At 41.7% G+C, this 144,179-nt stretch overlaps 2 protein-coding genes and 1 long non-coding RNA gene across 6 annotated transcripts; 2 read left to right on the forward strand and 1 right to left on the reverse strand.

The window, feature by feature from the left end:
• The first annotated feature begins 326 nt into the window (after window positions 1-326).
• On the forward strand, window positions 327-54,528 carry FRMD7 (FERM domain containing 7). Of its 2 annotated transcripts, none has more exons than XM_040999949.1 (12): window positions 327-567; window positions 31,397-31,501; window positions 32,295-32,337; window positions 34,617-34,695; window positions 37,902-37,999; window positions 44,690-44,804; window positions 45,011-45,158; window positions 47,941-48,036; window positions 49,331-49,494; window positions 51,969-52,037; window positions 52,147-52,222; window positions 53,383-54,528. In XM_040999949.1, the coding sequence occupies exons 1-12, from the start codon at window positions 511-513 to the stop codon at window positions 54,463-54,465; spliced, it is 2,133 nt and encodes a 710-aa protein (XP_040855883.1). In that variant the 5' UTR covers window positions 327-510; the 3' UTR covers window positions 54,466-54,528. The 2 variants fall into 2 exon arrangements, with proteins under 2 accessions (XP_040855883.1, XP_040855884.1); XM_040999950.1 differs by having other exon boundaries at window positions 34,662-34,695.
• Window positions 54,529-56,376: 1,848 nt separating this feature from the next.
• On the reverse strand, window positions 56,377-111,874 carry STK26 (serine/threonine kinase 26). Of its 2 annotated transcripts, XM_040999952.1 has the most exons (13): window positions 111,763-111,874; window positions 111,508-111,661; window positions 79,569-79,799; window positions 70,385-70,441; window positions 64,803-64,911; window positions 64,546-64,703; window positions 63,519-63,704; window positions 61,156-61,304; window positions 60,081-60,174; window positions 59,703-59,720; window positions 59,597-59,659; window positions 59,379-59,515; window positions 56,377-58,143 (listed from the first exon to the last, which is right to left on the reverse strand). In XM_040999952.1, exons 2-13 carry the CDS (start codon window positions 111,547-111,549, stop codon window positions 58,119-58,121), a joined length of 1,269 nt encoding a protein of 422 aa, XP_040855886.1. In that variant the 5' UTR covers window positions 111,550-111,661; window positions 111,763-111,874; the 3' UTR covers window positions 56,377-58,118. The 2 variants fall into 2 exon arrangements, with proteins under 2 accessions (XP_040855886.1, XP_040855885.1); XM_040999951.1 differs by lacking the exon at window positions 59,703-59,720.
• Window positions 111,875-112,038: 164 nt separating this feature from the next.
• Window positions 112,039-114,732, forward strand: LOC121169264. Of its 2 annotated transcripts, none has more exons than XR_005885835.1 (3): window positions 112,039-112,443; window positions 113,818-113,923; window positions 114,694-114,732. It is a non-coding gene; the product is annotated as an uncharacterized LOC121169264 (long non-coding RNA). The 2 variants fall into 2 exon arrangements; XR_005885836.1 differs by having other exon boundaries at window positions 114,690-114,729.
• The last annotated feature ends 29,447 nt before the right edge of the window (window positions 114,733-144,179 follow it).

A 144,179-nucleotide genomic window follows, 5' to 3' on the forward strand; every position in this document is an offset into this window, starting at 1 on the left:
GAGACAGAGAGACACACAGATACAGACTCAAATCTTCTCAGATCAGCCACAAGATGTCTGGAAACCCGAAGCTAACTCTAATCTTTTCATTTTTGAGAATGGCAATTCTCGGTTAATCAAAGCTTCCTCTAGGATTGTGAAATTGTGCTCTTGTGAAATAAAGACGCTCCTCAAGACTGCAAATACTTCTTTTCTTCTCACTGTCTTTTGAAGAGAGCAATTGAGTTTAAGAGGAGTCGAGTAAGTCCAGTTGGATTTGACATTGACCAGAAAGAAGAGATTGCCCAGATGTTATTGACTGTCGGCTCAGAACAACACAAACACTGTTGGGTGTGCATTGCTTTAAGCAAACAGAAGCGGGCCCTGCTGAGTGCGGGGAGGTCTGGCTGGGGGTGGGGACCCCGAGTGCACCGCATCCAGCAGAGAGTGACATTCTTGGAGAAGGCCCCCTTGCTGTCACAGCACCCACAGCACTCTGATCCTGCTCGCAGCCCAACAGTCTCTCCGAGGATGCTCCACTTGAAAGTGCAGTTTTTGGATGATTCCCAGAAGATTTTTGTGGTTGATGTAAGTGGAAATCACATTGCTATTATTCTTTTATTATTTATTCTATAATGGTCATTTGTGAGACAGCCCATTAGTCAGCAATGTTATGTCTTCTTTAGGACTGAACGAAGGACGACTGTGGTTTTTAGCTTTTGAAAAGAAATCTGTATTTAATATCACAGTGCGGCTCATGTTTTCCCATTAATCTTTCTTCTGTACCAGGTTCTCTTTTCTCAAGAGAAGACAAAACAAACTTAAGAGATAATGCTAAATATTTGTGAAATAGCAAAGCAACAAGAAGTTCTCTTGCCCGACCAGATAGCATTGTGCTTGGAGACAATGCTGTGAGAGTCTTGCCTCATGAGCATTTGTGGGGAGAAAATCGTGGCTGTGAGAGAAAGAACAGGGGAAAGTGCTCTGGCTTTTTTTTTTTTTCTGCAGAAAACCTATGGGTTCTGAGCAGGCAGAATTAGGCGTTTGTAATGAGAACTTCAGGAAGTAATGACAAGCACGAAAGAAAAATAAGATAAAAGACAATTTAGTTTGATTTAGTACTTATAGTTCAAGGTTCTCAATATAATTCCTGGCTACAAGATGATTGCATACAATTATACCTCATCTCTTCAAGAAAGAACAAATGCATTAAGTACATCATTTGCTGTTCGTGTTCCAGCCTCTTAAGATATGTACATTTGGATGTCAGGATTTACATGTGCACATTTTGAAATGTTCTTCATTTTTCTTGGAACCCCTGAATGTTATTCGCTTGGATGTTTACATTAGTTACTACAAAGAACAAAGAGTTTGTTTTCTCAAAATTCATGCTAAATGTTGCTCGTTTTGATCAAAAAAAAAAAAAAAAAACCTGACAAGTTCTGTAGCCCAGCAGTGATCTTGCTTGGGTGTGTGGGTAGCCCAGTTTTCAAACAACTATTTCATTTTCTTTTGAATCATGTGCTTTGGGGTTATGACTTCATGGCTTCAGCTGCTGTTTTGCTGTCTATTCCTGTCATTTCTCTCTCTCTTTCTCTCTCTCTGTGTATATGTGCACGCAAAAGGCATTTCTAGGTCCACAGACCTGAATGATTTGTTTTTGCAGCAAATAGCTTCCATTAGAGGTATGAGGCATTTCCTATTCTTTCTTGGAACTATCTTTAAGGCATGGAAAATGTCTTTTGAGTAGTTTATCCATTTGCAAGCTGGCGGTGTACGCTCCTAATTCTCCACTACCTGAATTAGTGAGCTGGGTATTCAAAAGACACTGCTTTAGGCTAAATTTTTAATAGATATTTCAAGCATCTCAAAGAGAAGCCTTTGAACAGAAGTGACAGAAGAGTTTTCTGAATCTGCGGTTCCAATTCAGATCCAATTCAAATGGGGGAGGGGCGTGGGCAGGGAAGCACAGTACCGTAGCCTCGCAACATTCATCTTCTCAAGAGCCAGTTCTAGCACCTGGAAGCCAGCACACTTTGGCTTCCAGTCAGATTGTTTCTTTTCAGCTGCAACACATTGTGTTCCTAGGAAGGATAATGAGGGAGATTTGATACCCAGCAATTCGAGTGTCAAAGTGTCTGCTCTCTTTTGCTCGGTGGAAGGCTGCTCTGTAAGTACCAATCCTGCTGTTAGTGAGCATGCGGCAATAGCATTGGCTACAGCCCCTCAAAGGACAGCCAATGCTCCATGAGTCAGCATCCACTCATCCAATGGTATCTTCTTTCCCGAACAGTAGATGACTGATGATGGTGGTGGTGGCGATGGGTGTGATGACAATGATGCCAGTAGTGAGTTGCCCATGGATAGCATTACTTGAAAAAAAATATGTACAAATACAGTTCCACATCCATTGCTTCATTTGTTCCTCCATTCTGCCCGGTGAGTGAAGGCAGGGAAAACATCTTTTCTCACCTGTGAATTATGTAATATGGGGACAAGTGTTTGGCACAATGGTAACATGCCACTTAGGACACCTGCCTTCCATATCATGGAGTGTGTGGGTGTAAGTACTGACTTGGCTGCTGATTCCACTTTCCTGCTAATGTAAACCCTAGGAGGCAGCAGATCATGGGCTAAGTACTTGGATCTCTGCCAGTCACATGGGAGATCCAGATTGAATCCCAGGCTCCTGCCTTCAGCCTGGACCCATAAGCAGTGAACCAGCAGAGGGAAGTGTGCGCATGCTCTCGCTCTCTCTTTCTCAGGTGATTTAAAAATAATAATAATAATAATAATAATAATAAATGGAGGCTCAGGGAGCTTAAGTGATTTTCACAGAAGTACATAGCTTGCGAATGTAAAACTGGAACTTCTAATCCAGAATTCTCTCCAATTTTCCACATCTACTCGGATCTAAAAAGTTCATATGTCAGCAGCCTTCCATCACTGAAATATTGCTTATAATTTTTATTTTATGTTGTCCTCAGAGGGCGTTGATTTTAGAACACAGTGAACTTTTGACAACTGCTGTAAACTAGTTAGTGCAGCCTTCTTTTCCTTGCCCATTTATGAGGACCCACACAGCCAAGAGGTTTGTAAAGGTCTGGGAGATCATAGCATTAGCATTCCCACTGATTAAAAGCATGTCCTCTTATCCTAGTACCAACATCTTAGACAAGACGAAGAAATGTGCAGAACAATAATGAAGAAAACTCATTAGTCACTGAATGCTCCAGAGGCATGGGTCATCCCCCAGGGAGGGCTGGCCTTTTAGATGAAATTCAAGGGAACAATTGATTACATCATGAAAAAATTGCCGACTTTTGGGAATCAGTGCTGATTTTACAGAAAATGCAATGGTAGAAATATAAGATACCCAGAACCCTTATTCCACAGCCCTCCTCTCCACTGGAGCCATTGTCTGAGTGAATTAGCCAGAATCCAAGATTTAGCTCCACCCTACAGATTCAGAAGAGCTGAGTGTAAAGATGACACAATTCGATGCTACTGTCACCATTTATAGGGAGGCCAGAGACAAGGGCATCCTCTCACCACTTACATTGGAAGGCAAATGACACCAGAAGATTCCAAGAGACAGGAATTATACGGGTTAATCCCCATGTGTGACAGCTTGATGACACAGTTCCTTTCATCAATGCTGAGAACATTTGCTCATTCATTCACTTAGTTGCCAGTTATTTTTTATTATTGAAGACCCAGCATGTTTCAGACCCATTGCATGGCACAACAGGTAAGGCTCTTGAGCAAAATCATGCTTTGTTTTGAATAGTCTAGCTGAGTACTACCCACTTTGGCAGTGCTGATTCATTTTTTCTCGCTTTATATTTTCTGAGCCATCACTGGGATTGTCCTACTCTGTCCAACTTGTTAATATCTTTGAGTTAAATTGCTGGGAAGGGTCACTGACCTCAGGGCATCCTTTTTTTAAAGGTTTCTTCTTATTTGTGCTCTGGGGTCCTATGTATCGATTTTAACAGTGAATGCTCTAATGATATCTAATAATAATTACTGATTAATAGTAATAATTAATCAATCTTCTCTGTGAATTTTCTAGTGTATCTGGTGAGTATCAGATAGATATGGATTGCTGGAATATGCCTAATAAAGAATGATACAAGGAACAAAGTGAATTTGGCGAAAACATCATCTCGCTTTAAGCCCTCATATTTACTTCCTGAGACGAATCACCGTCAAACATCACCACCATTCTGAGTGCTGCTTTTATCAGGGGCAGCATGTCCTTACACAATCAAGAAGGGCACTCTGCAGTAGTGACGGGAGTGTGTGGGCAAAACAGAAGCAGCGTAAGGCAATGATCTGAAAATTAGTATCAGATTTTAGTGTAAATTTAGGTTTTGTCTCAGGAGATGAAACCAAAGCTTTGTGTAATAGGAAAAAAAAAAAGGAAAGATAAAGCCAAAACCAATATTTATTTCCTGAGATCTTAAAAAGAGACAAGCTCTCCTGCTCAGCTCTGGGTGCTTCCAGCGCACACGCACATCAGTAACAGCAATGTCACCGTCACTGGAAAAAGTGTCATTGGAAGGCAGTCATTTTTGAAGTCTGAGCTGTTTTCCGTTATAGCAGCTCCAGCACTGTCACTGACAAAGCTCTTTGTGGTATCCCCTCGCCTGGTGTGTTTCTGTCTTGAAAGCTGTTTCTGAATTTGCAAAATTACTTTTTACTGTGATGGCCTTTGGAGACAGAGTTAAAACAGGAGCTTAAAATATTTTTTACTCAACTGCTGTATGTATGATTGCACTGGCTTGTCCTAGCTAGGTAACAAGTACCAGTGAGAGAATATAGTGATGTAGTGCGTCAGCTCACCTGAATTCCATCATAAAGTACACAAGGCTTTATTCCTTAAAGAGTCAGATGGGAGGCAGGGCCAGGGCTGAATACTGTTCAAGCAAAATAGGGAATCAAAGAATTGTCAAGTGATTTTTTTTTTAACATTTACCCTTGGGATGGTTGTCCAGAAGTTAGGTTTTCAATTGAAAATGATGAGAGACCTTTCGCAGTTTGGTTAATAGTGAAATAGACGAACTTCTACTTCTCCCCATCCACTTTCATTAAAAAAAAAAAACCTCCAATGAGGCAGAATTTCTGTAACAAAAATGCCTCTGATTTGAGAGCTATAAAATCTGTACCGCTTTTACTGTGTAATCTTGGGCCAGTCACTTACTCTCTTAGCTCCCTGAGTTGTTATTAGGAGCAATATAAATGAGGTAATGTATATTTGGAGTCTAGTAAATTGGGATAAATTGACTTTGCCACTGTCACAGCTGTGAGGACTCAGGCAAATCACTCAGTTCTTTCAACTCCAATAATGCAGACTTGGGGTGTCAGGAACAACTTCCTAAAAAATAGTCCATTGAAGTTGTCCAGTAGGTGCTAAAAATTTGTCCAAACGTACTAGGAATTTGCATTATAGTGTGGGGGAAGTATAGTGATTTGTACAAACAGAAGAGTGAAGGCTGATGTACAAAAGAGAGTGTGTCCTTTCATGGAACCGTGAGAGAATCAATAGGGGTAAATAGTGCAATGTTAGAAAGAAAACAGGCAGTGGCTGGAAATCAAGGCTAAGAACCAGCAGCAGCTCAAGATTTCAGGCAACACACGAGGAATATTCAACAAGTGCATGGAAAACACATGTCATAAAAACCTATGCATGAACTGGAAAAAGTTTCACAGCAAAATGAACTTCAATGCTTAATTCCAGTTTCTGGCATGGTATTTTTAAGTACCCTGCCTATTCTACATATGAGAGAGTGTGCACTTTATCCTAAAAGTGTTGGTAACCCTGAAGAGTATTCAATAACTCAATGTAGTGACATTATACATTATTTACTTCTGGCATTCATTCACTCAACCAATATTTAGGGGAATATATGTCTTGAGTTGTTGAAGAATCCAGGTAGAATCTAGACTGTAAATGGCGAACTTCGGTGAGTTCTTTCATGGGCTTAGTACAAAAATAAGAAGCCAGGAAACAAGTTCAAGTGTAAAAGATTCTTTCTTTTTTGAGGTGTTTTCTTTTTTTTCCTGATGATGACCATAGGCAGGGGAGTGGGCTGATAAACAAGTGTCTTGAATGGGAGTATTGAAGTGACTATCTTGTCCTGTTCGGGGAGCGCAGCCTGTAACCTCCCACTCCCTAGGTCTGGGCAGAGAAGCAGAAGGGAAACTCTCGGGCCTTGGTTGTCTTGGCAACTCCAAGGTCTTGCTTTGCACAGCCAGCCTATCTAGCAGGTGCAGACAGTGAACTGTGTGATGGGGTTCAAGAATTGGGTACCCCTTCTCTCTTCCAAGGCTCTGGTCCTGATCTCATACACAATAGTATCAAATTTAGTGGCTCCAACAGTAAATGGACAAACTACATTATAAGACATACTAGCATACGTCAGGTTCATGAAAAGCAGAATTTAGATCAGTAATTTGGTGCAAGAAATGTTGAAATCTGCACTTGCTGGGCCTTTAATTAGGGATTATGATAATTCTGGGCATGGATTTCAACTTTTGTATACCAAAAAGAAATTTATTCTTCATTCCAGCTTCCCACAAGCCTCAGTATTCCAGCTGATAGAGCTTTGAGTTAAGCTAACGGTGGAGCCCATTTAGTTAATGGTGAACATAGGAGGTGCTAGAGAGGTGAAATTCCTAGATACATTGCGGCTCCCATTTGAACAAGAGACATGAATAAAAATGAAGTACATAACTTTCAAGTTTCTTACTTGAATGGTTCTGTTCGCTGAGATGTAAAACAAAAGCAGAGCAGCAAGTTGAGTGGGGAGGAAGGGGCAAGGATCAGTTTCATGTTGGCTTTGTGCATGGACTTAGAGAAAAGGAACGCATCTAGAGCTACACAGCCTGAATTCCACTCAGAGCTCCTACAGTTTTAAGGTATTCAGGTATGGGGCTTCAAGGGGGAAAGTTCATTTTTCCAGCCTGGTTCCTATCTCTAAAATGAGGCTAACCACTATTCTATGAAAAGTACAAAATTTAAAAAATTTTACAAGGATAATTGTATCACTTGCCTTGTGAAGTCTTTGGGAAGAGAAATGAGGGAGCAGCACAAGGTTGCAGCCTCAAGTCACATGGGTGAGTGTCAGCAGCCCTCTCTCATTCTCACAACCTCTTGTTTTCCTTTACCCTTCACACACCAACAAAGGACAGCCTTCTGTCAGTTTGGAGTTTCTTTTGCCAGAGCTTGATGCTGCAAACCACCTCTGGTCACCAGAGCTGGGTTCCCCCAGGGTCTGTTCTTTGGGAGAGGACTTTTAGAGTTGATTTACCCCCACTTTCTACCCTGGTTGACCTGTGCTTAGTCATCACCCCTAGGGGATTTGCTCTTTCCCCTGGAGTCATTAATCCTGGGAGGGCCCAGAACAACTGTCTAGAGTTACCTAAAATGACGTAGAGCTTCCTCGAAGGAAGCAGTTGGAAAGAGCCAAGCCCTTTTGTATTTGACTATATTCTAAATTACTCTCTGGTCAGTCAGTAGTATTAACAACATTGCTGGATAATTATCATTGATGCATTTCTTATCAGGCTAGGTTCCAGAAATCTTTTAGATGTATATTCTCATTCACACCAATCAAATGATTGTCACTGTGTAGGGTAGTTACATAACTTCTCTAGCTCCAGCTTTACCACCTGTAAAATGAGGGTAGCAGGAGATGCCCCGCATCTCTCTGGTGTTTTCTCATTTGTGAAACAGGAATATATAAGGCAACCTATTCCACAGTCATGATGAAGGTGAAGCGAATTCCCATATGTAAAACACACTGAGTGGTGGCAGTAAGTGCTACATGTTTGCTACCCTGACACCTCATGAAATTGGCTCAAATTCTAAATGATGAACAGACACCCTGATACTTAAATCGTATGTCTAAGCAGCAGCATTGCAAGATGGTGATGTCTGAAATATTTGTATCTCTGTATTTTAGAGTCATGGAAACTGGGACATAGAGAGGTTGACTTATCCAAGTTCATATTTCAGTTTAAGTTAGTGGATGGCTGAGATTCGATACCCATCCAGTAACGCCTCAAACTGCTTGGCTACTGATGCAGGTAACAGGATGCTTCTGTGCCACATCACAGAGCCTGGGTTCAGTCCTGGGTCACGCTCCTGACTTGAGCCTAGCTTGCTACTGATGCCCATCCTCGGAAGCAATGATGAAAGCTGAAGTCAATCAGCTCCGGCCGTCCACAGGGGAGGCCTAGACTGAGTTCCTGGCTCCTGACTTTGGCGAGACCCAGGTTTGGCTATTGTCAGCATTTGGGAAATGAACTAGAGGCTGGGAGTGCTCGCTTTCTCTGTTTCCATCATCCAATCAATCAACATTTGTTAAAAATCCTAGCTGGTTGTCGGTTAGGTGGTTTGGTTTTGGCTGGAGTGCAGTTGCTGTGATGTGCAGCAAAGATTTTTGGTTTTCCAGGACTTCGTGGTATGTTCTCTTGTCCTAGATAGCCTGCCTCACAGTCGGTGCTCAGTGCTTGCAGATATATTGACGACAGGCTGACCAGATCAGCTCACCCCTACCCCAGGTCAAACAGTTCATCCTCAAATCATGACCCAGCCTCCATCTAGCCAGCGTTGGCTGCCCACACCCCCACCCCACCCTACCCTCCCGTGGTTCCCCGGGAATGTCTTTATTTACACTGAGTTGGTTCTGTCCCTCATATGCCTAAGGCGTGTTGATTCTTTTCAAAAACTGAGCTGAAAAAGAAAGTCCTTGTGCTTTGCCTGGCCCCAGGCCAGGCTGAGTACTGGCCAAGTGTGGTTTGGGCAGCCTGGCCCACACCTCCAGGGCCCCACGTCTTTTGCTGTCACCTGGCTCTGCCAGGCAGCTTTACTGCTGGAACTCAGAGGGGAGGTCTGCTGGGCAGCCTTCCTACTCCCACTCCTGTCCCGGCCTGCTTTCTCTCCCCACCCCCACAGCTCAAAGGAGGAGGGAACAGGGAAGCCAAGAACACCATTAGGAGGTGCTGGGGGAGGGAGCTGGGGAACTGGCTTTGGAACTAGGTGGGTGCCTGGTGGGTGTTTGCTCAAGTCTGCACTTGTGGGAATCTCTGGGATGAGTTTCAGTTAGTTGGGACCTTGCCACCCCTTCACCTTACATCCTAGTGTTGCAAGGTTTGTTGAAGCTCCTTGCCCTGCAGTCAGAGCTCTGCTTCTCTCCCAGTGAAACTTGCAACAGGCAGGAATCATTCTGTAAGGCTTTCTCTATTTTTGAAAGGTCAGCTACACTGTATTTGCATTGCTTGATCTATAAAACGTGCGTGCGTGCATGCACACATACACACACACACACACACACACACACACACCGATGTGATTAGCCTTAATTTGTGTTTTGATTATCTGAAAGGCAGAATTACAGAGCAAGGCAGAAAGAGAGAGATCTTTCATCCACTGGTTCACTCCCCAAATGGACGCAACAACGAGGGACCTATCAGGCCTCTTCCGGGTCTCCTATATGGTTGCAGGGTCCCAAAGACTTGGCCTATCTTCTGTTGCTTTTTCCAGGTCAGGTAGTGGAGCAGTCAGATCTCAAACTGGCTCCAATACTGAATGTGGATGCGCTGGTGTCTAAGACAAGGAAATTGTCAATTTGCATCTAAAAGCCCAAAGTTTTCAAACTGACTGAACCCCAGGTCTTGGAGTCAGAAGCATATGGCCTGAGGAGCAGAGCTATCTGCAAGGTAGTTGGATTGGCTCAGCCATTTCCTCAAAGGGCTTGGAGGCTGCCAACTTGCAGCTGGCTTTTGTGAGAAAGCAGGTGCCACAAAGTTGCTTTGGGCCAGACTGTCAGAGTTGGAAACTCGTTGGGTGAGACCAATTCCACAGCTGCGTGCTCCACCCTTAAGAGGTCAGCTGCACAGGGTAGGTGGCGCACAATTGGCCAATAAGGGGCTGGTGGTGAAAGGCATCCCTGGGAAGATGTGCCTAGGGCTGCAGTGCTCGGGGAGAATGGAAGGTGACTGGAGCTCAACAGGAGGGGACTGCGCTTTGGAGGGGTGGCGGACTGTGGAATGTTCTGAGAGATCTCTTGTCTGGATCTAAACACAGCTGCTGTGCGAAAGCTACAATTATACCCCCACAGACTGACGTCAACTCCCCTTTCTTTATCCCCTTTGCTGCTCTTTTCCCATTTCCTCCTTCTCTTCTGAGTCCAAGGTGTGAGGCCAGAAAAAGCGGAGGTCTGTGTGGGCGAGCTGACCCCAGGCCCTGGAAACACTTAGGCACAGCGCCTCACTACTAATCATGGGGCTTAGCTCTCTTCCACAAGAAGTCCTTTGTCCTCTGAGATGCCTTATATGATGCTAAAGTTTATCTTTCCACAGACTTGAAGGTCCGGCAGGACTTCTTAACTCCGAATGTTTGAAGTGATTGCCGGGGCTCTGTTACAAAGTTACTATCAATTGCCCTGGGATCCAGGAAGTATAGTTCACTGCCCTAAGCAAGCTCGGGGAATTTGCACTTAGTATTACTTCATACCTGCCGTAATTAATAAGCTTGTGAAATAGGCGTGATTATCCTCCCCTCCGTCATCACTCATTTTGCAAGTTCACATGAGTCCCCTCACTGCTTCCATGTGCTGCATTAGCTATGCAGGATGCAGAGATAGTAGAAGCACGCAGCCCACCCTCCCGGAGCGCCTAAGGCTAGTGGAAGGGCAGGAAACGCAGACAGATGTGTGCACTACTGTAGCAGGATGTGCAAGGGCTCTTCTCAAAGTTCACTGAAATGCATATTATGACAAAACAGTGAAATTTCAACAGTCTTTCACACCACAAAACACCCCCTTTAAGTTGCATTTTCCATGAACTTTTTTCAAGTACCCCCAATATAAAAATGGCAGGGGCCCGAAACATGGCTATAAACGGTTTCTGTGTGTCATGCCAGCCTCCCATATGAGCACAGGTTCAAGTCCTGACTGCTCCCCTTCTGATCCAGCTCCCTGCTAGTGGGCTGGGAAAGCAGCAGAGGATGTCTCAAGTTCATGGGCTGCTGCATCCACGTGGGAGACTCAGAAGAAGATCCTGGCTTTGGATCAGTTCAGTTCCAGCTGTTGTGGCCACTTGGAGAGTGAAGGATCAGATGGAAGATCTTTTTCTCTCTGTCTCTTCTTCTCTGTAAAACTGCCATTCCAATAAAAATAAATACATCTTTTTTAAAAAGTTAGTTACTTGGTGCAGAATGACTTCAAAATCTAGGCATCTGGGCCCAGCATGGTAGCCTAGTGGCTAAAGCCCTCACCATGCATCCACTGGGATCCTATATGGTGATGGTTCGTGCCCCAGCTGCTCTACTTCCCATCCAGCTTGCTGCTTGTGGCCTGGGAAAGTAGTCAAGGACGGCCCAAAGCCTTGGGACCCTATAGCCATGTGGGAGACCCGGAAGAAGCTCCTGCATTCTGCCTTAGGACCAACCCAGATCTACCTATTGTGGCCGCTTGGGGACTGAACCAGCATATGGAAGATCTTTCTCTGTGTATCTCCTTCTCTGTAAATCTGACTTTCCAATAAAAATAAACCTTAAAAAATCCAGATATCAAAGAATTCTTCGAAAACGTTTATGGAAATGATATTGTGAAAAAATGCATGAACTTCATTTTTTTTATTTGCTCATTTTATGTATTTAAAGCAGCAGAGACAGAGAGGGATCGCTTGCTTTCTTATTCGTTCCCCAAATGCCTGAAACATTCAAGGACGGATGAGGCCAAAGCCAGTAGCCTAGAGCTCCATCCGGGTTCCCCATGTGGGTGGCAGGGACCCAACAATTGCAGTTCACCCCCTGTTGCCATCTGGGGTACACACTAGCAGGAAGCTGGCATCAGAACTGGGACTCAGATCCAGGACTTAGATATTCCATGAGGGCATTCAATGTGACATATCATTCACTGTGCCAAAAGCCCACACCTGGGCACCAATCACACCTTTACATTTTACTTTTTTTTTTTTTAAGAATGTTGCAAATACACTGAATCCAGAGTCCCAAATCTCCCTTGTAACCCATTCCTCCAGGATTCTGATCCTTAGGTTGGGTTCATAAAATCCTTTCATTGTTTTAACAACAAAAAGGCAAACCTTGAAGAAATGAAAATAAAAATAAAAATATGAAGACCCATGAGATGTAGCAAAAACAGTATTGAAAGGGATATTTATACCATTAGGTGTTCACAAAAAAATGGAAGTATCTCAAATAAATGATCTAACAATAGATCTCAGATGAATAGGAGGCAAGAAATAACATTCTTTTTCATTTCTTCAGCTATGCAATGGTCATTCAGTAGCATGTTACTTAACTTCATGTTATAAATTTTCTATTTTTCTTCCTGTTGTTGGTTTTGATTTATGGCTTTTCATTTAAGTGAATATATAGTAGCTGTGTAACAGAGACTATTCTATCTAGATGTGGGAATACAATGCAGTATGTATTTCTACTTCCAAATCAAAGATGGACTTCCAATGAAACTGTTACATAGATCTTGACAATAGGATGCTGGACTTTCTGCCATTGTCCATACCTACAGTGTCAGGATTCATTTAAATAGCAGAATATTGAACTTATGACTCTTGGTGAAGGACTATACTATTGTAATAATATAGGGGAAATCAGTGGAGAGGGGATTTTCAGCTGTGGAAATCCCAGGGTCTATGGAACTGTATCATAAAGTAATAAAATAAATAAAAAGAAACCAGTCACCCATAAAAAAAGAAAGAAAAAAGCAATTCTGGTTATGAATCCTTCTCATACTTTGTATTGACATTTTACGGCTTAATGAACACTTGATGCAAAACTTTCATCAAACATTTTCATATTTACTAAATGTCATAAGCCAAAATATGACAGCCAACAGTGTACTGGGAGTGAGCACAAGAACTTTGATTTCCAAAAAAACGCATTCTGAGGAAATGGTTAAAGTGTTGTGTAAAGATACAGGCATGCATTTTTTACTTACGATGTGTCTTTATCTTAGTGTCATTTGCAACAGCTGAAAAGAGAACGCTTGCATGTATAACAAGGTGGTTTCCTATATAGTAACGCTTAGCTTGACAGTATAATAGTATTTTCTTAAAAGGCAATCATCAAAAATACTGTTTTTAAAACACTGAGTTATTTGGAAGGCAAAGCTACAGAGGGAGAGGGAAAGAATGGGAGAGAGAGTGTGTGCATGTGTGAGAGAGACAGAAACACTTCCATCTACTGGTTTACTTTTCAAATGCTTGCAACAGCAAGATCTTGGACAAGCTGAAGGCAGGGGCCAGGAACTCCACCCTGGTTTCCCAAATAGGTGGAGAGGCCCAAATAATTCAGCCATCTTCTGCTGCTGTGTCAGGTGCATTAGCAGGGAGAGAAGGCAAAAGCAGAGTATTCAGAACTTGAACTGGTGCTCTCAGATGGCATGCCAATGATGCAAGCACTGCCTTAACCCATTGTGCTAGCATTAACCCACTATGCCACAGTGCTAGACCCTTGTCCTTCCGGATTTTGTGCTCTGGTGCCTCCTTTGCACCACCACTGTTTGCCTTTAGGTGATTATTCAGTCAAATAATGGTGACTTCAAGATCAGCACTAAGATAATACAACTGTCAGTCTGATTATTGAGATGGCCACAGTCATCACTAAAGGGAAGTTGGGGGCGGTGATGCACACAGCATGGATATGCTGGGCAAAAGGAGGGTTTAGATCTGGGTCATGATGAAGTGGGACGGAGCAAGATTTTATCACACTACTCAGAACAGCACACAGTACAGAATCCTTTATTTCTGCAAATTTTCTTCCATATTTTCAAACCCCGGTTGGTGGCAGGTAACTGAAACTGAAGAGAGTGAAATTGTAGATGAAGGAGGACTACTTCTTTGATATCCTCAGTAGAGTAGGAATTAACAATATTCCCATGTGATGGGTAAACTAGGAAGACAGGTGCAAGAACTTGCCCAAAGCCAAAAGCCAAGTGGGAGAGTCAGATTTTAATGGGGCAGTCTGCATTAAGAGCTTGTATGTGTGACCATTTTATCCACCCTCTGGCCAGGGCATATGTATCCAGACCCACCATGTTGGAGTTACCATTATATTTTCATTTTAAATAGCTTTTGAGGGCCAGGCGTGGTAATCCAGCAGCTGGAGTATTTGCCTTGTATGCACCAGGATCCCATATGGCCACAGGTTCTAATCCTGGTGATGCTGCTTCCCATCTAGCTCCCTGCTTGTGGCCTGGGAAAGCAATCAAGGACAGCCCAAAGCCTTGGGACCCTGCACTTGTGTGGGAGACCCAGAAGAAGCTCCTAGCTCCTGGCTTCAGACCAGCTCAGCTCCAGCTGTTGCGGTCACTTAGGGAGTGAACCAGCAGATGGAAGATCTTTGCCTCTGTCTCTCCTCCTCTCTGTAAATCCAATAAAAATAAAATAAATCATAAAAAATAGATTTTGAGTATTGGGAATAGTGGTATAGAATACAAGGTCAGAAGTTGGTTGGAAAACTGGCTTAGGAGAAGCAGGACGTGCAAGAGCTCTTAGGGAGCTTTCGTGGGACAAATGGACTAACTCAGAGAAATGGACAAAGCTAGACAGGTGGCCTCAAAATCATATGAAGTGAAAAACTAAGACCATTCTTGGAACTCACTGAGCGGCATTAAGAGTTCAAAATGGCTCTAAATTCTGTTAATTCTACAAAGGTGAGAAATTTGTTGAACAATCAGTGCTTAACATAAAACATAATTGATGCCCGATAAATATATGTTGAATCAGTGAAATGGTGAATTCTGTCAACAGCCAATCCCAGCTTCAATGAATCAGCTGATAAAGCATGAGCTGATAAAATAGTCTAGGGCATCAAATCTTAGGAGGGATGTGGCATGAACACTTCGTGTGTTTTAGTAACAAGTGTACCCTGAGTTAGCCATGCACATGTGTGAAACTGTGTCTTCATAGCAAGCCCTCACTGACTGTTGGAAATGGAGTTGCCGGAAATGAAAAATGTTCTGCCTCAGGTCCCACCAAGGGCAACAGAGGCGCGGTAATCTCTACTCCCAATAACTGACGGAACTCCTTGAACCTCCCTGTTGATGTTGTCATGAACACGTTCACCTGGACACATGAAGACTCAGGAGTGAATCAGCAAATGTGTTCATAACACCTCAGAGAACTTGAAAAACTTCATAGAAAATCAGAATTAGAAAAAAAAAACAAACAAACCTTGCGTTGGGGATGAACCTCCCAGCACTCTTGTTAGAATGCCCACGTTCTACACCATAGTGCTTGGTGGATACGTCGCTGCCTCTTGCTTCTGCCATGTGCCTTCCTGCTAACACAGATCTTGGGAGGCACTGGGAATAGCTCAAGTAAATGGGTTGCTGCGGCCCACATGGGAGACCAGCACTGGGGTCCTGGCTTCCAGCTTCAGCCCCAGCCCAGCCACAGTTGTTGTAGGCATTGAGAGAGTAAATGCGTAAACCAAATATGAAAGATATATTTATGTTGACACAATGTTTTGAAGTCCGTGTAGTCTTTTTCTTTTTTTTTTTTTCGCAATAGGTACTGCCCGTGAACATTTGAAGCACCCATGTGGATACAGATGTGTGTTCCTTGCAGCACAATACATTACTCATGATTTTTTTGGTGGCAATCAGTCAGGAAGAGAGCAGAGCTTACTGGAGTCTAGTGTGTAGCAAGGAGGAGGTGAAGGGACTAGAAAGAACCAGGAGAACAGACTAGAAGAACCAGGGTCTGAAGCCCAGGTGGGTGTCTGGGTAGGGAAGTGGGAGTCAGTCGAGAGGTCCTAAATGTGGCAAGCTAGGAGGTTGGCAAGAAGCCAACTTAAGAGAGTGGTGGGAGACCCCCCTCCCTGTGCCCCAGGGCAAGCCTGGTCACTTAGTACAGTGCGCAGGTGGTGACAGGCAGGCACACCTGGCTAGCATGAGGGTGCTGAGAGTGGGGGGTGAGACACTTCAGAGCTGGCTGACTCGCTGGAGTGATAGCTCGCATGGCCTCTCACGGTATTCATCAGCCAGGAGCCCTCGGCCATTGTTTTTTTTTTGCTCATATTGAAATGTTCATATTCACTTTTCAACAGACAATAGAAGCTCCGCTCATGATAAACAATTGTGACGGGGCTGCTGAAGTGAGATGCTCACAGCGGAAATATGATGAGGGCTATATGGGAGCTCTAAGTATTATCACTACCTCACAGTTTTCATTTGGTAAACTTAGGATGATTCTGAAACAAAATGTTAAACAAGAAACTTTTGAGGAGCCGATGCAGTGGCTTGACAGGGTAATCTTCTACCTGCAAGTACTGGCATCCCATATGGGCACCAATGCATGCCCCGGCTGCTTCACTTCCCATCCAGCTCCCTGATTACAGTCAGTAGAGGTTGAACCAATCCTAGGGACCCTGCACCCCTATGGTAGACCTAGAAAAAGCTCCTGGCTCCTGGTTTCGGATCGGCTCAGCTCTGGCCATTGCGGCCATTTGGGGAATGAACCAATGGATGAAAGCTCTTTATGTTTCTCCTTCTCTCTGTAAATATACCTCTCCAATAAAAATAAATAAATGATCAAAAAAGAAAACTTCTGAGAAGAAAAAGAAAATTCAATGAAAATATCAGTCCAACATTCAAAGTTTAATAGATAGATAGATATAGATACGGACTTGGAGGATCTGTTGCAAACTGTCTTTGAGATGGGAGGGAGAGAGAGAAACGCTCCCAGCCACTAGCTTACTTCCTCAATAAGCACAAAGACTGGAGTGCGCATGTGTTGAAACCAGGAGCCAGTACTCATGCAAGTCTCCCATGTCAGTGGTAAGAAGCCAATGACTTGAGCCATCAGCACTACATTACACAGTCTGCATTAGCAAGAAGCTGGAGACAGGAGCTAGAGCCAGGAATCAAATCCAGGCACTTGGACTCCATGAGTATCTTAACTACTAGGCCAAATGTCCATTTCTGTTATATACTTAAGACACTAAACTCTTACTTTCCTAAAAATTCCTAATCTCCAAGTGTATGTCCCCATTCCACTTAATTTGGAATAGTTTCCCAAATATGTGTTTTAAAAGATTTTCTAAATAGTCTATCTAGATTCTCTGCAGGAACCCACATATACTAGGCTTCATGTCCAAGCATTTTCAAAGGTGCCGTTCCTTAAGGGACTTCATTATGGAGTTTCTGTGATATTCACAGCCTGTCAGTGCAGAGTCACTTTCAACCTGCCTGCAGCCCCACTGGGCAAGAGAGTTGAGTATTTTTCCAAGTGAAGGGAAGCTGACCACAAGAAGGAAGAAACAGGAAGCAGGAAGACATGAGCCTTTAGAAGACCCAGGGTGCACTGGAGTAAGAAGCAGGGGGTGAGAGCATGGAGCGCACCCCAGTACAGCCCAAAGTTCAGAGAGATGACAAAGTCAGGGAAATGCAGAGTGAATTTGAAAAGAAACAGTAATCAAAAGAACAAGTTACAGGTGTTTATCTCTTTCTATTTTAAAAATCTATTATTTACCATAATACAATTTTGTAGTATAGGGGTCCTTCCCTGCTTTCTCCTCCTCCCTCCCTGTCCCCTCTTGCTATTATTCCCCAAATTATCTCAGTACTTTCTTATCCCTCACACACCTTAGATACTAGGTTTCCCTTTGCCTTTTTAAAGACAGCCTGGTGTGATTCAAAGGAACCACTATTGGAGGTAGGAAGACCCTGATTTCACTCCAAGGTCTGCTCTTCACCTGCTGAAAGACCCCAGGCAAGCTTCGTAACTGCTCTGGTCCTAAATTTCCCCACGGGAGAGGCTTGGAGTACATGATAATGTGCTCTCTGTTTTCCTTGGTGCCTCATATTGCTAGATATATGCAGAGTCAAGTTCAAACTCAAACGAAAATTCCAACTACCATTTAGAATCATGCATGATGCACAGGGCACAGATTTAGTGCTAAAGCATTACGCGGAACAAACAATTATAATTGTTTTAATTACCCAGGGTAGCTAGTAATTTCCACAAGACTTGAGAGCACTGTCTTGAGAATGCTGTTATTATGCTGTCACTTTGCAATAGTCCTTCTAATATAGGCATGTTAATTTCAGTGTCCCAGGAGTGGGGGTAAGATTGCTGTTAGGGTGGCTATATTGTGGGCATTTTCTTAGTGTTAAGGATGATTTTTAAGTTTTTATTTGTTATATCTGTTAGAGAGAGAGAGAGAGGGGAGAGAGATGAGAGATATTTCCTATCCCTCTCCAGATGTTTGCTAAAGCCAAGAAGGCAGGAATGGCGTAAGGCTGAAGCCTGAAATTTGGGAACTCAATCCAGGCTCTCATTGCGGGTGGCAGAAACCTAAGAACTTGAACAATACCTGCTGCTTGTGAGGGTCTGGATCAACAGGAGCTGGAATTAGGAGCAGCATCCTAACCAAAGCCCAGGTTTGGGAAGGAGAAATTGTGGGGTCTGGAGCAGCATCTTAACTGCTGTGCCAGACACCTGCCTATGGAGGCTGACTCTGTCCAGTTGAGAGAGTCATCTGCTCCAACCACCTGTCCCAGTTAAGAGTGTGAATCGGGCCTGCACGAGGCCTCAGGCAATGGCTCCTTATCATTTCCTGGAAGCTATGAAAAGGTGTCTGCCACCCATCTCAAACATAGCTCAGGTCCTGGACCAGCTGAATGATTTGTGAAGCCTCTTCTGCCACATCCCCATTAGTCGCCATAGGGGCACATGGAGTAGAGGAGTGATTTTTTTTTTTTTTTCAGCTTCTGTAAAGTGGCCTGGGTCAGAAATCTTTGTGAATAGTTACTCCCAAGCAACTTTCTTTTTTAAAAAAGATTTATTTTTATTACATTTTTATTGGAAAGGTGGATATACAGAGAGGAGAGACAGAGAGGAAGATCTTCGGGATAGAACCGGCGCCCATATGGGATCCCGGGGTGTGCAAGGCGAGGACCTTAACCACTTGCGCCACCGCGCTGGGCCCCCCAGGCAACTTTTAACCTTCTGGTTTTGACACTGCCTAGCAGTGCTTTGAACTGCTTTATGTTTTTTCAGAAATAAAATAAAAACCGGTTACAATCTGGGGTGAATTTCACATGTGCACAAGCAACATAAGGGTTATTCTTGCTCTACCCTCAGCAGGAACTCTAAAGTACACAGCAAAACTGTGCTTCCCTTCCGGCTTTATTGCTGAGTCCTGCGGGCTCTGGGGAAAGGGCCCCAGTCGACTTCCTACTTAGTCTGTGCTCTTTGACTGTGTCTAACTGCACCTTCCCCTCCACCAGCTGCTCTAAGCCCAGGATGCCTGTGGAGAGTGCTCCCTCTCAGAATGAATTGCTACTGCCTAGCAATTGGCCTCGCACAGCTCTCAGCGGTTCTCCTTTTTTGCCATGAGTTAAACCCCCAAAAAGCTTGGTCAATGATTTCTTCTGTCCTACCCTAAAAAGGCACATGCTTTCCTATTTTCCTGGAAACTTTATACCCACTGCAAACTTTCTAGAGTATATTCACTTTATTTCTTGCAAAACTGGTTTCCTCTGACTACACTGGTAAGTATGGAAGGTATGCATGCACTGTTTTTTTTTTTCTTTTGGATGATTTTTACATAGTTGCTTAGGGTGTGATGGGTCAAGGGCTAGAGGAAGGTGGGTGAGACCATTATTTCCACATTCTCTTTTTTTCCTTCCAGTACCTGGGGAAAGGAGGGAGATAAAGGGAACCTCCCAACAGACTCCATACCCTGGGATGGGGGACAGCTATCCAGTGCCATCCCAGGGTCCCCGATGTGGGACATGCTACAAGGGTCCTGCTCAAGAGTTTTCAATAGTTCAACAGTTCTGAATTGCTGCTGATCTTGTCACTCCAAGTACAATGAAATCTCTCCAGAATCTCCTAGCTGTCATAGTCCACCTTAGCGTCTCCATTTGCCCAAATACTCACTGCCAACACTTGGCTGGGGTAGTTGATCAGTTTGTTCTGTCCTCTGTCCTCTGTTACGGTACCAGGTGTCCTCTGAAGGCTCCAATGGACTGCCATATCCTCCATGTGCATCTGGATATGCTGTCCACTGCTCCATCTAGGCCACTGAGGAGGTCTAGCTCTGACATATGCACGCCATGATCAGACCATGGAACCTTTAATTCTCTCCATGACTGGAGTTTTCGGTCTAACACTTCAGTTGGTAGGGGGGATACCCAAAGCATCATCATCTGAGGAGATCCCAGACCTGATTCTTGTGTGTGCATGCCAATTCAGGGTCCAGCACAGTCCACTGAACAAATCAGGCTATGCGCATACTGGTGGTTGCAATTGTTGGGTCAGTTCTGTTTCCAGCCCTGATTTCTACACAAACCAATGGGTGTTGCAGCCCAGCCCAATCCTGCCCACCACATACTTGGCCCTCACTCAAACCAGTGGGAGCTGCAGCCTAGTCGAAGCAACTTGCATTAATCGCCACAAGGCCTGTCCCCTGCCCTAGTTCAGGTGCTTGCCAGTATGTACAGCAAACTGTTCCAGTCTGTCTCACATCCCATTTAGCCCTTGTACATGTCAATGGGCATTGAAGCCTAGTCCAATGCAACCAGTCTCACTATTCATTCCATGCTGGTGCTGGTGGGTGCCACTCTGTCTTAGCCATACCTGCCTCTAGTTTTCATACTTACCAGTGGGAATGGCAACCCAAGAGGGAGGTGCCCACTTTTCCTAATGGGCCCACTCCCACTGCTGGATCTTGCACTATCCAGGTGATTCTGCAGATCAGCTTGACAGAATTTACCCCCCAGGCAACATCTGCCAACTGACGCTGTGGCAAAGCCCAACTAACCCACACCCACTCTGGCTTATGCATGCACCAATAGGAACAGTAACCTAGCTTGGCTTTCCCCCAATTCAGCTCACATGGAGGGCAACAGGTGTTGTAGCCCTGTCCAGCCTGATCTGCTCCCAACCCAGCTCTCACGCTCACCAGTGGGAGTAGTGGTCCAGCAAGGGAGCCCCCCTGCAGTCCTCCTCCTGGGTTTGCCCCCTCCCCTCTGGGTCTCAAGTGTGCTGGTTGGACACTGTGGCCCAGTCCACGGCCTGCCTCACCTTAGCATTTGCCAGTGGCTGGACCAGGCTCACCCTCAATTCCAACTCACGCTGGTGAGGGCTACAGTCTAGCCCAGCCCAGCTGGCCCCCAGTCCCAATCCTAATGTGAACCGGCTGGCATTGCAGCCCAACTTGGCATGAGCCACATACCATTCTGGTTCTCAGATTTGCCAGCGGATGATGTGAACTGGCCTAGCTTAGCTCGCCTCCAACCTGAACCAAATGTATGCCGGTGGGTACCATTACCTCTCCTGGTCCAGGCCCCTCCTTACCATAGTTCTTGCACTCACTTGCAGGGACTATGTCCTGACAGAGGAGTTCCTCAAGCTCCTCCATCAGAACCTCTCCAAATACCAGATCTTGGTGGGTCCATGGGCCAGCCCAATTTAGTCTATCTCCTGTCCTAGCAGGAACCGTGGCCTTTCCTGACTAGCCCTCACACAATCCAGGTTCTTACTGTTGGGCGTTACAGCCCAGTCAGGCCTGTTGCACACCCAGACACAGTTCACACATGCACCTATATTTTATATAAAATCTTTATTTATTTAAAAGTAGTTACAGGGACTGTCACAATGGCTCAACTGGCTAATCCAACAGAGGGCTTCAATAACTGCATAGATTGATGAAGAATATTCCATGCTTCCTGATGTCTAGCTAGAGTGGCATAGGGAGAATTCAGTAAGAAAGCATGGATGGGGAGTAGGTGAGGGAAGCTGTCTGAGTCACCCCTTGTTGTGGACGCGGTTGGTGGACCACTTGGTAAAGAAACAAATGTTATTGATGTGGAAAATACTTCCTAAATGCTGCAACATATAGCCTGAGTTCAGACTTGGTGGATGCAAACTTTTACCATGGCAGAAGGCAAGAGGACAATAAGTCTGTAAGACCCACAAAGAAAATGCCAGAAATCCGTAGGATCCTCTCTCTCTCTCCCTCATATGCGAGTACAAGTCCAATTGCATTCTGATGGATACATGTCCCACATGTAAGGGCACTTCCAAAAGTTCAAACAAAAGTCTTTTTTGGTGCAAAAGTATCCTCTTGGAATTCATGCATAGGGTTTGCATAATTTGCATTTGCATGCACTTTCTTAAAAAGAATTATTTACTTTAAATAATAATAATGGGGGGGGGAAGAATAGAGCGAAGGGGGAGAGGGAGAGAGATCTTCCACCCATTGCTTCACTCCCTGAATAGCTGCAACAGCTGAGCTGAGCCAGACTGAAGCTAGGAGCCAGAAACCCCATTTGGCTCTTCCACGTGGGTGGCAGGGGCTCAAATATTTAGGCCATCTTCTGCTGCCTTTGCTGGGTACATTAGCAGGGACTGGATTGGAAGTGGAGCAGCAGGGGTTGGAACTAGCACTCCTCTGCAAAATGCAGGTGTTGAAATGGGTAGTTTCATCTGCTACACTTCAACCCCAGCTCATTCCATCAACTTTTTTTTAAGAAGATTTATTTATTTTCATTGGGAAATCAGCTTTGCAGCAAGAAGGAGAGACAAAAAGATCTTCCCAAATGGCTACAGTGGCTGGAGCTGAGCTGATCCAAAAATCATGAGCCAGGAGTTTCCTCCAGGTCTCCCATGCGGGTGGAGGGTCCTAAGGACTTGGGCCCTCCTCCACTGCTTTCCCAGGCAACAATCAGGATGCTGGATGAGAAGTGGAGCAGCTGGGACATGAATTGGTGCCCATATGGGATGCCAGCGCTTGGAGGTGGAGCATTAGCCAGTTGAGATATTTGCCCCAAACTTTCTGAAGTACTTCCATAGCAGCTTCTCTCACCTGAGCTCTGGCAACAACACGTGCTCCTCGGACTGTCATCAGTTTCACCTCCTTCTGCCTTCATCCCTTCTACTCTTATTCCTCAGGGTGGAATCCACAGAACAGCAACAACAGCAGTCTCAGCTAGCCTCTGGGTATGAATACAGATTCCCAGGCCCTGCCTTCACCTATGGCATTAGAATCCGCAATGCAACAAAGCCTCCAGATGATTAACATGTGTTTTACAGCTTGGGAATCTGTGCCCTAACTACTCCGAAAGCAGTATTCCTAGGACACCAGTCTAATGCTGTGGATTCACTGCTTGAAGTCCTTCAGCCACATGCTGCTCCCCCCTCCCCACCATGGCACATAGCTTCATGGGCTACAAAAGGCCTTCTTTGGTGTGTCCAATGTTCTAGCCACTGCATCTGACTTTTTCTCTTTTAGCAATACCAAAAATGCTTGCAGGCTTATTGCTCACACTCCATTTTGTAATTTCTTACACCTTACTTCTTTTTACCTAACTTCACTCCTTCCCTCATGCCTCCAATTAAGTACCCTCTCCATTAGGAATCATTTTTGCTACCCCCCTCCTTTTACCCATCTTCACGGACTAAGTGCCCTTTGGGTGTTATTCAATACTGACCCTTGTATACAGACCTCTGCAAAGACACTTTATCCAGACTACTGTGATGAACCACTGCTGTGCCTGCTTTGAGTGCCAACTTATGTGTCCCTGGGTGATAATGCCTACATCTTGTTTATGTCAGTACCGCCGCGGCCCAGGAAACTGTCTGCGACACAGTGGGTGCGCAGTAATGTGTGTGGATTCAGAGGGACTGCTGAAATGGTCACAAAGGGTAAAAGCATCTCTGAGGGGACTTCACAAGGTTCCTGGGGGAGGGCACTAATAGACACGTTTAGCTAGATGCCAAGAAAATGTTGAAAGCCATGCACAGTTTCTTTTTTTCCATAATACTTTTTGTACAAAAGGACAAAAAGACAAGTGTATCCTAATTAAGCCCACAGTTTGAATGGCTCAAAATTGCAAGGGGAGAACAAAGCACCCCCCCACCACCACCAAAAAGGAGATGGAAGAAATGAAATGACAAGCTAAAGGCAAGATGCTAGGGGAGCTTTTCAGGTGCTCATGAAGGAGAAAGTACAGACAGCAAAGTCAACTCTGCGCCCGTCTTGGGTGTGGATGTGATGGCTCAACTTGCCCCACAAAAAAGTGCAATGAGAGGGATAAACGAACGGAAAGGTAACTCATTTACTTGCCACTGCAGCAGTGGTCGCAGGCACTGGGTTCTATGAGACAAAACCAATAGTCATGTGTATGATGCTTGCTACTACTGATCTTGAATAGTCAGATACACAGTGGCCTTGTCAGAACATAGCCCTTAGATGGTCCAAATGCTTACAGCTAGGTAACTACAATCCAGAGACCGTTCATGGCAGCTCAAAGTTATTCATGTTGTGACAATATAGTTAGCACTTTGGTCCCTTGTCACCCTCAAAACTGTCCAAGTTTAGCCAATAAAATATATGGCCACTCTACCCACTTATACATACTGACTGGGCTTTCCTATGGCCCAGGAGCTGTGCAATGCACTTAATGTTATCATTAGTTGCATTCTATGGTTCTTTTAGGAATTGACATACAGTGAACACATCAGAGAAGTCATCCTTTTAAAGTGTATGACTAAGTGGTTTTTGGCTTATTCACTGTGTTGTGCAACCATCACAGATATCTAATTCCAGAATATTCTCATCGCCTCAAACAGAAATCTCTCATTAGCTCTCCATTCCAGCCCTCCTCACTCTGTAACAACCATGCATCTTCTTTGTACGCCTAAGGATTTGGCTATTCTGGACATTCCGTAGAAATGGAACTTTAATATATGGTCTTTTGTGTCTGGCTTCTGAAGATTCTTAGAAATGAGGAAACTGAGACTTTGAGAGATGGAGTGGTCTGCCCAAGATCACTTATCTCATGGGTAGAGGAGAGCTAAGGCCAAGTACATCTGGCTACAGAGCCTGCATTCCTGGTCACCCTGGTGTGCTGCCCCTCATATTTATTGCAGGTGCTCGGCACATTCTTGGCCTTCTGGAACTGAGTGCATTCTTTCCAAAATGCCTCACAAATTTGCATTATCTGGGAGTGGATTTAGCAGTTCAAAAGAACAACAAAAAGGGCATACATGTAAAAATGTAAAAAAAAAAAATATATGGTAAGTGATGTGAACTGTAAAGCTGGGTCCATGGTTTGAACTGTGGACTGGTTCACACTCTCCAAAAATCTAAACTGTGAAGCTCTAACCCCTCATGTGACTGAATCGGAGACAGGAAATCAAGGTGAAATGAGGTCATATGGCTGGGGTCCTTATTCAATAGGGTATCAAATAGGATTGATAGCCACATCCCCCTTCCTCCCTTCTCCCTCTCTTTCCGTTAAAGATGTATTTACATATTTGAAACGGAGAGAAAGAATTTGTCATTCCTTGGTTTACTCCTAGATAATCCCAACAGTCAGGGCTGGGCCCAGCTGAAGCCAGAAGCCAAGAGTTTCACCCAGGTCTCCCAAATAGGCACATGGTGCCCAAGCCCTTGGGCCATCCTCTGCTGCTTTCCCAGGCACATTAGCAGGGAACTGGGTCAGAAGTGGAAGAGCCAGGACTGAAAACAGACAACCCTAATCCCATCCCTCTGCTTTTCCCTCTCCCCTGTCTTCTTCCTCTCACTCCTTCTCTCTTCTGTCTCTGCTCTCTCCCGTCCCTCCCTTCCTCGCCTTCCCCCATTTGAGAGCATAGCAAGAAGATGGCTATATGCATTCGGAAAGAGCTGCCTTTACCAGAGCCCTACCAGAGCCATGCCACTACCCTCTTGGCTCTCTAGCCTTCAGGTTGTGTGGAAATTCGTTTATATTACTTGTGACCGCAGTCCGTGGTATTCTGTTACGGCAGCCCTAGCTGGATACGCTGCTTGTATTTTGGGCTAACAATTGAGGCACAAGCACAGAGTGTGAGTGACTAGCACATGTACGTTAAGAGCAATTTCCTGAAGGGAAGGTCGGAAATTTTGGAAAGCCAAAACTGGCATTTCAAGCAGAAGCAACTACAAGACAATTTGTGATTTTTAAGTGTTGTGATAGCTGTTGGATTCCTTTGAGGGACAATAAAAAGTATAAGGAAAAAGTAAAAATATCCTACTTGTCTTACTGTCCCCAATATGTTATTTGTTCCAGTCGATCCTTTTCTGAAACCTTAATTGTAATGTATGTGTTACATATACTATCAATATGTGGATATAATAAAATCTCGTTGTTCTAATGTCAAAGTTTATGCATCTCTTAAGTTTGCATATGACTTTTATAATTTATAAAACACTTACATATTAGCCAATTGTGATGTAAGGCCAGGTCCTTTTTCTGAATACGTGTTTCTGATTGTGTTCACCTTTGCCTTCCTTCTGTGAAACACCATGCTGAATTATCTATGATTTGCATTTATGACTCTGTTTGTAAAGACTTACTTGTTTGAAAGGTAGAGTGACACAGAGAGAGAGCACAAGAGCTAGTGAGAGATCTTCCATCCTCTGGTTCTCTCCCCGAATAGTTACAGTGACTGGGATTGGGTCAGACCAGAGCCAGAAGCCAGGAATGCCATTCTGATCTGACATGTGATTGGCAGAGGCCTAAGCAGTTCATTCTCTGGCACCTCCTCAGGAACATTAGTAGGTAGCTCAATTGCAAGTTGAGCAGCTGGGATTCATAAGAACGCTGCAGGTGGTGGCTCAATCTGCTGGGCCATGCCATCAGCCTCCAGCACTTATTTCTTAGTGTTAAACATGAATACATTAGTTGCTTACAAAGCCATTTGAGGACAGAATCCCTCTAAATTTTTGTTTTTCTTTCCCACCACTATCTTGTTGCCATCACATCCAAAACCAATTTGTCTCACATTTTGTGGATGGACCCACCTTACTCAAGAGTAAGGAGATCAACTTTAGTCTCATGGAAACAATTCTTGATTTTACCAGTCATGATACTTTTTGCCATACATATAATTTAATGAAAGCATGGAATTGGCATACCCAGTGAAACTGTTAAAAATAGCTTCAACAAAAATAATTATTTGTAAACACGGAATTCAACTGGAAGCTGTCAAAATGTACAATCAATTTAAGGTATCCTGCTAACCAGGAGCTTTCATCATTGATGTGGGCATCTGCCAATGTTTGCTTTTAATTTTTAAAATTTATTTTATTTACTTGAAAGGCTGACATACATACGTATACACACATACAGAGAGAGAGAGAGACATGGAGAGAGAGAGAAGAGTTCTTATATACTGATTTACTCTCCAAAGTCTTGCAACAGCTAGGTTTAAGTCAGGACAAAAAGCAAGAGCCAAGAACTCAATCTTTGCATCCCACATGTACAGCAGGGACCCAAAAACCTGCGTCATCATCTGCTGCCTCTTTGGGTATGCATTAGCAGGAAGCTGCCTCTGGGAGCAGAACTGGAACTCTACCACAGGCACTTTGATCTGGGTTGGGGGTATCTCAAGCTGTGTCTTAACCTTTATGCCACGTGTCCATTGCACCAGCGTTTTCATGAAGGAATGGAATGCATTGCCTGCTGATTGTTGGTTAAGAAGGTTTCTGCCGTCCTTGCTCATTAAAATAATAATAATAATCCAGACACATGCAGAGTAAAAAACTGAAGTCTTCCTCGTTGTGTGCATTCTCCAGGAATAATACTGCTAGCAGTTTGCTGTATATCCTTCCCTATTCGTTTCCATGCATTTGTCCACATGTGTACCTTGTGTAATTCGTATGATGTACCAGGCACTGCACTGAGACCCTGAGTTGAATGATCTTCCGTAATCCCCATAACCATCTTATGAGATTATAGCAGTCTTACTTCCATTTTATAGATGAGTAAATGGAGGGTCAGAAAACTTCGGTAATTTACCCAAAACTGTGTAGTGACTAATTTGTTTTACTCCTAAAGGGGACTCCCATGCTAATGAACATGAATTGAGTTAAATGTGTGGGTCTATTCTACTTTCTTTTTCAGTAAACACTTCCTGAATGTGGTTCTTTACCGGCCACTTGCTTAAGGCAAGGTATTCAGACACTGGGATACTTATCTTCAGATAAGGTTCATCAGTCTTTGAGCTAGATGATTTGCCCCAGTCCTCCACTTAAAGAGTATTGCAAGATTACCATCAGGTAATTTTAACAAATTGCTAACCACTCTGGGTGCAAAGAAACTTCAATAATTTGCTTGTTAGAGGTAACCACTTCAAATAGTATTGTTTTCTCAAGAAGATGCATTGGGAGCCCTAAATCTCAGTTTTGCAATGATTCTGACTCCATGAACTAGATTTATAAGTACTAGTTCTGCAAGGCCTATTTAAAATAATACGTATGAGATAGGAATCTAGCATAGCAGTTAAGACACACAACATAACAGTTGAGTCACACATGGCACTGGTGGGTGTGAAACCTGCTTCTAGCTCCTGACTTGAGGTTCCTGCTAGTGTAGACCCCAGAAGTCAGCAGTGATGGCTCAGGGGGTTGGTTTCCCACCAAGCCACAACCTGACCGGTACTGAATTTCCAGCTCCCAGCTTCAGGTTATTCCAGTTTCAGCCATTGGAGGTTTTTGAGTGGGGGAGTTGAGGAAGAATGGGAGCATGAAGTAGCAAGTGAGAGCTCTTTGTCTCTTTCTCGCTCTCTTTCTGTCAAATAGATTTAAACTGTAAGTGATTTTTGAAAAAGTACACCTATTATTAAAAGGTAGGCACTGCTGGACTGCAATCCAAGGGAGATGAGGACCAGATAGGATTCAGATTTGTAGTCTGAGTTTCTAGAGTGGGAGGACTGACTGATGGGAAAGAATTTAGATCCACTAAGCAGCTTGATTAGCATACTGAGAAGTGCCAGCTTCCACAAGAGCCAGTAACTGTTCAGCGACTTGGAAGGCCAGAGAAAAGAAAAGTTATACATAAGTAGATAATATGAGACAGAGAGGCGTAACATCGAAATGGAGGAATAGGATCGTAATGGTAAAAACAAAACAAAAATCAAGTGAAAGCTTGCACGTTGAGACAGACCCGAGACCTTACCTATTATGCAAGACATTCCACAGTGCTGGCCAATTCTGACAGAGCTATGGAGGACTGCAGGAAAGGGCCGCTCCTTGTAGACGAGGGTGGAAAGCCAGAGCCATGAGCCATATGAGCGCCCAATCTCCATAGGTGTAAATACCACTGGTTGGGGGAGCCAGTTGGCAACCTTTACAGGAGAGTGGCCAAATCAGGGGCTTATTCATATTGTACCAGCACTTGGTGTGGGATCTGATGGAGGGAAGCAAAGTGAAAGCCTTGGGTTGGAACGATGGGAGACTGCAGAAACATTTAAGCATATAGACACGTGGAATGTGGCTGTGTGGATAGGAAGGATTACGTGCCCCCGTGCAAAATAAGGACAGATGGTGAAGAGGAAAGAGGTAAAACTCGAGCTTCTCAAATTGCAAAGAAACTGGAGCCCAGGACAGCAATTTGGCCTTTGTGATTGAATTGAGTATTTACTGTTGGAAAAAGTATGGTTGTCATCCCTCTCTTTATAGAGATCCTCTTTTCTAAATGTTGTTGTTTCATAATAAAAACTCCTGTGGCAGCTCCTTGTCTGTAGGATGTCAAAAATAGGAATGATTTCATCTGCCTGGAATGGTCTGTGTCAGCACTCGCTCTAGGCAAGGTTGCCACATAGGCAAGAACTACCCCCCTTACCTGCTCCCTACCTCCAGCACCCCCTGCCCTTGGCATCACTCCTGCCCACTCGTAGGGCTGCTCCCCTTTCCCTGACTCGTAGTTTCAATAACATTGCCCACAGCACATGGAAGTCCCAATCTCTCCAAGGTGCTAGAGATGCCTTAGATTTCACCATTTTGTGGCCTATTTGTGTTGAGAAATAGAACCCTGGTTAACCCAAATGAATCTCGAGTTGTTGGAGCCCTGGGCAAGATAGCCAAGCACAGAGGCAGAGGGGTGTATTTTTGGTCAGTGGGAGTCGGCTGGCGTGGGTGGAGTGGGGTGGGGGTGGCTGCCGGGAGGAAGTTTTCCTGGAAGCTCTTAATGCCCAGCTGTAGGCTCTGTTACTGTGGTACTGCCTTGAGGCAGAAGCGGGGGTGGGTGCTGGATGGACTGCTGACCTCTCAAGGTTGCTGCTAATTCTGTGTGTCGGTGATTTCCAGCGACATTTCCCTGCACCCTGGCCTCCTTTGCAGCACTTCCTTCACCATGTGACTCTGCTTTAACGAGGGGTTTTCAGCAACGTGTCTTTGTGCCTATCAGCCAGGACCCAATTTTCCCATCAGCTTCCTTTCTGGAACTGCAACCCTCAAGTTCAAAAATGGTGATTGCTGAAGATCAGCCTCCACCATTACTCGGTGCAAAAAGAGATTTTCTGAGCGCTCTTCAAACATCTTTTTCTCAGAGAAGGATCTGGGCGCTCACGATGATGTGTGTGGACTTTATGGTTTAAAAAAAATAGTGGGTTTATGTGAACAGAGTGCTGGATGCAGATTCAATGAGCCCATCTCTAAAAAGTGAGAAAGAAGGAAAGGGGAGAGGAGAGGAGAGGGGAGGGGAGGGAAGGGGAGGGGAGGGGAGGGGAGGGGAGGAGAGGAGAGGAGAGGAGAGAACTCTACTTCAGGAGTGTATTTAATTACTTTAATCAGTTTCAAATTGGAGCAATAAATATTTAGGTGGTCCTACTGTGTGCCAGCTTCTGAGCCTCTTGAATGGTAGGGAGAATAAAGCCAGGTCTGTGCTGCTGGGGGAACAGGGAGAAATGCAATTTCAGTGGGAAAGTAAAAATCCAGTGTAACAAGTACCAGTTACGAGGTAAGCCCTATTATTTGGGAGCACCAGAGACTGTGCTCTTGCTTTAACCTACTGCAGACAGGGTGTGGGGACAGCTCTCCTGGGGAGGGCAATGGGTGGAGAAGCAATGACAGCAGCAAAGGCATGGGGGCAGGAAGCAACTTGCCATGCGCGGGGGACAAGGAGCAGGCTGCGATTTTTAAGAGAGGAATGCCGTGATAGAGGAGCAGGAGATGAGGCTGCAGGGGCAGGGCCTCCTGAGTCACGGAGATGTTATGTGGATGGAACCACTGCAGGCTTCTCTGCCAGGGAAAAGTGGGATCAGATTTACAGCTTCATTGAACTGACAATTTGGGCAAGATCATTCCAACTGTCTACGGGATTGATGAAAGAACTCCATCCAAAGAGTCAACTTGCAGATGGAGCCAAATCTAAACACGAGGCTCTCTTTGGCCAAAAGAGTTTGTCATCAGTCTGAGGTTGTTTGGGGGATATCCCTTAACACAACCTTCAGAGGCAGCTGTGAAGCTTGTCTTCATTTTGTAGAACCCAGTTGAAAGGAATCAGGGCTCCAACAAAGGCCTGTGGCTTCTCCCCCTCATCCCACCCAGAGTAGCTATAACAGATTAAGAACACACACTGTGCTCTGATGTCTTTGTTTCATTTAGCAAAAATCCTCTGGGAAGGCACTGTTTAACCTGAGTTGCAGCCATCTCAACCTTGCTGAGAAGGAGTATTTCGGATTGGAATTCTGCAGCCATTCTGGAAATAATGTAAGTCTGTTTTTTTTTTACAGGGGCCTCTGCATCTAGAATAGCTTTCAAATGCAGTTAATAGTGAAGTCATTGGGGCTCAAAGCTTTGATGAAATTATCTACATTCTTGCCAAGCACCTGAAAATGGTAGTTCTTTTTCCCTACTTCCTCCTCATTAGGGTAAAGGCCACCTTCTGTTTGCCAAGCATCTGTCCTTTCAGCCTTTCTCATGCTTGTCACTTTGTGATCAAGTTACCATGCTTTATCTATTTTGACCTCAGTCCCCGGAATCAGGAACCCTCCTTCACCACACACTATTCAGGGGCCTCTCCTTCCCGCTTAGGTTCTCCCATTCACCCCAATTCTTCCACTGTGTCCTGCCTTGGAAGTTTGTAACCTGGCACCTGCCCAGAAAGCCTCATTAAGTCTTTGAAGCTGGCCTTTAAGTTTAAGGAGCGCAAGAGCCAAACGTAAAGCCAAATGCCTTCTGTAGTCTTCGTAGCAACTAATGAGCCTTGTATGTGTCACCTCTCTTGTCCTTACATCGGCAGAGGTGCATGATTCAAATGTCAACAATGGAGTTCATAGATCAAAAATGTTCACTGTCCTTAGGGAGCTATGAGAGCCAGGCTGAATGTGGTAATGGTACGTCATCCTTCTGACACTGCTATCTGTTTCCAGCTATCTTTGGAAGTCAAAATAGTTCTGATATTTCTTTCTTTCATATTAACCTTTATCTGTTACCAAACAGGAAAAGAAAAGCTGCATTCAATCGCCATGTTCTACCAATATTTTCATTAATGTTATTCCAGGTTTGGTTGGAACTTCTGAAGCCCATAACAAAACAAGTAAAAAGTAAGTATGGAAAATCACTTAAGTAATAGAGTTCCCAGCTCAAAATTGAAAAAATATTTCGGCAACACCACCCAATTCCTCACTTTGCTAGAAGGGGAGCAAGAGACTTGGATGAGTGATTTAAATCCTACATATATCCAGAAAATGTAGCAATTTGGAGAACTGGTTAGTTCTGCCTGAGATGAAGGAAATCACACCCCTGGAGCTTTAACTAGATTTGAATAACCTGGATCATGACAGCAGTCAGTAAATGGGTTCTGAGAATCTCTGTCACACTCAGTCACTGCGAGTCCACAGCATCCTAGATGTCGATCTGTAATGCAGGCACCTGCTGCCGGAAGCTGTTCTCATTTTGTGTCATCACAAGCATTGCTCACTCATTTCAATTGGGATTTCAGCACCCAGGGTGTATGAAATGCTTCCCTCAGGATGGTTGTTTTCAGATTTCAGTGTGTATTGGGATCACCTGGGTTTCTTCAAAAACTCACATTCCAGAGCTTTGTTCCTGGGTTGGGGGTTAGCAACCTGCCTGTTTAACAAATTCCTCATATGTTTCTGAGGTGAGTAAATTTCCTTTTCTTCTTGTTGTTGTTGTTTATAGGATTTTAGTTACTTGGAAGGCAGAGTGACACAGAGGGAGACCCATGGATGGAGATCTTCCACCTGTTAATTCACTCCTCAAATGGCTGCACTAGCCACAGCTGGCCCAAACTAAAGGCAGGAGCCAGCAACTCCATTCTGATCTTTTATATGGGTATCAGGAGTTGAAGTACCTAGGCTGTTTTGGGTTGCCTTCCCAGCCACATTTGCAGGAAGCTAGACTGGAAGCAGAACAGTAGGAAATCCAACTGGCACTCAGATATGGAATGCTGTTGTCCATGTGTTGGTTTAACCCTCTGAGCCACAATGTCAGGCCTGGGAGGTAGATTTTAATGCATTGAGAAACACTCTCTTATGGTCTCTTTTCTGATTCCTCCCCCTGATTGCTTTTCAATTGTTGGTGCTTTCCAAACTTCTGTCGGTCCCCACCATGTAACAATGTGGCATATTCCAATAGATTCCAACTGGATTCTCACCAATCCATCATCTACAGAAGGATCTACTTAAAACACAATTCTGACTATATGACTCTCCTGCTTAAAATGATTTCACATCTCCCTATTGCTCTGAGAGGAGCAATCTATTAGCAAAACACACACAAAGCTCTAGACTCTGAATAACTTTCTAGCCTTGCCCCTGTCATTGGCCATTTTGTATTCCTACCTCTGCTGACTTTGACAAAACTAATCTCCAGTATAGGCTCCAAAGGTTAATATACAGGATGACAAATTAGATTGTAACCCCAGATAAACAAATGACATTTGTGGGGAGGGGAATACGAGGCTTTTCAAAAAATTCATAGAAATGTTTATTATGAGAAAACTATGCATGGATTTCAGAAAATTTGCACCAAGCTGAACTTATCTTTCAATTCCTCTAAAAGAAAAGGTTGTAAAGATAAGGAGATAGCTTTATCTGTGTATTTGAAAGGTGAAGAGACCTCTCAAACAGAACCTCTCATAAAAAGAAAGTGGCTCCCTTGCAGTGGCTTGTCCCCAAATATCCACAACAGCTGTGGCTGGATTGGGCAGAAGCCAAGAGCTGCAAACTCACAATCCAGGTCTTGCATGTGAGTGGGGAATCACTTGAAGCATCCTTGCTACTTTTAAGGGTCTGCATTAACAGGACACTGGGATCAGGAGCATCACCAGAAATCAAACCCAGAAACTCTCATATAGGATGCAGATATCCCAATGGGCACATTAAGCACAGCCAAAAACCTGCCACAAGGATATGATGTCTTAATGTGATTTTTAGATCAACACAGCACCCCTTCTAGTTCCCTTGATGTCATCCTTTGACCAGGTAATAGTCACTAGCTCCAGCTGAAGCTGGGCTTTTTTTTTTTTAAGATGGGAATGTAGAATCCCAACTAGCAAGTGATATATTTTTACGAATGGAACTTTTTATAGCGAGGACATTGTAGGCCCCAAAGGAACAAATATTTACCCAAGGGGAAAGAGATTGGGAAAGAAGGGTAGAAAAATTTACCCCATATCTATCTGCATCGACTCACTCTACAAACAGAAATACTTTATACATGTGAAAAATTTGAAATGGAGAAGCCTTTGGGAGGAAGCAATGATGAAGGGAGGGAAGAGAGAAGGGGTGGTGTGTGTAGACCTGTAACTGTTGTGATGGACATTGGAATAAAACTTATGGAGATATTGTGTTTTAAGATCCTAAGGAGATTGTTTTCAAATTTATGGTGAAATTTTTCCCAGTGGACCCTGGACATCTGCGGGAAGAACTTACAAGGTAAGTTACAAGGCATTTCCCTGCGTGTCTGCCGTATGATATTTCTTAAACACCAATATGCTTGGAAGTAATGGTTTTGTATGAAGCATGTGTCTTTACTTCCAATTAAAAGGAGAATTCCTTCTAATATTTATAATGATGCTTTTACATTATGTTACTTTACTTTCTACCTTTTTTATATCTGCCATGTCATGATATGTCTACATGTCAGAAAGCTTGTAACAGTGAAATGAATGAGTATGTTATTATAATAACTTGGAGACAAGTAATAGGAGAGGATTTTAGAGAGAGGGAAGCGGGGGAGGGATGAAGCTCTATGCTTGTAAATCTGTTTTGTGGAAAAGAAACAAAAAGAACGATTGTTCTCCACTCAGCTGGGAAAGAGCTTCTGGCCCTCTTTGGAAGGCTTGGTTTAAAATCACTTTCTGCGAGATGTTGAAGAGCTGGAAAGAGGGAGGGCCTGGCTGGTCCCCGAGGTGTTGCTCTGCCAAAGGACAGGGACTGGAGGGAGCAAGGGAGTGGCTTTCTAGAAGCAGTAGGAGCCTGAGTGATCTCTTGGGGGACTGTGCCATTAACCGCCACAACAGTAAGTGTGCTCTCCTTCATGGCAGCTGTGTTCCAATCAGGGGGTATGCCAACTGCTTGCCAGGGTCCTTGAGAAATGAGGGAGTGCCTGCCGTAGGGAGAGGGGGGATTTTCTGAAATGATGGTAGGCACGTGGGGAAAATGCCTTTCAGAATTACAGTGTAAACCAATTTCTGTAAAGGTACATTGTCAACATAGGAATCTCCAAAACTTTATTCTGCTTTCTAAACTTACACACTTAGCACATACTAGGGATCTAGGAGATCATCTAATCCAGCCTTCTTCATGGGTAGATGAGGAAGCAGACCAAGGGAATCAGAGGTGATTTAGTCACAATACAGCATGTGTAGTTGCATTCCTTGGTGTCTCTTCTCTAACATGGGTGAAGAGCGGTTCATCTTCACCCCTTTCCTGAAGAAGAAAGGGTTTTTGCAGAAGTCACTTTTTGTAAGCTTCCCTTTCTTTCTAATTCCCTCCCCCTCACATTTGTAGGTTGTATACCACATCATCAGATAACTTGATGTATTCATATCTATCTCAGTTTGCAGTTGCTGGGCCATTTCAGAGGAGTTTTAAATTGTGACCAATCTGATGGAGATAAACTTTCTCCAAAAAAAGAGAATGAGGAAATCAATGTGATAATAAATGATTCATCAGCTGTTCAGAGCAATGATTTGGTATTTGCAGCAAGCAGCTGCCTTAACAGCAAGGAAAGTGTCAAATGAAGTTTCCCTTCTCCCTTGCTGGGTGCAAAATGGAAGGCACTTTCCCTTCAGCAGCTGAAGCTGATTATTCTCACTTACATCTACATTTGAAAACAGGCAATGCCAAAGGTTAGGCTTTCTTTGTTTTTTTCCCCCATTGGTCTATTTAAGAATTCTTTATTATAGCTGAATGTAAGAGGATGCCTGGTTTGCGGCTAATACATGAGTTATTGAGAGTGGTATGCAAATATAATTTTTTCTAATTGAATCACTTCAAAATGCATTAGGGAAGCTCACAATTTGAAAGATTATAATAATGAATGCTTTTGCAAGCTGAATAATCACCTGCTTATTTACCTATTTTTTTCAATCTGGATATTCATCTTTTGCCTACAATTAATTTTGGTTCATCACATTTCCTTCAAGGCTTAATTGGTTAAAGAAATATTCCACACAGAATATCATTTAGCAATTCACATTATATGAGTTTTCAAGAAGTTCGTGGAAAATGCATATTACAGAAAAGCTGTATCTATTTAAATTTTTTTGCCCCTCCATATCTTATATTTTAATTCCAGTTTATCCAAGTTTTAGAAGTTCCTCTGCATTTGTAAGGAAGTGCTCACAGAAGATAATCAATTCATGATTCAAAATATACAATAAAATACTGGAAATAGTTTTGGACCACCACAGATATCAGCCTGTGGTGGAGTTTCTGTTGTGTATGTTTTTCTACAGCAATTGGCTTTTCTTTGATCTTTATCAAGGATCACTCTTAAACATGTGAGATTAAAAAGTATGGAACAAAGGAAACCTGTATTTTACACATCTCTGAAGAGCCTTCTGTGGGGAAAGAAAAGGGGGACGATCTGGCTTATTGCCACTCAGGAACCATTAATTACATGCCTATTCGTTGTAAAGTGCTGTGTGCTAGGTTCTGGATAGTGGTCCAGGCAGCAGGAGTAAGATGAGTAGCAGTCATGGCCTGCGGTCTGTGATTTCTGAGGCTTGGATTCAGTGGCACGCCTCAGTTCTAGTCACAGCTGCATTATCTTTGGATGATGTGACATTATCAAAATCACCTAATGCCTGTATTTTCTGTGATGTTTCCCCTGGTGTATTTATCCAAAGGAGGGAAGGGAAGAGATGGGGAGAGGAGAGGAATGAGTATCCATTTGCTAGTTCATTTCCCAAATGTCTTCAATGGCTAGAGCTTGGTTAGATCCAGACTTGGAGCTAAGAACTGAAATTTGAGTCTCTTACATGAATGGTAGGAGCCCAATCACTTGAGCCATCCTTGCTGAGTCGTAGAGAGTGTATTAGCAGGAAGCTGAAGTCATAAGCCTGAGCCAGACACTGAACCCAGATACTCCCATGGGGGTACAGACATCTCAACCAGGGTCTTCAAAACAAGGTTAAACAAGCCTGCCGTCCCCACCATTTCTGTGTTGGTAAAATGTGGTGATTTTTCCTGTTCCACCAAACTCCCATGTTGTTGGGATAGTGCGAGCTTGACAACACTTGGTAAACAGTGCAGGACTGGCTTCCCAAGAGCCCTTCTTGCTGGATCTCCTTTTCTCTCTTGTTAGGGATGTGGCTTTGCTCTGGGGCAGAAACCAACAGAGATTGATGGGCCAACTCCCTCAAGTTGGCGAGAGCATTTGGCCAGGGTTATTCCTCATGGCTGTGAAAATTGCCAGAGTGCTGGCTCAGCTCAGCTGTGGTCTGGGGCTGCTTTGGGGACTGAAGCAAAGCCTCTGTAATTACTCACCACTCCTCAAAAGGCATGTGACTGACTGGGGGTGCACTTCCTGTCTTGAATCACTTGGGATCTCGTAGAAGGGAAATGTGTCTTTCTTACTCCTGTTTGTTCTCTCTAGAGATTTCTAACTGCCCCCCCCCCCAACTTCATTGCAGGTATCTTTTTACTCTGCAAATAAAGAAGGATTTAGCTCTAGGAAGACTTCCATGCAGTGACAAGTGCACAGCGCTGATGGTATCTCACATCTTACAATGTAAGTAGCAAATGTCTGCTTTGGGGCCTGTCATCAAGGGAGAGGACCAAGCAGAGGAACTGCGCACCCTTTAAGCGCCTGTCATTGTGTTAGATGCTACAGAGGATACAAAGCCTGGATGAAATTGGTCCAGTTAAAAAGAGGCTACTTTGTTGTAGTCACTGGGATTTGAATAAGTCCCGTGCCTTACTACCTTCTGTTGTGGGATAAAGTTCCCCTCAGTTCCCTGAAGCTGACTTTCCTCTTCATCTTTAAAATAATGACATGTGTGTGTGTTGGGTGGGGTGGTGGGTGTGATGGCTCAACTACCTAATCCTCCCACTTGCAGGTGTTGGTACCCATATGGGTGATGGTTCATGTCCCGGCTGTTCCATTTAATATCTAATTCCATACTTGTGGCCTGGGTGAGCAGTGGAGAGGCACCCTGCACCCACATGGGAGACCTGGAAGAAGCTCCTGGCTGCTGGTTTTGGACCAGTCCAGATCTGGCCATTGTGGCCATGTGGGGAGTGAATCAGGAGATGGAAGATCTTTCTGTCTCTCTTTCTCTCTGTAAATATGCCTTTCCCATAAAAATAAATAATTTAAAAAATAATAGTGACAAGAATACCTTCCACATAGAAGGTGTAGATGGAAAGCTAACATCAATTTTCTTATGTCTCTGTCCAAGATCCAGTCTTGAAAAATCTGGGCATAGGTATTATCAGGCAATCTGCCAACTCCCTCGGCTTGCCCCAGGCTATGTCTCTGGTACCTGCTTCCTGCAGCCCAGTGACACATTGAATGTGATTTCTATTTTGTTCTTTATCATAGTGAGGAAGAACAAAGGCCAGAGTGCAGCAGGTGGAGAGAGACTCAAAGAGAAATAGGCCCCAAGCATCTATTAGCCTTTCCTATATCCTGACAGCCAAGTAGCTTCAGGACACAGGTGGAAGGAGACCTGGCATATAGCAGGAAGTTGCATAGGGCTAACCAGGCTGTTCCCACAACCTACAGGACAGGGACTGGGCAGCTGGAGACAGAATCTTTAGTCCTAGGACCAAGCTATACTTTTCCTCCCAAGAATAAGGGATTCCTCACTCACACTGCAGGATGATAACTTCATTTCTTGCTGGTTTCACAAGTTCATTTTCCAACTATTTCCCTTGCCTTCCTGACAGCCTGGAAATGGTGGATGTCTGATTTCACTGGGCTCACCACATTAACGTGCTTGGATAGGGACAGTGTTTGACTCAGTATTCACTAAGAAACTCCTGGCTAAGACAGAAGATGAGAAGCCCTAGAACCCACAAAGAGAGGGTGAAACAACAGAAATAGTGATCACAGGTGACTGATTGAGGAGGTGACCTTGGTGCTGGGATTTGAAAGACCAAAGAGAAGTTGGATAGGTAGTGATAGAGAAAGCACAATGAAAATGAGCAGTGGGCCAAAAAGCAGCAGTAATAGGGGATAAAGAACCATCCAGTTCAGGTCACGCATAAGGTCTATTTAGGAGAAGTAGTGGGAAATGGAGGGTGTTGAGTGCCAAGGGACACTGGCTCGATGTCCAGTAATGCACTTGGCCCTGGGATTGGGCCACACAGGGTAGAAGCTAAAGAAAAGAATGCTGGAAGCCATCAGTCTCCACTAGCTGTTAAAAGAGTAGAGATTGGAGTTCCTGGACAGTCTCTTTTAGGGAAACAATTTCCTTCTTAACAGTTTTGCCTGATGGATTTGGGCATTCCCTAGTGGCCATTTCTGAAATAGCACTTGCTTTAACAGAGAATGTTTTGTTAACAGCAATGCCTTACATATGGGGGGTGGGGGACTGACAAAACAGAAAAACTAAATTCCCAATGAGTTAATTAGCCTGTCCCAGTTACACTCAGTCAGACTGAATGAAGGAACACAACTGATTTTTTCATTGATTCATGCATCCGATATCTGTTGAATCCCACTGCATTCTATGCATTGAGGAAATTCCACATCTGATTAGGTCTGCTTATTTCTACTTTACATGCCTCTCTACTCTAGCCAGATAGTTCCTCCTGAATACAACTTGTACATTTCAATTCTTAGTTCCTGTAATAACAATGCTTTGCTATTCATTCAGCAAATATTTATACAGTCTGTAGCTCGTGCCAGATATTATAGCCGTTGGGAACACAGATAGCAGTGATAAGCGGGCAAAACCCTTCTCTTGATGGAGCTCATATTCTGGGCAGGAGGGAGAATCAGACAACAATCAAAACAAGTGCATCAATTGCGATGAGAGTGAGAAGGTGATAAGAGAAATAAAGCCTAGAAAGGAGATGCAGAATTCTAGGGACAGGTGCTATTTTTTTAAAAAAAATAAGATGGCCAAAGTAGGCATATTGTGAAGGTGACAGCTGAACGAAGAGTTTGAAAGAAGTAATAGAGGTCTGAGGACGTGGGGCAGTGTGGGGAGTGGGGTGGAGTCGTCAAGAAGGTTTGTGTGTATGGCTAGGTCTGCTTGTGAGAGGAAGGGAATAATGAAGCCGAGTCTTCAAAGCATGCTCAAGACCTAGAACATGAGTCCAGAGGCACTGGGAAGCCACTGAAGAGGTTTAAGCACAGGAGTGAAATCATGTGAATTGGATTTTCATGGGAATTATGTTGACTTCCGGGATGAAAGTAGACCCTAGGAATGTGGAAGTGGGAGGGCAGAGAAGCGGTTATTGCAGTGGAGAGGAATGATGGTATTTGGGACGAGCATGAGGATGATGAAGATGGCCATCACAACTGTCACCTTCTGTTGCCGGTGATATTTACTCATCTGCATGTCATTCATTGTTCTCTGCCTAGCTTGTCTTAGCAATATTGTTTGTCAGTGTGCAAATCTTCTGATTCTTCTATTTGTTGCTCTGTATTTTATAGTTTTTGAGTGCAATCATAAATGAAATTATTTATTTGATTTTATTTTAGAGTTGTTCATTGTTAATATCTGCAAGTGTAGGTAGCTTTTCTGTTTTGGTCTTCTGTCTTGCAATTACTGAACTCATTCATTAATTGTGTTAATTTTTTTGCAGCTGCTTTATATAGGGTCGCATTGAACACAAGATAGTTTTATCTCTTGCTTTTCAGTGCAAATTCTTCCTATTCTTTTTCTTGCCTGATTGCACTGATTAGAAACACCTGTACAAAGTGGACTGCCCCGGCAAAGCCATCCATCATTTCTGATTCCTGGTCTTTGGGAAAAGCATTCAGTTTCTCATTGCATGGGATGAATATGACCTTAGCTGTAGGTTTTCCATAGATAGTCTTCACCAAGTTAAAGAAGTTTGCTTTGATTCCTCATTTGTTGAGTATTTCTTTTTTTTTTTTTTGAGTGTTTCTAACAATAAAAGAATGTTGGATTTTTTTTTGTTGTTGTTGTTGTATTCTGACAACAATGTGTGGTGGTGTTTTCCCTCTATTGTATTAACATATTTTGTTATGTTAATCGATTTTTATCTATTGAACTCACTCTGCAAACCTGGGATAAATGTCACTTGTTCATAGTGTACAATCCTTTAGGTGTGTTTCTAGATTCAGTCTACTGGTGTTTTGTTGAGGATTTTTATCTATGTATTTATCAGAGAGATTTGAGCTGTAGTTTTCTTACAATGTTTCATCTGATTTTTGTAACAGGGTAATGCTGGATTGATAGAATGAGTTGGCATGTAATCTACTATCTTCTAAAATAAGAATTGGTTATTTGTTCTTTGAACATTGGTAAAACTAATTAAATGAACCAGCTGAGTCTGTATTTTAGTGTGATTTGCACATTTGTCAAGACTAGTGAAAAGAATAACAGCTAAAAGAGCTATTGCTTTGGTCCTGTAAGATGCTTTTTGAATAGACAGCTTCATTCTATTGTGAGTTTCAAATATAAATACACACCTCTCCATTGTAAAAATGGACATACCATCTGTCTGAAACACAAATGGAAAATCAAAATAGAAGAAAGAAAGGTCAGCCTTCCAGCACCCATACTCGGATCTCTATTGTTCATACCTAAGAGGAGAGTACCACACAATTTCATGGAGTGTCTATTCACTCTGGCAGTGTCTATTATGCTGATTTACATATCTGGGTTTCCATTTGTGTTAGCCTAGACATCACAATTTAGAGCAAATGTTCTGAACTGTGACTTCAAGGTATATAGGTGTCCAGAAAGTGATTCACATAAATCAGACAGAGAGGGAAGAGGTGTGAACATCATAACGAAGACAAATGAATGAAAAATTCAAAACAGCATGGGATCATTTACATTAGGGGTGGAAAATCCTAAATTATCTCTCTTGCCTTTGCAGGCATAGTGTTCTAAGAAATGTTTACACTAACAACAAATTGGAGACATTTAAAAAAAGAATAAATTGTGGGGCCCAGCGCTGTGGCCTAGTGTCTAAAGTCCTCACCTTGAATGTGCCGGGATCCCATATGAGCCGGGTTCTAATCCCAGCAGCCCCGCTTCCCACCCAGCACCCTGCCTGTGGCCTGGAAAAGCAGTTGAGGACGGCCCAAAGCCTTGGGTCTCTGTACCCACGTGGGAGACCTGAAGGAAGTTCCTGGCTCCTGGTTTCAGATCAGCGCAGCACCAGCCGTTGCAGTCACTTGGGGAGTGAAACCATCTGATGGAAGATCTTCCTCTCTGTCTCCCCCCCCTCTCTATATATATCTGACTTTGCAATAAAAATAAATAAATCTTAAAAAAAAGAATAAATTGTGATCATGGGTAAACTGTCAACCATTTGGAAAAGTCCGAATAAGTTCCAGAACAATTAATCTATTTGAAATTCTAGAAAACTGGGGATTAGTTACTAGAGTACAAATCTGCGGAGTGATGAACTGAGGGTGAGTGATTGGCATTGCAGTTGATCTTTCCCTTTCTTGATAATATATGATTAGGGTAGAATGGGGTAGCATCATTGATTTTGTTTGCTAGGGCTGCCATAACAGGATATTAGAGGCTGCATGGGTTAAATAGCAGACATTCATTTTCTGAAAGTTTTGGAGTCTTGAAGTTCAAGATAAAGGTGTCAGTCTTCTGAAGCCTCTCTCCTTGGCTATTAGATGGCCAGCTGCTTACTGTGTACTCACATTTCTGGTGTCTGTTTGGGTGTCTGCATTTTCTTATTTTTAAGAAGACTTATTGATTTGAAAAATAAAGAGATCTTCCATCTACTACTTCATGCCACTCAACAACCACAAAAGCCAGGACTAGGCCAAGCCAAAGCCAGGAGCCCAGAACTTCATATAGTCTCCCTCATGAGTTTCAGGGGCCCAAATACTTGAGGCATCTTCGGCCTTCCCAAGTGCATTAGCAGGAAGCTGGATTGTGGGGCAGCCAATACTCCACCAGCACTCATGTAGGATGCTCCTCTTGGCAGGTGGCAGCTTACTACTGCACCACAATGATGTCCTCCAAATTTCCTCTTCCTAAAAGGGACAGCAGTCAAATTGCATTAGAGCCTACCCTAAGGAACTCATTTCAACTTGATTACCTCTTTAAAGGCTTTCTCTATAAACAGAGTCAGATTCTCTGGCACTGGGCATTAGGAATTCACATATGAATTGGGGGAGGGCACAATCAAACTTCTATCAGGAGCTTATTGGAAGTAAATAAAATCTAAAATAGAATGCACATTCAGTGAAAACTAACACACTATCTATGTTCTTGGGACCTTTAAGACCTATACTGGGAGAGCTGAGATTGTGATGTAGGCGCGAAAGCTGCCACCTATGGGCACCAGTTTGACTCCTAGTACTCCACTTCTAATCCAGTTCCCTACTAACATACCTGGGAAAGCAGCAGAAGATGGCCCAAGTGCTAGGGCTCCTACACATACATGATTTGGCCCCTACATCCATGTGTGAGATCTGGACGAAACTCCTGGCTCCTGGCTTCAGACTGGCCCAGCTCTAGTCACTTAGGGACTGAACCAGGGGCTGGGGGATCTCTGTCTCTGTCTCTTTCTCCTTCTTAAATCTGACTTTCAAAATGTGTGTGTGTGTGTGTGTGTGTGTGTGTGTGTGTGTGTGTGTGTGTGTGAAGAACTCATTTTTCCATCGGAAAGGCAGATATACAGAGAGAGAAGGAGATACAGAGAGAAGATGTTCACTCCCCAAGTGGCTGCAGTGGCTGGAGCTGAGCTGGTCCGAATCCAGGAGCCAGGAGCCCTGAGCTTTTTCTGGGTGTCCCATGTGGGTGCAGGGTCGGAAGGCTTTGGGACATCCTCGATTGCTTTCCCAGGATACAAGCAAGGAGCTAGATGGAAAGTGGAGCAGCTGGGACATGAACCAGTTACCATATTTGATCCCAGTGGGTGCAAGGTGAGGATTTAGCTACTGAGCTATTGTGCCAGGCCCATAAATGACTTTTTTTTTTTTTGGCAGGCAGCTCTCCAGGGAGAACCCACTCTTGTAAAAAATAATAAATATTCTTATAAAAAAACTATCCTGGGTCTCTGGCTTACTATACTGTGACTTCATAACAACCCATTGCTTCTGATTTGAAAAAGGGGCAACTGATACCCTGCCCCAAATGAACATAAATATACATAAGATGGGGAAAAGGAGAGATGAGACTGTGCTACATGCAAAGAAAGGGTTGTCTGGCAGAGGTCAGCGGGTATGCTGGATAGCACATTGTCCATTCCTTAGTTCCTCAATGGTAATGTGAAAAATGTTACATTTTCCATCCTGCAGCAGAACTGGGAGACTTTCATGAAGAAACAGATAGGAAACATCTGGCACAAACCCGGTACTTACCAAATCAAGATTGTTTGGAGGAAAAGATCATGCACTTTCATCAAAAGCACATGTAAGTACTTTAACTTGCACCTGCTTTCCCTAAGCGAGGACACTAATGCTGAGGACAGATTCTAAAAAAGCAAATCTTTAGGCTTGAGAAGTTTCAGGTTCAAGGAAAGGCTGAGCTTCTCTTGGAGGTCTCCGGGGGGCGGGCGGGGGAGAGGGAGGGTCATTATTGCTGCATTTATTGAGCACATCAATTCTTTCCCCTTGCAGTGGCAGGAGCCCAGCTGATTCTGACATTCTGTTACTGGACATAGCAAGGAAACTGGACATGTACGGCATCAGGCCTCATCCTGCCAGCGACGGGGAAGGGATGCAGATTCACCTTGCTGTTGCTCACATGGGCGTATTGGTGTTACGGGTAACTAGCTTTCCCTTTCAAGCCCTACCACTCAGGTGGGAAAGGTGTGCGTGTGAAGGGGTGGGGGGAGTCTCCCGGCTCAAAGTGAGATGTGAATTCCCATGGCAATCCAAAACCCTCAGTCTTAACCCCAAGCAGACAGGGAAACCATGCTTGGGAATGTCTGGATTCAGCCCACTCCCCTTGAGGAACTTTTCCATATGCAGTCTATAATTGACTCTTAATACTGAGGAGTGTCTACATTGGGACAATCTGGCTGAGAAACAAAGAAATCTCCAGAGGCTCTTTGGAACTTTAGATAAATGGATTTTGGCATTCTGGAGGAATTTGCTTCATAAATTATTATGTTTTGCAATGCTTAGATTTGGCTTCTTTTTTTTTTTTAAAGATTTATTTACTTTTATTGCAAAGCCAGATATACAGAGAGGAGGAGAGACAAAGAGGAAGATCGTCTTTCCAATGATTCACTCCCCAAGTGACTGCAATGGCCGGTGCTGCACCGATCTGAAGCCAGGAGCCCAGATTCTCTTCCGGGTCTCCCACGTGGGTGCAGAGTCCCAAGGCTTTGGGTCATCCTCGACTGCTTTCCCAAGCCACAAGCAGGGAACTGGATGGGAAGTGGAGGTGCTGGGATTAGAACCGGCGCCCATATGGGATCCCAGTGCGTTCAAGGCGAGGCCTTCAGTGGCTAGGCCACCGTGCCAGGGGATTTTGGCATTCTCAAAACTCAGACTGTGACACAAAGTGCATCTACTCTTCCCAAATTTTCCAGAGAGATCACAAAGAGATAATAAAAATAAAATAAAATAAAACATTCTTGTTCTGCTGTCAGGGAATTAGCACCTAACCATGCCAGGGACTGCTTTTATTTACTGGATCATTTTTTCCTCAGGACATTGTCTTCCGGGTTAGAAACCAATTCAAGACTCTGTCTTCCATCATCAATAATTCTCACTCTAGTGAACTTTACCAGAGGCCATCTTTTAAAAAGCAGTTTCTTAGTCTAGCAGGTCTTCTCATATCTCTGAACACTCAAATTTTGATCCAAGGTGAGTTTCAAGGACACTTGCCTAAGCATCAAAACAGCAGAGGAATGATGGGCAGACATCTAGGTAGGTTGGTGGTTAAACCTCTTGTGAGACACAAAGGGTTGACATCAGCCCCACGAGCTCCTGAGGTTGAAGTAAGCCACAAAGCAGGTCAGGTATGGACTTGGCAAAGAATCTTGGCCCCTCTCATTTATTTGCTTGCAAAATTGTCAGCATGAGAATTGCAGTGCTGGGAAAATCACTCAATGGAGCACCTGTTCACCCAGGAGGAACTTGTTATCCAATTCCACTTTAGCATTTGGTTCTTGAGAGATGATGTGGGAGGATGGGAGCAAGGCCATTATGTCAGAGATGATTTATTTCAGTGTGAACACTTCTGTGGATGGTTGGGAACAGCATTGCTGGTCTGAATTAGTCTATCTGTTGTTCCTATCCAAAATCTCATCAGGCAGTACATATTTACACATAGAATACCTCTTACGTGTTCTTCATTGTGTTCTTTTAAAAACTGCTTCATTGAAATACAATTGAAACACCATAAAATTCACCAGTTTGAACTATACAATTCAATGGTTTGTACTACGTTACAGAGGTGGGCAACTGTATAATCATTCCTTTTTCCCTTTAGTATGCTTATTATGTGTCCATTCTATACCAGGCACTGAAGCTACAGATGTGAATAGGAATGATCCTGATTTTATGGAGTTAAAATACTAATAGAGGGAATTAAGAGAAACAAATATTTTCAAACAAATGTGACATATTTTGTGAGAGAAGTGTGGGGGAGCTGCTAAGATTACAGAGGTGACAAGAGTTAACATTTAAGCTAAAACCTGAGAAGGTTATTTCTGCCAAAGGGATAGGGATGGGAGATAAGGAATATGCTCCAGAGACAGGACAGAGAGAGACATGGTGCCTGACAGTAAGATGATTATGGTTTAGAGACCAGAGAAATATCAGACAGTAAGTAGTCAATAACTAATCTGTCGTATTTACTTGTACTGGATGACAAGTATACACAACAGATTAAGAAATGTGGTTGCCGATAAGGAATGGGAATACAGGCACAGAAATAGAAGAACAGTTGTAGGAGTGAGACCTCTCAGGACTACACATCTTTCCGGGCACCTGTGATTTCTGGAACATGATAATACATCACCCATTGAAAAAATAATAAACTGAAAGCTAAACTTTTGGGCCAGACCAGGAGACTTGAAGTAGCTTAAGGGAGATAGAAATGGGTATGGGCTACAGCAATTGGAATATTCTAGAAGGGGTGCTGTCAGAGCTGGGAAGAAGATTTGACTGTGAGGAAGGCATTTGGGATAAAGAAAATGAGGAGGCTACAAGAGGGATGGCCCAGAGTTGGCCCAATGGATGTTTTCTGGGAGCAGTGGGAAAGCAGGTTCTGTGATCCTGTCAAGGTATGTTGATGCAGGCAATGGGGAGCTACTGATGGTGTCTGAATAAATGGGGTGGCCAGAGAAATAGAGCATTTTTTTTTTTTTAGCAATTGATACCTTTCTTGCTTGCAGGACAGAACAGCCTTCCCTTGCACCTTAAATACTTTCTTTAGCAATACCTTGTACTGAGTGTAGTGGGATCCAGCCATGTAAGAAACTTGCCAAAGATGGTTTCGTTCATGAAGCTACTTTCCCCTAAGGCTTATTCTGTCTTACAAACAAATTCATATATTGAAACATTCGGTCCATAAGTCATGTGTTTCATCATAGGGAAATACCAAGATCAATACTTTCAACTGGGCTAAAATTCGCAAGTTGAGTTTCAAGAGAAAGCATTTTCTCATCAAACTTCATGCCAATATCTTGGTAAGTAATTTTTCTAATACATTATTTTCCATTGTGTTTACTTGTCATTTCCTAGTTGCTTCTGCCAATTGTTGGGCTGTGAGGGTAAAAGCCCTTAGGGGTGATGTGCTACCTCTTTGGTCTCTTCATAATTAAACCAGAGCGTTAGTCCTGTTTTCACTGAAGGCAGAATGCTAAGAAGTCAGCTTCGTGGTACAGAGTGAATAAGGACTAGGATAATGGGGCATCTGGCCTGAAGGCTAAATCTTCTTGGAGACCATTATTTAGGGATTTGATGAGCCAAATGGGAATAAGATCAACCATGATGGACACAGTAATTCAATAGTCTGCTCCATAAAAAAAAAAAAAGTATCTTCACCTGCTTTCCTTCCTAAAAACTACTACTATATGCCAAAGCTAAGCAGGGTGGGAGAGGTGGCAATATGTAAACAAAAGAAACAATGATTGAACCAAGGTTGCCATGTACAGGGTAAAACAAAGGTACTAGAGAGGATTTCTTTTATCACTATAACAAACATTTTTAGAAGGTGTATCAAATTTTTGACCTATAGAAGATCCAGAAATCTGGGCTTCATGCTCATGAACTGGGTCTTCTCTAAAAATGTCCTTTTGGGCAGTTCAGGAGACCAGATCCAGTGTGAAGCTCATGGAAAGCACTAGAGGCTCCATGGAGATGGAGAAGATGGTAGTCAGGCCAGCAGTCATGCCATCTAGTGGGGAACATACTGTGAGCCAGGAAATAGTGGACACTTGAACTTTGGATCTGGAAGGCCAAGTTCCTCTAGGAAAGATTAGAATATGCTAGCTGAGTAATACGTAGCATCATAAAACCATGTAACATATGAAGGAAGATATATTTCTAGCTGTACACTAAAGACTCATGCAATCATCCTACACACCATTCCATCTGACAGGAAATCTCCTGCCCCTTTCCTGTTGGTCATTTATAACTTCTTGTCAACTTGAAAGGATGCCCTTTGATGTTCATTTTGACCTAATTTACAACTTCATAAAAATGTTCCTGGCAGAGGCGTAAAAAAAGAAAAAAGTGTCTGAGGTGAAGGAGGCATGCAAAACAAGCCTACCTTCTTAGAGAAGGCTCTGTTTGTGAGAAGTGGCTTTGTCTGTTCCTTGGAAGATGGCCAATCATTTGGTTTCACTAGGTGTGAAGCCTATGGGAAGCCAAGTGGAAAAATCAAAAACCCTTCAACTGATAGTTTGGGAGGTGTTGGGATGTGAAGGTCTTTGACACTCTTGAAAGATGTTTTTGCCTGGTGGGGATTGATTTATACAGGTGTTGTGCAAGGACACCTTGGAGTTCACCATGGCCAGCCGAGATGCGTGCAAGGCTTTCTGGAAGACTTGTGTTGAGTACCATGCCTTTTTCCGGCTTTCTGAAGAGCCCAAATCAAAGCCCAAAACCTTACTCTGCAGCAAGGGCTCCAGTTTTCGCTACAGGTAATGGAAGAATTGCCCACAAGCAATATTTACACATCGCTTCTTTTCCATAACAAGCGGGATGAGAGGAGTTCAACTTGTGGAAGCAATGAAGAATCCATTTCTATCAAAAGATAGATGTATTTCACTATTTATTCTATAGATGAAGGTAGGAAGGAAGGAAGGAAGGAAGGAAGGAAGGAAGGAAGGAAGGAAGGAAGGAAGGAAGGAAGGAAGGAAGGTAAATAGGTAGGAATGGATTGATTGATTCCACTTACTGGTTCACTGCACAAATAGCCGCAACAACCAGGGCTGTGTGAGGACGAAGCTAAGAGGCGGAAGTTTCATCTGGGTCGCTCAGGCAGCAGGGATCCTAAACCTTGAACCATTTTTTGCTGCTGCTTTCCCAGGCTATTAGCAGTGAGATGGATGGGAAGTGCAGCAGCCAGGATAGGAACTGGTGCCCGAAAGTGACGCTGGCATCGCAGGCATCAGCTTTACCTGTTATGCCACAGTGCCAACCCCTCTAGGTTCCATTTTTACATAGAGCATTAATACATAATGTATTGAAATAGTGAGCAGGGCTGGACATTTTAGATTAGCAGCTAAGCCGTGGCAGAGATGTTCACGTCCCACATTGCTGTTCCTGAGTTCAGCACATGACTCTGGCTCCTGACATCAGCCACATGTTGACGTAGTCCCTGGGAGGCAGCAGAGATGACTTCAGAGGTTGACACCTGCTGCCCACATGGGAGGCCTGAGTTACGTTCCCAGCTCCAGGCTTTGACCTGGCCCAGACTTGGCTGTTGTTTAGGCATTTGGAGAGAATCAGTAGACGGGCAATCTATGTCTCTGTATATGTCAAGTAAATAAATAGTTTTTGAAAAAATATTTTATTAGTTGTATTAATATAGAATTACAGAAAGAGAAGGATAGAGAATGAGAGAAAAAGAGAGAGAATCTGCCATGTGCTGATTCATGCCTTAAATGGTTTCAACAGCCAGAGCTGGGCTGGTCCAAAGCCAGGAGCTAGCAGCTGCTTTCATGTCTTCCACGTGGGCACAGGGGTCGAAGGACTGGGGTCATCTTCAGTTACTTTTCCAGGTCATCATCAGGGAGCTGGATTGGAAGAAGAGCAGCTGGAACTCACACTACAGGAAGAGGATTAGACTACTACACAACCATACCAGCCCCAGCAAGCAAAATTTTTAAAAACATTGAGCAGTGTTTACCAGAGGTTCCTCTTCACTACAGGTCATATCTTAGAGGAATGGAAATGAGGTCAAATTAGAATCCTGAATTAAAAAAAAAAAATCATGAATTCACAAGCCTGAGAGCTCTTTGCAAAGCCATCTCCAAAGTAAGATAATTTCAATAAAATGCTTCAACTTCAGCAGTATTCTCAAGAGCAGCCTGCCTCAGTATGAATCGGGATTTTGAAATCTGTGTGGTTTTGACTTAGTCTTTCCAACATATATTTTTATAAGTCTGTCTTCCTGAACCAATGACGCTCAGCATATTTTGCCCATTCCCTTGATGACCAGAGTTATTATAAACATCACTTATTACCCTCAGCAGGCAGTGGTGGTACCGTAATGACCTTGATAGGAGCGAAGCAAGTGGGACCCTACACTGCAGTGATAAATGGCTTAGACTTTTCGTTTTACTTTCCTCGTGATTATTTATTTTTAATTCACATTTATTTAGGCTCTTGTTTCTCTCCCAGCAGTCAGCTGGCCTCTTTTTTTTTTTTCTACTATTGTATGCCCGATTGGAGTAATCCTCTTCTACTGTTTTGTTTTTCTTCTACCATGGGTGAGGAAGCAGATAAATAGCCTCATTAGAAGTTGTAAAGTTTGGGGCTGACATGGTAGCTCAACAGTTTAATTCTCCACCGTGCAGTGCTGAGAATCCATATTGGCTCAAGTTGTAGTCCCAGCCATTCCACTTTTGACTCAGCTTCCTACTTATAGCCCGGGAAAGCAGCAGAGGATGCTTTTAGGACCCTGCACCTGTATGGTGGGAGACCTGGAAGAAGCTCCTGGCTCCTGCCTTCTGATCGGCTCAACTCTAGCCATTGCTGTCATTTAGGGAATTTTGAGAGTGAGCCAGTGGATGGAAGAACTTTCCCTCTCTGTCTCTCCATCTCTCTGTAAATCTGCTTTTCAAATAAAACTAAATAAACATTTTTAAAAAGTTGTACAATTTAGAGTTGGAATCAGCTGACTCTAGAAGCAGGGGCAGGGCTGGTAAAGGACAGTATGTTATTTTTCAAGTCCAGAATTTCTGAGAGGCTTTTTAAAAACGTCTGCTGAGGTTTCTCTGTATTTTTTTGTGTGTGGGGGGAAGGGTGTTAATATCAGTGTAATGGTTAAAGCTTCACTTCAGGTTAAAGCTTCACTTCCTCAAGACTCAACAGTAAAAGAGGCTCTTGTGCTTTTAGTTATTTTTTTGAATAACTGGAATTGATGATTTTTATTTAATCTTTATAATAGTGGAAGAACCCAAAGGCAACTTTTGGAATATGGGAAAAAAGGGAGGTTGAAGAACTTGCCATTTGAAAGGTACTGTTTGTTTCTCTCTCTCATGTTGCTTTTTGAGTGTAGACATTTCTATGTATCTTGGTAGTCATATGAAGGCCATTTCAATGACTCCTCTGTTTGGGGATTTCAGGAAACATTACCCATCTCAGTACCACGAACGACAGTGCAGGTCCTCGCCAGACATCCTCTCTGATGTGTCAAAACAAGTAAGGTTTCTGAAAATTATTTCATTACATAAATGTAAAATTTGCCCAACGTTCCAAAGCTTCCAAGAACTGATTCTGCCAGAATTTCACAGTATGTAAAATACTTTGTACAAGTTAATTCATTTTCCTGGGGAGGTCTGTCAACTCACTCTTTCCTGCCAATAGAACACCATTCTGTGAGCTGCTTCTAGACTTGGGATAATTTGGCACATCTTCAGATTGCAACCTGTGTTGCCAACATCTGGCAAAATGCAAATGATTTTTTCTTTGACTTTTATAATTACATGTTCTGCTCTTTTGCCCATGAGGATCTTAGGCCTTAGTGAAAGCTGCAGGCTTGGATTAAGGTTTTACACATTTTTGTCTTGTAATATTGTAACTTAAGGAAACACTGTTGCCGCTCTGGATCTACAAGGTGACTGTAGCTTTACTGGAGTTACGGACCTTGTTCATTATTATCCTTTAGCACTTCTAAAAAATTAATTCCAGGTTTCATAAACTCACAAGCTTTCATGCAAGTTCACACAGATAAAATGATGCAAGGTACCATTTAGTATGGGGATCAGTTTTCCTCCCCACCATTTTATATGGAGCATATCTACTGAGCATGCTGGAGCAGGGAGGTTTGGAGACTTGCCTAACGTCATCCAGTGAGTCAAAGAGGCAAGGCTAACAGGCAAGAACGCCAGCTCATCAATGTAGCTGTTAAGCCAATATCACCTGAAGTCCGGGATCAGGGGCCAGAAGTGGGATGACATTGGGCAAAAATGATGCCACATGTAATTATTTTTTAGTTTTCCAAGTGTTTTAAAAATTTTAATTGGCAAATAATGAATGGATGTACTTATGGAGCACAGCATATTTCAACATATGTGCACAAATGTGTAATAATCTGCTAGAGTAACTGGTATATATAGATCGCCTGATTTTATAAGTGCCACTTCTTTGTGTTGGAAACTTTCAAAGCCCACGCTTCACACAAATTGGGAATATGGCACACATCATCACCCTTTCCAAATACATTTGTCAACCCAAAAATAGGACTTACATTGAAAAGACTTCCTAAGATCCATCTTGTCAACATTTGAAGCTAACTTAGATCTCTGCTGTCACCCTGAGAAAATGGCTTTTTCTTTCACCCATGTGTCCCTTCTCTCAAGGTGGAAGACTTGAAACTAACATATGACTGTGGCTACTACCGAAATGTGAATGGAGTGCATGCGTCGGAGCCCATGCTAGATAGCAGGAGGAGGAACTCCGCAGTAGAGGTGATGTTTGCTGCTGAACTGGAGCGATCCAAACCAGAGGCACATACCACATCATTACATCAGTCCCAAAGCACTTCCTCTTTTCCTTTGATTTACACAGACCCAGTCTTTAACACTGAGCCTGATCCCAGAGACTTCTTTGAGGAGAGGAGTTCTCTCAGTTCCTTTAAAACCAGCTCGAAGTTCGCTGACAATCACATGAGCACATCTTCTGGCCTCACAACCCAAGCGAGTTCAGCACGGCAGCTAATGTACACAGATGTGCCTTATATTCCTTGCACTAGTCAGCAGGTGGATATCATGCCTCCCCAAGTCTTTTTTTATGTGGACAAGCCACCCCAGGTGCCCAGATGGTCTCCAATCATGGCAGAGGAAAGGTCAAGGCCAGACAGCTATAGAGAACCCACTGTCATGAAGCCAGCCAAAAGAAGCCCAAGAAGCATCAGACTGAAGAACTTCCAGCAAGACCTTCAAGAACTGCAAGAAGCTATGGCCAGGACTAGTGGCAGGAGTAACATCAACATCGACCTAGAGGAGGAAGGCCAGCACACAGAAGATGCGTTTGCATACAGCATTCCAGAGCACACCCCTAAACGGTCCCAGAGTCAATCAGACATGAAAACGATCCGGTTTCCTTTTGGGTCAGAATTTCGACCTTTAGGGCCTTGTCCTGCTCTGAGTCGTAAAGCTGACTTGTTTACCTACATGTTGGCTGATCAGGAACTTCCAACAGTTCTCAGGGATCAAAGTACAGTAGAAAGGCAGGTAGCTAGTGAATCCAGCGATTCTGAATCTGAGATTCTCAAACCAGACTACTACTCTCTGTACGGCAAGGGAATGAGGTCACCCATGGCCAGAATCCGCTTGTCTTCTGGGAGTCTACAGCTAGATGAAGAGGAGGAAGAGGTTTCTTTCAACACACCAGCTACTGAGGACAGGACTTCGTTAAAACCATGTAATTACTTTTTAGCCTAAAAGGTGAGCTCTGAACATTTGGAAGCCCGTTCTAGCTTGCCAGCCTAAGCAAAACAAAAACAAAACAAAAACCCCACAAAACACAAAACAACAAAAAACAAAAACAGAAAACTTTTTATTTAAGCCACGGTCTTGGTTACTACTCATCGGTGTTAAGGGACTCTCAATTTGGGACACTAAGCTTTTGAAGCCTCCAGTTGTTGCCTCATTGGCCGAGCTTCATTCTATCAGAATGGACTCTGGACCACGTCCTCTGCTCTCCAGCACTGTGGTGGGCCAGGGGACTATTTTTTCATCCTCCTTATACATTATCCTTGGCCAGGTCTTTCACAGAGAAGAACAGTAATGGTATTGGTATATGGAATCAGCTTCTAATGACACTGTGTGATTTATAGGACTGTGACTTTTTTTTTGGATACTGAGCAAAGCATTCAGTGCTTATGATTAGTGCAGAGCCCAGTAAAATGTGGGCTTATATGTGAAGGAAGTTAATTTTAGAACCTAAATGGGGGAACATGGCTCTGTTACAACCTCAGGAATAAATTAGTGGGGCATAGATCCTCAGAACAGAGCACGCATTTACAATTGATGTAGATCCTGGCAGGACCCAGGGAATTCATGACTCAGGTCAATATACCCGATGAGGATAGTATGTTTGTCTTATAACTTCTCTGTTCTTCACTTGATCTTAGCCAAAAAGCTGAGAAGCAGTAACTTCTCTATTCTTAACAATTATATGTAGTGAGTGACAAAAGATAATATGCTAGTTATATTGTCTAAACTATCTTGTCAGAATTTTTTTTCCATATCTTGTTGCATGTATGTAGGCAAGGAATTGAGAAGAATATTATTTTAATAAAGAGTGGCAGAAAAAGATTCATTTAATTTAGAAGTTATAAGTATGGTCAGTTTCAGAAGTGCTTGATTGGGCTAGTTACAGAACAATAACAACAAAAATAGGAGGTAAAGAGGGAGACAAAAGAGTAGAGAATGACAGGATTAAGTTGTGGCTAAAAGGGGATAATACTGACACCAGGTTAAATGAACCAAAATCCTTTCTTGACCAATTCAAAATTTCTCTACTGGTCCCCTGGAACAGTATGGCATTGTATTTGAGAGCTATATTGTTTATTATTTTTCATGATATATATTAACAGGATATTGTTTAAGTACTACAAAGAAGTGATTTGACAATATGGGCAAAATGATGTTATTTATAACTTAGTGGAGAAAAGATGAATAAAATAGTTTTCTTACTCTATTTCTCACATTATAAAAAGCACTTTTAATATATCTCATTCCGGGGGGGGGGGAAACGGGGAGGGGTTGGGGGAATCCCAGAATCTATGAAACTGTGTCACATAATGCAACGTGATTAATAAAAAAAAAAACTGATCATAAAAAATGTATATATCTCATTCCATCCCTTTTATGCTAGTATTTTCCTTTCTGTCCTGTAACTTACAATTCTACAGTAGCTATTTAACAATTAGACTTTATTAGAACACAATCACGTATAATCATATAGATTCCTGAAGTTATGCTCACGTCACCTTCAACCCTAATCCTAGCAAAAACCTCAAACCATACTTCCTGACATAGGCTGTGTCTAATCTCATAAACTGGAAATCTTGGCTTTCTTCAGAGATACACAGGGTTCAAATCTGTATATGTTATTCTAATAAAACAATAATTAGGTGACTATATAATTTATTGTCTACCCCAGAATATTTTTGAGTCAAAGGGGATTTTATTCCTTCCTAACTTTGTCAAGACAGGAGTCACTATGAAGGAGCTGTCAATGTTTGCTGTAAATGTGAATTTCCAACAGAATTATACCAACAATTAAGCACAAAGGATAAATATTTTGAAACAAAATAATGTATTTTCCAAGTAAACAAACACCAAGGATCATGACATTTAAATGTTTATTTTTAAAACTCCCCCAAACACTGGCGTATGCTTCACATATAAGCAGTGTACAGGACCAATGACTACAATGAGTAAGCAGTACAATGGTATCTGCGATGCTGTTGTGTTGGGAAGTTTCAAATAATCAATTCATAAATGTACTGGCTTCATTTTTTACAAAAATATTCAGTGAATTCATGGGGTGCCAAATTATTTCTAGTTCTCTACAAACTGTAACTGAGTTTCAGTTACTGAGCAGGTTTTAAAAAAAGACTGAGTGAAACTATTATTTTGAAATATAATGTATCGGAAGTAATTGTTAATGGTTTAGGTCAATAAAAAGAATTATCCGGAGAACAGCAACTTTCTCATGTCTGGTTTTTAAAGGGTGGAATGTAATGGCTAACTAGATTAGAAACAATTCAGTACTTACTAACACCTTTCTTCTGATATTTGGCAATTATTCAGATTTTTTAAATGACACTGTGCAAAAACCAAATTGTGTAGACCCAAACAATAGAACACTAGCTATCAAAACTAGTTAATAGCAATGATTCTACAACTATGGATATACACCCCTGTTAAGAACTAAGGCAGGTATAAAATATATACTGGGCTTAAAATAGAAAAATGAATTACCCACTTAACAGTACCATAAATATAACTGAAAATGAACTGTACAGTCCAACTTATCTGTGGATGGAAATCATCCAGTACTCTGGTTATTTTCATGTGAACTAGAAAATCCATTTAAATATCCTTGCAAAAACAAACAAATGATGCTTATGTACTGATAATTATGAAGAAAAAATGTATAAATATTATATATGACAACTTAATAAAATGAAAAATATATGCTGCCGTAAATCATATTTATACCCTTTGATCAGGTACTTAATCACATGACAATCAGCTTTACATAAGCTAAGTTCAAGCATATACTATGCAGTTTAAGCAAACAATTTTAAAAAATGAAGGCCAACTAAACTTTGCAGTATTACCAAAACCCCCTTCTTAGCTAAATGCTATTGCTTTCAACTTCTAACCATTAACCATAAGGGTCAACTGTCTCTTCACTCTAAACGAGAAGGTAAATACTGCACACCAAGAGGTACCTCAGTTGCTACACATTACCTACAAAATGCCTCAAACCCAGAGCTCTCAAACGTGATCATCATTTGGCTGCCTGGAATTCATACCAACTTGGGAAAAGAGTTGATACTTTTTCAGGTTTCATTGCCAAGAACTTATTTAAAAACTTCTCTTTTAAGAAGGTAGGACTTATAATTCTACCTCCCCACCAATATGCATTTTAATATGCTTGTACTGACAAAAAAATTTTTAATGTTTTAAATCCTGATGATTTATATATGTCAACTATTTAGGATGACTCTGAGAGACCTGTATGCTTTGTGAGTGTACAGTTAACTAAAGAGCAAAACGTGAAAGGTATTCAACCTACTAACTTAAGAAATCATGACACCTAAAAGCAAAACTGTATCTCAATGTCCACTAGAATACAGGTGAAACTGTAGTATTAAAAGTTATTCCTTACAAAATAATCTCTTTAAAATATAAAATGATAAACACCATCACAAAATAGTTGAATAGCTTCTTCGAAATCTTCAACGTTGCAAAGATCCAAAGGCACATGGAGCTCATGAACTAAACATCGTTAAACTTGAAGGAGCTTTGGTGGGTTTCTCTGGGTCCATAACAAACAGAAGCCAATAATAAGTTGCCTAGGGTGATTCATCTGCTGAACACCTAGAAAGTTGAGGGAAAAAAATGAATTTAAGTACAGTTATGTTACATGTTCATATTTAAGGACCCGATTCAAGAAACGAAATGAATTCTTTCTATTCAATATCATGCAGATGTCAAAAAAATAAGTTTGAAAAATCGCTGCTACCTCTGATTTCACAACTTCAAATGGCTTTGCTGGAAAAATGGAAAATAAATGGAAGTTTTCCACTATAATAGAAGGGTCTTTAAAAGGGGCTTTAGTTAATAAGTTATATTTCTCAGAAAAGAATGTCTTTGAAAGTGTGTGACTTTACAGACTATATAATTTGTTTCATCCTGATTCCAATGATATCATAAACAGGTTTAGTATCCTGGATTCAAAATGTTTGGAACACAAGTGTTTCAGGTTTTACAACTCTGTGGATCTTTAAATATTTGCATATATTTCACAATCTGAGCATCCCCAATACAAAAAAAAAAAAAAATTCTGAAGTCTGAAATGCTTTAGAATCTGAAACTATGTAAGTGTTGTGTTGGCATTCCACAAGTTTGGGATTTGGGAGCGTTTTGGATTTTGGAGAGAGGGATGCCTAGTCTGCACAAAGAACCATAAAAGATGTACTGAGAAGAGATAAAATGGAGTTACAACAGCTTGCTTGACTTCAGAAGTGTATGTGTGTGCGCACATACCAAAGTCTTTTAGATCTAAGAACTTTTTCGAATGTGAACAAAATCAAATTTATAGTTCAAGAGGTAGAACAGAAAGTGAAGTCAAACACAAGGACCCTATATCATCTGGAGTGAGTTTCACTACCTAAAATCTGTTATTTAACTTTTCATATGGGGGTCAAACTTAGGAATGTTAGCACTGGCAACTGTGTGAATAATGGTGTTCCCGCAAAGGCCAAGGGTAGTGGCAAGAATGAAAACATTCCCGAACGACGTTTTACAAGAGCCCAAATAAGACCATGCTTAAGAGACCTTTTGTCTACTGCTATTAGCAGAGAGAGAAAAAAAGAGGAAAAGGCCATTTTATTCCGTGGAAAACTACTTGATCATGCCTAAAGAGGATAATTCCAAAAACTAAGGCTTGGATGGGCAATGGAAAAAAAAAACATACTCTTTACATACGTAACTATGAAACCGTCATATTTGTTAGGAATAACTGAAATGGTTGGATCAAAGTTATGTGGCTTCCCAAATGAACATCTCACAAGCATGTGGAGGTCATTTTTAAAGTTGCATTTCAAGCTTACTTTTGAAACTTTTCGATTAGTTTCTTCACCATTTTATCTGTGATTCCAGGACAGGCAGCTTCAGCCACAGCAATGCTTTTCTCAAGTTCTTCAATGGCCTGATTTCGGCTGGCATTATTCTCATCCTGCTGTTTAAGCTGAGAAAAAATGGATGGTTACAGCATTTCACTACTATACCACTTAACACAGGCACTGAACACGACAGAACTTGCACTTACTTCAGCAAATGCAGGGGTGATTATCATAGACAGACAGCTCAGGGTTTGCACCAGATCTTGCTCCTTTGAATGAATCATATGGGTTACATACATGAAATTAAAATACCAATTCATATTGTCTTAGCTCTCCCATAGCGATTGTGAACTAATTTGAATCTCACCCCAAAGCCCTGATGGAACACAAGTCTCCATTATCTTTTGACGCATTATCCAGAAGACCTCCAACTTTCAGGACTACAACAGAAATCACCAATGCCCCAGGCTAACGTATCTCTCTTAAGTAAAATGCGTTTAAAACACACAAGTGGTCACCTTAATGACTTCTATTACCTCTTCTTAATGAGCTGCAAACAAATGGCAAATGAGGCATACTGTGCACCCAGTGAAGGAGTCATTCACAAGTATTCAACCTTTTGGCCATTATAATTGTATCTATAGTCGGGAAACGCCTATGAGGGGGAGGTGATCATCCCCACATACGTACTGCCCCGTTCTGCAGTTTCTTCGGGTCGGGCTTCTTGCGCACAGTGGTAAAGCTCCATTCGGGATGAGTATTATTTTCCCTGCTGGTGGATTCCCTAAAGAGATGGCCACAGATAACTCCTTAAATTTCAAAATAGTTAAGCACATTAAAAGTACCAAATGAATGCAGGCACACTGCACAGATCATCGTCCCAATATATGTCAGCTTCGGGGAGACACTATATCCTACTTAGACTAGTGGTAGTTCTCAATTCTAAAAGTACATTAGAGTGCCACATGCAGCTGTGTCCAAAACTATCTGTTTCCCATTGCTCCCCCACTCAATCCGGTTCTCCAGCAGTGTGGTTTGTAATTTTCTTGAAGGTTCCATCGGTAACTCTCATGGGCAGTAAGGCTAACAGACATGAGAACAAGGCACAGATGCTTCTCATATTTCCCCCTATGTTCAAATGTTGGGTAAAACCTCCTAAATGGAGGAATGTGAGTATACACTCACAACAATTCAGTGCTTGCCTTTTTACCAGTTCCGGGGGCGGGGGGGGGAGAATAATAGGTTAACTAAACTCAACTTGAGGCTGAATTGTTCACATAAATGATGCTATTAAAAAAAAAAACTTACATAAATGAATCTTTGTGTGTACCAGTCTGATGACACTGGCTATGCAGCCCAGAGATGGGAAAGGCCTAGAAGTCAGTTCTCTGGAGGGATTTGTAGATTACAATCAAAGGCATGGGGGGGGAGGGGAGGGGAGACACAGCTCTTTATTAGTCTGGGCAAACCTAACATATCGTCTTTTGTCAGATCATGTTTCAAATTTGTAATATACTCAAGCATCCACTAGGGGTTAGACTGAGACCATTCAAAACTAGAACCTATTCACTGGCGAGAAAAACACGTTTCCAAATTCAACAGATTCCACATCCTGTGACTGAAAAACACTTTCATAGCTGCTAAGGTAAAAACCACAGAACACAAGGTATATGTTATGCTGGAGCAAGCACATTACACTAGAGCTAAAATACGCAAATGCTGAGATGGGCTACCGACATAAACATTCTTTAAAAATTGTACATACGAGTCAGAGCCCTCGGAATCAGATTCCTCATCACTATGGCCTTCTGCCTTCCATCTCTTGAAGCGATCAATCAGTTCGGTCAAATAAGAAGTCTTCTTTGAATTTTTAACAATGAATTTGTGTTTCAGAAGCTCTTTAGCTGTAGGACGCTATGGGAAAATATTTAAGACAGAGGGTTATTTCCTGTTGCTTCATATTTCTAAAAAAAAAAAAACACCTAATTATTAGCTTACAAGATAGCAGAGACATGTTAAGTGTCCAATTCTATTTGTAATTTGTCTAATTCTAAAATAATTACAAATTCTTTAGTATTTTAAATTTATTTATCTTTTTCTGCCTGAAAAGCAGAGAGAGAGAGAGAGAGAGAGAGAGAGAGGAGGGTTTGGGGAGCAATACCTTTCATCCACTGGTTCACTCCCCAAACGCTGCCAATAGCCAAGGCTGGGCCAGGCTGCAGGCCAGGAGCTGGAAGCTCTACCTGGGACTCCCACGTGGATGGCAAAGCCTCAGACACCTGGGCCATCATCTTCTGTCTCTCAGCATGCACAAGCAGAAAGCTAAGCGGAAGACAAAGTAGTGGGGACTCGTACTGGCACTCCCAATATGGAATGCAAGTATCCCGAGTGGCAGCTTAACCAGCTGCACTACAATGCCTCTCCTGCTAATTTTGTGCTTGAAGTTGCTCAAGGCATTCAAATTAGATTCACCACTTTGGAACTAGTGATTCCAAACTAGTGATTCCATGGCTCAACGGGTTAAGCATCCACCTGCAAGTGCTAGCATCCCATATGGATACCAGTTCTGCTTCTCATTCAGTCCCCTGCTTGTGGCATAGGAAGGCAGTGCAAGATGGTCCAAGCCCTTGGGATCTTATACATGTGGGGGAAACCCAGAAGTTGTTCCTGGCTCCTGGCTTTGGATAAGCTCAGTTCTAGCCATTGCAACTACTTAGGAAGTGAACTAGTGGAGGGAACATCTTTCTGTCTCTCCTTTTCTGTAAATGTGATTTTCTAATTTAAAAAAATCTTTAAAAAATAGCATGGATAAATTCTGATATCTACAAAAATGTATCCCAGGGGAAAAAAACATAAAAATTAAAAAAAAATTAAAAAAAGATTCACTACTCAGCCTGGTGCAGTAGCCTAGCAGCTAGGGTCCTCGAGTTGCATAAGCTGGGATCACATATGGGTGCTGGTTCGTGTCCCGGTTTCCCCACTTCCCATCTCCCTGCTTGTGCCTGAGAAAGCAGTCGAGGATGACCTAAAGCCTTGGGACCCTGTACCCACATGGGAGACCTGGGGGGAAGCTCCTGGCTCCTGGCTTCAGATCAGCTCAACACTGGCCATTGTAGTCACTTGGGGAGTGAACTGGCAGATGGAGGCTCTTCCTCTCAGTCTCTCCTCTTGTCAGTGTGTCTGACTTTCAAATAAAAATAAAAGTAAAATCTTAAATATATATATATATATATATATATATAAGGAAATGTCTTTTAAAAAAAAAGATTCACTACTTTGGTTCCACAATTTATATAAAGCCTAGCAGACAGGAGGTAACCAAACCACTGTGCAGGGCTCTCTTAAAAGCCAAGGAAAAATTAAAAACATGCAAAAATAATGCTTTAAAATAAAATATAAATGCACTTGTTTCAGAAAAAATAATGTAAACCAGCAAGGCTATTCTTTTTATCTGTGTTGATCATGCAATCCCATTTTTCCATCATCAATGAATGTCTAATGCATTTTAAATGAAGACGCCAGGCAATGGGGTCTTTATTTAAACTAGCAATTTACTAATATCAGAAATGCTTGTTATTAACTTAAAAGAAGTCATATCAGGCTTACACAGATATTGTCTATTTCTAACTCTAAAACTCAAGACAGTTTTTAACAACAGTAAACAAACTATAATTAAATTTGTTAAGTATATGAATGGAATTCAATAGATCAAAATACTCAACTTATTATTGCTGTTTGTAAACACCAAACAAAAATATATTTTTCATGAAAAATGAAAATACTGGTGACTAAGCAGCATTGTATATATTTACACATACTTTAGTAATGACATAATATGAAAAAAAAAACTTTGTTTCCCAAATTGCCCTCCCCTTGAAACAAGAAAGAATCATTAGAATAAAGAGAAAGCTAGCGACCAAGAAAAAGATGCAGAATACTAGAAAAAAAGAAACTAAAGGTCCTATTAAGCATGGAACAGAATTTATACAGAGGCAAGAACCAGATTTCTAGATGGATCTTTGACAATTTTCACATGTACTTTATTCCCCACTGTTAACAAAAGCCATCTTTTCTGTAAGTGGTTTTTGTAATAGAAAACAAATGGAAGTAACAGCCTTATATACTCACGAATGATGGATCTTTGTTCAGGCAAGCATCAATGAACTCCTTAAAGGACTTAGTAAAATCTCCAACAAGGGTTGGAGGGTTGTTTTTTGGAATAAGAAACAGGACTCTCATTGGATGCATATCAGAGTTAGGTGGCTCTCCCTTGGCTAGTTCAATAGCAGTAATTCCCAAAGACCATATGTCAGCCTAAGGTAAGAGAAATTCAAAAAAAAAATATATATATATGTATGTACACACACACACACACACACACACACAGAGTTTCTTGAAATCCCATCCTAATAAACTGCCACAAAATAGCCAATGGAATTTGATGGTCATACAATATCAAAATCTCTCAAAAAATCTGATGTAAATATGTTTTATTAATACAATCTATTTATTCAAAACTGAAATTCCATATTTTGTGCCAGATGCCATTTTGGGCATGAAGGATTCAAATGAATGGGCCAGACAAAAATCTCTTTTCCCATGGGCCTTGCATTTTAGGGAGAGAGAGTCAGATAGTGCTAAGTTTTGTGAAGAAAGCAGCATAAGCAAATCATGAATGATGGGATCAACAGTTAGAGAGCCTTGCAGAAGATATCTAAAGAAGGTATATCTGTGTAGGTAATAGTAAAGCAGAGACCCCACTGGAAGGGTAGGTGTTACAGAAGAAAAGGAAGTGTCGTGGCTGTGAGGTAAGTGTCTAATTGCTATGTTTAATGAGCAAGGAGGCCACTGTAGCTGAAGCATATAGGCTTCTAGAAGAGAAGATGCTGGAAAGGCAGACAATATCCAAGTCTTGTAAAGCCTTGTATGTCACTGTAAAGATTGAATGTTATTATGAGTGGGATGGAAAGCCAGTGATATGAATATGATTCAAACAGTACACTCGCCAAGGGATTTCATGATAGAGCTGCAGAATGACATAGCCAAAGTTTAAGAAATACGTAAGAGGAAAGAACAACTGAGGTGCTGCATCAACTAGGTTGGTGTCCTACATAAAATGCATTAACAGAACCAATTTGTACAGGTAACACTTTACTTTTGAGTCATAAGCTGACTGTTGAATAACTTCAGGAGCCATCCAAAATGGAGTTCCCACAAAAGTATTTCTTTTAATTTGTGTATCTGTCAGCTGGCCAGCCACTCCAAAGTCAGCAAGTTTAACATCTCCTTGTTCTGAGAGCAAGACGTTGGCAGCTAGGGGATGGGGGTGGGGACAAAAAGGAAAAGAAAGAAAATTCAGCCTTGTCAGGATATGTGTCCTTTTCCCCAGGTTTGTGTTAGCCTTGTGTATACCTTTGATGTCTCGGTGAATTTTCTTTTCTGAGTGCAGATAGTCCAGACCCTTCAGAATTTCCTTTAGCATCGTAGCGATCTGGAACTCATCAAACGGACCAGCTCGCAGCTTCAGGGGAAAAACACACACACTCACACATGTCAAAAAGCTTGGAAAAATCAAATCTGAAATGGGTATCTTTGCAATAAGAGCATCACTTAGGAAATATATGAAACCAATATTTAAAGAAATGAGGCAAGCTTTTAAAAAATATGGGGAAGATGGCAATAGACTTAAGTCCAAAAAAGTGAAGGGGTTTTGAAAAGATTACATTTAATCTTGAAAGATAATACCAGCACTTCTACTTCCACATGAGCTTCAAACTCTGTTTTTCCTGAATATTTATCTGAAACATTCACGCCTGAATATGCATAAATGACAACAGAACCAGGTATCACTTTTTTTTCCCCAATGATGAGACAAAAACTATCAGAGTCTGAAGTTCTGGCATTTCTATTTCAAAGCATTAGATATTAGACTTTGACACCCAACTGATTTTTAGATGAGACTGTTCCTAAGAATTCCAATAACCAGCTATGTGACTCATAGGTCGGTCGTGCACGTTTCAATAACATTTAAGGAATAGAACTTTTCTGAGAATGAAAATTTAAACTTAGACAGGAATATGATAATTAAAATCTTCAGACTATTATTATAGAAAACCTTTTTTCAAGTCATGGAGGGATTTTTTTTTTTCAATTAAACATACCACATTTACCTCTCTTTCCCCCTTCTCTGAACTAAAGCCAACAGATCCAACTGGAACACAAGGCAAGCAATGATTCGGTTTCAGGAGAACTCGTAATGGAATATCTGAAAATTTCTCCTTAAAATAAAGGGTTATTTCAAAATTCTGGTACCTCATAAAGCACAAACACTCGACTGTGCAATATTATTACAGGAAAGCGTGGGAATCTGAAGTCAGAGCTGAGGCTGAGCTCTGTTTGCTGGAACGAGGGAAGAGGTGGTGAAAATCCAACACTGCCCACTTGGCCGCTCCCTGGGAGGGACTCCCAGTTCTTTGGCACCTTGTGTAATACATCTTTCATGAATGCCAGATTTATGCTCAAAAAAGGGCACTTTTCACATTGAAATTTAGCAGCTTAAGACAGCATTCATATTTCTGTCTCACCATCTAATATTAACTGTGGTCTGGGTATATAGTATACCCCAGGGATTTCTGTAATGCAATAGGTTCCCCTTCCCAGACAACATTATCTATTTACTTCTGAATCTATCAACTTCTACCTCGAAAGTTTCTATTTATACAGCACTGATTGAAGCCATTCTAAAAGGTGAAAATGGCATATTATTTCGTTGGTGGTTGGGAAAGAAATTCTCAGGTAGTAGTGAATAACTAAGGGACAAACATCACACCAGTAAAAGTGCCAATTATGTTCACCTGATCATAAAGCATTGGCAGGGCCAGCTGAGGCATACCCTGTTTACTTAAGAAGCTGGGCAAGGTCCATGGAGTCCAAGCTAGCACTTAGATGGCAAGCATAAAATAGCATATTACCTAACTCAGAAGATTAAGCATACTTATTTAAAAGGTTCACAAAGAAATCCTAAAGGTCCACTGACTAATCTGCTACTTTGAAGTCCAGTTTAAATTCCAGTGAAAGCAAAATCCCAATTAACCAGTTGCTGGGAGACAATGAGAAGACTCAGTGACAGGCAAATGTGGATGGGTGGTGTGGGCAGATTTTTCTCTTCTTTTATCATATAGAATATGGTCCCAGGTGTTTAGCTAAAATGTTTCCTTTAATGTGTTATTAGTAATTACAAAAGGAGAGAAGTGGCAGTTGGAAAGAGAAGCAAAGTAAAGTAGATAGAACAGATTCTCTTTAAAATCGTCAACATAACTTCAGAACAGATGCTACCAGGGTCTTGGTCTACTCTCCTTAGAGTGCAAGCTGAGTTTCTTACTAGGGACCTAAGCCCTGGCCATCAGGTCTCATGGATAACCCCTCCTCCCTAGCGTAGTAGTCTGGTCTTGTGAAACCTGCTTCTACTTTCAAGTGAGGAGATGCAAGACAGGGCCATTTACTCTTTCAGTGACCTCACATTTCTAGACTTGTGGATTTTCCTCCAGCTGCCCTGACTTCCAGCCAGTGTCTAATGTGCCACGTCATGTGACATGTTCTCTTAGGGTGCACGTATTAGCTCCAACTTTTTCTCTTGGTGCTCATGTTTTAAATTATTTGCCTGCTGTTTTTGTTGCAAGTGGCTACATTTCTTTTTGGAAAGAAGTGGGGTATAATAAATTCAATGAAATAATGTACAATATGCTCCAAGTCTGTCCAGCTGTTTTTCAAGAATGTGAGAGACTCTCAAGGATCGCATTACATAATGCTGACATAAATTACAAGTCATAATCTTCTGCTATGAAAGTGAGAAAATACACTCTGCTCAACTTCCCTCTTACTTTCTCTTGTTCCAGGTAGCAGAGCAGCCCTCTACATCCAAGTCTTGTTAGCTCTATCATGTAACAGCATTTGTTAGTGCAGGATTAAACATGGAGAATAGCACGATCTACACAGCAGAGAAACTTTATGATTACATCCATATCATTGGACGTGCAAAATTAATAATTACTAAGTCATACATATGTGTATATATGACTTAGTAATTATTAATTACTAGTATGACTTAGTAATTATTAATTACTAAGAGTAATTAGTAATTAGAGTGCCCAAGAGAGAGGCAGGCAAAAAGACAAAGAGATCTTCCACCTGCTGGTTGACCTACCAAATGACCGTAACAGCTAAGTCTGAGACAGGCCAAAGGCAGAAGCCAGGAGCTCTCGTACAGATGAGCAGTAGAAATCCAAGTACTGGGGCCATCTTCCACTACTGTCCAAGGTGCATCAGCAGGGAGCTGGATCACAAGTGGAGCAGCCAGGACTCAAACCAATACTCTTCTAAGAGATGCTTACACAACAGGCAGTGGCTTTAACACACTGCACCACAATGCCAGACTTTAAATTCTTTAAGATTTGAGGAAATAAGGGTATTAGAAGGGCGAAGGTCTTGCCAAATTTTAATCGGCTAATTGGTGCAAAACTAGGACTAGGTGCTGCGACCATTTTAAATTCACTGACTTTTCCTTTATTGACATTTGTTTTATAAGACAGATATCACAATGACAGGATGAGATTAAGACCTCACAATTATTTTGCTTAGATATTTCAAAAAAGTGACCGCACTGTTACTAGTGGAGTTGGATTAGGGTTGCTAGTTGGGGTTGGCCCATTTTAAAGGCTTAATGCTGCTGTCACTGAACCTGATTAAGAGTGGATGAGCCCTGCCAACACCCCCCAAAAAACCAGGATGGAGACATGGTGAACACATCGGGGACCAGCTAGGGTAACGGATAAATCTAGAAATGACTGACAATATTTACAAAGCAGAAGAAAGAACTGCAAAGCAACTGAGAGGCTTCTTGTGGGGCTAATGGACATGGCACTGGGTAACCAGGCTCTAAAAAGACAACTTCAAGAGGAGCTGGAAGCCTGACTCCATATGCCCAAAGGATTACTACATAGCCAGAAGCCAGTGGTATTCTCTCACTTCTGGGCAGAGAGAGTGAAAAAATGAACTCAAGTTTTAGGATGCAAAAGTTAGGCACAAGGAAGGACTGTCACGCTCAGCAATGGATTACAGAGACAAATTCCTGGAGGTGAGCTGCAGTTCTCCATCAGATTTCTTTGCCATTTTATTAGAATGGTGTAAGTATCCCTCGGCCTAAAGGAAAAGAAAACCCCCTATGCTCATTTCTGTTCCTGCTGCTGTTTGAAATGTTGAGCCCATTAGGGTTAAAGCATTGAAAATGTATTCAGGGCCTGACATGGTAGCCTAGTGGCTAAAGTCCTTGCCTTGCAAGTGGCAGCACTCCATATGGGTGCCAGTTCTAATCCTGGCCGCCCAGCTTCCCATCCAGCTCTTTGCTTGTGGCCTGGGAAGGCAGTCAAGGATGGCAAAAAGCATTAGGACCCTGCACCCGCATGGGAGGCCCGCCTTGGAACACTGCACTCGTCTGGGAGACCCAGAAGATGCTCCAGGCTCCTGGCTTAGGATCGGCACAACTCCAGCCATTGTGGCTGCTTGGGGAATCAATGGACAGAAGATCTTCTCTGTCTCTCTTCCTCTCTGCATATCTGACTTTCCAACAAAAAATAAACTAAATCTTTAAAAATGTATTCAGTCATTTTAAGCTAGGAAAACTCATCTCCTCTTAGAAATAAGAATGCAAATGTGATTTAATGATCATCAAAATGTTTGTTCCCCCTAGAAATAACACACAGGCAGAATTGTGAAAAAAAAAAAGTTAGTCACAAAATACCAAAAACGGAAGACAACCTAGAAACAAATGTTTTATAAGACATCTAAGTGTTGGCAGTTTAGGCACTTTGTTCACACTCCCAGATTTACTGAGGAGTGCAGCCAGCCATATAAACTCAGATGCCCATAGGTCAGTCCAGTGGTCATTGTCTCTTGTAATTCCTATTAAGTTAAAAATATGATATGGTATTTCAGATTTTAAAGTGGAGGACAAGGTGAGGGCAGGGAACCGATGCTGACAGGATTACCATAATACGGGGGAGTGGGGGTGAAAGCAGCATTTCCCTAAAGCACCTGATGTATGGACACATTTTCCCGAGGGATGATTTCTAGGCACTGCAGAATTTGAGCATTCTGACCCTTGTCCACTCAAGTGGCTGTAGCACTTTCAAGTCATTGTAATAACGAAATTTGCCAACATATTTCCAAATAACCTACAGAGGGGCCATAAGGAACTCTTGGGAAGAACTTGATCTATAAGCCTACTTGTTCAGAACTGTAGAAGCACACAGGTTTAGTTCTGGCTGCTGTACCAGAATACTACAGATACATGGTGGCTCAGAGCAAACTGTAATTTCTCACAGTTCTGGAGGCCAGGAAGTTCAAGATCAGTGTCTAGTGATAGCACACTTCTTCAACTCTCCCTGTTTTCCATATAAACTTCTCACTGTACCCTCACATGTTAGAAATTGACTTAGAGAGCTCTTTGGGGCCCCTTGTATAAAGGACACTTCATGAGAGTTCTATCCTCATGACCTAACCATCCTCCACTGTGCCCACGGCCCCACCTCTTGTTATGATCCCTTGGGGATTAGGAATCAACATATAAAGCGTGTGTGCGGTGGGGGAGGGCAACATCCAATCCATAGCAGTGGACTGTCACTTTTAGTGACAGTTGCATCAATTACATATATCTGAAAAATCTAAGATACTATTTTCTGGAATAATCTTGGAAGTAGTAAAACTCAAAATGGACAGCCATGAATACATTTTTAATTTGGAAGATTTTATTAAGCTTTCTGCATTTCTCACGTCCTCCTGTGCCATCAACATCATGTGCATACCTGCCAACACAGCTGTGTCTGTGTGAGTTTCATTCAAACATAGCTAAAGCAACAACTTAACCTGACCAAAAGCACCATTTACTTCAATTTTTATAAAGTGTATTTGTGTGTATGCAATTATTTAAAAATACTTACGAGATCGAGTGCTGAACCACCACCGAGGTATTCCATTATTATCCATAATTTTGAACCCTGTAAAGCCATGAAACATGAAAATAATTACAAACCCAAGCTAAAGTAACATACTAGAAAAAATGCTAACCCTCGTATACCAATGCACTGCCACTAAGATACAAGTTTAAAACTTCCTGCATGGTACCTGGAATATATTTTTTCCACAGAACTTTACAAAATGAATAGCCATTGCTCCCATCTCCAAACCTGTTTACCCTTTAACATGTCCAATCAAGCCTAAATATTCTTTGTTATTGTTGAACTGAAAATGGTGAATTTTATAAAATTTAGAAAAAGTAAACTTTACCTTTAGATTTGTTGTGAATGATTACACTGAAAGACAGTTACATTAAAGAATGAGGAGATAAATACTTTTAAAAACTTTGCATGCTTATCATGTGATTTTAGAAGTTTTTATATATTATTTATTTTTTAGGATTAACTCTCTTTTCCTTGGAAAGACAGATTTACAGAGAGAAGAAGAGACGGATCTTTCATCCACTCATTCACTCCCCAAATAGCCACAATGACTGTAGCTGGGCCAATCAAAAACCAGCGCCAGAACCTTTTTCTGGGTACAAAATGTGGGTGCAGGCTCCCAAGGACTTGAGCCATCCTCAATTGCTTTCCAGATCATAAGCAGGGAGCTGAATGGGAAGTGGCGCAGCAGGACACAAACCAGCACCCATATGAGATGTCAGCACATGCAGACAGAGACTTATTCAATTGAGCCATCACACCTGCTCCCTGAAATTTATTTAAATTAACACAAAAAACTGTACGCACTTATGGGGTGCTATGTGGTGTTTTGAACAATGCATGCATTGTGTAAGGTTCAAATCAGAATACTTAGCATGTGTCCGGGCACATTTAAATAACAGACTGACGGAATTATATAATTTTATAATTATATTTTCTGACGGAAAATCAGTCGGGAGTGGGAATTTGTGCAGGTGGGGAATCCCAGACTCTATAGGATCATACCATAAAATTCAAAATAAAAATTTTTTAAAAAGGTTCCAAAAGTCCATCTTTAAGACATTGGGAATTTCTAAAGTAAGCACTTTCCCATGAAAAACATCAGCTAGGTTACCGCAGTAATCCCTGCAAAAGACAATTCAACCGAGTCGTATTCCTAGCATAGCATAAAGCGCTACAGAGCAATCACTAGTTATGCCTTGACATTTATTTTTTTCTGGGAGAAAACTATATTCAGTGTTGTGCTTCACCTTGGGATGCCAGGAATACATTTCTCACCTTGACAGCCCAAGCTGTGGGATGAAGATTCTCAATTCTCAAACTCTGAAATTTCTGGGAAGTACTAAGGAGTTCAATTAAAATTTCCAAGCATCTCCATGGGGTTGGGACTTTATCAAAGCCCAGAAGGAATTTCAATGACAGAATGATGAGTGCTAAGGGAATGGCGGAGGAGGGGTGAAAAGTCAAGGGTGAGCTCCCAGGGTAGTATGGGGGGGTGGGATGTGGGCTGAGGTTGGGGACTAAGTAGGGAGAGGGCTCAGTTAAATGAAGACAAAAGGATTCTCCTTTGTTAATTCTGTCACCATGTAAGCTGTGTAAGAGAAACAGTGCTTTCGCACCTCAAACAGCCCATCCACTGATATTGACATTCATTCTGTCAGGCCACAGCAAACCAGCTCGAATCCAGGAACAAAGGACTAGAGTATCTTTGTTAGGAGCAGTATATACAATATGAGAGAGAGGAAATAAACTCCCACAAGAGTGGGGAGGAAAGAGGAGGTCTGGGAGTGAGTCATGTAATCTGTATTTATATATAGAAATCCACTACTAGAATGTGAGAACTGTGAATCTGATGTATCTTTGTGTCAAGGGTAGAAAATTTTTTCTCTTAGGATGAGCATTTGGCCCACAAGTTAAGACACTAATTGGGAATGCCAATATCCTATTTATCAGAGAGCCTGGAGCCCCAGTTCTGCTTTGGATTCTAGCTGGTAAAGGATACACATCCCAGGGGTCAGTATGTAACAGCACACATGATTGGGCTTCTGCCACTCATATGGACCCCTGGGGTGAATTCCATGTTCTTGGCTTTGGCTTGGCTCAGCCCCACTGTGGCAAGCTTTTGAAGAGTGAACGAGCAGAAAGAAGATCGCTCAGTATCTCTGTCTGCTAAAACAGATTGAAAATTTTCTTTTGACGTCAGTTTGTGTCTACCAAGTACTATGCTCTACCATATGAGTTCAGGTGTTCCAAGCACCTGACATTTAAAAGACTCTTGTAAAACATGTTTCTTTTTGTAATATTGCATGAATGAAAGCACCTGTTTTCCAAGTTAAAAACTGTGTGTTCTTCGTTTATACTAATTCAAAACAGAAAGTTACCAACTCACTGTCCCTGAAAGATATTCACAGAAACCTTCAAAAGTGACTCCCTAAAGCAGTAGATGCACACTGCCAAGGTACTGGAAGTAATGTTTCAGCAACTTCAGGTCTGAAAACAATGCTGCTTCTCAGCATGCGGACTCCAGGCGGAAGGAGGACTCCTTTTAGACAGGCAGGGAAACGTAGCTACCCCGCAGCTTCTCTGGTTGCCTCCTTTTGACTGCCACACCTAGACATAAGCCTCAGTGGATGATGACCATTGAACTGGATGCTCAGAAGATCATTTGGCAGCCACAGCCTGAAGCATGGCCTTGAGTGGGCCCTGGTGGCAAACTAGCAGGCTGTGTCTATGCTCACGGAAGCTTACAAGAGATTCTTCCAACTGGTTCCTGGGCCCAGCATGTTTCCATTGGCTCAGTGTAAAGAGCAATCACAGAAAAAAAAAAAAAACAAATTGCAAAACTTAGACAATATTATCCTACAATGTGGAGGGATGATGGTTTCCACACCGAGAAACTCCAGCATGGAGAAAACAAGCAAGTGTGTTTGGTTTGCCTTGTAAATAACTGCAAAAGGAAAGATGGTTATCTACACAATGGTTCCCAATTCCAAAGGAACAAAGCAACTATAAACCATAACCATAACACATTTAATCACAGCAAGTCCCTAAAGCAAAAATAAAAATGTTATTTCTCTACTTACAAAAGGGTCCATAAATTTGAACAATGGTTTATAGGACTAACTTTAAAGTCCTGTGTCAACATGGGTGGCCATTCAGGGATTAGGAAATTATTCCCAAATTTGGAACATCAAAAGAATAACTGCTCTAGAGTTGTACTGGGAAGAAGTTAGGCCCTGGTATCTTGCTGGTATCTGAAGTATCAGCTCTTAACCCTTGAGGCTTTTGAACCATATTTATTTGCCACCAAAGCAGACATTTCACCAAAGGGGATTGAAATGCTACTTGGGGAAGTGGGAATTTGCTTATAGAAGAAAACATTAAAATCATTATAGATACTTGATAGGGGATTATTTATAATGCATATAATCCAGTAAGCAACAGTTTATAACTTTTATGCCTGATTTAGGAATACTTATATACTGAATTAAGTGAGCTGACCTGTTAATCCAATAGTTAATCATAATACTGGCCATGTAATCCATCAGGTATAATAAACCAGCCACAAAAGGACAAATAGTATAGGATCCCATTTCTATGACGTATCTAGAGTAGTCCAGTTTCCAGAGACAGAAGACAGAATAGTAGTTGCCAAAGACCGTGAGCAAGGGGCAAAATGGGGACTTACGGTTTAGTGGGTACAGTTTCAGCTGGTGAAGATCTTTTGGAGATAGATGGTGGTGATGTTGCACAACAAAATGAATATACTTAACACTGCACTGATACACCAAAGAAACTAACATGGTAAATTCTGTTATGTGTAGTTTACTGCAAATGCCAACACAGTACACAGACTTGCCAGAACTACAAAGGGTGGCAGAGATCATCCTCCGTCGAATATGGGCAGATACTTCACCTCTGAAATAACTTCCTTCCAGTCTTATATATGCCTTGTCTGTCATTACAGTCCAACCCTCAACACAGTCACACCCAAGATAGCTCAAATACTATCTCTGCTGCTGTTGTGTTAGCATACTTGATGTGCCCACAAGTCAATGACGAATATGAGGCAAGTGGCCAGTATGTGTGTACGTATGCAGGGCTGAGGAGAGAAGGGCTGGAACCAGAAATATGAATTCAGACGTGGTCAGAATAAAATGGGTTGATTAGGGCAAAAATATAGAATCAGAAGAATGCAGAATAGGCACTCAATATATAAGCATGTGTTGCATGGAGTCAAATATGGGGCCCTTTGGGACATTATATTAGATTTTAAGCTATTTTCATTTTGATAAAGAATGTTTTATACAGAAGAGAATGTTCTATTCTTGACTTGCCTCAAGTTTTATGAAAAAAAAAAACAAATACCACAACTTTAAAAATATACATGTTCTTTGTAAAAGAATATCAAAGAAACATTGACCATACACTGGATAAAAACACACATAAAGTTTCAGTGAAAAAAAGAGGCCATAAATATTTTACAGACTTGGTTAAGGGATGTTTTACTTCATTCATCCAATTCTATTTTTGTTATTTTGAAGTAATACTGATGCTATATGGGGGAAGCCAAATTTTTTTTTCGCATAAAGAGAAGTAGATGTTTCATCAAAATCAATATTTCGCTGTCTAAAAATAATTTCCTTCAGTAGCAAATAAAGGCACGATTCAGACTCTATCCACTGTCTGGGTTAGCTTAATTTTAAGATTTACACTGAAATAGAAAAATATTTAACGATTATAAAAGACTCTTCCAATATTATAAGATCAGAAGAGGAGGCTTTGCTTATTTTAGCACTCTTTCATACAGACTAACTTTGTTAAGAAAATCTGCAGTGAGCTAAAATTAAAGGAAAACACTGTGGTCACACGGATGTGTTTGTCTGGTTTTTACTCTTGTTTTTAAAAATGAAGTTATACAGTGACCTCAGTCAAAATGAATACCTAGTCATTTTTGCATGTCTCAAGGAAATCACCACAACTGTATATTGTTTCAGAGAACATATAATTTTCTCTCAAACGCAATAACCTTTTCCTCTAGCTGACAGTGAGGTCTTGGTTCAGTACGATATCTTGTATGAAGACAACTCCTATCCTACTTTGTTCCAATTAACTCAAAAAATTTTCCACGTCATCTGAAATGCAAGGATGGAGCAGAGTGAGTACAGCAGAGGACGGATGACTGTGCAGTTCTCACTGGTACTAAGAGGACGTGGCCTTGAAATACACCTATGGCATGAAAGAGAAACCCCTCAAAGGAGGTGTGGCTTTTAGTTTAGAAAAAATTGCAAGCCCTCACAAATGCACTATGTTTTAATATAAATGGCAATAAATTAGTCAACTTAAGAAAGTGATTTAAATAAATACAATGAACAGGTTGTAAGATCATACGATGTCTCTTTCCCTCTGTATATTTGGGTACACTTACACACTTATATTTGTACACACATACATGACTTGTTTACTTTGAAAATATTCAGGACATATGTAACATAATTCAGTAGCTAGCACATTTCTACAATCTTACCATGAAACAACCTGTTGTTCAAAGTGGTCTTTCACAGAACAGACTTCAATTAACATGAGTAAAGCAGTGGAAAAATAAGGCCGTTTCATCCTTATTAAGGAAGAGATTTTGGACAATGGTTTTATATCACTGACTGATGAACATATTATATCATCAAGATCTGAGACAAGAAGTCAGTTAGTACTGGAGATGGCGGAGTTTCTGGTGATGAGTACATGTAAGCCACCATGTTAGGCTTTGAGTGGAATGTGTCTAAATGCGTGAAATTTTAGGAATGAAAAAGTACACAGTTGCAATAGATTTTCTCTGGGAGCACTGAATATGTAAAGTCTACATGCAACAGATGAAACATGCAATTCTAATGTAGGAGGATGCATTTTAAATAGGATTTACTTAAAAATTTAAGCCAGTTACCAACAATAACTGATCTATTACAGGTAATTAAATGTAGCAAGGATTCCAGTTGTTCTAGAGTGGGGCTAAAATTCTTAGGAATCCAGTCAGAAATACACACATACACGGTTTCTAAGATTCTAACTTGCTACCTGAACTTCTGAGGAATGAATACAACTGCACAATTATGCCACAAAAGATCAAACAAGTTATGTGTACTGCAAAATACAGAACAGGTAATAGCTAACACTTGGACGGAAATGCTGGAATCAGATTAAAAACTCCCCAGCTTTATCATGTCCTCTGGAAGGTCTGCTTTTCAAGTAACTTCCCCGAAGGACAATGGCCACTTCATTTGTGACTCATCTGTATCACCTACACACTTTACTTGGAAAATCGGCTACATTTTAGAATCATATAGGAAGGTAAGTTGCATGATGGCAGGAGTGAAGATAACCACTTTTGTATCTGGAATTGTTTGGCTGATTAATTCTAAGCATTCATCTATTAGCATAATTAGGCGTTGTGAAACTGCAGACAAAGTGGTGATGGAATTCTTATCTGTATTAAGTGATAAATAATTTAGCAAAGGGAGAAACAGAGTAAGGTCACCAAGATGGAGAAGCAGGCAGTGTCACTCTTCAGCATTTCCCACGGAAAAACAAAGGCATCCATGAACCAAAATAACCTCTGGGCAGAGAATCCTCAGCAAACCAGCAGGGGACAGAAAGTGTAGTCTCAGCGAGGGAAGGATCGCCAGCGACTGAGCACAGCCTAGACATCAGAGAATACCAAGAACTGAGCAGAGGAGCCGCCATTGTCTCCACCCGGGCTGAGAATACAGGCGTCTCTCACTACCGAGATAGGCAGCAGCCATTCACGTCAGTGAATCCTCCCTCCGTTAAGAAGCAGACACCGCTGGGAACCACAACTCTCTCCATCCATGCCGGCCCTTGAACTCCTGAGGTGGTGGCTGCTCCGAGACCCCCCACACTCGGAACCCGCATTTTATGAATGCATTTCACCGGTCTGCAGCTCTGCCATGAACAGGCATGTTTACGTTGTCATACCAGCAATGGCTTGCAATCACACCATATCCTTGTGAGAGTGATCTCTGTCAACGCTCCAAATCTGGTTCAGCCTCCACTGAGGTCGTCTGCCCTCCAGAATTGGAACTGCCTCTGTGAATCACACCGCAACCACCATGCCTCCAACGCTAGTGGCGGAGTAACCGCCAGAACTGGCTGGTGACTACGTGGCCGGATCTGAGGTTTCAGCCCATGTAAAATGTAAATGGTCTAGGCACCTATTCCGTCACCATAGGAGCTTGACTCCGCCCAGGTTCCCAATCATGCTCACTCTGTAAGCCCGCCCTCCAGTCCCGGGTGCGGCACAACTGGTGCCTAGCCGGCAATGCGGCAGTGGTAGGGGTGGAGAGGCACTGTACCTCCCGATTGCCAGATTATCCCGGCATGCCCTGGTGGACACATGCCTTAAGGACTCAAATTTCTAGCCTTCCACTCATCAGATGCGCCCACCAGCAAGCCAGCTCCAGTGTACAGAGATTCCCCCAGCCATGACGACTTCTGTGGAAGAAGGAGCTCAAGGGGGAACCCAGCCTTCTCGGCTCTTTATTTCTCGCTGCAGACACAGATCTCTATAGCAAACTCAAACGTCGGAGCTGAACAAAGGACTATCTCGCTGTGACCTAAGCAGTACCAGAACCACCATGCCCTCACGCTCTTCCATAGGAAAAACCCTTTCCACACGGAAACTAGTATTGTGTGCAACAGCTGTTTCACAGCACGTTAAGGCAACAAGGAATAGCCAACCATCACCTCTCCCCTCCTCTCCCACCCCTCCCCCGCCCTGCTGCCAAGGTCTGAGGGGCAAAGCTCTAATACTTTCACTGTGTTCTTTTGAAAAATGTGCAATGCTGTCATAAACAATTTTAATTTTGCAATACTTTAAACTCAACCCCCTTTTTTTCCTGCCAAGGGCCATATGGATATTTATAACATCACTTTCGGGCCACACAAAATTATCAACTTAGAAATCAGCCTGCTGTAGATTTACTGAATTTTGCATCCCAGGCCTGCAGTTGCCTTGGCAGGGAGATCAAATGGTTTTCCTAGCCTTATATGGCCCGCAAGCCTGATGTTCCCCACTTATGGGCTAAGCTAAGCCCTAACCTTACCCAGCTAGTCATTCTTCATATTTCAATAGACAAGCATTCTGGTCTCTGACACTGGAACCCATGAATTCTTACAACAATATGCCCATCTCCAGGGACTTTAGGTGTCTGTTGATTTCATGATACTGAACCAGTAAAATTCCAAATGCGGGAAGAACACACAGATATTCCACTTGATTCCATTTGAACAAATATAGTCAGCCTCCACCTCTGTGGGGTTCCATGTCCCAAACCCAATCAACTGCAGAGCAAACATACTAAAAATATTATATCTATACTAAATATGTACACTTCTTCTGTCATTCCCTAAAGTGTATGAAAAGCAATTATTTCCAGAACTTTTAAAGTAAATTGTTAGATACTATAAGAAATTTATAGACAACATCTTTGGGAGATTGTGTCTAGGTTATATGCAAATACAACTTTATATAAGGGATTTGCGCATCTGTGTATTTTGGTATCCACAGGACATTCTGGAATCAATTCTCATTCCCCAGCCCCTAACACACAGACACGCCATACACCTAAAAATAACTATAATCAGTTGCTTTAAGATGTGCCATACCCTATGCTGATATACACATCAAGGCCTTTTCAGCTGTTAAAAAGATCACAACCTGGTGGCAGAGAGAGAGAGAAGTCCAAATAGCCATTACAACTCAGTGAAAAAAGTGACATACTTACATATCAAATGCGAGGTCAAAAAAAAAAAAAGAAAAAGACAGATATTAAGAATACAGTGTGGATATCTGAGGATTGCTTTTTCTCATTGAAAGATACAGCTCAAGGATCAGCTGTATTTTGAATCACCCTTCAACCTCAATACAAAAGTTCAGATGCTGGAAAAAGCATGCAAGGGAGTGCTGGATGTATACATGATACAGCTGTTAAATCTAACAACGGAATGCTTGGCTCTACTAATGGGGTTAATTCTGTCTTGATATTTAAGATGTTCCAATTTACGATGCTGCCTTTCAAAAAAAAAAAGAGAATTTTCACAAAGGAAAAAATGAGAATAATTTATGACTTAAATAATATAGCACACACGTTACCTTTAAATATGATCCATAGTATTTTGTTACATATGAGCTGTCACACTGACTCAAGACAGTAATTTCTTGCTGAATGTCTTCTATTTCATCTTCAGCTTCCTCAAGATCAATGATTTTAATAGCAACCACTTGCTGGGTACGGTTATCAATTCCTTTGAAGACTTCCCCAAATGAGCCTTTTCCGATGCGTTCTAATTTTGTGAATAGTTCTTCTGGATCAGCTATATTATTCTAAGGGGGAGAGGAAGAGACCAAAAACAAAAATGTTTTGAATCAAGTATTTTAATGGAAGGAAAGTAAGTCACATAAGACGTTATTTTATTGGATTTCCACTTATTCGTACTTTTCCCACTGTATATGTTTATAAAGTATGATGTGAGAATTCAATACATGTATATAACGTGATCAAACTGAGTTAATTGGCATTTCCATCTCTAAACATTTCTTACTTCCTGATTTTCTATTTCAAAGAATATAAACTCTATGGACTCTACACTTGTGCTTCGTTGGAACAAAGAGCCAGCTAGTCCGTATTCTACTGAGTCATCCACACACACCGGGCTTAGCTAATCCTGCCGTCCAAAACAATCCTGCACGGCAAATGTGGCTTCCAGTGCTCATCAGAGGGCCAGGCGTTATTTTTTTAATGCAGCAAACCAATTATATACAGTTTGTACATTATTGTAAATTTAGCAATGGTGAGAACACACAACCCAACCCAACCTATGGCAAATTATTAAAAACCAGTTTTGGCCAATGCCAATATGCATTACCTTTTAGCTTTGCTTCTCAGTCTCTAAAATCTCATTCCACCCACACTTCCAAATTATCACTGGAATACTACACAGGCAAGGATTTACAAGTTAATTTTTTTTATTTACGAACCTATCAGTGGTTGAAAATATGTTTTGAATTTTTATTTGTTATTGAATCTTTATTAGTACTCTTGAACAAATTGGTAGTATGGCAAACATTCAAAACTCTTCCCACAGTGGGGAACAAAAATATATTACTACGAAATCTGGAATCAGGCGTAGGATTTTAGGTGAAAAAAAGTATAAGACTTACATTTATAAACACATTGCCCATTCGTGGTTCAGAAAAATCATTTATCTATAATATGCATACAATTTTGAATTACAACTACATTTCAGGAGACAATCTTTATAGCTTTACTTGAACTCATACTGCTAAAGATACATTAGCTGATAAAGTAGAAACTCAAGATGTTCAAACTCTCAAAAAAACCACATCAGTAAGTTTCATTTAAGACCTTTATTAAGCTAAGCCGTTACTTCGAATTACTACAAAACACGAAGTTGCTAGCTAGTTTTTGGTGAGCTATCTATATCCATTTACCCATTACAACTGGAATAGTTGCTCAATTACTACAATTTTACTAGTTTCACTTCATGACCAACTTCACATAACTGCCCAATTGACATACCACTACCTCAGTAAACTGCTTTTAACAAAATTTTCTAAGTACTCTTGCTTCAACCTGCCCAAAACACAGCTTGCATATGGCATACATAATACATCTGATTGGACTTGTACTCATTTCTGAAAGATGTGGGGCAGTCTCTTGGATGCGCAAACTATCTGGGTATCCCCATCCAATACCACATGGAATAAATATATACAAATTGACTTGCAGATCACAAATAGTTTATACTTTCAGTAAGCTGAGTTCCTCTTAAATGCTGACATTTTGTTAATGTTATCTCCTCAAACACCAAGGTTCTACCATTTTTCTTATCTCTTTGTACTCTCATTCCAAGACATTGAACTTCATTATTATTATATAGTGACTTACAGGGAATTCTTTCTGTTTCAAGGGGATGGCTGTTCTTTCTACTACCTTGTGGTACAACTATTCAACAGTCTGGTAACGGGGTCATCTTCCTCTAACTTCCTAAATTCGGTAGACTTGGAAAGCTTTTCTTTTAGGCCTTTTCTTTTCAGTCACAAAATTATTCTAAAATCTAAAATATACTATGTATTAAAAATACATAGGATATGCCTTCTTTTTTAATATTTATTTTTATTGGAAAGGCAGATCAGATTTACAGACAGAAGTAAAAAGAAAGATCTTTTGGTTGCTGATTCACTCCCCAAGTGGCCACAAAGACCGGAGCTGAGCTGATCTGAAGCCAAAAGCTAGGAACTTCTGGGTTTCCCAGAAGTGTGGGGTCCCAAAGCTTTGGGCTGTCCTTGACTGCTTTCCTCAGTTATAAGCAGGGAGCTGGATGAGAAATGGAGATTCTGGGACATGAACCACCATCCATGTGGGATTCCCACATTTGCAAAGTATGGATTTAGCCAATGGGCCATCACACCACTGGGCCCTAATCTATGCCTTCTGGTAACACACTCCAGGAAGTATATTCGTAAATTTTATAAGAGGTTATCATGCACTGTTGTGAAATAAAAATTAAATCCTAATCTAGTATTTTAAAAGAATTTGACTGAAACCATCACTCCCAGGGAGCATACAGCTGTTTCTTGCTTTTTATAATAAAAAAACTCTAGCAAATACATAAATCAAAGGTTTAAAATCCAAGTCACATTTTCTAGCTTAAAAGAGACTCAGAAATGAAGACTAACTCATGAACATCGTTGAAGATTTTAAATTGAGGAATGATAGATTGAAGAGAGAAAAAGACAAAGATCCATCATTTATACAACGTTTGTACTTTTATTTGGGGTCTAAACTTTTCAAGCAAATCACCAACTTTCAGAGTAGAGAGGATCATGGAAAGAAGTTCGCCCTACTATAAGCAAAGCTCCTTAACTATCTTAAAGATGCAAATCCTTGCCCACTCACAAACTCCTGACATTCTAACGGATAACACTCAGGTTCCAACTCCTCTTTCACCATCTTTAAGTTCTCTAAGTCTATTAAAACATGTTTTCTGGAATCACTGAGGTAGAATAGCAAGCTAATTCTCTGCCTGCGGCACTAACATTCCATATATAAATGCCGATTCTAGTCCTGGTTGCTCCCCTTGCCATCCAGCTCCCTGCTTGTGGCCTAGGGAGGCAGTAGAGAATGGTCCAAAGCCTTGGGATCATGTGCCCGTGTGGCACACCCAGAGGAGGTTCCGGGCTCCCAGCCCTGGACGGATGCAACTCTAAAGTGTGGCCACTTGTGGGGTGATCAGTGGATGGACAATCTTTCTGTCTCTCATTCTCTCCGAAACTCTTTCAAGTAAAAATAACAAATCCTCATTTTAAAGATATATTTCCTGCCTGTTTATAAGGGGAGAAACAACCCAGTAAATAAATGATAAATGTATCAAGCAGTACAATTTACAAATCAACTATAAAAAGAAACTAGCTTATGGGCCCGGCGCGGTGGCGCAAGTGGTTAAAGGTCCTCGCCTCGCACGCCCGGGATCCCATATGGGCGCCGGTTCTAATCCCGGCAGCCCTGCTTCCCTTCCAGCTCCCTGCCTGTGGCCTGGGAAAGCAGTTGAGGACGGCCCAAAGCTTTGGGACCCTGCACCCGCGTGGGAGACCTGGAAGAGTCTTCTGGCTTCGGATCGGCATAGTATCGGCCCGTTGCGCTCACTTGGGGAGTGAATCATCGGACGGAAGATCTTCCTCTCTGTCTCTCCTCTCTGTATATCCACCTTTCCAATGAAAAAATAATAAAAATAAATCTTTAAAAAAAAAGAAACTAGCTTATTCAAATACTTCCATTGTTCTTTGGAGCCTTAAGAAACCAAGTCAAGTCCCATTCTACCTAAAACCAATATTCCTTTTCAGAATTTTAAATTTTCCACATTTTTCTGCCTCTACTGCAAAATTACTATTAACATGTTCATATGAGTAATAAGTTCATATTAGTAATATGTTCATAATAGTAATATGTTCATATGTGTGTTCGCACTAGCATGTAATAGAGGTGAAGAGTGTCCAGTCCTTGGGCCGTATCAGGCCCACAAATTATTTGATCTGTCTCTGCCAAGGCAACCACAGATGGCATTCAAAATTCAATGAACGTATAGTAGGCTATTTATTTTAAGTATGTGAAATGCAGAGTTGCAGAGAGAGGCAGAGATAGAGCAAGATTGTGTATCTACTAATTCCACTCCACAAATGGCTGCAACAGTCTGTGCCTGGCCAGGATGAAGTCAGGAGCCAGCTTCCTCCAGATTTCTAACATGGGTGTAGGGGCCCAAGAACTTGGGTCAACTTTTGCTTGCCTTCCCAGACCTGTTAGCAGGGAGCTGGATTGTAAGCGGAGCTCAGGAACAAGAACTGGAACCTATATGGGACGCCCATGCCACAGTATATCCCAAACTGCTTGTATATGTATTCTTAAATGTTTTTACCCAATACCTTCCATATATAGTCTACAGGATGGATAATACGCACCAGTCCCAGTCCCACAGGCTAATTTAAAGTTGGTAATGTTATATAGTGCATGAATGATGCTATAAATATCAAGATAGCCCTTGGGAGAAGGGTTCCTTATGCCCACCATAAAGAAAGGAGCAGTAGGTTCTGTAGCAGTAAAAAGGAAAAACTGGTAATTTAACTTCATTTTGATTTACAACAACTGGACCATTTCTGTATGTCCCATTTCACAGACTCAACAATAATAAATCTGTGAAAATGAAAACTTCAGAGACCAAGCTCAGAACCTCAGAACATTTACATTGCTTCTTGACTTGCTTTATACCTCTTGTTTTTTTAAAGTCTTTACTGCTCACAGTACAGTGTTACAAACCTAAGTCTTACACAGAAGTTATTAATAACCAAAAACAACAATTACTGAGTGAAAATATTCTCATGAAGTCCAAAAGAGAAAAATTTGAGATCACTTTGCTTGATTTTCTGTAGGGTAGCTGGAATAAGACTTTTCAGATACTTAGAGAACTGGATGAAGCTTTAAGATTTTGTAAGAGCTTTATAATCCTGCCTGTACATTCGATTTGCCCAGTGTTTTTAAAAATGTAGAGCACTAGACCTCACCTGGAAACCACTAATTCACAACATGTAAGACTAGATCTCTGGAATCAAGAGCTTTTTTGAAAGGCACCCCAAACAACTACATAGTCATTTGGTACTAGTCTTGAGATCAGCCTTTGTTTCCAGGGACTATACTATCTTCATTTTGCCCAAACATATGGGTCTAATGTAATTCTGTACACTCGAAGTGAACAATCTGGAGATGAAAATAAAAACCAAGAGGACCTTGCTATTTATGTGTCAGAGTGCTTGAAAGGGTTTGTGGGAAAAGTGCATATGAAAAAAAAATCTATGCATGGATTTCAAATTTACTGTGCATCTAAATGTACTTATCTGTTCATCATACTTTCCACAAACTTCTTGGAGTGTCTTCATAAATGTACTTAATATGCTGAGAAAAAAAAATGTCTGCAACACTTCTAAGTACATGTCTCTAAAATTAGCATTTGTTTTCAAACCTAGACCCATAAAATTCAGCACAGTACATACCAAACTGTTTGTATAAGTATTCTTAAATCTTTTTACTCAATAGCTTCCATATATAATCTACAGGATGGATAATAAGCTAAGATGTGATTGATTACTGAGTTTGGAAGTTGACAGCCAACACTGAGAGTGTAAAATTTACATCTAGTTGACAATTTAAAAAAATAGTCCAAGTTGTATGGTAGGCGTTAGGAATGGGTGGCCAGGAGAAACAAAGAAATTGTAAACAGAATTAGAACTGGTTTTTTAATTATGTATTTTATTATTTTATGATACAGTTCCATAGGCCCTGGGATTTTGCTTCTTCCCCCTCTAAACCCTCACTCTCCACCACTGATTTCCCCTGTATTATTACAATAGTATAGCCTTTTATAAAAAGTTCTTCATAAACCATCATTGGGCTATTTATGTGAATCCTGACTCTATAAGTATGGACACTGGCAGAGTCTCCAACATCCTACTGTCAAGATATTGTCTTTAGAGTTCTAGTAGAATACAGAGCTGAAGAGCCAAAGGTGAGAAAGAACAAAAGAATCAGAACAATCTGAATGTGAGGTAGCAGAGTAAGACTTCCAGTATAGGACTGAGAAAACAATTTAAGGGAGTGACAGATTTCTCAAAGGATTTAAACGGTTGAACTCTGCTCTACTGAAAGGAAGACTGTCCAAAACTCAAGAAACAAGCCAAGTGATGTTGAACTAACTTACTGTTTACAACTTGTCTCCCTACAATAATGCCTTCTATGACATGGATGTTTGTTTAGTGTTTCCTTATTAAGGTACCACCAGAAGACACTGGGGAAAAAAGACTAAAAGTCAACACCCATATACGTTAGCACTGCTTGAGCCTGAAACCACAGGACACTAAGTTTTTCCTCTGTTGAGTATGAGCAATACACAACTGACAGACATTTGAGGGCTAGAAGGAAATGTATAGGCCATTCAATGCAACTCCTTGTAACTACCATGAAGACAAGCATTTAGTGTATGCCCAACACAAAGCCAGCATTTAGCGTATGCCTGCAGTGTCCTAAGCTAAAATCACTGAACAGGAAGCCATGAAATTTGAGGTCAATTATATCAAAATGATAGAAGTAGAGAGGTAAAGATGATGCTTGGAACAGGAAAAATTCTAGAATCCTTAAGATGAACAGGAACTTAAATACTTTCAACAAACTCCTTTTTATTTCTATCAGAAACCTGTAGTTTAAAGAGGGTACACATTGTTCAAGGATATGAAGTAGCTGACTAGTGGCAAAGCCAAAAATCTTGAATGAAGTTATCCATAAGCCTATGGTTTCTTCATCACAGCCGTAATTCATCTGTAACTTAATTGATACTTCCAGTTACTAAACCACAGAAGTGGCTTTCCATCATAAATATACTGCACAATTACCCAGTGTTTAATTTCTATCCTGATATTTATAAAGTATTTGAAAAAATTAAAAGAATTTGGAAAACACAGATATGGCTTTCCTATTCTCCAAAAAACAAATTATTATTGATATTTTAATTGACATAGAAAACAGTATGAGATAACATTAAAAAGGTCATGGAAAAACAGAATTAAAAGATAAGTTTATGGGGTTAGCCTGAGACACTGGCATCCAATTGGGCTGATGGCTTACGTCCTGACTGCTCCACTTCCCATCCAGCTTCCTGCAAATGCACTGAGGAAGCCAGAGTAGGCTGGCTCAAAGTGCTTCTGTCCCTGTCACCCATGTGAGAAACTAAGATGGAGTTCTAGGTTCCTGACTTCAGCTTGCCCAGAATCCTGGCCACAGGGGCTATTTGAGAGTGAACCAATGGTTGGAAAATCTTCTGCCTTTCCCACTCTCTATGTAACTCTGCCTTTACCAACAAATATATCTTTAAAAAAAAATCTACTTTGGTTAAAAATTTCTGAAATCCATGCATTTGAAGGATCTTCAGAAAGCTCCTGGAAAATGTACAGTGTGGAAAAAAACTGCATTGATCTAAAACTTTGCATTGAAAATAATCTTTTAATTTCGATACACTTTCTAAAATACTCATGCATGCATTATCATGTTCAACATGTTTTAAAGTACATATACATTGTGCAAATGAATAAATCTAACTAATATACATGATACCCCAACAGTTATTTGCTTTGTGTTAAGAAAGCTTAGTTACTGTTTTCATTTTTTAAAAATTATTTTATCTTTATCTGAAAGGCAGAGTTACAAACAGAAGCAGAGGGAGAGAGAGAGATTCCCCTATCGGCTGGTTCATTCCCCCAAATGGCCACAATAGCCAGAGCTGAGCCAATCTGAAGCCAGGGACTACCCGTAAGTCTCTCCCATGTGGTTGCAGGGTTCCAAGCACTTGGGCCATCCTCTGCTACTTTCCCAAGCCACAAACAGGGAAGTTGATTAGAAGTGGAGCAGCTTGAACTCAACCTGGTGCTCATATAGGATGTCACATGCAGATTAGCTTATACCATACCATGTTACTGGCCCCCTCTTTCTGTATTTTGAAAGGACACAATATAGTAACTATAATCTTTAAACTGTGCAACAGTTTTGTTAAACCTATTTTTCTTTAGATTTTTGTATTCTGTGACCAATCATTTGTGATAATACAGATAAATCTGAAGGACATTCAGTTAAGTACAAGGAGCCCAGCACTGAAAGACAAATACTGTATGATCTAACAATACTGGGGACCCAACAGAAGAGAAAAATTCTGCTTACCAGGAAATTGGGTGGCTGAGAAGAAGGGCTTCTCAATGAGGTGTTGGTCCAAATGAAATAATCTTAAAAATTTTTATACTACTTTATTTTTTTTTATTGTTGCTTACATTGTATTATGTAGTACAGTTTTATAGGCGCTGGGGATTCCCCCCACCCCTCCCATACCCCTCCCCCCATGGTGGATTCCTCCACCTTGTTGCATAACCATAGTTCAAGTTCAGTTGAGATTCATTGCTTGCAAACACATGCCTAGCATAAAGTTCAGCGTCTTATTGTCCAGATAAGTTCAGTGGCCTCTTGGGGAGACCTTCTATGGTCTGAAGATAGGTCTAACAGAGTAAAGATCCGGTCAGTTAACTAATGTGTGTAATTATAAAACTGATTATGTGAGTGCTAAGATGACTTTAATAATGAGAAGGGTAAAACAAGCTCCCCATAATTTTTTCCAAATTTCAGAAGACTGCAATGTTATAGTATTTCCCTATTTTGTAAACCTGAAGCTCATATTAAAAGTATCTGATAGTTTTATGAAATGCTTAAGAGATATCTGTGATTTATATTTCTAAAGTGAAACACTTATCTTTGCTATATTTTTTTGCTTATGACAGAAAAAGAACTAAGATAAAAATTAAGTATGCCTGTGTATGTTTCAAATTAACCATGAAGTATTTGGCTTGAGGTCAAATTTCTTTAGGTGGTCAGTTGCTTCAGTTTGGATTTCCATGTTTATAGGAGCTCAAAATATTTAACTAAGTGGATAAAGCATATGTTCTCAGTTTACCTATGTTATGGTGAGTTCACATTTTTATGTTTCTCTCAAAGGTTATGATAAGTCTCCTTTGCCACATAAAATAGGAAATTTCGACTTTTACACTTGTGCAAAAAAAAAAAAAAAAGAGTGAATTATGGTCAGAAATGCAGTTACAACAATCCTAGGCTTCCTTGTGGTCCTCAGATAGCACTCTACCAACTCACAGCTGACACCCTGCCTTTACCCACTTAAAAGGTAGTTTTGAGGTGAAAGAGGCGGCGGCAGCACATCCTTGGTCTTAACGGCAAAGCCTCACATGACATGTAATTTTATATTTTTAAAGCAACTGTTTAAACATGCAGCCACAATGGTCACAGCAACAAGAAAAATGTATTCATAAGGCAGAAATAAAATTAAATTTGTAAGTACTTTTCCATACTCCCTTTATTATTCCTATTTTTAACTGCATCTCATTAGCAAAATCCTTGGAATGCAAATACTTTCATAAAGGATAACTTCATTAAAATTATTACAAAAGGTTTTGACATAGCTGCATGAATGAATACCAAAGCAGTTTGAGAAATTTCTCCTGATTAATACTTTTGAGTCTAATTCATTTTCAGAACAAAAGAATAATTGATCATTTTCCTTCACTGTGATTCCTCCTACTCGACAGTGGATTGGAGAAGACTTTCCTTTGCCTACTCATTTCTTCTCCTGGACAGGGGTCTGAGGAAACAGCAAGGCAGGCTGGAAACATTGTGGGACGTGAAGACTGCAATTCTTCACCTGTGCCTGGGAGATGATTCAATTTACAATCGGGTAAAGAATGAAACATTTCTTAGATCCTATTGCCACGTCATCACAACCACAGTTTTCCTAAGAAAAATGAAACACAAAAAGAGCGAGAAGCAATTTAACCACACCTTCCCGTGCCTTAGAAATTCCCAAGCAACAATCAAAGTCACTTAGAGGCAGAAGGTTCATCAGTTGCATTTCCCAGATATAGAAGTCTTTACATTCCTTTTATTTTAATGGAGTGTAAAAAATGCCACATCATTTTGTGGAGCCAGGTAAATCTTATCTTTGGATCTAACACCTCTTAAAAGGAATAATTAACATTGCCTTTTTGACTTGTTTAACTGGAACCTGAAGTTCCTTTTAAACCTTTACTTATATCCATGGGGAAGAAGGAAGGAAATGTCCTGCAAATAGTCTTCTCTCAATTAACCAAAAGTCAAGGCTATCATCAGAAAAAATTCCATTGCATCATTTAGCTTATTTCCCTCTGACCTTATAACTATTGCAAAGGAAAAAGGATGTCTGTTTTTTTTAAAATATATATTACAGAAGTAGACAAAGCAAAGAGGTCAAGCAAAATTGACTTAATTTTTCTTATCCCAAAAATTATAAGAAATCAATGATTAAATGATAGACTCGTCAGCTGTGTAATGAAGGAGAGAAGCAGACTCACTCAACCCCTTACTATTGTGAATCTGTGACATACTAGAAGCCTATTCCCTTCCTTTTATCACTTAGCAGTACACTACTTTAGTTTTGAAACACAAGGGCTGGGATGAACCAGCTTTGGCCACACACACACAACTGACTTCATGATTTAATGATCCAGGAAGAACTTCAGAGTCACTAGTAGACTGCATTTACATCCCAAGTCTCTGATACTGTAATGAGAACAGTTAAGAGTAGAACGATTTACTGCCCAGACTGACCTCTTGCTCCTCACAGCAGCCACGCCCAGTCGTATATGGCTGTCTCCCAAGAATCACCAGTAATCTCACACAGGATCTAGCGTTCCACTAACCATCCTCTCCTTTGTGAACTCACTCAGAATGTGAAGTCATATTCAGAACGCAATAGAACCATACACAATCACATATAGAACCTGAGCATCCAATGAAACTAAATGGCCAAAGGGAAAATTCCAGGCATATCTTACCATAATTCAAGTCCAATGACTCAAATAAGTTGTAGTTTAGACAAAGTTAAATGCAATATTCTATTAGGGAACTACTTTCTTAAACTTTGAGCCTTCAACTCATGTCAATTTTTTTTTCCAGTTTACAATGCCATTAGGAAACTACTCTCAATTTTTGAGGCTTTAACTGATGCCATTTTTTTCCCAGCTTACAATAACCTGCCCCTTTGTCTATCTCTGGAAATCATAGCATCTTTCACTGATGACGTCAACAATGAACAAACATTCCCAATTCCCTAAGGGAATCAGTTGCTTCATTCTCTGTCCTCCTGGAGCCCTTTCCTTGTGCCTCCATTGAAGTACACTCTGTTTGCAGTCTCATTGCTATGACCATTCTGTTTTCATTAAGCTTATTAAGGAGAGAGCTCACTCATCCTCAGAGCTAGGTACCCTCATAACGGCCCTTGGATGCACCTGGCATTTATGACTTTGGAGGGTGAGTTTAGATTCAATAAAGTGAAGATTATAAAAATTAGCATGAAATTTAAAGTCAATCCCTACTCTGACACGTTACTAAATAAAAACTTTCCAAATATTGTTGAGATATTTTTCTTTGAACTGCAGAGTTCTTTCTATTGCAAAACAGCAGTTCAAAATAACTTGGAGCTAGAATACAACTGGTAGAAGCCACACACACAAGGATGTCGATAATATCGCTGATCTTTGCAAATTTTATTTTAGGAGCACATCCTCAATAACCTTTAACTACCGTCACATTATTACTATGTGACCTGGAATACATAGGATGATTCCACACTGTGTTGCAAAGATTTTGCAGTCCCAAAGAACTACTCTGCTGTACATTTCTTTTAATTTAGCTGGCTAAACACATGCAAAAATATGCAATTCAAAAAGTGGTCAGGATTAACCATAAGCATTCATGCTAATATTAAAGGGATTATTACTGATTAGCCAGGATGTTACAGAAATATGGCCAGGGATTGATAAGTTCTATCTACAAAATATTCATTGGCAAAGGGAGGAAAGGCCACATAAGGAAAGGAAGACAAAGATTCTCTTAACACTTGTATATAAAAGATAAAAACAGGTATCCTAATTTATTCAGGCCATTATTTAATCAAATCCACACAGGGCACTTTAAAGTGATGGACAACTTCAAGTGATGGACAATTTCAAGCGATGGACACTTAGAATCTCATTTTATGCTATTCCCAGTGGAGGTAAAATTAAAGGATACAATTCTAGCACTTTAAAAAAATAAACACCTTGGTTGAAATCTAAGGCAGCAGATCCCTATAGAAAATAGCGAACTATCATGGGTAATGTTATGGTCAATCTTTTGCACACTTATTAAAATGCATTGGGTTAAAACCAAATTGATTTGCTCACAGCCTATCTTCCTTCTAGATGTGGAATTCCAATTAAAATCAATGGGCTTGAAGCTTGTAAGCACAGCACTAAATTATTAACACCATGAGTTCTTTAGAAAATTAACACTGATTGAAAAAGTGGAATTTTACACAGACCTACCTTTTTATTCTTAATGAGAAAGTGGCTGCAGAATTATTACCCTCCAACACGTTCCTCCTTAATCAAATCTATACTCCGAATTCATTTAATCAAATAGTATTTGTGAAGAGTTACCCAACGGAATTTAGGACTAAGGAAAATTATCTCTAGGGCCCTGCTGGCTTTACCATTCTATGATTGTAAGAGAATGACACTGATGGCATGATGGCATCAACAGCAAATGGTTTTACTCTGGGCAAACACTAAGAATGGATCAGAAAGGTTTTAGTGCATTCTAAAAGAATGGTCCCTAATATTTTCTGCAATCTTCTTTTCAGTTCCCCAAAGTGAGACTATGTTTATGTATACATGACTAGAAGAATTCTTATTGTTACATTCATATCCTATTTACTTTTCCAAATATTTGGACTAGCCTATTAATAAATAAGAATGCACTCAGCAAGCAACTAAAAATGTTGTATGTTAGATACGTGTGAAATAATGGTACCTGAAAACTTAAGCAAAGAACTTTTACAAATAAGCATAAAAGTTAAATGTGCATGGAGCACTATGATACTCTCAGCACATATGTAAGAAAGCAGCTCGCTAATGAGAGGAACAAGCTAGATTTCAGCAACTTCTCCGAAGGTGACTTTATTATCATCATTCTTTCTCGTTTGCACAAGGAGTCTCATTCATTTGAAACAAAAGCCTTAAATGCTGTAATGTTTCCATTTTCCCAAAGAATTCTGGCTTAGACAACTCTTCTTTTTGTTGAGGATGATCTCCATTTGAAATCCCCCAACATTTTCTGAACTGAAATTTCTCAACCTTGTGAGAAATCTTTTTAAAAAACTGAAGGAAAACTCATATAATGGGCAAAGTATACACGTATTTCGAACATTTTTCCACCAAAATAATTTTTAATTCCATTTTCCCATGAACTCTGTGAAGGTCCCTCATATGTCCATCCCTCTCAGCACTCTGTTGTGTTCCCCATCAACAACATTCATATTCATATAACCAAAGCATGAATTAAATAGATGCTCTCATCAGCGGAAAATGTTACCAAAATTATGAAATGCCTACTAATGTTAATATGGGTTGACTCATAGGCAATATAATAAACAGCTGTTCCTAAGCTCTTCACACAAATATATACAGGGAGAGCAAGGTAAATACAAAGCATTTGATAATTTCAAATGTGCAGTTGCTGGTCTAACAATTTAGGAAAATTATAAATCTCCCATTACAGTAGTCAACATCCAATGCCAAATTTGCATACATACACAAAATCCAGTTTTATTTCTTCAAAAGAAATACCACATAGTCTGTTTAATAACTTTAGAGTGCAATATATGTTTAGAACTGGATGCGATCTTTACAAACCCTTGGATTTTTCACTTTTGTAATGAGTGATTTCTAACTGGGTTGGCGTGGGAGTTGGAGGCAATGACAGACAAGTAACTATAGGAGGAGAGACAAATGACAATGTTTCTTAATTAGTTCTTGAATTGCCATTGCCAAAAGAAGCCTGATGGACACATCAAAATAATTAAAAATGCTTGGAAAAACGTATGCCCTACCTAAAAGATCTGTGCTCTACAACTTGAGCTGACTTGCATCCTGTCATTTTGCAGCCCTAACCAGAAAATATCATCCACCAAACAAATTCCCATTGTCCAGCCCAAATGGACTCATAAAACGCTTTGACAAGTACAACCTTACAAGGACTCCCTGTGTTCTTTTTTGCCTTAGCTAATTTCATTCCCTTCCTTTATTCCCATCTTCACACCCAGCCTGGAGGCCGGCTCTGCTACCCTGCAATGCTTTTTCTTAGCATCTCAGCAGCAGCCTGGCTTGACTCATCTTTCCTCAGAATGTCTGGTCAGGCTAGTAGGGAGCCACTGAAAGCTTTCAGTAGATGAATGAAAAAAAAATGCTGTATTTCAGGTAATTCCATCAGGCCTGCACGTAGCCTTGCGTCTACTTAGTGAAAAGGGCCAGAATAGCTTGCTAAGAGAAGAATGTCTGACATTTTCCAGAAAGAAAAAAAAAAAACGTGCCAATAGAACTTCCTGATTAACCAAATATGGACATAAATGAAATCAGCAGCAAATTAGAAATAATGCCTGGTCTTTTTAGCCCTTGGTAATTTTGTGATTTACCAATACGTGTTTGATGGCTGATGGCACCTCCCTCACTGAACCAAGTAGTTAAGTATCATTTGTCAGAGCCTGATTATTTCATAGACTAGGGTCTAATAATTTTAATGCATTTTTGATTACGTATTATTCTCCTTACCGCTGACAAAGTACCTGAGACCTTAATTGTAGGTTGAAGACACTCAGAAGGAGGAGGAAACAGATGTGATTACATCTGACACTTAACACATGCTATTCACTAGCCTTCTCTAACACATATGGCCATTTAGTTCAAATTCCTGATCAAAGCAATTAATGCTCCTGCCCTCCCTTATATTCCTTTACAGAGTAACCTGCCTCTGTACTCTTCCTCCAGAGAGGGAGAAAATATTAAAATGGACGCATACGCAAACACATACATAACGTATTATTACTTATCATCAGACAACTTTCCCTACAATTCTGTGCTCAAAAGTTTTCCTCTGTAACGCTAGCAAAAAAAAAAAAAAATTTGTCTATGGATTTACTATAATCTGAGATCCTTCCTTAAGTTTTAAGCATTACAACAATATGATCAAAATAACGTTAATTATGTTAGTAAAGAAGAAATCTTTGTTGTTACCATACTATATCCCCAAGCTCAGAGAAGAAACTATAAAATGCTTCCTTTCTTTAGATCAGCAATCCTCAACGGAATGGCAGGCCGTAAGGCAGGGGGTCAGCAAACATTTTTCTGCAGAGGGACAAACAGTAAATGTTTAGGCTTTGTAGGTCACGTGCACTCTGCAGACTGAGTCTGTGTCCCATATTTGTGAAGTAACTCTTTCAAAACATTAAAAAAAAAAAAACTAGCTTATAGGCCACACACAAAGAAACTGCAAGGAATCCACTGCATGCTATTAATGAATTGCCCTCTGGTGCATATAGAATTAGTCTCAGTTATATGTCCTTTTCGGCCGGGGGTGGGGGTGGGGTGGGGTGGGACGGCTTTGGGAAAACAGTAACTCAAATAATTCTCTCAGCTTTATGGTTCAGATGAGGAATCCTGGTTAAGAAATACTCATTAGACACTCAAAGCGCCAGCAGTACTGGAAAAAAAAAGATTACAATTGTAATTTTTTAAAACATAGGCATTTGCAAGTATTCACCAGGAAGAACTTCAAAATGCACAATTTCAATGAACCTTCCGTTCAAAGCAGAAGTAAACACAACAGCCTTACTACCTCTTAGTGGAAAATTAATTATACATATTTAAAAAGTAATTCCACTTTAACTGCCTCAAAAGAAAATCAATTACCTCGGATTCAAACTTTGGGTGGAATGGGTACTTGATCCCTTTAACGCTGTGAGTGTATTCTCTTTTACAAACAATTTAATCTCAACTCCAGAGCCGAATCCCCCAAAACTGAGGCTTACCTAAGCCATCCTCTCGCCTTTCCTCTAAGGAGATGCAGCTGACATTACTTCAGAGGATAGTGGAACAGAATACCCGAAGATCTTCATGCTAGTAAGCAGGAAGAAATGATACCATATTCTACCACAAAGGCAAATTAAATTCTGAAAACTCTGGAACCACCTGATCATATGAAATAAGAACATTCCCTTGCAATGAACAGATCATCTTTTCAATTAAGAGAGACTTGCTAAAGCATCTAAAACTGTGTTTTATCTTCCAGTATCTCCCCTATGCAATCACTACATGATACAATCATCACAAAACACACAAGCCAAAATAACAAAATTAAAATGTGTCTAGTTAACCTGATGGCTCCAAACTTGAGCCACATAGGTAGAGAACAGGACGGTACTGCCTCTGGAACCTGGAGAGGGGCTACAATCCTCAAGTGAACAGTGGTTCCTGACTTTTTTTTTAACTTCTCTTTTTCATAATATGAAGACATTTTCTATCTTTTAAACTACCAGACACTCATAGAAAGAATGCTGTACTTTTGGATACTGAAGTATTTTTAGAAAAAGCTGACTATTAGAACTCTTCTCTCAAGCAAAACATAAATCAAGTGGTGCTAAAAAGTCATTAGGCAACCTCATTTGATAGTCAAATCTGAGATGCCACTAAGCCTTGAAATTCTCCAAAATACTGTTTAAACCATTTCCTGAGGGAGACCTTCCATGCCAGAATCCACTGAAAAAGTAACAATGATACTGACTCGTCACCCAAAAGTGAGACTCATCAAAAAGCAATGGGCCCTTCTCTTTAAATAGCGGTCCAAATGAGCCAAATTAAGTGCACCGAGAAAGAGATCCTTGCTAACAAAAAATATTCATCTTGGCTACAGAGGCAAAAGAAAAAGGGCCACTCCAAATGACTCCAAGTGTCTAGAAACACTTTATTGCCCCAATCCACATGCCACTAATATTGCACGTTATACAGAAAAGCACCTGCAGTCACCATCCCAATGACATCGGCTCCTCCCCTGATCTTCCACAAGTTTTCTCCCAATGAGAAATACGCTCTACATTTATTTTCTTGCCATAGTAATGAATTATGGAAATGCAACTGGCATCACAAAAGTCACGAGCAGCAAATAAGAAAAGAATTACTATTACCTCCCCAATCTTGTTTTCTGTTAGCTTGTTCTCCCCTCTGCAGAAAGTAGTGAAATTTCCCATTCTACAATAACATGGAGAGAATTCTCAACCTTTAAAGCAAAAGACTAAAAGGCTACTTTTTCCTTCCTTTGGCAATACTCTGTTCTTCCAGAGTCCGACACCGTTTCCGTCACCTACTGCTTGCTCATGTGGTAGCAGTCATCGTCTGGCATGATGAAATTCTACCTTTCCTAAGCAGGGATTACACCGCAGCCTCCAAAAACTGATGCCGGAACCTCAGCAGATAGAAGATCCCTAGCAACACAGTGGGAAGAGTGCCCCCCCCACCCCACCATCACTCGCTGTTACCAGAAACAGTCTTAAAAGACGACCATGGAGGTGACACCTATGCTAAAACCTCAAACTTGATTCATTATTTAACCAGTCGAATCCCACGTTTTCATTTTATGTGCTCTTTGGGAAGGCTGTGACAGAGTGAAAAAGATCTTTCACTGACAGTCATCATTATTCACAAAGACATAGTTAACACAAAAAAGCAGCTCTCTTGGTACAAGATTTTTGTTTGGCACTGAAACTGAATCCAATGCTCACTTTTCTCCCTTCCCTATCACCCCAGAAGCTGTAGTATGAGGTACCCACAGCAATTTCAGCTTCCGGCGCTTACACAATGATAAAGGTGCTGCTAGCTACAAGTCATTCACATCCCACCTGGTTTCTCGGATTCTCCTCACGGGAAACAGGTTTGTATTTATCAAAAGCATTGCTTTGATGTAATGATTCTCTAGAAGACCGATGAGAAAAATTAAGCAAAGAAATGGAAGCCTTGATAAATGTGATCCTGCGTGATGTTCAATTCAACTCTAATTCACTAAAACTGCTTAACACTAGTATTGAATTTCATTAAAAGTAATTTCCCATGATCTGTATGCTGTATGGAACAGACTGCTGTGAGTTCAGTTTTTTCAAGAATAGTAAGAGTTTCAGTATCAAAGGAAGAAAGAGCTGGTCATGATTGAAGTGTGGGTAGTGTCACAGTAAAAGCGCAATGTGTCAAATCCTGATAATCTTATTAAGTTTTTATCACATTTTCACCTTGGAGTAAACGTTTAAAATCATGTATATCTCTCATATAGTAAAGAACTTTTGCCAAGGCCATGGATACTCATACATGATTTCAAATCTTTATAATTGGTATCACTGGTTAAAAACTCCACAGGCCAATGTTGAGCCTTACAAAAAAATTAAAACACAGAATGTTTCGTGTGTAACAACATTGCATGCAGATATAAATGAGAACCATTCATCCCTCCATCATCTATAATTTTTGCTAATAATATCTTAACTATCCAGAATGAGAAATGAGTCAAAAGACTAAATTTCCTGGAAAAAGTCATCTAACAATTCTATGAATTTCTTATATTGATAACCATGGCTTGAAATGATTTTAAGAGGACTTTTCTATAACTGCTTTTAAATATCTCATGGGTGACAAACATTTGGTTTGGAAGCATAGATTCATTTTTCTTGGTTGGGTATTCATATTAGAAATTTCATGAAAACTTAAGTCTAACTTTGCTCAAATTGTCTAGTGTTGGCAAACTCATTAAATAGGCCCAATTCTCTTTTTTATACTTCCAATCCTTTGTTTGAACTAGAGTTTGAGCTTTCTTATATGGTAAATGTTCCTAAAAGGTACCATAACAAATTCATAGGTACAGAGTATATAGTTTTTATTTTGATTCATTCATTTATTCACTTGAGAGGCAGAGAGCAAGATCCTAACTGCTGATTCACTCCCCAGATGTCTGCTGCTGGGGCCAAAGCTGGGATCCAGGAACATTACCCAGGTCTCTGACATGTGTGGCACGAACCTAATTACTCCAGCTATCACTGCTGCCTCCAAGGGCCTCCAACAGCCTGAAGCTCAAGTCAGGAACCAGAAATGGCTATTGAATTCTCTTATGCCAAAATGAGATGTGGATTTCTTAACTGGAGTCTCAACTAGTAGGTCAAAGAGTGCCCTTAGACAGCAGAGAGGTCATTTGGGAAGTGGTTTGATATTTCCTTAACGATTCAGAAGTAACTTCCTTCCCCTTCTGGAAATTCAAACATTTAATCTAAATTGGCTTCACGATGTTAGAGCTGTGAACTGGTATTTTATATACTAGCAACTCAAAGCTGAATTCCAGTTTTTTTGCTTGTGGAGCAGGGCAACAAGGGGAAGGAAAGGAATTTTGAGGAATAAAAATTGATGAGATGTATCAATATCGCAAAAGGTCTTAAAAATCTCTACCTTTAATGGCCAGTGCCATGCCATACCAAGTTAGGCCATGACCTGTGGAGCTGGCATTCTGTATAGGCTCCACTTTCAGTCCTAGCTGCTTCTATTCTGATCTAGTTCCCTGCTAATGGCCTGGGAAAACAGCAGAGGATGGCTCAAGTCCTTGGGTCCCTAAACCCAACTGGAAGACCCAGAAGCAGCTCTCATTTCCTAGGCTTGGATTGGCCCATATCGGGTCACTGTGGTCATCTGGGCAGTGAACCAGGAGATGGAAGATGACTCCCTGCAACTCTGCCTTTCAAATAATATATATATATGTATGTGTGTGTATAAATATATGCATATATATATATACATGAATATTAAATCTCTACCTTTGGGACAAGTATCACCATTTACTGATATTTCAGATACTGATTTTTCACTTCACTTTAGCCAAGTTTCATTTCCACAACTGCATGCATAAGCAGAATTTATTTGGTTTTTTGCATTTCATAACAATTACTAAACTGCTTACTTGGGTACACACCTAGCCATGCTGAGTGTGGTAGTAAGGTTCTTAGAGACTTTCTGACTGTCTATCATCTACAGGACTAATTCAGATATAACAGTGTTTAAGAAATAGAAAAAAATCAGACCTGGCACGGTAGCCTAGTGGCTAAAGTCCTCACCTTGCATGCACCAGGACCCCAAATGGGCACCAGTTCGATTCCCGGCTGCTCCACTTCCCATCCAGGTCCCTGCTTGTGGCCTGGGAAAGCAGTCAAGGACGGCCCAAAGCCTTGGGACCCTGTACCCATGTTGGAAACCCATAAGAATCTTGGCTCCTGGCTTTGGATCAGCTCAGCTCAGCTCCGGCCAATGTGGCCAACTGTGGAGTGATCCAGTGGACAGAAGATCTGTCTGTCTCTCCTTCTCTCTGCAACTCTCCCTTTCCAATAAAAACATATTTTTAAGAAACTGATAAGAAATACAAAAAAATCAAACCTGAACTTACAACACTCACAGATCACACACAGGTCAATACAGAATCATGAGAATGAGCATTCACTGTCAGAGTTGCAAACCTGTTTGGATCAAGGAAAACAGCAACTATGGGCAACAGCGAGATTCTGGAAGCTGCAGAATTGAACCCAACATTGAGTTATCTTCTCAAAGATCACAATAAATTAGTTTTCTTCACTTATCCCAATTTTACCTCCTATCAGTTTCCACCTGGATCTCTCCAAGCTCCAGCTCTTTTGCCAAACTAACACATTACTAATTGTTTCTGCTTGGATGTGTGACCGGCATTTCAGCATCGCTAAAAATGGACCTATTTTCTTCCAAACTTAGCCCAAATTTTTACTCTCTTGTCCCTTGTCATGTTTCTCCGTTTCCCACATTGAATTAGTCTCTAAGATCTAGTAAGATCTTCCCTGAGTTGTGCTGTGCTAAAAGTGGTCGCTAGATCAAGCAGGAACTCATTAGCAATGAAGATACATGGACTTCCCCCTAGACTTCCTAAATCAGAAACTCTGGAAACAGAGCCCAGCAGTTTGTAGGGTCACAAGCCCTCCAGGTGATTTCCATGGATGCTCAAGTTTGACCATAAACTGTCCTAGAGAAAACCTTATCAACTAAAACCTCCAGCTTTCCCCTATCTCCAATCATGCCCGCTGGGTTGTAGGTATAATGCAATCTTCCAAGACAAACAATCAACAAATACTGCTCCCGTCATTTAACTCTCCTGCTGTGGACTGAGCAAAACTCCTTACTATGAGTTGAGCAAAGAACAAACGTCCCAGTCTGGCATTCAAGGCCTTTTGTAATCAGGCCCTCATGCCAACAGGCACCTACCTTGAATTTCTGCTACAGAAGAAAGGTAACAGGTGTCCTATTGTGCCTTCTGATGATCCCCCACTCTTTAAAGCATGTGCCTAGCTTCATTTCCTGTTTGAGTCTCCTTGGGTTGCAATCCATATCAGATTCCATCTTGTTAGTGATTCATCCTATTGTTCTGTACAGTTAGATTTCTGTCAATCTGGCCACACCAGTGAATATAAACTTCTTTAGGTCAGGGACTCTCTATACTTCTTATACCTCAAAGACAGACCTTAAGCTCTTTGTTCTATGCAAAGCAGGCCTTCCAAACTTTGCTGTTAATAATTTTCCAGCTTAAATCCGAGAGTTGTCTCATGAAACGAAATGTGTAAAAACATTAAACTTAAGTCACCAGTGACCAACCTGGGCAAGCCCAATATATTACTCTTTACTGATAAGCACAGAGGAAAGCTCAGAGCTCACTTCAAACAAAGCTTCTGAATGAAACAAAAGGAGCCAGTTGGACTCTAATTAATGAGTTTGCTAACCCGTTTTTCCCACAGGGTCAGTAACATTTAAAAAGCATACATTTGAAATATGCTTCTTTCCCTGGGGCTGCCAGACACAGCAACCATAGTCTCTTTAACCACGAGAGGTCAAAGTTCTATTTTCTATCACCATACTTAGTAGCGTGTGTGTATGCTTTGCTGATTGGTTTCTTTTGTGCTTCTGCTGAAAGTTAAGGCAGGCAGCAGGAAATTGAGAACAGGGCGTCTAGAAACTCTCCCAGGTCTAGCAGGCAGCGATACTGATGATGTAGAGGCACGCAGTAATGGTTTCTACTGAACCAACTCCCCTCAAATTTTCTTGCGTTAATAACAACTTTTCACCCTAGCTAATTATCTATGCTGCCCAGCCTTCCCCATCACCACTGTTTGGTTATTTATACCATATTGGGTCAGGCAGTTAAGCCTACCCTTAATATAATGTACTGTAAAGAGGTGATGTCTCAAAGCCGTCTAATGGAAGACTGGGTGGGAGCCTGAAAAAACACACTAATAGAGCAACTTATAAAATGCATTTTCAAAGAAAAATCTGGACGCTTCTTAGATGTTTGTAAAGTATTTCCTCCAGCTGCCAAAAATTTACTCCCAGGATTGTGTTACCAGGCACAACTGAAACCTGGTAGAATAATTCACTAGTATGCCTAGAAATTTCCTTAACACATCTAGTGTGATATGGATTTCAAATCTAGTGAAACTTCATTAAGTTGATAGTGGAAAGCCATTTCTATAATTCAAAGCAACTGTTAGTCTTTGACTAGACACCCTATTGTGATGTAATAAACAAACCAAAAAAAAAATCCAATGATGGTCGATATTAACTCAACTTTTTTCATTCCTTTGTATTTTAACTTAATAGGTTTTACAGATTTCTGCTCCCCACTCCCAACAGGTGAAAAGAGGGAGAGGGGGATAAAAACAGGTATCACTAACAATACACAGTATCTGTTTCAAGGATCACAAAGATCCAAAGTCTTTTTCATGAGAAAAATACAAAAACACAATGACTAAGATTTCCTCAGCAGTACATTTTTTGAAGTTACTAGAACAAGAGGGAAAGTGGAGACTTTTAAAGAGAATTATTTTCAACTCTCTCATCTAAACCATCTACAATTTTGTGTACTCTGGAACCCAAGAAACACAAACTACAATTTTGTTCAAATTTGGCCAGATGATCCTAAACTGTGCCGTACAAATGGCCAATCTGATATTCCAAGGCGCGAAACACTCTAATCCGTAATCTTACAATAGGACCTCTGCTCCATACATGTGTTCCTGCTTCTTGGAACATGCACATCAAGTGATTTGCCCAAGTCATCGGAAGTTTGGAGATGGACAATCAAGGTCCATGGAGGCGGGGGTGGTCAACAATGTGCTCACACTTTTATTAATTTTTAAATTTTCATTTATTTCAAAGGGCTGTCATGGAGAGAGACAAAGTGTGTGTGTGTGTGTGTGTGTGTGTGTGTGTAAGGAGAAAGAGAGAAACAGATCTTTATTCACTGGTTCATTCTTCCAGATGGTGACAAGAGCCAGTGCTGGGCCAGATTGAAGCCAAGAGCCAGGAACTCCATCCGGGTCTCCCACTTGGGTGGCAAGAGCCCAATCATATGCACAATCCTCTGCTGTTTTTCCAGGCCATTCATAGGGATCTGGGTAAGAAGTGGAGAAACTGGAATTCGAACTGGTGTCCATGTGGAATGCCAGTGTTGCAGGCAGTGCTTTTACAAGCTAGGTCACAACACCAGCTCCTGCTTTATGTGTTTTTTTTTTTTGTTTTAATATTTATGGGAAGAGAGGAGGGAGGAAACACAGAAAGGCGGGGAGACACAGAGAGACTGAATGAAAAGAGACAGTGAGAACTCATAACCCAAATCCCAACAGCAACTGCACTTCAGCAGGCTGAAGCCAAGAGTCAGGAATTCCATTTGGATCCCCAGTGTGGGCTGCAGGGACCCAAATGCTTAACTGTCACCTGCTGGTTCCCAGGGTACATATTAGCAGGAAGCAGGAAGGGGAAGAAGAGCCAGGACTGAAATCTAAGCATTCCAATAAAGGAAGCAGTGTTTTAAATACTGCACCAAATGCCTACCCTTTTTATTTTTTAATCCAAATTTGAATTTACTTACACTGGTCCTATTTCACAGAACTTTTGAGAGGGATTAGTTTATGCCTCGAATACTTGACTTCAACAAACATTAATTCAAAGATGTGGTCCCCACCACATAATACCTTAGTCAGCAGCCGGTGTGTGGCAGAATGGTTGGGAAGCTGAGGCTTGCAACAGTGCATACCAGAGTGCTGGTTCGAGTCTTTACTACTCCACTTCCAGTTCACCTCCCTGTTAACATTCTTGGAAGGGCAATGGATTATGAACCAAGTGCTTGGGCCCCTGCCACCCATGTGAGAGACCAGGATGGTGTTCCTGGCTTCAGCCATTTTGGGAGTGAACCAGAGGGTGAAAGATGTCTCTCTCTCTCCCTCTTTATTTTTCAAATAAAAAATGAACACCTTTTTTTACAATAACAGATGAACAAGTGATTTGGTGAATAGTTTAGTTGTACAAGAAAAGAAGGGCATCGAACTTACCAGTTAAGATGACTATGTCCTCGGCCTAGCACAACAGCCTAGCAGCTAGAGTCCTCGTATCATACACGCCGGGATCCCATATAGACGCCGGTTCTAATCCCAGCAGCCCCGCTTCCCATCCAGTTCCCTGCTTTGTGACCTGGGAAAGCAGCTGAGGACGGCCCAAAGCTTTGGGACCCTGCACTCCTGTGGGAGACCCGAAAGAGGCTCCTGGCTCCTGGCTTCAGATTGGCTTAGCTCCAGCTGTTGTGGCCACTTGGGTTGTAAATCAACAGATGGAAGATCTTCCTCTCTGTCTCTCCTCCTCTCTGTATATCTGACTGTCTGATAAAAATAAATCCTAAAAAAGAAAAAGATGACTATGTCCCACATAGCAGAGTGCCCAGTTTCCACATCCAGCTCTGGCTTCTGATGTCCACTTTGTGCCCCTTGAAAGCAGTGGTGATGGTTCAAGGAATTGGGTCTCTGCCACCTACAGGGGAGAGCTGGGTTAGGCTGCTGGTCCGCAGCTTTAGCCTTATGGGCAGCTGGGGAGGGAGCAGGTGGATAGGGCTGCTCTCCTCTGCCTCACAAATTAAAAATAAATAAACAAACATTTCAAAATTTAGTTGTGGGTATTTCATTTTGGTTCTTTTTAAAGCAAGTTACCTCATGGCAATCTTCAAGAGAAATTGTTTATTTTCTTCTGTGAAAGGCCAAGAGCCCCCTCACCCCCCACACACAGATGGGTAGGTAGAAAGGCAGCAAGGGGGATCTTCTATTTGCTGATTTAATCCATAAGTGGCCACAACAGCCCAGGGCTAGCCCAGGGCAAGTCTAAGAGCCAGGCCGTCAATCTCCAAGGCGACATATTTTATATGTACTGATGACGGCAATCCTTTGAGTCTTAGTCACAAGAAATGCATCATGCCTAATAAGAGTACTGATTTTTGTTCTCACTCCCTTTTCTAGCAGCAAGGGAAATTAGCAAGCTCATCACTCTTTCAGAAGACTGAATTCAGTCAAAAACTCTTACCAAGATGCCTAAAATTCTCTTATTAGATTTCCATTTCTTTTTTAAAAAAAAAAAAGATTTATTTATTTTTATTGGAAAGGGAGATTTACAGAGAAAAGAAGAGACAGAGAGGAAGATCTTCCATCTGCTGGTTCACTCCCCAAGTGGCCACAACGGCCAGTGCTGAGCTGATCTGAAGCCAGGAGCTTCTTGCAGGTCTTTCACATGGGTGCAGGTTCCCAAAGCTTTGGGCCGTCCTCTATTGCTTTCCCAGGCCACAAGTAGGGAGCTGAATGGGAAGTGAGCAGCCAGGACATGGACCGGCACCCATTTGGGATCCTGGCACATGCAAAGTGGGAACTTTAGCCATTAGGCTACCATGCTGAGCTAGATACCCATTTCTTTATGGCATTATTCCCTCAAAAATGGGTTACATTTAGGGGGGGGGGTCTCATACTGAGCCATTAATGAAAAGCACCTTCATACCAATGGAATCCCCAGAGTCTTCCTAATATGACTTCTGGGACATGAAAGCTTTTTTTGCTTGTTTTACAGAGAAGGGTAGGACAGAGGCAGAAGAGCAGAGGTAGGGGTATCCCAATCAGTAAGAGAGGTTACTGAACAGCCAAGAGAAACTACAACTAGGAGAGAGGGAAAAGGTCAAGGAGATAGAGTAGGGGGCAGAGAGGAGGCTGTTGACCACAAAGCCACAAATGTATGGAAAGTCAGCACTGGTTCCTAGGCAAGCGCTGGGGCTCTTTCTTTCCCTCAGTGGTTTTGGAAGGCAGAATTGCAATGAAGTTAGAGAATGTCAAGGCTGTAGTACACTTATTAGGCAGCACTTTTAAGTATGATTCATACCTAATGGTAAAAAAAGAAACAAGATGCCGGCTCCCTGCCTCCAAGCAATCTACAAACTAGCTTAGGAGACAACTATAACACACATAATTAGAGAAAAATCCAAGGTATATACAAATTAATGAGTAGTTTGATCTGCTGCTGACAGTAGGTACACACATGCTTGGAAACTGGGTACATTTCTCCCATCCAAGTACTTAATCAGGCATAACCCTGCATAGCATATTTTTTTTTAAGATTTATTTTACTGGAAAGGAAGATTTACAGACAGAAAAAGATAGAGAAAGTGTACTCCCCAAGTGTCCGCAATGACTGAAGCTGAGCAAATATGAAGCCAGTAGCCCAGAGCCTATTCCGGGTTTCCCACGCAGGTGTAGGGTCCCAAGGCTTTGGGCTGTCCTTGAACTGCTTTCCCAGGCCACAAACAGGAAGCTGGATGGGAAGTGGAACAGCCAGGACATGAACCAGAGCCCATATGGGATGCTCGCACATGCAAGGTGAGGATTTAGCCATCGAGCCATGGTGCTAGGTCCCCTGCTCATAGACAAGAAATGGGATATATTTCTATAACCTGGAACATTCTGAATAGGTTCATGAAGAAGGCAGGATGGAGACTTTGAAAATCAGAATGAACCTCCCATATGTACATCATGACAACTTTTATAAAGCACCTCAAATTATGCTGCACAGGAGATGGCTAATTCATCTAATAACCTTTCATAGAGGCAAACTAGGGGAAGTTTTTACCATTTGCCAGTCTTAAAGGCAGAATAAAACACACACACACACACACACACACACACACACACACACACAGCACATCACAATGTTCAGGGATTCTTAAGTACCAGCAAGATTATGTCATTTTGAAGACTCAAGCCAGGGAAGTACAAGATGGACCCATTTCTCACTATTCTTCAAGTCATCTCCACTTCCTATTTACTCTCCCAACAATCTCTAGTCTAACTTCAAAGCTTCTAGTACTCCCCCCCAACCTCTAGGAGGTACAAGTGGACACTGATCATTTTGTTCCAGCTTATCTTCTGCCATTTGTCATTAGCCTATTCCACACTCCCTTATCAGCCACTCGACAACCAGGATAGTGCTTTGCTTTTAACAAAGCAAACGCAATGCCTTCTACAAATATTCACCCCAAATTGCAAATCTAATCAGTTCCTTCCAAAGGTTGGAAAGGGGAGTTAGAACTCCTCATACCGGACTCTGGTACCAAATTGAATTCCTTGTCCAGTGAAGGATTCTTGGTTACAGGCAAATAAAGAATCCCCACAGTTAACTCCCCCTCCATCTCCAGACATGCTTGCTTGCATCCTCCCATACATCTTAAGGCAATGCTTCCTTTTATTGCAATCTGTTTAGTGTGTCATCAGGGCGCTCCCTCCCCTCCACATATGCTCTCAGAAATGAGTAATCTCCCTTTTGCTGGTGACTCCAGCCTTCATTTTTGAGTCAAGTGCCTGGTATATAGTACATGCTCAGTAAACGTCTTGTAAATGACTCAAGTTCAGAGCCACAACTTTACCTACCTGCTGAGCTGTTTTACTTGGTCATCAAATGTTACCTCCAACTCCACAAGTCTAGAATGCAAAGAATTAACTCCTTCTCAGATTTGGCATTTCATCATTTCAGCCCAGTTTCTGGCAGATCTAGAATAATTCTCTCATATGCCATACACAACACTACAAAGGCTTAGACTGCCCCTTCTGTTAACTAATTATTAAGTTTTGGAAGTCTCTCTTTTTTTTAACCACAGTACTATGCATATGGAATGCAAGCTGCCAAGGCAAGGCATCAACAGAGCTTGATTGTCCCATTGAAATAGCCCTTGTGGAGCAAACTGCCTTAAGTCAGTCCATGCTCCAGTTTCTCTTTGCATCCAAGCTGGAGAACTAGCTCTCTAACTGCTCCTTGAGTGTCCCTAAGTCGGACACGTTCTATGGCTATTTTTAAACTTTCCTTTTTCATGATACAGTTCCCTAGGCTCAGGGGTTTCCCCTTCCACCCTCTCCATCCCCTTTCCCCTATATTACTTCAATAGTAACCATCACAAGTTAAAGGCCATTTCAAAAGTCAAAAATCCTCCCATAGAATTCAAGGAACACCACAGTTTGGACCTGATTCAATTTCCCAATGTTACTGCTATTTTTTCTCAAGGAGTTCCGTAAGAGAGCCCAGGTGATTTTTCCTGCTCTCACAGATTGCACGCGCATGCACATCTGTGAGCAGATGTGCCCTTCCCCATCCATCTCTACTACACCCTCCCCTTCGCTATATGGGTCTAACAATAGTTGGTGGCCAGCCTACCTTCTAGCCACCTTTAGTACCTCCAATCAGAAACCTTTATTATGCTCAAGGTAAGTGTGCAGATTTTACATTGTAGTTCATACACAGCTTTAATCCTTCAGGAAGATTTTAAAATATTTAGAGTGATGTCATGTTGTACTTCAATATCCTTCCCAAGACCCCGAACATGGTTCACCAGTGCCAGGCAATATTTTACACCTCTTAGATAAAAGTGTTCAATGAGGTTTTCATTAATCCTTAAACTACATCTACGCTTCAAATCTCAAAAACCATTTTAAAGTTGCACCACCTTAACCTCATTTAAAGATATACAAAGGTTAAATTGGAAATTCTTCAGCGGAAACTTTTCAAAAGGCATTCATATAATAATCTTTACAACTCTAATCCAACATTTAAATTTATTCTCCCAGCTAAACTTTATGAAACATTTATCAAGAGTATTTGTCTTCGTAACTACGAATGGAGGTTCTAAGGAGAAATACTTTAAATACAACTTACAACAGAAGACTCTGAGGGAAAAAGAGGTTCTAAAACATCAAATAATAAATATTCCAGTGGAAACAGATTTGCCACTTTACTATTTAAAAAAAAAAAACTGCACTTTAAATATTTTCTAAGAGTTCACCTCCCATTTGGAAAATTCTTTTAGTTTTGCACTAAAGAACTAAGCACAGGTTAAATACCCAAATATTCATATCCTTCCCACTGGTGTAACTATGGCAAAAATGTTCATTACCACAATATTAAGAAATATCAACAAAATGAAGTTGAATAACCAATTCATGAGGAGGAGTTTGAACTGGATCAAATCCTGGGTTTTCTTTCTTTACTCCAAGTTTCTTTTCTATTTTAAGGTAGTGGCAACAGAAATTTCTTTGTTTGAAAGTCAGTAATGCTGGAAGTCTTAAGTGATAGAACAGGTAGCCCGACTTCTACGTCGAGTCTCTCCTCAGAGAGAGAAAAACATTGTGGATGAAAGAATTTTGTTTTTATTTCTGGAAAAATCATTTTTCCATCATTCTTCATAATTCTCAAAAATAAACTTCTCGAAGTTATAGGCCAGTCAACCACTTCGCTGCAACTTGTGGAAATACTATACATTAATTCCAAGAACACATGCTTAACTCAAGCTCTCTTACTGTTCTAAAAGGCCCTCCTAATTTTTCAACAAAACTTGAGAATTTTACAAGTACACAATACACTTGTGCATCTCACATGTGACATTTTTGCAGAAAGTACAGAAAAGTAGCCTGGATTCAAAAATCACACTGCCTGCTATGTAATTATTTTTAGGGTATTGTACAAGTTCAACTACTGCAAAAACCTTCATGTTGTACCAAGCACTGAAGAAAGATAATGGAAGTAAAAAATGAAGGATGTGCAAGTTCACGAAGACGGAATGACAAGCATTCCCTTCTCTGCTAATACGGAGATGACTGTGCAACGAAAACAAGGTTGAACAAAGTGATCATAATATTTAGAGGAGATAGATTGAGAGGAACAGTCTGTAATACTAGACGATTGACATTTTAACCTACCTTGTGACTCAAAAATTCAAAAGTCAGGCAGCTGAAACAATTAAACATTTTTAAAAGTAGGGAGTAGTAAGAAATGCCGGGTAGCAAGCAGCTCCTGAACTACAGAAATCAAACAGACCAGAATACACATACATCAAATAAAATCCATACAAACTCAGTCAAGATCAGAAACCATTTTCTCCCCAGTACACTGTTCCCCCACCATCACAATCTTGATGAGCCGGTGGTATTGTGCTGACGCACGCACGCACGCACGCAGGCGTGCAAACACAATGAAGACTGAAGCATGGAGACCCTGCGCGGCAAACTTCACAGCGACACAGTTGAGACCCTCAATACAACAGAAGGGAGAGAGCGGTGGAGAAAGTTCCCGCTTTGCAAATCCAAACAGACTGCAAACTGCTATTTTCTAAACGCAAGCAAAGACAGAGGCGAATGAATGGGATGTAAGCCACTGATGGGGGAAGAGAGAGGAGGGGAAGGAGGGGCAAGGAGGCCAGGGCAGAAACAACTTTGAGGCACTTCGCAAAAACTGGAATAGATTAACCTTAAAAAAAAAAAACCCTACTATTTTCTGTGTTACATTTCTCTAGCCACATCCCCTCCCCCTTATTAAACATGCGCCAACTTCCTGGGACTCCATAAAGGGCTCTAAACACAGCTGAAAGACCTGGTTCTTCAACACACCAGGAGACCTAGGCTAGATAAGTGTCCTACCGAAAGTCCTTTCTTGGAAAAGGATTTTAAAAACCACTAACTGCATCAAATGAGATGCTACTTATTAAAAAATAAAAAGATAAGTTTCATGTACCAAGAAGCAAAGGTCCCAATGCAAAAAGCTTTTGATTTCGACTAGAAACACACACTATTTGTCACTCTCCACAGCTTTCCTGAACTTGAAAAAGTTTACTCTTACGTTTTTAGCAGACCACGAGGGTCTGAGGCTTTCGTGTTTTTAGCATCTGACCTATACATAAATGAGTTGTTTGGGCTATCTAGCGGAGATGGGCACGCGAGTGCCTTAAGGTAGTTGATCGGGAGTTGGCAGAACAGTCTGAAATGCAGCAACTTAAAAAGGCGATGGTTTAAAAAGTCTTTTTACATAACTTTTTCTTTCTTTCAAAAAAAAATATATATATACACAATAGGGGGTGTGTGGAGGAGGCTGGGTAGACTGCCCACGTAAGAACTTGGGTGCCCTGCCTTAGCACAGTACAGAAAGTTTCCTTTGCCACATTAAAGGGAGGAAGAAGAGGCTGGGAGGCCATCACCTCACTCTGAACAGGAGCCCTGCATTTCTCACAGCACCTTTGGGGGCTGGGCCAGCTTGGGCACCTAGGTATGATTTTGCCCTTAAACATCTGCACCGAAAGAAAAAAAAAAAGCCACCCTGGGTCTTCGCATTTACACACAGGAAGAGCTGAATTCAAAGCCAGCGCCGCCCCTGGTCTTACCCCACCCCAACTTGTGTGTGTGTGAGTGTCCGCCTGTCCAAGGAGGGGGGTGGGAGGGAGGTAGCGACAACGGAGAGAGGGCGACTTGTATTTTGTCCCACAAACCAGGGCTCTCCCAGGTTAAGATCGCCCACTCAGAATCCCCATAGGCGCAGGTGTCTCTGGCCTATTTTCATCACCCCCTCAACAAGCAATTCCCACCGAGTTGCGCGCCCCGTCCCTCCTCGCCTTCTCAGCGCAGAGCACCACCTAGCCTAGACGCCAAGAAACACCTCGAGCCCTACTCGGGGGTCACCTGGCCAGGGCGTCTGGCCCAGCCTTCCCTGGAGCCCTGGGGCCGCCCCTCGTCCCCGGGACCGAGCACGAACACGCCCGGGGTTCCCAGACAGTCACGTGGGGGACGGAGGGGAGGCCTGGTTTCCTCACCTGCATCCCGGGCACTTGGACGGCCACCGGTGAGTGGGCCATGAAGACGACTGCTGCTCCGCACGGCTCCTGCGCTGGCGTTTGCGTCTGGGGCTCCGACTGGCTCCTCCTCCGGGAGTAGTTCGGCGGCCCTCGCAGGCTTTTCAACCGGGGCCTGGAAGGACACACAAAAAGTGGGGTTCCCAGGCTGCTGGCGCGGAGCCCGGGGCTGGGAGGTGGAAGGTCGGCAGCGCAGCTCCCGGGGACTCAGTCTACCTTTCTGGCGCCTGCCCGCTGCTCTCGCCACCGCCTCCGCTGCTGCTCCTTTTCCTGAACGCGGGGCGCTGCGTCGAGCGGCGGCTGGGACCTGGGCTCGAGTGATGCCGCTCGTCTGCGCCTCGCCGCTTTAGGAAGAGGAGGTGGAGGCGCCCCAGCCACCCGCCTGCTCGCCCGGCCCGGGAGGCGCTTGGGGGCGGGCCCGCCGTTGGCCCTGCCCCCGCCCAGCCGCCGGGCGGTGTCAGCGGAGCTAAGGCTCCTGGCAGCAAAGGGGCTTGCCCGGGGCTGCGGGAGCCCGAGAACGGGGAGCCTCTCCCGGCACGCGGCGGGGAGAACCCAGGGACGGGGACACCGGAAACACGGCTCAGTCTGGAGTGAGAGCCAAAGAGTTTGGGAGAGCCCAGCGGGACGAGGGCGTCCCGTTCGCGGCCACGTTGCAGGCAGGCATGCGAGGCTGGGACCCAGGCAGCGTCGGAGACGTCTGGAGTTGAAACTTGTAGAATGTTGAAACTCTTTCCGGGCTCGCCGACCTGCTGGAAGGTGGGGCCACGCGGAGCCCCCGGCTCGGCGGTCGCTAGCGCTTTCCCGCCTACACGTCTCCTCAGCCGTAGGCCGCAGCCCTGGGTGGATCCGTAGCCACACGCCTGCTTTCCAGGTTCCCTGTCCCCAGACATACTTCAGGTAACTTCAGCCGGAGGTTTCCCCCTTGGTTCTAGGGCTACCAGTTGGATGTGTGCCAGACTGGGGCTTCCTCCCCGAACCCACCCCCCTCCTGCGCCCGGTCCCTACCCCAAGTTCTGCACGTGAAAGGGAGGAGAAATGGGAAAACAGATGGCGTATCGGCAGACAAATTAATGAGGATAATAGAGGCGAGGGAAATGAGATTGGATCATTAGCAGGACTGTTTTATTGAATTCGGCACACATGGCCTTGGTCTCGGCCACTCCCTGCCTCCGCCCCGTGTTCTGTGGCACTCCAGGGTGTGTGTGTGGGGGGGGGGGCGAGAAAGGCTCTTTTGAAAGTATCCTAATGCAGCTAACAACAGTATCCCATAGTCATCTCAGTCGCAAGAGTCTCATTGTGAAAACACCTTTGGGAGGGCACGGGAGGTTAATTACATTTTAAGAATGCAGTAGCCAAGTACCAGTTGCAAAAACCTTGCAGTCTGTAAGGAGTCTGTACAGGCAATCATTGTTGATACCCACACCCAACCCCCCCTGCACTTGCCACCTAATCGGGGGTTCTGGGAGACATATGACAAGTATTTCTCCATTTTTAATCTTTTTCAGAGAACAATATAGGAATATCAACATTAGTAGTGGTAGTTCGTGGATGTCGTTTTCCTTGTGCCAGGGATTACTACTTTGTTGAATCTCCCCAAGGGTCTTCTACCCTCGCCTTCCTCCCAACACATACCAGTTTGCAATTGAAGGGAAAGGCTCTGCCGGGTAAAATCATTTGAAGCAAATAGCACACGGTTACTGCCTGGTAGAGCTGAGAGTGGAAAACCCGGGCTCCTGCAACTAATGATCGGCTTACTACTGCTTATATGGTTTCTGTTTTTAGACATTTATTTTCTTTTTGTTCAAAAGGCAGAGTTACTGAGAGAAAAGGTGAGAGAAGGCTTCCATCCATCTGCTCGCTCACTCCCCAAATGGCTGTAATAGCTGGAGCTAGGCTAGTCTGGAGACAGAAGCTTCCAGAGCTCCCATGTGGATGCAGGAGCCCAAGGACTTGGGCTCTCCTCCATTGCTTTTCCAGGCCAGAAGCAGGGAGCTGGCTTGGAAGTGGAGCAACTGGGTCACAAACTGGCTCCCAAATGGGATGTCGGTACTGCAGGCAAAGGCTTAGTCTACTGCACCACAGTGCCAGACCCAGTTTCTGTTTGTTTTAAACCATGACAAAGGATATAATTACACTGTTCTGACTCCTAGTTCAAGACCAGGCTCTATTTGCAGTTAGATGGTAGGCCTCGGTCTATTTTCTGTGTTCCACCAGCCCAGCTCCCACGTAACAGTGCCATGGACGTGTCTTAGGCTTCATCTTACCCTGCAGGTGTTGGTAGTGGTCGGGAGTGAGCCCAAGATTCTGTATTGCGAAGAGCTTCCTGGTGGAGCAGACACGGCCGTGGAAGCAGCCAGGGTCTGAGTCCAGCTCCACGGTGAGTCCGTGTCCAGTGCTGCTGTCTCCCCGTAGTGCTCGCGAAGGGAGCAGCACTGGCACTGTGCTTCTTTCTCCTCATGATTTCATATATTTCCTTTGTGTTGTCTGCTTATCAAGATGATCTAGGTCCTCAAGGCCAAAGACACAGCTTCTCTTATAGGAGAATAATTCAGATTCAATGACAGTTCTCTGGGGGACATGTCTTTTTTTTTTTTTTTTTCCTGGTACATTTCCTCCAAGTCCAGAACATGGCCCAGAGTAGACCCCTCATTTGTTGAATGAATGAGTGTGTTTCCCCAGAACTTTTCACTAAGTAGGTGTGTAATAGGTATACTGTTTAAACTCTCGAGTACTACTCTTGCTAAACCTCTATGTTGTTTACTTTATTATGTATTATATCTTTCATTGTCTTTTTTTTTCTCCTAAGTTCTTTCCAACTATCTTCATCTTAGAACTGCCTAGGAGCAGCTCATGTAAATTTAAGTGTATCAGAGAAGTGACTCTCCTCCTTACCATTCTGGATGGGACTTATATAATGCTGTAGGAGACTAAAAGGAGACTTTGGGAAACTGGACCCCTGACACATGCTGCTTTTGAGAGCTCAGTAAACTTTTGAAATTCACTTGTGTCTACCACTACTAAATAAACCATCTGTTGTTATTGCTATAGAGACCACCTGAGTTACATGAGCTGCCTTGGTTTATTTGTGCTTTTTTCCATTGTGTGTGAGTATATATATAAAATCTTTTGTTTTTATTGGAAAGACAGATTTATAGAGAGAAGGAGCTGAGCTGATCAGGAGCCAGGAGCCTCTTGCAGATCTCCCACCTGGGTACAGCTTTGGGCCATCCTCGACTGCTTTCCCAAGCCACAGGCAGGGAGCTGGATGGGAAGTGGAGCAGCCAGGACTGGAACCAGTGCTGATGTGGAATCACAGCACATGCAAGGTAAGGAATTAGCCACTAGGCTACTTTGCCAGGCCCTACATGAAATCTTGTGAAAGTGTCAGCATATGAAAAAAAGAAAACTCCATCGTGAGTACCAGGAACTCATTCCCCTGCCCCCTTCTTGAGCAGCTTTACTTTTCAAATGATTAACTAAGCAATATGATGAGAACTTCCAGTATCTTGTGATGTGCTCCCATCCCCCTACACAAAAAAGCTCCTGAATATTTAACTTCAAATCTCCAGAGCCTAATAATGTATTATAATATAGTCACATTGCTTGATAGAAATAAGTGCTTGAGCACCAGTCCTTTTGCTTTTAGATAGCCCCATTGGGTGCTTCATAGCGTTTTGTACCTGTTTGGTTTGTGTGACCTGAGTGCCCATGAAAACTTAATAAACATGTGTGTTAGGTAAGCTTATACATACATGAAATAAACAGTGAATAAAGCTCAGCGAAATAAGCTTAGTGAAATGGTGTCCTCGAACCACAGCCCCAAAGGTTCATCATTTGAATTCAGCATCTCCTAAAGGTAAAATATTTAACTTATCTATGCTTATAAATATTTACTGAATGGACTGATCATAACCAAAATGTGCAGGCAGATAAAAATGGTCTGGAAAACTTCATTTAAAAGATTGATTTGGTTGGTTAGTCAAAAGGCAGAGTGAGAGAGAAAGAGAGATATTCTGTGTTCTGGCTCACTCCCCAAATGGCCACAATGAGCAAGGCTGGGCCAGGCCAAAGCCTCCAGGTCTCCCCAGTGGATGTAGGGGCCCAAGGCACTTGCACCATTCTCTGCTCCTCTCACAGTCTCTTAGCATGGAACTAAACCAAAAGCTAAATAAAAACAACCAGGACTTGAAGTGATTCTGGTGTGACAAATACCAGCTTCTTTCACTGCATCACAACACTTGCCCTAGAAAAACAATAACAAAGGTATCAATGGCTTAAGGCTGTGGTACATACGCAACCGTGGCCAGTTTTGTCTGCTGGTGATCATTTTTGACTGTCACAAGTGGTGAAGAGGTCTGATACCGTCATCGAGCAGACAAAGGTCAAAGATGCTGCTAACTGTTCTCCAAAGCACAGGCCAATTCCCACCAGCCCCAAATGACCGTGGTTGCCAAGGTGTGTAACATGCTAGTTGAATCGGGGGACTAGTTACCAAGAAATAGACTTGGGAGTCACTGTTCTCTGAGGGTTTCAGATCAATGTGGAGTTTGGGTGCCCAAAGCAGGTTGGATAGAGAGAGAAAAAATGAATAAATGAATATTGGACCACATCAAATAGCTAGTGGAAACAAAGCAGCATTCCTTTGTTACTTTTATACTAACCATTGTACATCTGTCTCCCAGAGTAGAGATGGAAGCTAATGACAAATATTATTAACAGAAAATAACTCTAAGAAAGATGATTTGTTTAAAAAGTATTTCATCATGGGGCCTGTTCTCGTGTCGCAGGTTTTCTGTAGGAACCTTCCAAGAAGTTAGTTCATCAAACTATGCGAACTCTTCCTTCAGTTTACAAAATGTACAGATTGGGTTTTGCGTGTTGGACTTCCACATGTTGAGCCTAATGATTTTGCTACAATACACAATGTTCTGTAGAGGATAATGGCAAACTGATGTCACTACCTGAAGTTTTTTCAATTAGCTGAATATTTGCAGATTGAAGAAATTCATCTGGGTAGATTCTAGAAACTTGCCACCCAACAGAGGAATATGTGATTGAGGTTCCAAAGCTCTGTACTGATATTTGGAATGAAATCATTCAAGGGTCCCCTTTGCTCATTTTTTTTAAAGATTTCTTTATTTTTATTGCAAAGTCAGATATACAGAGAGGAGAGACAGAGAGGAAGATCTTCTGTCCACTGATTCATTCCCCAAGTGGCTGCAGTGGCTGAACCAATCCAAAGCCAGGAGCCAAGAGCCAAGAGCCAGAAGTCTCTTCCAGGTCTCCCACACAGGTGCAGGGTCCCAAGGCTTTGGGCCATCCTTGACTGCTTTCCCAGGCCACAAGCAGGGAGCTGGATGGGAAGTGGGGCTGCCAGGATTAGAACCGGTGCCCATATGGGATCCCAGCACAGGCAAGTTGAGGACTTTAGCTGGTATGCTATCATGCAGGACCCCCCCCCCCCCCCCCGCCGCTTTGCTCTTTTTAATAGCAGCATGTGTAATACCTCAAAGTCACCTCCCAATGCTGTGTGAGTATCGAATAGGAAATCATGATAAAATGGTTGCTACAGATGTTGTATCCTCACCGTTGTTCCAACAAAGCATCCCAAGGAAAAAGCTACTTGAGTCATTTTTTCATCAAGAAACATTAAGCCTGTGTAGTTGCCGAACTCTCCCGAATAATCTTGCACCTTTGAGGGCTTACATAATCCTCTGTGTGGCATCATCTGTAGCAGAAGCTAGACTGAGACTCAGCCCAGCTCAGTTCTCTCGCTGACTTGACTTCCTGACACTGCTGAGGTGGGTGGGAGCAGATGCTGCTTGAGTGGTTTCCTGTGCAGAAGCTCTCTCGGTTTGAAATGTTCACATTCAGGGAGGAAATAATTGAGCTTCTTGCGCTTGGCCATGGGCTATAAAACTGAGACGTAAAGATGGCTGGAAAACTCTGATTCACCTATAGAAGGAGTCCAGTTCCGATTTCACTACTCGTCAAAGCTCTCGCAGAATCAGCTGGCGGTGGCAGAAGAGGGTTGTGGCTGCCTGGGCCCCAGCCGGAAGGCCATCAGCCCCAGTCACAAGCTCACTCACAGTCTCCTCCACTGCTTGCTACTCCAGCCACGCCATAATGCAGGCTTTGTCTGGCCACACGGGTACATACCGTGGCGGGACTGGGGAGGTCTTTGGGAGAGATTCTTTGAGAGACTGAGCTCTTTGTATAAGGAGGTCAGGTAGCTTCTTTGTTTGCTTTCCAGGGTGAAGTTTTCTAGCCACAGGAGAGCCTTTCATGTGTTCACGCGAACTGATGCTAAACACCCCAGCCGGGTGCTATTTTTGCCCTCCAAGTGGACTTTTTAAAAATGTGTTCAATTGACCACTGTTCTTGAATTTGTAGGCGTCTCAAGAAAATAGTTGTACTCAAAGGTGGCAGTTAAAAACAGGAAAAAAAAAAAACCTGGCAGTTGACACCAAATAGGAAGTGACTATGCCATCGGCTCATACTGAGGAAAAGGAACTTGTTGCCAGGACCTCTAAGAAAGGCAGTTGTGTAAGTCACACCCTTCAATTTGCCTGCCTGAGCTCCTGGCACTCTGTGGGCAGCATTTCCATGGTCTTGCTACTGGTATACCCAAGAAAACATGAACATGGTAAGGGAAGAACAGATGCCACTTGTGGGCTGTTATCAGGGACTACCAGAAGTTTCGGTGGAGTAAAAAGTCACCACCCTAAACAAGCAAAGCTCCATCCTAGAGGGTTTTTCCCTTTAGGCCACATCAATATTTTTAGGTTAGTTCACATCTGGCATGTCATAGGACGAGGCCCACCACAAAGCTCCAACTTCAGACCACAGCAGCATTCTTTGCTGGGAAACAGAGCATAAAACATCTTTTTGTACCTTCGATCTAGCCCCATATCCATTTTAAGTCCCATTGACTGCTTTCCCCCCCTCCTTCTTTTCTCTTGCCCTCTTTCCTTTCGCATATCTGTCTTGAACATGGTGACTAAGAGTGCAAAGAAATGCAAGGAGCTTGCTTTCTCACAGCAGAATGCCCCAGACCGCAAGCTACATGCAAAGTCTTAGATGTCTATAGTAGGCAGCTGTCAAAAACAGTAGAACAGGGGGCCCAGCACAGTAGCCTAATGGCTAAAGTCCTCACCTTGCAAGCACCGGGATCCCATGTGGGCACCAGTTCGTGTCCCAGTAGCCCCACTTCCCATCCAGCTCCCTGCCTGTGGCCCGGGAAAGCAGTCGAGGACGGCCCAAAGCTTTGGGACCCTGCACCTGCTTGGGAGACCTGGAAAAAGCCCCTGCCTTCGGACTGGCTCAGCTCCAGCCATTGTGGCCACTTGGGGAGTGAATCAGTGGACCAATGATCTTTCTTTCTTTCTCTCCTCTCTGTATATCTTACTTTCCAGTAAAAATAAATAAAAATTAAAAAAAAAAACAGTAGAGCAACAAGCACATGAAAGCAATTTACTTACATGTGTAGATCCTGGAAGGCCTCACAGAAGAGGTGATGCTTGAGCTAAGACTTATAAAATGAGTAGGAGCCAGGAAGAGTATTGGCGGGGGTGATGGTAGTAATAGTGAGGAGCTAGAAAAGAGAGGGGCCTCCGGGCAGAAGGAGATGGCGTGAACAAGTGCCTGAATCGAGCACATACGATCCACACCTTGATGACCTGGTGAAAATATAAAGTGTGCCCTCCCACTCACACAGACTCTGAATTTGTCGGTCTGAGATGCAGAAAGGAGGCATGTATGTCATTTTATACAAGCCTCCCTAGGTGATTATGATATATACTGTGAGTCAGAGAAAGGACGAGCTTTGTCGGAGGACTAGCTGGTAGTCTGGTTTCAAACAAGCAGAAACAGTTCCTGAGGCATCCCAGCCACAAGGCTATGGGGATAAAGGCAAGGCAGCCTGGGAGCCTTTTCTGCCATTCAGAAGAGTTCCATCTTGATCCCATAGGCTCCTAGGAGTCCTAGCAGCTTTTATGAAAGAGAGGAATTTGATCCAGAGTTTTTTTTTTTTCTTCCTAAAGAAAACTCTGCTTAGCACATAAAGGATACATTGAATATGGGAGAGCATTCGCAGCAGAGGGACCTATTAAGAGGCCATTAGGAGGCCGTTTGAAAAGTACCGGGGAGGGACTGGGCTAAATTAATGGTCCTGTGAATGAAGAGAAGGAGATAGATTCCAGAAACAATTTGGAGTTGCGATCGACAGTATTCAATCGATTGGATGTGGGCAGGAATAGGGGCAGAGGCTTAAAATGCCAGAGTCATGCAACTTAGGGGACTAGGTGAATGTTGAAGGCTGGAACTGAACTGGGGATTCTAGAAAGAGAACCAGGATTAAAGAACAGATAAAGACTTCCGTTTGGGTGCATTTAGCTTGCCTGTGTCATATCTAAGTGGACGTGTCCAGAAAAGAGTTGAAAATAGCAAGAGGCCAGATGGCAAATATGGGTTTAAGAATGTTAGCAAAAAAAAAAAAAAAAAGAAGTCCTTATACCCTCATGAAAGGCATCAATGAAGGACATTTAAAAACAGAAACGAAATTGGAGCCCTTTACTTCCCATTTTGAAAACCACTTCTTGAATTTCTGGCCCATATTTTGGGTCAGTCAAATGCTACCTGTGCCTAGTGGCCTCATCTCTGCAAGAGTTCTGTTTCCTTCAAAGTCAGGATGGCTAAACTCATGGCTAGAAGACTAGCAGTAAGTATCTGCTGTATTGCTGCATAGCCAGGTTATCCTTTGAATGCACAGTAATGACAGTAAAGACAGAAACACCATAAAGAACAGAAATTATGTGAAGAGAATGAAATGATACATTGCCAGGTTTCCTAGGATGGTTTTCTTGCATGCAACTGTAAAATAGATTATTGTGCGCCAGAACGCAATGTATTACATTTCCCTCCTACACTCAAAAGAAAATGAGGTGGGAGATGACATGCATGCCTGCTTTCCTGAAGCCAAGTTAGTGTCTTCTACAATGGAAAGAAAAACAGGAACAATTTATTACAATCTGAAGTACAGATTACTGGCAAAGCCAAGGTATTTGCCTCCTGTGAAAATGCACAGCAACTTTGGTGATTTCTCCAGTTTTTCACAATCATTCATACTCTTCTGGTTATTCCATTCTTGCTGTGATATTGACCTCTTATGAAACTTCACACATCCCCTTAGGTGACCATATGTGAAGGTAAAGCACTGTAATGGCTAAATGCCAACTTGAAATTAACATAGATAAATCATGCTTTTATATAAATTGTGAAAATAGTGGTAGACATTTACAGTATAAGGGCATGAAAGCAGACACAAATAGATTATAGTTTAAATGTTTTGTACACTGCATTTTACTATGTGTTTGGATTTGTCTTAGGTGTTGCAAGAAACTGAACTAAAGCAGCTCTTAAATTTAATGTTGCTGTTGCATCTGACAATATACAGATTCCCACTATGCAAATATAGAAAAATATGCGTACTAGGTTGTGAAGGATAGATTTAGTTCATGAAATATGTTTTCAAAAGACATATTTTCTCATTTTTCCCAGGTTCTTCAAGCATAAAGGGTTATTGCTGTATGGAAAGGTCATTTGTATGAACAATGGCAGAAGAAATTGTGTCTGGGTTGTAAAATGCTGGGTTATTGAATATATTTCCTAGTTGGTTTTTTTTGGGGGGGTAAGGTATTAAAAGTCAGCATACATAACTGAATACTCCTGTTTCAACTGTCTGCTTAGGTTTTGAACATAGTATAAGAGGTATAAAGAAGTTCTTTCCTGGTCCTTTTTGAAAGCAGATACCAAAGCCAACCTTGAATTAATGGAAATAAAGGAATGAGTTAATTGCAACAGCTATTTCGATGGTACTTCCTCTGTGTCAGTCAGTGGTTGCAATTTACATAGATTTGCATTTATTGCTTTTAAAAATTCATTTTTTTGAAAGGCAAAGTGACAGAGATGGAAGTAGACACACATACACACAGAGTGAATGTTGGAGACGGGAATCGAAGTACCTATACCAACATCAGATACAGGTGCATTAGTAGGAAGCTAGATCAGAAGCCCAGAGTAGCCATGACTGAAACCAGGCACTCTGGTAAGAGCCAAGGGCTTCTCGAGTGGCACTGGTAAAATACCTTATTTTCTTTATCTGAATTATTGAAGAAAATCATGATTTTTGGATAAGTCCCATTGGTGTATTGTACGTTGATGACAACTTTGAGTTTACACTAATCATTCCATTTGCTTACAGTATTTTTAGTGAGAACCTTTTATTTTGAAGGCGCTAAGATCTATGATATCTTGTAATAATTTTTTTTTTCTGTCAGTGTCTTCTTAGGACAGAGAGAAGAAAAAATGTGAGTCATTGTAATAACCCAATATAATGTGCAGAGTTAACTGATCAATACGGTAGTTTCAAATACCCTTTTCTCCTCCATCACAAAGCTACATTATATTGTTTAGAAAGAGTAGATTTTATTTCAGTAAGAGTTTTTTTTCCCCAAAGATTTATTTGTTTATATTTGAAAGGCAGAATTATAGAGAGAAGAAGGACAGAAATCTTCTACCTGCCTATTCTCTCCCTGAATGGCCACAGTGGCAGACTTGGGCAGATTCAAAGTTGAAAATCAGAAGTTTCTTCTGATTCTCCTGTGTGGGTGCAGGGTCCCAAGGCTTTGGGCCATCCTCTGCTGCTTTCCCAGCCCACAAGCAGGAGTTCAGAAGCTGGGACAAGAACTGATGCCCATATGAGATGCCAGCACCACAAACAGAAGCTTAACTTGCTACATCACAGAGACAGCTCTCTGAAAGAGCCTTTTAAGAGAAAAATATTTACTTCTTCTTGAAAAAAAATTATTATTTTGTTTATTTGAAAGGCAGAGAGTGAAAGAGAGAGAATATGAGAATATCTTCTACCTACTGATTCACTCCCCAAATGATGCCAACAGCCAGGCTAGGTCAGACCAGAGGAAGGAACTCCACGTGGGTCTCCCATGTGAGCAGCTAGAGCCCGGGGACTTGGACCATATTCTGTTGTTTTCCCAGGCCTTTAGCAGGAAACTGGATTGGAAGCAGAGCAGGTGGAAACTAAAAGGGCACCCCTGTGGGATGGAATATCTATCACAGCACTGGCTCAACATGCTGAAGCACAACTCAGGCTTCAACACCATTGGTCTGAAATAGCCAGACATTTACTTTTTGAAAAACAGCACAATAGAATAATTTGTGCTTTTTTTTTCTTTGAGGGAGGAAAAACATAGGCTTTAGAGGCAGCTGTGTGAATTTTGTATCAGCTTATTTTATGAATCTGCAAGGTGAGGATTACCTCCTTCAAATGGTGATGGTGAGAATCAAATGAGTTCATGAACATAAGCTGCCCTATTGTAGCATCTTCATAAATAGCTCCTTTCCTGTGCCCATTTGCCCCTTTTCTGGAGCCTCCAATACTCTCAACCATACTTATAAATCTTTGCACTTCTAACCCTTGGTTGCAGAAGCATTCTGACTTGTCCAGAAGTTACACGATAATCAGAAACAGAGACACTTAGAATCCAAAATGTCTGAAATAGTCTCCTTCCTTCCTTGATTTTCTAAATCCCTAAGGTGTTTCATTCAGAACAGTACCAACAACAACAAACCTGCATGGTGATCAATGCAGGAGTTGGAAAAGCTTTTTCAGGGTGTTTTTTTTTTATTTGAAAATAAGGATTTTTCTGAAGTTTCCTGTTCCTATTGTGATCCTTAAGTCTTATGGGAAACCCATTCTGATCATCTTTGTGGAAGACAGAGAGGCAGAAAATAGATGAAAAGCAGAGAGTCATGCCAGCAGTGTTTGCCTTGGTTCCTCGCTAACTTTGCATACATGTAGAACCATGTGCATTGAAATAAGGGGTGGTGAAAAAATGTGAGGGAAAATCCCAAAGCTATTGCTATCAGAGCCCCATAGCCACTTAGATATTATCATGAAGAATACAAGAAAAATGAAATTAATCTTTATAAAGCAAAGCATACTACTAACTGTGGAGCCAGGCTACTTAGTTTCAAGTGTAGTTCTGTGATCATCCCTAAGGTGTTTCAGTTCTCCATATCTTGGTATCCTTTCAGAAGAGACTGGTGAAAATATTACCTTTTTAAGCTAATGTAAGGGCTTACATTTTGTTCTTTAAACTTGCATCAATGTATTGGATGACTACAGAGGCTTAAAAAATCATTAAATGTTCAACAGCTCAGTAAATTTTCAAAGTTAACATACTCTTGTATCTATCACTCAGATTAAGAAGTAGGGTATTGGGCCTAGAGCGATGGCTCAGTGGCTAAATTCTTGCCTTGTGAGCAGTGGGATCCCATATGGGTGCCAATTTGTGTCCCAGCTGCTCTACTTCCCATCCAACTCCCTGCCTGTGGCCTGGGAAAGCAGTCGAGGACTGCTTGGGACCCTGCACCCACGTGGAAGACCCTGAAGAAGTTCCTGTCTCCTGGCTACAGATTGGCTCAACTTCAGCCATTGCAGCTACTAGCGGAGTGAACCAGTGGGTGAAAGATCTATCTCTCTGTAAATGTGATCTTCCCTTCCAATAAAAATTAAAAAAATGTTAAAACATACAAATAAAATACAATCTGCATCCCAGAAGCTATCTTGATGGCCGGCCCATACAATCACGACTTCCCCCAGCACGAAGTTATCTACTTCCTGGCTTCACACAAGGTATGTCTGTATTGTCTGCCTTTGAAGTTTTAAATTCAGCATTTCAGTTTTTAAAATTTATTTATTTGAAAGAATAAATAAAGAAGCACTCATTTATGGGATGAGGGTATCCCAACATATGACTTAACCACTACACCAAATGCCCTATTTTTGAGTTTTAAATGGGCAACATAAAGAGCTTAAAACTGTGCCTACCACATAGTAAACACTATATAAACTTAGCAGTGTAATTTTCTAGCAGTAACAACAAGGCAGGTACGTTTTGAGAGTAGAATTCCTAATAGGAATAATAAAATAAACACACTCGGGAGGCAAAGCATATGACAAGTTCAATGTAACAAGTCTATTTAAAACCATGGAGTTCCTGAACCCGTCATAGTAGCCTAGAGCAGATAGAAAGATCTTCTGTTGACTGGCCCACTGCCCAAGTGGCCTCAATGGCCTGAACTAAAGCTGGTCAGAAGCCAGGAGCCTCTTCCAGGTCTCCCATGTAGGTGCAGGATCCCAAGGCCTTGGGCCTTCCTCAAATGCTTTCCCAGGCCACAGGCAGGGAGCTGGATGGGAAGCAGGGCTACTGGAACACCAGCTGGCACCTATATGGGATCCTGGCACATGTAAGGATGTAGCTGCTAGGTTACTGGGCCAGGCCCTCTATGAAATAATATATCACAAAGAAAATCTGGAAATTTCTGACCCATTGTTTTATAGTGAAATAATAAATCTAAAGTCATAATCAAACATGACCTTTCAAAAGGAAAATAGCAGGATTTTTGTGAGGAAAAATCCTATCTGATTGATCTATTAGCATTCTTCATGAGAGTAAATAGCATATGGACAAGGAGGAACCAAAGATACAGAGCTTAACAAGGACTTTTTAAAACATTTTTTTTAATTGTTGAAAAATCAGATATATGGACAGGAAGAGAGACAGAGAGGAAGATCCTATCTGCTGATTCATACCCCAAGTGACTGCAAAGGCCAGTGCTGCACCAATTCGAACCTGGGAGCCAGGAGACTCTTCTGATTCTCCCACATGGGTGCAGGGTCCCAAGGCTTTGGACAGTCCTTGACTGCTTTCCCAGATCATAGGCAGGGAGCTGGATGGGAAGCGGGGCCGCTGGGATTCGAACCAGTGCCCATATGGGATCCTGGTGCATGCAAAGTGAGAACTTTAGCTGCTAGGCTACCGCACCAGGCCCACAAAGACTTTTTAAAAGAGATCCTGACAAGCTGCCTCTATTGTTGAACTTTTCATCATTCAGTGAGTTCACTTAGATTTGGGAGAACTTTTATGTTGTGGGAAGGCAAGCTAACTTACAGAGTAAGTTGGAGGCTAGGAACAAGTGAGTGTTCCTCTGGTTGGAGGATCATTGGCGTTTAGATCTCCACAGACCCAGACTTACTGATGCTGTACATTATAAGTGTTATACAGTTAGGTAGGCAGAGGCATCTCTGTGGTTGCAGGTGACGCCAAACTCATCAAGTGGCCCTAGGGTAACTGGCAAGAAGTGGAGGATATGGAAAATAAGGAACAATAGGTCATTTAAGTGAGGTCAAACATTTACAGAGGACCATAAGTGGACAGAACAATTCTAACTGCTATTACTTATGGCTGTAGAGGATGACGTTGGGGTTGGGAGTTATTTTGAGAATCGTTTCAGCCCTCTGGACTGTTGGAACCAGCAGAGGCAACAAAGTTCTACATCAAAAGAAAATAGATTAGAAATAAGATCATGACATCCTAGTTTTGGAAAAATAATTTTTAAAAACCTGGAGCAGCCATATCAGGAACACAGCGTTCACTTCCAGGGGTCACAAATCAAGAAAGGCAAGATGAGATCAGGGTAGCGTGGGAGGCGGTCAGCAAGGATGAAGGCATGAGAGACAGACTCAAAGTTAGCCTCCATCAACTCAAAAATGTGAACCCAGAGGAAGTGACAAGACTTAATCCTAGTACTTCTAATAGCGATCATTCATTCAGCATTCCCTCTGCGCCCAGCACTGATGTAAGGCCCTTCCATTCATTGAACCATTCGCTATCCATTCGCTTGAGAAAATAGGCCCCACCATTTTTCTCAATTATAAAGGCATCATGAAGGGAACGCACAGAGTAAATAATGATCAAAGCTATTTACTGGCTGGAGCTCAAACCAGACCTTTAAACTCAAAAGAGTCAAATCCAAGACAAACAAAAGGAAGTGAGACTTTACACAGTGGGCAGTAAAACCTGTGGAACTTACCACTTTCAGTCACAGTATAAGTTGAGCTGCAAAGAGATTCAATGGGGATTTAGGCTATACATGTAGATGAGAAAACCAAGATAGTTTATTCATATGATCTGGTGAAATGTCTGAAACCTTTAAGTTATGAATGCAAAGGACAATCCCACTCTCTCCACTCTTCTTGCTAATGTCTCTCTGACTCTGCCCCCCTATGAAAACCGTGGTTTGATCAGTTTCTGCTGTGTCTGTGTGTTGAAATATTGCACTGTGTGCTCCATAAACACGTACAAACACACCGTGTTCATTAAAGTTAGAAATAACAATATAATTTAAAATTTGTTTGTTCTGATAAACCATAAATTTCACTAAATATGTTTTTTCTTTTAAATCATGACAAGAGAGTGACACATGAATTCCTTGAGGGTCTGTTCAGATGACTGTAATTTATACTGTGCTGGAATCTCTTCACTGATGCCCTAAACCATGCTTTCTTCTTTAAAGCACTGCTTTGTACTCCATAAAAATATAACTTTTTGAGAAAATGACTTGTCACAAATAAAGGTAGGTAGAGGAGGCTTTTTTCTCCTTAGCATTGATCATCTAGTTAGCACTTAATTTAGGTTATTTCATGCTGCTATTTCTTTGAGAAATTATGTTTCAGAGAAGACACATTTCATACCCAAAAAAGTGGGAAATAACCATGGAACACATTCCCCATGTAAAAACCCCGTTGGAAACTTCCATGGTGGCTTCTTTGTCACATCAGTTCTCATGAAATACAATGATAGACCTAGCCAGTGTTGCTCACATGCGCTGTGTCTTGTTACAACACTGACAGATGTCACTGAGTATAACTCGAGTTGCCTTTATGACCTCGCCCGTAATTAAAACACTATGTGTGTGTGTTCCAGGCACACCAGGAAAGAGCTGGAGGAGAGACTAGGAGTGGTCATCTATTTCACAGAAAATGAGTCTTACCTGTAAGAAGGAAGTGTGTCAAGAAAACCAAAACATTGTAGAGCTGAGAAGCACAGGAAGGGAAAAGGAAGGAATGAAAACTGCTTTGCTTTGCACATTAGATTACAACTTCGAAACTCTTTAAAAAGAGAGAAAGGATGAAATGTGCTTTGAAATGGTGACAATGGGTAGTTGGACCATGAGTCAAGTGATGAAGCTAGCTGTCCTTTGAGACTTCCGGTTTCTCATGAGTCTCTGCCCTCACCTTTCCTTCCTCTCCCCAAACCTGTGTGCACTGGCTGCCTAAAGCACATCACTGCAGCCAGAGGCGAAGTTGGTGTTTCCCCAGGTAGTGCTCTGCCTCTAGGTCATTCTCATCTTTTTGGATGAAAGTGTATGTGTGTTACGCCCATTTATTAGCTTAGTCTAAGAAAGTTTTCATCTTAACAGAATAAGTCAATCCTTGTGATGAAATCTGGCTCTCCACTGGAGCGCTCTCTCTGGAGCTATGGTAAGAGAAAAGGTTTCTGGCATCCTCACATGACAGATAGGAAGCCAACGATTTTTAAGTCAGGTAACCACTTTGCGTTTATACTTGCTTGAATGCAAAATGGAGGGAATCGCTTCATTTTGATTTCAGAACACTTTCACATAGACATACCTAGTTGACCCCCCAGTGCCACTTCCGAAGTAATTATTGCTTCTATTTTACAGATAAGGAACTGAAGCTCAGCAGAGTTAAATAACTTACCCTGGGATATATGGTAAAGGGCCAGCACCTAAGGAAGGAGACAGCTAAGGGAAGCTGGTGGACTGACATGCCATCACTGAAGCTCCCTAAACAACAAGCTGCCTGCCATAGGAGCCATCTGGCTGTGTGGAGGCAACGAAGAATCCAAGTTAAGAGCATAAACTTGGGGATCACAAAACTTAGGTATGAATTATGGCTCTATCCAATATGGCCCGCATTCCTTGAGCAAGTCTGCCTTCATTTGGCGGATGAGAACAGCAATGCCCATCTCTTAGAAGGGGCCTCGGAGCTGAGCAATGCTCAAGACCCAGATGGGAAGCATGAGGAGACAGCTGGGATCACTGACCCTTTCTCAGCGTGGCTTTTTGTTCTCAAGCCTTTTGAAAAACACTTGTTGTCCCTTTTATGATTGCTACTATATTTGGGATGCAGAAAGGATTTACTGCAGTTTTGCCTTTTTCTGACTCCCTTGTTTTACTTTTTGTCAACCACAAGGCCAGCATGCTGTTCTCAGAGAGCCTAGAGCAACATGCACATATGATGATAGTCTGAACAGAAAGCTGAACAAAATTAGACCTCTCCCTTGAAGTAAAGTATGTGCTCTGTGCTCTGTATCATGTTACAGCAAATTTGAAAACCAAGGGCTGTGTTCCAAGGCACTGTCTGGCAGTTATCAGTAACTAAGCCTCCACTACCTGTTAAACACAGTTAATGAAGGAGTCTGTGTTTATAAATGGAGGGATTCTCTTTGAACACAGTAACTTGATAGAATGAGAAAGATAGCCTTGGATTTAGGCTTCTGGATCAAAAATCATCTTAGCCCCTGAAGTGCAAGGGTGGGGGTGAAAGAATTTCTGGTCTTGTTTGTGAAAGAGAGTATATATTTAGACGGCAAATCCTGGGAAACTGGAACACAAATATGAAACTCTTCTATAATTACAAGAAAGTAAGCTGCTTCAGCTCCAGAGGCGGGCATGCTTGAGCTGAGGGATCCTGTATGGAGCGTCTGGGCCTGCTTGCTTCAGTTCAACTCTCAGGCATTTGCCTGTACCAACCTGCCCACGCTCCATGAAAGCAGGCCTCCCTCATTCCTTCTGAATTCATGGCTTCTATCCCGAACCATTCACCCCAGCTTATCTCACACTCCAATTCCTTACTCTTCCTTAGGTTGTTCTCATTTCTCACTGCGTGACTCACTTTTCCTCTTACTTCTTTGCCTCACCCTAGGACCTGGCACTTGTTAGAACTTTTCCAACGTGAACCTTAACTTGTCCTTGCCGGCCAGTCTTCAGATCCCCTACTTGGCTACACTTCTGTCATCTATGGGAGTGTGCCCTAGTGGGACCAGCGTGTTCCCTGAGGCCTCATACTTTCACATAGGTCCCTAGGAACAGGATTATTGCCAGGCCCACCCAGTCTTTGGGAGCAAAACTTAGGCTGGAGAGATTTGTGGTTCCTTGATACTGCTCTCAGATGGAACAACAACAACAAAAAAAAAATGGAAAGGAAAGAATTTGATTGCTTAATCACTCTATACACGCATGCCAACTAAATTTCTATGCCATCTAAAGTACATAAGGAAGCAAAGTGAGGGCTTATAGTATATATGAATGTACCTCAAAAGTTATTGGAAAATAGGAAAAAAATAAGAATACATAAGGATTTCACTTTTTTTGCATCTAACTAAACTTAGCAGATAGTTCCATTCTCCACAAACTGAAAAGCAGTTTTCTTTCTTTCTTTCTTTCTTTCTTTCTTTCTTTCTTTCTTTCTTTCTTTCTTTCTTTCTCTCTTTCTTTCTCTCTTTCTTTCGAGAAAGAATTCCTACCTGCTTATTCCCTCCACAAATGCTGGAAATGCCAGGACTGGGCTGAGTTAAGGCCAGGAAGCCAGGTCTCATGTAGCTGGAAGGCACCTAACCTCCTGCACCATCATGCCAGTGTTGCAATAGCAGAAAGCTGGAGTCAGGTACAAGAATTGCTATATGAATCCAGACACTTGGACTTGTCATATAGGCATTGTTTATTTACTTATTTTAATTTTACTTGAAAAGGAGAGAAGGATGGGGAGGAGAAAGAGAGAAAGAGAGATCTTCCATATGCTGGTCCACTGGCCAATTGCCTGCAATATCCAGGACCATGCCAGGCTAATGCCAGTAGCTTGGTACTCCATCTGGATCCCCCACCTGGCTTGCATGAACCCAGGTAATTTTGAGTGATTAGAAGAAGTTGAATCAGAAGCAGACAGGCCAGAATTCAAACTGGCACTCCCTTATGGAATGCGGGTATCCAAGAAAGGGCTTAACCCGCTGTTGCATGCTGTCCATTGCAGCATGGGAGCTCTCTGTGACTCTTTTTGACTCTACTGAATAAATGAATACAATTTCAATAAGTACAGGGAGAGAGAATAATCTGAACAGAATCCCGTTGTTCTTTCAAGAAAGATGCCATTTTCCTATTTAGTATTTCTTCTCAATTTTCAAGAATTATTTTTTATTTCTTCACATTCTTCTTCTCTACCTACGTTTAATAACTAGCCTGTTCATTGATTGCTAGGACTTATTCATTATGCTTTCCATAAAGCCATGAATGCATTACTCACTGCCTGGGCTGATTGCAGCAGTGCCCTAATGCATAGTGTCCCTACTGCCAGTGTCTTGTTCTCCTCATCCCACACTTCCATGCCTCTTACCCCAGCCAGTCCATTCTTTCCTCTGCTGCCAAAGTAATCTATCTGAAATATTGGGCTCCTCATGCTCCTCTTCTTCCTAACAGCTTTTATTCTCATTTCTATATCTGATGATTATTCTATGAATATATAACACATATGATCCTGGTTTTCTGGAAGCCAGACAAGAATATTGACCTATTACATCTATATAGCACTTTGGAACATTTTTACAAATACCATATATAATTTTTGTATGATAACATGATTCAGATATTATTTTATCCCTAGATTTTAGAATATACTCTTGACATATAATGAATGGTACATACAGTGTGAGGTAGATATGTTAAAACTAAATACATACTTGATCCATTTGGATAACTGAAAAGATTCATATTCCTTAAAGAAAATTCAAAATTCCAGTTATGGAGAATTATTTTATTTGGCCTTATTTGGGTGGATGCTTATAGAGCTTAGCTGTTTATACCATGTAATTACTGAGATCAAAGCTGGCAATTTAATTCCTATCTGTTTAAACTAGCCTCATTGAGTTTCATGGGCATGACCTGTAACCCTAATCTCCGTCCCCTATTTCACAATTGTGGGTCCCAGTTGAAGCTGAATTAGATAATATAAATAAACCAATACCACAATGCTACCATTTCTATACAAAAATGTAAATATGCTGATAGTCCTACGGTATATACAAAAAAAAAACCTGGAAATGTGGCAAGAAATAATAATATGTGTCTCCTCCAAGGTGATACTAGGAAGACTCTAAAGGATGTAACATGAATACCTTATTTCAATAGCAATTTCCTCTAGGGAACAGCAAAATGTTCATGGGGAAAAAAGGTTTAAAGGCAATGTACATTTTCTGTGAATTTTCTAAAACCTCTTTGTATAATTCTACTTGTTTACTTAGGTAACAGTTATTATGTCTTTTAATCATTAATTTCTACATCGTTCTTAGATGAGCAATGCCATTTTGTCTAGACTATCTCTGTACACACACACACACACACACACACACACATGATTTTAACTCGCTTATCCCATAGATACAGGGGCAGAGAGCCCTCTTGTTCTGGTTCACTCCCCACATGCCTGTGACGGTTGGAGCTGGGCTGGAAAGGACACTGGAAGTCAGGAAGTCAAACCAAGACTCTCACAGAGGTGCCACGGATTCAGTCGCTTGGAGCCATCTCCGCTGTCCCCAGGGTCTGCATTAGGAGGAAGCTGCAGTTAGGAGGCAAAGGCAGGAATCAAGCATGGACACTCCAAGGCTGGATCAGAGCATCTTAACCATCACCTCAACCGCTGGACTCAACCCTGCCCTCCTTGTCCAGATTATTCCAGCTTTTCTAATTCAGACATGTGATGAACAGTCTGGACCTTAAGTACAGATGCCACTGCGAACAGCCTATAGGACATGACCGTGCTGAAAGAACTGCTGACCTGCAATTTTCAGACTCCTTCCTACTGATTCTAGGATAAGACAAGAATTCATTGCTAATATACACACAGCTCTGACAGGAGAAACAGATCATGGTCATTCATTAGCACTTAGGGATGAATTACTTTATCAGTTCCCTCCCACTTAACGCTTAACTGAGATGCTGCCTTAAGGAAGAGACTCCACTGGTCTATTTTGAAGGGAAGAGGTAGAGGTGAAAGTCCCCCTCATTCAAAAAAAAAAAAAAAAGTTTAGATCGCAAGCACCGATTTGAAGAAAACAAACGAACAAACAAAAAAAGCCACAGAAATGTACCCTATCTATTCAATAACTAGGAACTGCAGCTGATCAGAGATCAACCAGACAAGATGTAATTTCATAGAAACAATTTAAAGGAAAAGAAGGAGCATATCTCTTTTCAAGATAACAAGTTAAGAGCAAGACATCAGTTATGGGCAATTCAAAGATGTTATTAGAATTTTAGTTGTTCCCTCAGACGAAGTTTCTTTGGTGATCTCCCCAATTGAAATGCCAGACTCAGAATCCTAACCATGAAGGGACAGAAGATGTAACAAGTTAATCAACCACCTCAGCTATAGGTTGGCAACAAAATACCAGGCAAATAGAGACGCTATGATGGACAGTGTCAATCAATGGATTTTTCAACAACCTCATCATGTTTGGAGAGGCAAGATTGGCAGCAATTTCAAAACTGGTGACCTATTGAAACCACTTCAACGAGTATCTCGGAGCATGCCCCACATGCGGGACTTGGGGTGGGTGGGAAACCGGGTGGGGCTTCTCCCTCAATGTCCCCCTCTACCTCAGATATATGAAGGCCCTTGGCCCTTTTTGCCCAAATTAACTATGTAAAGCTTATCAAAATTAAAAAAAAATTTTTGGTTGTTCATAGAAAATAGCACTTGGGTTTGTGTTCTCTCTGGACCAAAGAACATTTTTCTTGTTCAGAGTTCACAGATGAGCAGGCATAAGCAAATCTCAAATGATTGAGAGACAACTATAGCTGTTTGAGGATGTAACAAGTCCCTACCTAGTCACTAAAGCACCAGGCCAAAACACCAGGTTTCATGGACTGTGGGAAGTGTGGCTGCTAAGTGCCACTTTACAGTAGCCCCTGACAGCCATTTCCTGCTTGGCAGTGGAGGGGAGAGGGTTGGAGAGTGTAGGTGATAGGCTTGTCATTCTGACTCGTCATGGTGACTACCTGTTCTGTTGCAAGTAACCTTTTCTTCAGTGATGCGAGACACACAATCGGTACTGACAATAGGAAACCCTCTTCTAAACATGTTTGCTTCTGGTGTTTTCAGTGAGATTTTTCTCAGTCTGATGCATTATTCCCCTTGGTGTTCATATAAACTCCTACTATAGTGCCTTGCAGATTGAGCTGAAATTATTTACACGCATGTTTTTCTCATCCACTGGATGAGAATTGCTTGGACAAGGACCAAACACATGTATTTTAATTTTAAAACATTTTTAAAACATTTGTTTCAAAATAGGAGGGCAAATATACACACACATGGAGAGAGAGAGAGAGAGAGAGAGAGAGAGAGAGAGAGAGACTCTTCCTTCCAGTGATTCAGTGCCCAAATGCTACCAGAATGAAGCCAGGAGCCTGGATCTCAATCCACGTTTCCCACATGTGTGGCAGAGGCCCAAGCACTTGAGCCATCATCTGCTGGCTGTCCAAGTGCATATTAGTAAGAAGTGATTGTGGCAGGTGGAGCCAGGTCTTGAATGCACGGACTTTGATGTGGGATGTGGTCATTCTGAGCTGCGTCCTAACTATTGCACCACACACTCATTCCCCTAGAGACATGTCCCAGGAAGTTCCTATCCGGGCCTTTTGCCTAGCACAGTGTTTATGACACAGTAGGGAGTTAAATACATTTATTATGTCAATCTCAAGAGCAAGGATTAATTATCTACTGTATGCCCAGCTCTGCTAAATGAAGTGAGGTTATAGGTTCCAATGTCACTGAAAAGAGAGGAATCATGCACTTCATTTTGCTAAAAAGCAACCTAAAACATTTTATAATTGAGATATTTTGTGGTACTGACTGCAGAAGATTTAAAAATGACGACTACTGATGAAGAGCCAACAGCAATTGAATATTTGCCATCTGGCAGCTATCACAGTACTCATTGTAAATTAGGTGTAATAAACCTAAGCTCTTTAAAAGGTGAGGTGTTTTGTGTTAGTTGGAGGAAAAAAATTCCTTCCTCAGGGAGGCCAATTCAAGGAAAGGTCTTAGACACTGAAACCCAATGCCTCCTAGTGTTGGAAGGGGGACTCTGCGGGACCGCCATACAGTGTGCCTGGACAACCTCCCCTAAGGAAGCCAATGTGCGTTATTTTCACTGAGAAGATAGCAAACATGCTTTTAAATGAACCAATGTTTGAATAAATCTGGACGAATACTTGATGCACTGAGTCAAATAGAATGCATTCCAGTGGCTTCTAGTTTGTACTTATGTAAGAATATAGCACAATCCATTTATATGTCTTCCTCTATTATTACTTAGCTAACTGGGAAAGTTTACTCTTAATTCTATAAAGTGATGGGGGCGGGTAGCTGAATGGCTAAATTCTCACCTAGCAAATGACGGCATTCCATATGGGCACTGGTTCATGTCCTAGCTGCTCCACTTCCCATCCAGCTCCCTGCCTGTGGCCTGGGAAAGCAGTGGAGGATGGCTCAAAGCCTTGGGATCCTATAGCTGCATGGGAGACCTGGAAGAAGCTCCAGGCTCCTTGCTTTAGATCAGCTCAGCTCCGGCTGTTGTGGCCATTTGGGGAGTGAAATAGTGGATGGAAGATCTTGTCTCTCCTATCTGTAAATCTAATCTGCCATTCCAATAAAATGAAATAGATTTTATTTAAAGTTGTGAACAGCCTCCACCCCTCCCAAAATACCACTAGAGGATTGGGTTTAGTCATTGTCATATGTAAGTGGTGAAGTCTGAAATATTTTCCAAGTTGAAGTAAATTGAAATTCTCTTTAAAGCTGTGCAGTATTAAAAATCATCAAGGAAGTGCAAATAAAAACTACAAGACGTCACTTCATACTTGTCAGAATAACCAGTATTCATTTTGGGGAAAAAAACTGTAAAGATGCAGAGCAACTGGGTCGCTCATGTACTATTGATAGAAATGCAAAATGCTGAAGCTTCTACAGAAAACAGTACAGAGGTTCTGCAGAAACAAACAAACAAAACTACCATGTGATCCAGCAATCTCACTTTTCGATCATCATCCAAAATAATTGAAATTAGAAGATATCTGCTCTCGCATGTTCATTGCAACATTATTCACACTAGCCAAGATGTGATGGATGACTGCATAAAGCAATGGGACATAGGGCCCGGCAGCGTGGCCTAGCGGCTAAAGTCCTCGCCTTGGACACACCAGGATTCCATATGGGCACCGATTCTAATCTCGGCAGCTCCACTTCCCATCCAGCTCCCTGCTTGTGGCCCGGGAAAGCAGTCGAGGACAGCCCAAAGCTTTGGGACCCTGCACCCGTGTGGGAGACCTGGAAGAGGTTCCTGGCTCCTGGCTTCAGATTGGCGGAGCACTGGCCGTTGTGCTCACTTGGGGAGTGAATCATCAGACAGAAGATCTTCCTCTCTGTCTCTCCTCCTCTCTGTATATCTGACTTTGTAATAAAAATAAAATAAATCTTTTTTAAAAAATAAAGCAATGGGACATATCAATGTACTGGAATATTACTCACCTGAAAGAAGGACTCCTGTCATTTGTGACAACAAACAAGAACGCTGAGGGCATTATGCTAGGTGAAATAAGTCAGTAGAGGAAATCCATTGTAAGATCTCTGCTGCATGAGATGTCTAAAATTGTCCCACCCATGCAAGTGGTGAGCAGAAATGGGGAGCTGTCAGAGGCAACAGGGTGCCATACATGGAGATTTGTTCTCAAGGAATATAAGCTGCAAGCAAGGCAAGATAAGTTCTAGAAATCTCTGTCCAGCAGTCTGCTACGGTTAGCAATAATGTGTTATATACTTTAAATTCTGTTAAGAGAATAGATATCCTATCAGGTGTCCTCACCAAAATAAAACAAAATAAAAGTGACATATATTATGTTATCCATAGAACATATATAATTTATTGTGTTGTATATGAGGGTGTTTCAAAAAGTTGATGGAGAAATGCAATGGAACTATAAGCTTATTTTTGTGCAAAAGTGTTGAAACTCATGCATAGTTCTTAATAAACATTTTACATGAACTTTTTGAAAACCAAATATAAAATATGAACTATATATTAGATATAATATGTAATGACACAAAATATGGAATGAACTGTATTTGTATATTATAAATGCGATAGAGGCAGAGACAGAGGAGATAATATTCCATGACAAAATGTCACTATTTGACCATGTAATAATCACACAAACTCACTTTTATAGCACACCTAAATCTGTCCTCCTTTTAAGCATATATATGAGAAATTGATGTATTTCCAGCTACATCTATTCTGAATAAAAGTGAGCAATATGAAATGTGTAGAACCAAAGGAAAACAACTTAAATAAGACAAAGACAAATACTGAATGTTCTATGTGGAAGCCAAACAAATGCAATTAACATGAATTTGAGATAGTGACTACTATGGGAAAGTTGGAGGTGGATGGGATAGGTGGAGTTTGGGTAACAAGTCCTGAAGCACAGTTAGATACAAGTGTAAGTCCTGGTTTTTGTAGCACAGAGGCGTGACTATTTGGTCATGTTCTATATCCTGTACAATAAAGGGAAGAGAGGAGGTGGTAGGCTGCCAACTCCAGGAAAAGAGAAATTGATGCACGACTTCTGTTAATGAACTGCTCTGATTGGTTTACACTGTGTACATGTATTGAAGTATTGCACTGTACCTCATAGAGATGTAAAAATCTATATTGAGATCAAAATGGAACAAGTTGGAACACGTTGAAGGAAAGGGCTCTGCTCACTGTCCTAATCCGATCATTACACACTGCATGCATGTGTTGATGTTGAAGCATCTCCCTGCACCTCATAAAATGAATGTTTAGTTTTTTAAAACATGAATTATATGGTTATAAAGAAATAGTTCACTACATCATAAATTATGAAAACAAAAGCAGAAGTCCCATCAATTCTACAACTTCTGTTACACCTGTGTTTCCGTCCATTCATCCTTCCTTTCTTCACTGCTCTCTTTCCTCACTCCCTGGAAGTAAAAAACTATTCTTGAAATATGGATATTGTCCCCAGTTTTTCATTTGATATTTTTCATATTTAACCTCCTTCAGTGCTTCGGCAATGTCAGACTGTATATAAATGCTGAGTCTGTATTGAATGATGATGATAAATTCTATGGAAATGAAAATAATCCCTCAACTGAAGGCATTGAACGACACAGACAGCGAGAGTGAGAGTGAGTGAAAGACAGATATGCCTTTTATCTTCTGGGTCACTCCCCAAGTGGCTAGAGTGGCCAGAGCTGGGCTGATCCAAAGCCGGGAACCAAGAGTTTGTTTCAGGCCTCCTACAGAGAACGGAAAGGACCCAGATCCTTGGGTGATCTTCCACTGATTTCCCAGGCCATTAGTAGGTAGCTAGATCATACTTGGAGCCTCAGGAACACAAACTGGCACCCATATAGGATCTCAGTGTCAAAAGGCAGGGCATTACTGTTATGTCACAACACTGGCCCCAAGTGTATTGCTTTCTTATGGAATCTGCAGTAATAATTTTCCTGTATGCCACTTGCATATTTCAGAAATTTACTCCTTTCAAAATTTATTTCTATTTGAAAGGTAGAGTTACGGAAAAGGAGAGACAGGGAGGGAAGGAAGTCTTTCATCTGCCAGTTCACTCCCCATGTGGTCACAACTGCTGGCGCTGAGCCGAACCAAAGCCAGGAGCTTGTTCCAAGTCTCCCATGTGGGTGAAGGGACCCAAAGACATGAGCCATCCTCCGCTGTTTTCCCAGGTCATAAGCAGGGAGCGGATCAGAAATGATGCAGCCAGGGCATGAACTGACACCCTTAAGCGATATAGGCAGTCTTAGCCTATTACACCATGGTTCTGACCCCATGAAATTTTTTCTTATACAGAAGTAAAATAATCTGTCTAGCAGACAAAATCAGCTGCAAGGACCTAAACTTGTTGCATCACTGCTCCTCCTCCACATATGAGATTTGGAATCTATTTTCCAAAATTTGAAACAAGAATATTTATAGGACAGCACATCTAGCAAACCAAAAAGTGGCAGCTCTTCAGCCTAAGAACATGGCATGGAGCTGCACGAAGTGTGTAAATGCCACGTCTATTCATATTCTCAGAAGTGTATTATTTAGAGCGTTGATGGGGATTAAAGTAAAACAGAGTGAGGGGCAAATACACCTGACACTTGCAGTTATTTAGGAGAAATCAGGAAGCCCTGCATGAGAATGATAGAACAGGAAATGAAAAGGAGGCATATTTAACAGAGTGATCATATATACAGTACTTGCTGAACTTTTTTTTTCTATAGATTGATGACAGGAATAAAAAAAATGAATGAAACTGGTCCCTATATTTCTAGTTTGGAAAACTGAGCAACAGCTGTATCTAATTGCCAAAATAATATGGATGGGAAATTAGTCCATTTGAGGAATATCAGTATTGACTTTCATGTTATCATTGATTCATGATCATTTGTTAGGCATAGGATGCAAATAGCTTTACATTCATAAAAGGAGAATAAAATAAAAGACATTGTTGCTTTAAAAAAAAAGACATAAAGACATGTAATTCACATTGTAGACCTCTATGCATTTGTGTGTGAGTGGCTAGTATTCCTGAAAACAAATCAACAAATCCTTAGAGACTACTGGCTATGTTTAAAATCCTATGATTATTACATAAAACATAACCTTTGCTCCTACATTATTTGGTACATTGTGGATGAATCCTTTAGGTAGACTGAGTGAAAGGGGAGGTGTTGCTAAACTTCAGTTGTTATGAAGAACTGAGACACTTTAAGAAAGTTAACAGCAAATATGCTGTATTAAGAGACTGTAGTGGGAGGGACAGGTATTGACTGAAGCACTAAGACAGGTAAAAAGATCCAAAGCAGAGTAACCTGGATGTGCAATGGTGGGCAACTCTGGGCAAGATCTTCTAAAACAGTAAAGTAGAAGCTACACAGGCAAGTTCATGGAGATAGGCTGGAACTGAAATGTAGAAGGAAGCAAAATTCCTGGAGCAGAGAAGTCAGAGTTTATCAGTTGGATGGGCGATGAAGGTCCAGAGTACATATTTAGGAATGAGTTTTACTAGGAGCAAATACTTTCTACCTAGGACCAAGTTAAACACAACCTTACTTTTTTAGGGAGCAGCATGAGAATCAAAGATATTATCTCCACCTTGGACTGCAGCGTGGAAGTCAAGTAGACTAACCAGAATCCCGAGCATTTTAAGGCCTGTGATTATAAAGGAATGCCAACAGATGGATCCTTAATAAGGCCCACCTAGGACTTATATCTGTGCAGCATCACTCACATGAACGGTACCTGTAAGAAATGGAGTTACAAATCTAAATTACAAGTTATGCTGGTCCTCAATGGACAGGGTAAAGGGAGAGAAGTACTACTGGCCAATTCAGACAGGCGAAACTGATGAAGCTACATCTCTAAATAAAGCAATTTACAGTTGCATCGCAAATAATAGTGTAAGAACCTGAGATAGCCCAAAGTAGAGATAGCATTCCTCTACTGAACTAAGATATTGTTACCTGCAATAAATAACACCTTGCCTGATTCATTCATTTTTGTTCTCCAATCTTTCAACAGGCACTGATGACCTTGCAGTGCACATATGTGTCAAACTCATTTCTTATCTTTAAGAAACTCGCAGTTTGGAAAATAGTATAAAAAATTCATCTTATGAGGAGATTTCAGTGGGGTCAGGCAAAATGATGGACAGGATAGAATTTCCTGCAGGCCTGTAAAGATTCAAAACCTGGGGCTCTGCTGGGCTGGGGTGGGGGATAACAACTTAGCAAGCTAAGCACCTGGAGTCTTGGGAGAAGGATGGCAGGAGAAAGGCTCCACGTGAGGATGGTAGACACCATGAATTAGAAGCCAGATAACGAAACATGATGAAAAGTGGAAAAAAACAAAATGAAGTTGTCTAGCTTTCTGATAGATTGTTGTTTCAATATGACGTGTGTGTGTGTATGTGTGTGTGTGAGAGAGAGAGAGAGAGAACTTGAGAAATTTTGTCAACCTGCAAACCATCGGCAATAGGGTGGGGACTGTAACCACTAAAACAAAAGCAACTAGATCAGTGAGCCTAAATTGAACTTTAAAAAAGAGGAAGTGAGGAAAGTTTGTTTGTGAGCTCTGGTGGCAGGAAATCCTGTGACTAACCTTATTTCACACATCTCAGATTATTCAAAGGGATCTGAACTTTCTTAAGAACAAGAACTTCAAATGGAAGGGGCTGTCACAGAGGCACCCCTGTTCAATCGACGAATCCAATCGGAGTTGCCCTTTGACTGTGTGTAGGGATGCTGCGGGGAGGAAAAGGGCCCCCTGGTGTTGTCAATCAATATAGAGTAATGCAGCATTAACACACGGGATTCCACTGTATGGAATAAAAAGGCCAATGCAACAAAGGAAATCAGCAGGCTCCTCCCCTCCCCCACCTAGTGCACTTGTAGAAATGTTTTCACCGGGTGGAAAATGATCCTTAGATACGAGCTGTAATGATTTTCAATAGCACTAGTGAAAGGGAAGGTTATGATGAAGGCTTCGGGGGACTGAGGAATTGGTTAGGAGGGGAGAGGGTGGTGGCCAGATCTGACAATCAGAAAACAACAGGCAGCCAGGCAGGTGATGACATGTTCTCCTGTAAGGACCCAGTAGTGGGCAGGAGCCCCTAGGCTGCATTCAGCTGTCTCATTAACAGGGAGACTTAGCATAGCAACCACCTGCAGCTCTCTCATTTCTGGCTGAAGGTGCAAGTGTCACAAGAAGGGGTTGGGAGTCTTAGATTTATCTTTCTTCCACCCATAGGAGTGAGAATTTACCTCTGGCAAACTCTCAGTTGTTTGGCTTTTTATATTCAGAAGTGTAAATAAAACGTGCTTGGCTTTCCCAAGACAACAAAAGGGGAAAGTGTGAAAATTGTTCAGGCCAATGGACTGGATTTATTTTTCACAGCCAGGGATCTCATAAGACCCCTGTTCCAGTACATCACATCACTGTTCTCCTTGATGTCAACAGGAAGCTCCCCAAGAGTCTAGGCTCCCTTGCGAATAGAATTAATTTCTAGAGGTGCACAAACTATGTCAGTACTCATCTCACCGCCTCCTGTCCGGGCCACGTTTCCTGTGAGGGTGTGTAGTCAGGTTGCATGTCTCTACAGGCAGCTGAGGCTCAGAAAAAGCCAGAATCTATTTACAGGTCTGACTTGCCTTTTCACTCATGCACTGAAGAGGGCAGGGGCTATTTCTCTGTGGTCTGAAATCGTTTGGGGCAACCTGCTGTGTTCAAAGAACTCAAACAAAAGACAGGATGAGTAAATAAGCTCAATATTTGCAGTCATATGCTAGAGAACCCACGTCTCGCTTGCTGATGCCCACTGACTGATAGCCAACTGTTAGGGTTTTCTGCCCTCTCCCCACCCCCAAACCGCTATCCTCATTAGGTTTTCATGGGCCAGCCACCAGATCTGAGAGACCAGGTCAAGTTGGAGACCCCAGTAAGCGGCAACAGGCACTCCCAGTTGTAGCAAGCAGAGACTAGACACTAGGGTTTAAGTTACATCTGCACCTGGGTGAGGCAAGGTTTAGGAATCTGACACAAGAGCCAGACAGGAACCAAGATGCTCGGGAGGGGGCCATGTCAGAGCGAGGGAATACCACAGACAGAGAGGTCAGAAGGCGGGGAGTGCCTTCCTGCACCCAGGAAGCTAGGAGGAGCTAGGGACCCGGCACACCAGGAATCCAGCTTTCACACTCAGGAGGAATAACTTGGCCATTGTTCAAGAGCTGGAAAGGAGAGTAACAAAGGGAAAAGAGAGGCTCGTCAAAGATATCACAGGGGAGAAGCAAGTTAACTCCGAAGTTGGAGATTGGCTTGATTACAATTTCAACCCCAAGTGAGGGGTTTGGACTTGGAAAATAGTCACAAGGAAATTTGGGACTCAGATATTTATTTGAATTCATTTATTGAGAGCCTATTGTTTGAACTGGGGATGTGGCCGTTTGAGAACTCATAAGCCATATCAGGAGTACGAAGCATGCCGGATTTGATTTTGTTAGAAAGCTAAGAGATCTATTGATCTGACTGGGAATATGGCAGTCTGTTGAATTACTATGAATAAAACGTCTATATTTTCTCCATCTCAGAACAGCCACATAGTCTGTGAGAATTTTTTTTTCCTCCTGGATGCATTTACATAATAGAGTTATTATAAAATATTGTATATATCTATTCTGCTAGCTTGTGACCCAGTAAGAATTGCTCAATCTTTCTGCACCCCAGTTTTGTGTAAAATGGAGACTAAAAAATACCCTTCGGAATTATTGTGAAGATTAAATGAGATAATGTGCAAGAAATACATAAGGAATTATTTATATTTACATGCTCAAAAGTAAGCTTTTGTCATTTCGAAATTGTATAATTCTTTTGTTGAAGCTGGTTGCATGCCTTCTCATTCAATTTGTTTAAGCTGTCTTTATCCTGATTTTTTTCATATCACTTCATAATAATATGATTTACCATATCCATTTCATTTTATTGCTACCCTCAAGGGGAAAATAATTAAGTGTATTAATTGTATTCCAATTCCTCTGCTCTGTAGTTTTTCTCTCCCATTTGGCTAATAAGTCTTAATAGGCTATGCTTTAAGAATCAACTGCTCATTATACAGATGTTTATAAGACAAAAACACTTAGAGAGGATCCCATCTCCTTTAGAACTTTCAATCAGTAGACTCAAGGATAATCATGGAGCCTTAGCCTTGTTTTTTCCAGAAAGAAGATTCAAAAAAAAAAAATTTAAATCAAAATGGTTTGCTTATATACTGTAGGTAGTATCTTTAAGGCAGTGGAGTAGATACAAAGAAAATGAAGGATATCAAGTAAGTGTGCTACTAAGCTGGCTGCCACGGTGGAAGACTGATAAGCTTATGGAGCAACTCTGGGAAACGGAGCAAAACCGAGAACCTGAGTGTCAGCCCACAAAACAAACTGGGGTATTTAACACCAACTCTTAAGCTTTATCCTGTGCCTCCTGGAGATGGTCAGTTCGCGAGCATTTGTAGAGTGCTGTACATGCAGATTGCACAGAATTCTACAGTTGTGGGAAAGTGACTTTTCGGTAGTAATGAACCAGGAACTTGTACTAAGCGCGTGGATAGCTCCAAAGAATATGGCTGAAGCCCAGACAACACCTGTTACACCAAGAGAACCTCTAAGGGGTTCTTATTTCCTGCAATGCTTGGCAGGTTAAGGTCTGGACAAAATTCTGAGTACCACTGGCTTTCTTACCTCATTGCCTTAATCTTTTAATCCTGTGCTTCTCGCTAGCATGTCATTTCATGCCGCTGAGGTAGTAAAAAGCTAACAATTGAGACTGATCTAAGAGCTAAGATACAGAGGTTCAGAGAATTACAGTAAGGGCATTTTCTACTATGCTTACAGCCAGAAGCCCAACGGGGTTTGTTTGTTTTCAACTTGTATCCTCCTCTCACCTGGAGAGAAGGAACCAAACTGAAAGAGAATGCGAAGTGGCAAACAAACTGAAACAGTTGATTTTGTCTAGCTGTATGGAGGCGAAGCAGATTATCAGAAGAGATGATTA

This window comes from Ochotona curzoniae, unplaced genomic scaffold (genome assembly GCF_017591425.1).
Source record: "Ochotona curzoniae isolate NIBS_2020 unplaced genomic scaffold, NIBS_Ocur_1.0 scaffold_1852, whole genome shotgun sequence".
NCBI classification, from domain to species: Eukaryota; Metazoa; Chordata; class Mammalia; order Lagomorpha; family Ochotonidae; genus Ochotona; species Ochotona curzoniae.

What these genes read in the sequence shown, in the direction of transcription:
- STK26 (XM_040999952.1), bottom strand. Translation starts at nt 111,549, where the DNA reads ATGGCCCACTCACCGGTGGCCGTCCAAGTGCCCGGGATGCAG. An exon ending in GTGGTTCAGCACTCGATCTC is followed by an intron (nt 64,912 to 70,384) that starts GTAAGTATTTTT and finishes TTTCCCCTGAAG; the next exon opens with CTGCGAGCTGGTCCGTTTGA. An exon ending in AGTCAGCTTATGACTCAAAA is followed by an intron (nt 63,705 to 64,545) that starts GTAAAGTGTTAC and finishes CTCTTACCTTAG; the next exon opens with GCTGACATATGGTCTTTGGG.
- FRMD7 (XM_040999949.1), top strand. Translation starts at nt 511, where the DNA reads ATGCTCCACTTGAAAGTGCAGTTTTTGGATGATTCCCAGAAGATTTTT. An exon ending in CTGCGGGAAGAACTTACAAG is followed by an intron (nt 34,696 to 37,901) that starts GTAAGTTACAAG and finishes ACTTCATTGCAG; the next exon opens with GTATCTTTTTACTCTGCAAA. An exon ending in TCTCTGATGTGTCAAAACAA is followed by an intron (nt 52,223 to 53,382) that starts GTAAGGTTTCTG and finishes CCTTCTCTCAAG; the next exon opens with GTGGAAGACTTGAAACTAAC.